The sequence below is a fragment of the Dryobates pubescens genome, chromosome 3 (genome assembly GCF_014839835.1).
Source record: "Dryobates pubescens isolate bDryPub1 chromosome 3, bDryPub1.pri, whole genome shotgun sequence".
In the NCBI taxonomy this organism is placed as follows: domain Eukaryota; kingdom Metazoa; phylum Chordata; class Aves; order Piciformes; family Picidae; genus Dryobates; species Dryobates pubescens.
Window position 1 is genome coordinate 22,725,482 of NC_071614.1, and position 110,185 is coordinate 22,835,666.

At 53.9% G+C, this 110,185-nt stretch overlaps 4 protein-coding genes across 4 annotated transcripts; 3 read left to right on the forward strand and 1 right to left on the reverse strand.

Moving 5' to 3' along the window:
- The first annotated feature begins 407 nt into the window (after window positions 1-407).
- On the forward strand, window positions 408-46,674 carry SCARA5 (scavenger receptor class A member 5). The gene is made up of 8 exons (XM_054178282.1): window positions 408-525; window positions 3,931-4,059; window positions 11,109-11,783; window positions 21,654-21,734; window positions 23,740-23,838; window positions 37,568-37,629; window positions 42,178-42,358; window positions 46,537-46,674. The coding sequence occupies exons 1-8, from the start codon at window positions 414-416 to the stop codon at window positions 46,671-46,673; spliced, it is 1,476 nt and encodes a 491-aa protein (XP_054034257.1). The 5' UTR covers window positions 408-413; the 3' UTR covers window position 46,674.
- Window positions 46,675-49,306: 2,632 nt separating this feature from the next.
- PBK (PDZ binding kinase) lies at window positions 49,307-62,216 on the forward strand. The gene is made up of 7 exons (XM_009908384.2): window positions 49,307-49,349; window positions 49,857-49,947; window positions 51,088-51,230; window positions 54,446-54,615; window positions 56,927-57,056; window positions 59,851-60,027; window positions 61,945-62,216. Exons 1-7 carry the CDS (start codon window positions 49,307-49,309, stop codon window positions 62,148-62,150), a joined length of 960 nt encoding a protein of 319 aa, XP_009906686.1. The 3' UTR covers window positions 62,151-62,216.
- A 2,452-nt stretch (window positions 62,217-64,668) lies between these two features.
- On the reverse strand, window positions 64,669-90,000 carry ESCO2 (establishment of sister chromatid cohesion N-acetyltransferase 2). The gene is made up of 11 exons (XM_009908383.2): window positions 89,933-90,000; window positions 89,541-89,673; window positions 83,198-83,935; window positions 80,066-80,156; window positions 78,738-78,789; window positions 73,343-73,472; window positions 70,440-70,571; window positions 70,037-70,126; window positions 69,234-69,377; window positions 67,597-67,781; window positions 64,669-64,856 (listed from the first exon to the last, which is right to left on the reverse strand). The coding sequence occupies exons 1-11, from the start codon at window positions 89,998-90,000 to the stop codon at window positions 64,718-64,720; spliced, it is 1,902 nt and encodes a 633-aa protein (XP_009906685.2). The 3' UTR covers window positions 64,669-64,717.
- A 169-nt stretch (window positions 90,001-90,169) lies between these two features.
- CCDC25 (coiled-coil domain containing 25) lies at window positions 90,170-106,256 on the forward strand. The gene is made up of 9 exons (XM_054179774.1): window positions 90,170-90,299; window positions 91,644-91,691; window positions 92,432-92,471; window positions 96,100-96,151; window positions 97,368-97,443; window positions 98,901-99,004; window positions 102,021-102,223; window positions 103,603-103,648; window positions 105,429-106,256. Exons 1-9 carry the CDS (start codon window positions 90,275-90,277, stop codon window positions 105,456-105,458), a joined length of 624 nt encoding a protein of 207 aa, XP_054035749.1. The 5' UTR covers window positions 90,170-90,274; the 3' UTR covers window positions 105,459-106,256.
- The last annotated feature ends 3,929 nt before the right edge of the window (window positions 106,257-110,185 follow it).

Genomic DNA, 110,185 nt, shown 5'->3' on the forward strand with positions numbered 1-110,185 from the left:
TCAGAGATCATCAAGTCCAACCTGTCACCCAACACCTCATGACTACTAAACCATGGCACCAAGTGCCACGTCCAGTCCCCTCCTGAACACCTCCAGGGACTGGGAAAGGCCTTTAAGATCAAGCCTGTTGCATGGAATCAGTAAGGTTGGAAGAGACCTCACAGATCATCAAGTCCAACCTGTCAACCAACACCTCATGGCTACTAGACCATGGCATGCTGAGATGTGGTGCTCAGCTTCTTCAGGTGGTAGCAGGGGGCTCCCTTGGCAGCAGGTTCCTGTGCCAGGCAGCAGCTCACACCGCGTTGCACTGGATTGTGGTGCCAGAGCCATGCCAGGTAGAGGGTTAGCCAGGATCAGGCCCCTACCATGCCAGAGTGTACCATAACCACCTGTTCTGCTCCAGCAGCAGGATGGAGAACAAAGCCATGTACCTGCACACCTTCAATGACAGGGAGAATGGCTCCATCTTCGAGGAGCCCTTTGAGGGAAGGAACCTCTCCAAACTGAACCTCTGTGAGGACGGTGAGTACAGGCTCTGTGTGTGTGCTGGCTTGGTCTGGGGCACCTTTGAACCAGAGAGAGCTTCTTAGGGGAGTGGGGGGGTGGGAGCTTGGATTGCTCAGGAGAAAGCTCAGCAGCTTGCCCCCACACAGGCAAAGGTGTCTGGGCTGAGCAAGGCGCTCAGCACCGGGCGCAGGTCACGGGGAACCAGAGCAGAGGAAGGGGAAGGAAGAGGAAGGCTGAGGATCAGTAGCACCATGAGGATCAGTGTCATGATGTGTGCCCCAAACAGAGCAGCAAATTTCTCTGCTGCTGGCATGGCCCTGCTGGGGAAATCCCACTGCAAGCAGATTCCTTTCCCCTCCTTTTTTGCTCTCAGAGCCTCTTGAGGTGCCCAGGATCTCCTGTGGCTGTGTCACTGACCAGGGGACATGCTGCAGGGAAAGCTGTTCTGCTGCCTAAAGGTCGGGTTTGGGGACTCTTTTTCCCCTTCATGCCTCTGACTCTCTTGCATGTGGGGTTGTCCAGAGATGCCCTGCAGTGGGGATGTAGCAGGACACAGCAGGAGCTGCTTGTGTCTCCCACACATCTTAGCTGGCCTCCATCCCATCTGTGGGCTTGCTGAGCTCTTCCCTTCATTTCTGCCCCAGGAAATGTTGTCCAGGTTTGGTCCTTAGGCTGTGATGAACTTCTCCTGAGGCCTTGGAGACTTGGTGGGAGAGGTCTGAGGGGCAGAGCTGTGACATCTGCTTTGCTTGGAGACCCATGGGGCTGCTGGGGAAACTGGTCTTGTTCTGAGCATGCTTCTCAGCACTGTTGTTCCCCACCAGAGGCATGGGATTGAGGTGGTGGGGGACTTGCCCTCCTCGTTTTAGGCATGTGGGATGTCTCCATGATGTGATGGAGAATCCTGAGAACTTCCAGAGAGCAGCCCATGTGCCAGGGTGAGCCACATCCAGGTACTGAGTGAGCTGGGGATGCCCAGGTCCTATGGCTTGTCCCCATGCTCCACCACCCTGCAAGTGTAGCAAGGGAGTGGTAGAGCCTGGATGCTGGAAGAGATGTGAGGGAACAGCTGGTGTCCTCCACTCCCAGCAGAGACCTTGGTAGGGTCCCTACCTCCTGGGGTAGAGAAATGGCAGAGAGTGTTCAGGGTATCTCCCTGGCTGTGATAACTGTGTGGTAGGTTGATGTGGATCTCTAGGGGCAAATCTGCTCATCCTTAACTGGCCCTGATGCAGAGCTGGCCCTCCCAGGAACCTTATTGCCATGGAAGAGGTTGCTGGAGAGAGGCTGGGGAGGTTGTCTTGCCTGCAGCTGCACAGGGCAGGGTCAAGATGAACTCTGAGAGCCTCATCATAGAACTGTAGAATCATTAACGTTGGAAGAGACCTTTGCGATCGAGTCCAACCACTAAGCCAGCACTGCCAGGTCACCACTAAACCATGTCTCACAGCATCCTCCACAGGGCTTTTCAAGCCCTGCAGGGGCAGGGACTCCACCATTGCCCTGCATAGCCTGTTCCAGGCTTTGGCAACCCTCTTTCCATGAAGAAATTGCTCGTAATGCCCGATCTAAACCTTCCCTGGTAGAGTTTGAGGCCATTTCCTCTTGGTTTATTGCTTGATCCGTGGGAGAAGAGACTGACCTCCACCTTGCTCCAGTTGTAAAGAGTGAGGTGGTCTCCCCTGAGCCTCCTTTTCTCCTGGCTAAACAACCCCAGTTCCTTCAGCCACTCCTCCCAAGACTTGTGCTCTAGAGCCTTCGCCAGCTCTGCTGCCCTCCTTTGGACATGCTCCAGCACCTTCTTGGAGCCAAGAGTCCAAAACTGAACCTAGTATTCAAGGTGTGGCCTTACCAGTGCCAGTACAGGAGGATGGGACCACCTGTGCCCATTGCAGCTGTTGGGGAAATGCGTGGCATGAGGCTGAGGACAGGCTTGGCGCTTGCCATGACAGCAGCCCTGGACCACGCCACAGCCCTGGGCTTGGAAGACAGCAAGCCCTGGCTGCTTTCAGCCTCTCCACCTTCTGCAGCCCCGATGACCAGGCAGGCCACAGCCCCAGCCCCCCTGGGCACGAGCAGGAGGCAGAAATATTTGCTTTTCCCCTTGGTTACTGGCTGGAGCCCGCCCGTGAGCTCGGCGGAGCAGGCTGTTGTGAAAGCCCCGCTTGCGCAGCTGCCGGCCCTCCTGCTCCGCCGAGAGCCGAGAGGGGAGTGGGTGGTTCATGGCGAGAGGCCAGCTCCTCCGGGAGTCTCCCAGGACCTGATACAAGTGTTAATGTCAGAAAAATATTGTAGCTTTCCTCATGCTGAAGCCCTCAGCTCCCATCTGTTTGGCCCGGGACCGCTGGCGGGTAACGAGCTGCAGACGGAGCGGTCCCAGCGCAGCGGCACCGCCTGCGGCACCTGAGCCGGGCTGACTCCCCTGCAAGCCACCTCCCCGCGGGATCGCCTCCGGGTGTCGGAGAGCCTGAGCTCAGCCTTTTATCATTTGGGAGCCCCAGAATGGGCCTGAGCGGAGCTGATACGCCCAGAGTAACCCTATGCTGGCTGGAGGCTTTTGCAAACCCTCTTGCTCTCCTGGAGGACAGACACACGGACCATCAGCTGGGGAAGGGCAAGGGGGCAGTGGGGAAGGATCCCTGCCAGGCCAGGGACACCCCCAGCTCATTATACCTCCTCTCTGTCTCAAGGGCCACTTGGAGCCATGGTTTAGCTGTCATGAGGTGTGGGGCGCCAGGTTGGACTTGATCTCTGAGGTCTTTTCCAACCTTATTGATTCTGCGATGTGTGGTCCCACGAGGAGCTGAGCTCCTGCTGCATGGACTGCAGAGTTCCCTCCAACCTGCCCTGGAATGGTTCCAGGGTTGGAGAATTTGCCACCTCTCTGGAGCCCTGCTTCCTCCCCTTCATTACAGAACCATGGAATCGTTTTGATTGCAAGAGACCCTTGAGATCAGTGAGCACAACTGTTAACCCAGCACTGCCAGGCCACCCCTGAACCAAGTCCCTCAGAACCACCAAGGCTGGAAGAGACCTCAAAGATCATCAAGTCCAACTTGCCACCACAGACCTCATGACTAAACCATGGCACCAAGTGCCACGTCCAATCACACCTACAAAGCTCTTCAATCCCTCCAGGGATGAGGAATCCACCACGGCTCCAGGCAGCCTGTTCCAGGCCTTGACAACCCTTTTAGGGGAAGAAATTGTTCCTCATGTCCAATTTAAATCTTCCCTGGTAGGGTTTGAGGGCATTGCCTCCTTGTCCTATCACTTCTTCCTTGTGAGAAGAGGCTGACCCCAGCTTGCTCCTCTCCTCCAGGCTCCGCAACCCCAGTTCCCTCAGCTGCTCCTCCTGAGATTTGTACTCTGGAGCCTTCAGCACCTTCCCTGCCCCTCACACCCCGCTCTGTCCCCCAGGTGCTGGGCAGAGGATGAAGACAGCAGGATGCTGTGGCCGGATGGACTCCCTGGCAGCACTGAAGTACGCGGTGGCAGGAGTCTACCTCCTTGTCTTCCTTGTCCTCGTTGGAGTCTTTATCCTCACAGGTAAGGGCTGAGCCTGGGAGCTTGGAAGCTCTGTGTCTGGAGTTCATATCCTTCCCATACCTAGGTCATGGCTGCTGGATTTGAAGGGAGGTTGTAGACAGGCAGATGTTGGTCTCTTCTCCCAGGCAGCCAGTACCAGAACAAGAGGACACAGTCTCAGGCTGCACCAGGGGAGGTTCAGGTTGGATGTTAGGAAGAAGTTCTATACAGAGAGAGTGATTGCCCATTGGAATGGGCTGCCTGGGGAGGTGGTGGAGTCACCATCATTGGAGGTGTTCAGGAGGAGACTTGATGGGGTGCTTGGTGCCATGGGTTAGTTGTTTAGGTGGTGTTGGATTGGTTGAGGGGTTGGATGCAATGATCTTGAAGGTCTCTTCCAACCTGGTATATTCTATGTATGTATTCTACTGACCCCTCTGGGTGTCAGTGAGCCTGACCTCAGCATTTTATCCCTGTGGAGCCCCAGCATGGGGCTGAGTGAAGCTGGTACACCCAGAGCAGCCCTTTTGCACGGGGTGACGATGAGCTCCAGCTCCATCAGCGATGGATTTGAAGGCAGGATGTTACCCAGGCATGTGCTGGTGGGGCTTCTGCCTCCCCTCTCCAGCTGCTCTCTAATGCCCCTAATTGCTCCCAGCTCCATCCCATGTGGTCTGTGCTGCTGCTGGCTATGTTTCCCCTCTCGTGCTGGAAGCAGTTTGGGAAGATGCCTGCGTTAACCCAGGGTCCCTGTACCCTCCCTTTGCCACCACACCACCCCTGTGCAGGGCTCTGGGGGGGGGGGGGGGGCGGGGCTTGGATGGGTGCCACTACCAAGGACCCACTCCTGGCTTTCCACCCAGTCTCCTTCCCAGCTTTAACCCTAGCACCACGGAGGCAGGAGGGATACAAGGACACCCCCCACCCCGGCCCCCCTTTCCATCCCCAACCAACCACTAAATGTCCTTCAGGGCTGGGCAGGGCTTGCTGCTGCCTGTGCATTGTCCCTTTGGGATGATATTCTGAGCCTTGTTGCTTCAGGATGATTTTTCTGCTGCTTTTCTGCAGGCAGTTGGATGAGGGGGGAGGCAGATCTCAGGTTAACTCCTGCCAGCACCATGACAGCAGCACATGTCTTCTGCAAGGGGTGGATTTCAGGGTCTTTTTTTTTGCTTTCCTGGGCTAGAGAAGGGACAGAGAAAGTTTTGCTGGAATTCTGAAGCCTCTCCCACTCAATTCTTTCTTGCATTACATTGTTTGAATGTTGTTGTTGGCCCTGCAAACCCAGAGTGAGAGATGCCATGAATTGTGCAAAGAGCTTGGGGCCGGCGCTCTTGCCCTGGCCTCAGCTACAGCTGCTCACCCCAAAGCAGCTCCAGCAATAACAACCACCTCATGGCATCAGCTGAAGGCCTTGGAGGAAGCATCTTCAAAGCCCCCACCTCCTGGAGTCCCCTGACTGGCAAGGATTTCAACTCTCAGTAAGACCCCAGCGAAACCATCTTAGCCCCCAGGCTGTAGACCTCAGTCTTGGAGAACTGCAAAGAAACAACAACAAAAAAATCATCTCCTGCACTGTTCCTTTCTGCACTTTAAGCCAAGCCTCTTGACTCTGGATGAAGCTGATTCAGAAGATCTGGAGCTTGGGTGCCCAGAGAGAATAGAATAGAATTAACCAGGTTGGCAAAGACCTTTAAGATTGAGCCCAACCTATCACCCAACACCATCTAATCAACTAACCCACGGCACCAAGCACCCCAGCCAGTCTCTTCCTAAACACCTCCAGGGATGGTGACTCCACCACCTCCCTGGGCAGCACATTCCAATAGCCAATCTCTTTCTCTGGGAAGAACTTTTTCCTAACATCCAGTCTGAACCTCCCCTGGCACAGCTTGAGACTGTGTCCTCTTGTTCTGGTGCTGGTTGCCTGGGAGAAGAGACCAACCCCCACCTGGCTACAACCTCCCTTCAGATAGTTGTAGAGAGCAAGAAGGTCTCCCCTGAGCCTCCTCTTCTCCAGGCTAAGCAACCCCAGCTCCCTCAGCCTCTCCTCCTAGGGCTTGTGCTCCAAACCCCTCCCCAGAGATCTTACCACATCAAGGAAAACCACAAGCACAGAGTGGTCTTGTAACAGGGACATAATCCTGCTGCTCCTCAGCCTCAGGACTCTGTGGCTGAAACCTCAGTGTGGGAGCTGATGGTCCTCAGAGGACCTGGACTGGCTACTCATAAGTGCTCTTAATGGAGGAGGGCTTGGGTTTTGCCATGCAACAATCCCACTCCGTGCTGCTGGAGACCAGACCTCAGGTTGCCAGAGCTGAGAGGAAGGAGCACATCAAGGTACAGCATTCCATAGAATGGTTTGGGTTGGAAGGGACCTTAAGGGCCATCTAGTCCAAAACCCAATGCTGTGAAGACTTTGCCCTCAGCTGGCTCATTGGGTTGGGAGGAGCTGGCCATGATGCTCTAAGAGAAGCATCACCTGTTGGATGATAGGTTGAACAGGATGATCTTGAAGGTCTTTTCCAACCTGTTTCACTCTATTCAGTTGATGCTAGCCTTGCTCTTCCATGGCTGGAGTGAGGACCCTGCTTGGAGTGATAGATCAAGAAGTAGTGGCTCCAGGTTGTGCCAGAGGAGGTTTAGGTTGGACATGAGGAACAATTTCTCTCCCCCAGAAGGGTTGTCAAGGCCTGGAACAGGCTGCCCAGGGCAGTGGTGGATTCCCCATCCTTTGAGGGCTTGAAAAGCTGTGGAGATGTGGTGCTGAGGGACGTGGTTTGGTGGCGAGCTGGCAGCGCTGGGGTAGCAGTGGGACTTGATGATCTTGAAGCTCTCCTCCAAGCAAAATGGTTCTATGCAACAGACCCCATGCCAGCCAGGGCAAAAGAGCATGGAGTGTCCAGCTGCAATCCAGACCTGATGGAGAGGGATGTGAAGCTGTGATACCCCAGCAGCTCCCCAGACAGTACTCATCTGCTTCTCAGCAAGGCTGGTGCACTGCAGGGAAAACCACTTCCTTGGAGACAACTCCCCAGCACATGCTGGTGTTCCCAGCATGTCAGCAGGGCAGTTTTGGCAAGGCAGCTCTCAGAGGCTTCATTGTTACAGCCAGCCAGGGCAGGTGTCCTGTGACTCTGAAAACAGGGCATAGAGAATGAGTCAAGGGCCCAAAATATTGTGAGCCACCTCGGAGCCACGGCAACAGGATGTTTGCAGCAGCAGAGCTGGGATGGGTTCGAGGCAGGCTGCTTTTAATATCCTCTCTTGCAAGCCTGGCAGCAGTTAGTTGGCTCCTGGGGATGCACACTCCCAGCCTCCCTGTCCCTCCCCCCACCCCCAGCCACTAAAACGAAGCCTAGCCCAAGGCTAAGGCTCCACTCCTGGCTTTCCTGCAGGCTCTGGGTTAAATCCCAGCCACCTGCAAGCACAGAGCTGGTGTTTGAACCCAAATCCTTGCCTGGCCCCATGCCTGGGCACCCCAGGCACTCAGCCCTGAGTTGCTTCCAGACCAGGCAGGGCTTGTTAGGATGCTGCTAACGAGCCAGGTGATATTGTGTGGGCTTCTGAACCTGGGGCATCTGACTTGCACTCCATCTCCACGCTCCACTTTGTGTTGAGAGCAGCCACACCTCTGTGCTTGGCACTCCTGGATGCCTGCCATAAACCTCCAAGGAATCAAGAAACCTCTGTTTCCACAGCTGGAGGCCCAAAACTCAGGCTCTGAGGATGCCAAAGGAGATGAAGGCAACGGCCCCAGGCGTCATGTGAGTGGCCCTCACTCAGCTGCAGTGCAAACTGCTCTAGGTCCCAGTGAACTGGATCCAAAGAGGGTCTGTGCCTGCAGCTGGCTTCTTCCTGGGAACACAGAGCAAACCTGAGCAGCTGGAATGGTTAGAAAGAGTTACAGTTGGGCTCAATGGCCTTAGGTCTTAAAATAGAATGGAATAGAATTAACCAGGTTGGAAAAGACCTTTGAGATCATGGAGTCCAACCTATCACCCAACACCATCTGATCAACTGAACCATGGCACCAAGCACCTCAGCCAGTCTCTTCCTAAACACCTCCAGTGATGGTGACTCCACCACCTCCCTGGGCAGCACATCCCAATGGCCAATCTCTCTTTCTGGGAAGAACTTCTTCCTAGCATCCAGCCTAAAGAGTTCTGTGATTCTCTGGGGTGTTGGTGGTGAATACCTGGCTGAAAATGAGCCAGCGGTGTGCCCAGGGGGCTAAGAAGGGCAACAGCATCCTGGCTTGGATCAGCAATAGTCTGGGCAGCAGGACTAAGGTGGGGATCGTCCCCATGCACTCAGCACTGATGATGCCACACCTCCAACACTGGGCTCAGTACTGGGAGCCTCACTCCAAGGAGGACATTGAGGTGCTGGAGTGGATCTAAAGAAGGGCAATGAAGCTGTTGAAGGGTCGAGAGGACAAGCCTTGTGAGGAGTGGCTGAAGGAGCTGGGCTTCTCCAGCTTGCAGAAAAGGAGGCTCAGGGAAAACCTTCTGGTTCTCTGCAAGTCCCTGAAAGAAAGCTGGGGAGAGGTGGGGCTCAGTCTCTTTTCCCAAGGAACAAGTGATAGGACAAGAGGAAATGGCCTCAAGCTGTGCCAGGGGAGGTTTAGGTTGGACATGAGGTTGCCAAGGGGTGGAACAGGCTGCCCAGGGCAGTGGTGGAGTCCCCATCCCGGGAGGGGTTGGAAAGTCTTGTTGATGGTGGTTCTGAGGGCCATGGCTGAGTGGTGCCCTGGCAGTGCTGGGTTACTGGTTGGGCTTGATGATCATGAAGGTCGTTTTCCACCCTCAATGATTTAGTGAGCTCAGGAAAAGCTGCCAGCAGCAGGGCCCCGTGGCTATGTGCCTGTTACAAGCTGCAAGACTCGTGCTGAAGCCAAGTGCTGGCTGCCTCCCACTGCCCCTACTCTCAGTCTTGTACTCTAGGCCCCCCACCAGCTTTGCTGCCCTTCTTTGGACAGCCTCCCAGTGGTGAGGGCCCCAAACCAGAACCCAGCAGTTGCAGTGTGGCACCACCAGTGCTGTGAGCAGTACCAGTGCTGGGGCAATCCCTGCCCTGCTCCTGCTGGCCACACTGCTGCTGATCCAAACCAGGGTGCTTCTGGCTTTCTTGGCCAGCTGGGCACACTGCTGGCTCATCTTCAGCCAGATGTCAGCTGACACCCACCCCCTCCAGGTCCTTTTCCACTGGGCAGTTTCCAGCCACCCTTCCCCAAGCCTGGAGCATTCATGGGGTTGTTGTGACCCAAATGCAGGACCTGGCACTTGACCTTGTTGAACCTCATCCCATTGGCCTTCTCCCATCACCCCAGCCTAACCAGACCTCTCTGCAGAGCCTGCCACCACTTGAGCAGATCCACACTCCCATCCAACTTGGCATCATCTGCAATTAGCAGACAGGGTGAGGGGGTGGGGGGGAATCTTGTGGTGCTCTGCAGATTGCCAGCTCCTCTGTTAGGGCACCTACTGACCCTGTCCAGGCACAACAGGTCCCCTCTGGGCACCCAGTGCCCCTGCTGTGGTTGGCCCTAAGCCCAGGGAGCGATGTGGAGCCCTGCCCGTGGTCACGTCTGCTTCGCCCTCCTCTTGCTGCTGCACTTTTAATTCAAACCAAATGGCTTCTCTTGCCTTCTCCTCCTGGGGAAAGAGGGGGGGTGGGTGACCTGCCAGGATGGTTCCACGCCAGCCCATGGCACCCTGCCAGCTCAGAAGGCCCACCACAGCTGAAGGAACAATGAGGATTACTTGCTTGGTTCTATTGTATCTGGTTTGAGGCAATTCTCGATATTTGTGTGGGTTTGGCTTGCAGTCCCCAACCCTGGGCTGCACTGGAGACCTAGTGTCAAGGCAAAGAGGAGGGAAGAGATGATTTCCCCCCACCCCCCACTGCCTGGATCAATGCTTCTGGGTGCAGCAGAGTGATGGGGTCCAAAGTGGGGCTCTGCTGGGTGGTACTGAGCGTGGCTGCACAAGGCTTTGCTGTAGCAGTGCTAGAAGCTGCTGAAAGCAAGAGGCTCACCCCAGATTTCCATCTTTCCTCTCCAAACCCAAGTGTGGTGCTGTGGTAGCTGGTGCAAGGCCAAGGCAGGACTGGGGTGGGTGGGCAGCAGATCTCTGCCATGCAGTATGAAGGATGCTCCATAGCCAGGGTGGGTTTCCTCCCCTGGGAAGAGCCCTGGCAGCCCTGGGATGCAGATGCTCCATAGCTAGGGTGGGTTTCCTACCTTGAGAAGAACCCTGGCAGCCCTGGGGTGCAGATGCTCCGGAGCCAGGGTGGGTTTCCTCCCCTGGGAAGAGCCCTGGCAGCCCTGGGGTGCAGGATCTCGTTTGGAGGCTGAGAGCAAACCGCCCCCAGCGCTGTGGAGTCCTGCCGAGCCAGCCTGATGGTCTTGATTATGGAGCAAGAGGTTGAGCTCAGGTCCCAGACCAACAGCCAGGAGGGAAGCCCAGACTGTTAATAGTCAAATTCAAACCTCTGTGGGGGCAAGGGGCCATTCTTAAGGTCTATTTTCAGGAAAGGGAAGTGGAGGCTGTTGGCAGCCAATCCTCTGACATGAGCTGGGGGAAGCCTTGAGGCTCTGCCCCAGGCTGTGACCCACCTGGCAAAAGCTAGAGCCACCCTCAGCATCCTTCTCCAACACCTCAGCAAGCAACCCCCTTCTCCAACCATGGAGAAAGCTGTGGGGCCAAAAAGGAGCTTGGGGGGGATGAAACTTTTGGGGGGATCATAGTATCAGTCAGGGTTGGAAGGGACCACAAGGATCATCTAGTTCCACCCCCCCTGCCATGGGCAGGGACACCCCACACTAGATCAGGCTGGCCAGAGTCTCATTCAGCCTGGTCTTAAACACCTCCAAGGATGGGGCCTCAACCACCTCCCTGGACAGCCCATTCCAGGGGCTGAAGTTGGGCTCCCACCTCCCAGCACCAAGGAATAATGGGATGTCCAATTACTCGGTGAGAGGAGATGGTTTTTACTTCCCAGGAGGTTAGACACAGCCTGCTCCATGGGGTGGTTTCTCAGGTCCCCCTCTCCTCCATCTCTTGCAGTCTCCAGGCCACAGACATCCCCCGAGGAGCTGAAGGCGCTGATGGGGAATGTCAACCGCCTGAACGAGAGCTTTCGGGACATGCAGCTGAAGCTGCTGCACCTACCTCTGAAGGGGGACGTGCTGGAGCACGTCTGGAGGCTCCAGGACCTCCTGCAGAACCACTCGGACTCCTTGTTCCTCCTGACGGGGTCGCTGCAGAAGCTGGAAGGTCTCCTGTGGAGCCTGCAGACCCAGGCCGGCCAAACGGAGAAGGCGGTGTCGAGCCTGTGGGACAGCCTGGCGCAGCAGGGCGAGGCGGCGCAGCAGGAGCTCTACCGGCTCTGGGTGGAAGGCAACAGCAGCCGGCTGCTGCTGCAGCACCACGAGCACCTCCTGAGCCGCCTGGGCGGCAGGGTAGAGGCCCTGGGCGAGCAGCTGGGCAGCGTGAGCGGCGCCCTGGACGCCGTCAACAGGAGCTTCGCCTACGACGTGGGCATCCAGCGCAGCCGCCTCCGCGACCTGCAGGGGCTGGTGGGCAACGCCAGCCAGGACGCCCGGCGGATGCGCCTGGTCCACATCGCCATGGAGCAGCAGCTGAAGCAGGAGCTGGCCCTCCTCACCAACGTCACCGAGGACCTGCGCCTGAAGGACTGGGAGCACTCCGTGGCGCTGAGGAACATCTCGGTGATCCGGGGTAAGCCCCAGCGGCGAGCGGCCGCTGAGCCTGCGGGGCAGCTGCGAGGGCAGGGAGCCCCTTCCAGAGCAGGGCGGCGAGGCTGGGGAGAGGGCTGGAGCACAAGGCTGGAGAAGAGAAGGCTCCAAGGAGACCTTCTTGTGGCCTTCCAATAGCTGAATGATTCCTACAAGACAGCTGGGAAGGAACTTTTTAGGGTGTCAGCCTACATGCAGCCCAGAAAGCCGACCAGAGGCTGGGCTGCATCAAGAGAAGCACAGCCAGCAGGGCGAGGGAGGGGATTCTCCCCCGTACTCCGCTCTGGTGAGACCCCACCTGGAGTACTGCCTCCAGTTCTGCAGCCTCTAGTACAGGAAGGATCTGGAGGTGCTGAAGTGTCTCCAGAGAAGGGCCATGAGGATGAGCAGAGGGCTGGAGCTGCTCTCCTATGAGGACAGACTGAAGGAGTTGGGGCTGTTCAGTCTGGAGAAGAGAAGGCTCTGAGGAGACCTTCTTGTGGCCTTCCAGTGTCTGAAGGGGGCTACAAGAAAGCTGGGGAGGGACTTTTGAGAGTGTCAGGGAGTGATAGGACCAGGGGAAATGGAACAGAACTAGAAATGGGTAGATTCAGATTTGATGTTAGGAAGAAGTTCTTCCCCAGGAGGGTGGTGAGACACTGGCACAGGTTGCTCAGGGAGCTGGTGGAAGCCTCATCCCTGGGGGTTTTGAAGGCCAGGCTGGATGTGGCTGTGAGCAACCTGCTGCAGTGTGAGGTGTCCCTGCTCATGGCAGGGGTTTGGAACTGGATGATCCTTGAGGTCCCTTCCAACCCTGACAATTCTATGATTCTATAAGCCCTGTGCCACGGAGCTGGGGTTGCTTAGCCTGGAGAAGAGGAGGCTCAGGGGAGATCTTATTACTGTCTACAATTACCTGAAAGGAGGTTGTAGCCAGGTGGGGGTTGGTCTCTTCTCCCAGGCAACCAGCACCAGAACAAGAGGACACAGTCTCAGGCTGTGCCAGGGGAAGTTTAGGCTGGAGGTGAGGAGAAAGTTCTTCACAGAGAGATTTGTTGGCCATTGGAATGTGCTGCCCAGGGAGGTGGTGGAGTCACCATCCCTGGAGGTGTTCAAAAAAGGCTTGGGTTTGGCACTTGGAGCCATGGTTTAGTTGTCAGGAGGTGTTAGGTATTAGGTCATAGGTTGGACTTGATGATCTCTGAGGTCTTTTCCACCTGGTTGATTCTATGATTCTGTGAGTCCAGCCACAGCTGGCTGCCGTGACCACTAAACCATGTCCTGAAGTGCCACACCTACAGCTTCTTGTACACCTCCAGGGATGGTGATTCCACCACCTCCCTGGGCAGCCTGTTCCAACCCTTGCCTGTTCCAGGCCTCACCTCAAATATTGCATCCAGTTTTGGCCTCCCCAGTTCAAGAGGGACAGGGATCTGCTAGAGAGAGTCCAACAGAGAGCTACCAGGATGCTTAAGGGACTGGAGCACTGCCCTGTGAGGAGAGGCTGAGAGCCCTGGGGCTGTTCAGACTGGAGAAAAGAAGTCTGAGAGGGGATTTAATAAATGTCTATCAATATCTGAGGGCTGGGGGTCAAGAGGGAGGGGACAGGCTCTGCTCAGGTGCACCCTGTGATAGGACAAGGGGCAATGGATAGAAACTACAGCACAGGAGGTTCTACCTCACCATGAGGAGGAACTTCTTCACTGCGAGGGTCACAGAGCACTGGAGCAGGCTGCCCAGAGAGGCTGTGGAGTCTCCTTCTCTGGAGACTTTCCAGCCCCATCTGGATGCATTCCTGTGTGACCTGTGCTGGATTCTCTGGTCCTGCTCTGGCAGGGGGCTTGGACTCGATGATCTCCAGAGGTCCCTTCCAGCCCCTAACATCCTGTGACTCTCTAAGTGGTCCTCCATCCACAGTAGGAGGAAAGCTCCCAGCGTTCCCTCAAAGAGGCCAGGAAACAGCTCTGCCAATGTCTTTGTGAGCGTGAAAGTGAACAAGAGTGAGTGTGACACAGAGGGAGGGAGGTTGTCCTCCTTCATGCTGCAGTGATCAGGCAGAGGGCTGCCCACCAGTGCCCTCAGTCATCATCTCTCACATCCCTTGCTTTACCTTTCACTCCATTTTCCCTCTGCTCTCTCCTTCTCCTTTACCACCCTCAGCCCCTCCCAAGTCACAGAATCAGGGCATGGGAGAAAGTTGCTGTCTCCCTTCTAGGCTGCTGGTCTGCACCTGTGGAGGTGCAATGGGGCTGTTGCTTATCTCTGCTGCTTCCAGATGGGGAAGGAAGGAGCTGAGGCCAAGGCTCTTGCTCCTTCTGGCCCCCTGCTGAGCCAAGAGAAGAGAGATGTGGTTTAAACTGCCATGGCTGCATCTCCCCCTGCAGGCCAACCATCACCCTTGTGTACCCATAGCTCCCTGGGCTAATTACCCTGGGTCGTCCTTGGAGGGTGTGGGTTCCGCATGGGACATGGTGGGACCATGTTGCACTTGCTGCTTGGAGGGTTTCATAGCTGCCCACCCACCCCCAGTGCCTTCTCTTCCTCCCCCACTGCCATGGGAAAGATGTCATCCCCTCTTGGATGAAGCTGCTGAGGACAGGGACCAACGTGGAGCCTGTGCTCCTCCAATGAGCACTACCAGAAAGCAATCCAAATCCCTTCCCAGCCCGAGTGACCAGCTGCTGCCCTGACACATTCTTGGCATCCCTGTCTTCTCTTTCTCTCCTTCCCTCTTCCTCCTCTGGTTTCTGTCAGCAGTGATGGATGGTGGATGTTTCAAAGCAGTGTAAATGTGGGGCTGAGGGACATGGTTCAGTGGTGCCCTGGAAGTGCTGGGTAGACAAGAAGGGCAACAAAGCTGGGGAGGGGTTTGGAGCACAGCCCTGTGAGGAGAGGCTGAGGGAGCTGGGGTTGCTTAGCCTGGAGAAGAGGAGGCTCAGGGGAGACCTTAGTGCTGTCTACAGCTACCTGAAGGGAGGCTGTAGCCAGGTGGGGGTTGGTCTCTTCTCCCAGGCAGCCAGCACCAGAACAAGAGGACACAGTCTCAAGCTGTGCCAGGGGAGGTTCAGGCTGGATGTTAGGAAGAAGTTCTTCCCAGCAAGAGAGTTTGGCCATAGGAATGTGCTGCCCAGGGAGGTGGTGGAGTCACCATCCCTGGAGGTGTTTAGGACTGGCTGGGGTGCTTGGTGCCATGGTTTAGTTGCTGAGATGGTGTTAGGTGATAGGTTGGACTGGATGATCTCTGAGGTCTTTTCCAGCCTGGTTAATTCTATTCTAAGAAGCTGCCCATGAGCCAGCAGTGTGCCCTCATAGCCAAGATCACCAATGGTCTCCTGGGGTGCATTAAGAAGAGTATGACCAGCAGGTCAAGAGAGGTTCTCCTCCCTCTCTACTCTGCCCTGGGGATGCCAAACCTGGAGGCTTGGGTACAGGTCTGGGCTCCCCAGTTCACGAGTGATGTAGAACTACTGGAGAGACTCCAGTGGAGGCTAACAAAGATGCTGAGGGGACAGGAGCAGTCTGAGAGACCTGGGTATGGTTAGCCTGGAGAAAAGCAGCCTGAGAGGGGATCTTCTCAGTGCTGATCAATAGCTAAGGGGCATGAGTCAAGAGGATGGAGCCAGACTACTTTTCCTTGTGCCTGGCAACAGCACAAGGTTCAATGGGTACAACCTAGAACCCAGGAGGTTCCATCTGAACTTAAGGAGAAAATTCTTGCTTGTGAGGCTGCTGGAGCCTTGGAAGAGGCTGTCCAGAGAGGTTGTGGAGTCTCCTTCTCTGGAGAGATTCCAAACCTGCCTGGATGTGATCCTGGGTAATCTGCTCTGGGTGACTTTGTTTTCTCAGAGGGGCTGGACCAAACGATCCCCAAAGGTCCTTCCAGTGTCCACCATGCTGGGATTCTGTGAGCTTAAAAGCCTCTTCCAACCCAAACAGTTCTATGATTTTCTAGCCATTTCAGGAGCCTTGTGCCCAGCTGGCTTTAACCCTGGCTCCCAAATGCCTTTGGATGGACCCCCAGCATGCTCCCAGCTGCATTTGCACCACCAGAGCCAGCCTAGGGTGCTGCAGGGTGGCATGTTCTGGGGGCGTTTTCCTTCCACCAGACCTTATCTACCCTGGGCTCTGGCTGTTGAGGCTGTTTGCTGGTGATGACAGCTTGGGGAGGTCCCCCAGGCTCCTCTCCAGCAGCTGAGCAGGCCAAGCAGCTCGTGTTACTCAGGGCTTGGCCTCTCAGAGGGTTTCTGGCTTTCAAACAACGATGTCACCAGGAGGGAGGACACCCAGGGTCAGCCACCCATCTGGGTGTGCTTGCACACCTCCCTGGAGGGGATGTGCTGGCTCCCAGGAGGTCTGGTTGGGCTGATTGGGTGGCCAGATGAGAGCTTTGGAATCTCTGCACTTCTTGAGAGCTCTCATGTCCATGGTTCTGGAGAATCTTTCTCCTCTGCTGCTGCAGGGAGTAGCCCAGCCCTGGGCAGGCAGGAGGGCGAAGCAGGGGTGGATCTGGGCTGAGCTTTTCCTTCCTGAGTGTAAACCCCAAATGCTATGGGGTGGAGACCAGCTTGGCTTGGTGTCTACAGTCCTGCTCAGCCTCTTCCAACAGCCCCTCCCAAGTGCTCCTCCATCCTCCACCCCAGCTGCTCCCTGTGTCCCACCCCACCAGCCATCCCTGGGGATGGGACCACCTCTGCTGATGGAGCTGCCTGGAGGGAGCCAAGAGGAGATGTTTTGGTGGCTGATGGACCACAGGGCTCACTGCTGTGAGAACAGCTCTGAAGGATGAGCAACAAAACCTAGGAGCCAGCAAAGAGGATCAGCCCAGGCACCTGCCTGTCTCCAAGCCTCATTCCCTGCCCCGGGCACAGGGGAAAGAGAGTAAGGGACAGCATTTCTCTTCCCTGGCTGTGTTCTCCCAGCCTCCAGCTCTCATGGAGTGGAGGAGATCTGTCTGTTGGTCATCCTCCATTGTGGTTCTTAGTCCCCTTCTTAGCCTGTCCATAGCCTTGCCCACTCTGCCATTCTGTGGTGGGAGGAGATGAGATGATGGCAGAGGACTGGAGAACTGTAGCACCTGATTCTGAGGAGGGAAGGCAGCTCCAACACCCATCCCACCTAAGAGTGCCCTGAACAGGCAGCTCCCATCTCTCCTCCAGGGTTAACACAAGTGAGGTGGGGCCCTGTGGTGGGTTATTTCCCAGCCTGCCCATAAAACCAGAGCAGGTGCAAGCTGTTGAAGCTGCCCTCACACAGAGGACCTCAGCTGGGCTGCACTAGAGCCCAACCTGAATGAAGCAAACATTCCATGGCTGCAGCAGCTTTGCTCCAGTGCCATTGCAGTGGGATCCCTTTATGGGGGAGATGCCTGGGACAAAGTCAGGGTGGCTTTGGGAGACCTTTCCTTGGTGGCTCCCACTGCAGATGTTTCCAGGGGGGATTTGAGGTTTTCCTCATGGTTGGAAAGCAAAAGTTTTGTTTAAGGAAGCTGTTTCCAGCAGCTCAACCTTTGCTGTGCTGGGCTGCAGCTAGAGAGGGAAGAACCTGACCTGAACCTCTCCTTGACCTGGACCTCTGCTACCAGGACAGGCTGAGGGAGCTGGGGTTGTTCACCCTGGAGGAGAGAAGGCTCCAGGGAGACTTCATAGCAGCCTTCCAGTACCTGAAGGGGTCCTACAGGAAGGATGGAGAGAGACTGCTTACAAAGGCCTACAGTGATAAGGGGCAATGGCTCTGAGCTAGAGAAGAGTAGGTTTTGGTTGGACCTTAGGAGGAAGCTCTTTACCATGAGGGTGGTGGAACACTGAAACAGGTTGCCCAGAGAGGTACTTGAGGTCCCATCCTTAGAGATATTCAAGGTCAGGCTTGATGGGGCTCTAGGCAACCTGATCTAATGGAGGATGTCCCTGCTCACTGCAGTGGGGTTGGACTAGATGACCTTTGGAGGTCCCTTCCAACCCAGACCATTCTGTGATGCTGTGAGCCAAGGAGGATGTCTGAGTCATACAAAGCTTCCACTGCTTATCCTGGGACACAGCTTCCACTGCTTATCCTGGGTCACCTGGATTGCTCAGACAGGAGATGTACTGCTAGAAAATGAAGGTGCTGAGACCCTGGCCCAGGTTGCCCAGAGTGGTGGTGGCTGCCCCCATCCCTGGAACCATTGCAGGTCAGCTTGGATGGGGCTCTGAGCAACCTGCTCTAGTTGAAGCTGTCCCTGCTGACTGCAGGGGGCTTGAACTAGATGACCTGGAAAGGTCCTTTCCAATCTAAAACCATTCTGGGATCCTATGATTTAATGGCTGCTGTGTAATGCTGCTCTTTAATGCACCTCAGCTGGTTCCTGCCCCACATCTCCTTGTGGAGCAGCTCTTGAATGTTTTGGAGTTAGAATTAGCCAGGTTGGAAAAGACCTTTGAGATCATGGAGTCCAACCTATCAGCCCACACTAGGCTTCCTCCATCATGGGCATTCCTGCCCCTCCTCAAGGCAAGCAGCATCCCTGCTGCTTGTGGTTCCTCTTGTTCCCACTCAAAAATGCATCCTCATTGTACTCAGCTCCCCTGGGTGCCCATTGTTCTTTGCATCCTTGGGTTGTGTCAGCAGGAGATGTGTTCCCAGGGTCCTGGGTGCATCACCACATTCTCTCAGTGCTCAGAGATGTGCATAGGTTCACAGAGTCCTTTGGGTTGGAAGAGACCCTTCAGATCACTGAGTCCAGCTGTGAGGCCAGCACTGCCAGGTCACCACCAAACCAGTTCCCCAGCACCAAATCAACAGAGCCCCTCCAGGGATGGGGACTCCACCACTGCCCTGGGCAGCCTGTTCCAGACCTTGGCAACCCTTTGGGGGAAGAAATTATTCCTCATGTCCAACCTAAACCTCCCCTGGTGCAATCTGAGACCATTTCCTCTCATCTTATTGCTTGTTCCCTGGGAGAAGAGATTGGCTCCTGCCTTCCTCCAGCCTCCTTTCAGGGAGTTGTAGACAGCGAGAAGGTCTCCCCTGAGCCTCCTTTTCTCCAGGCTAAACAACTCCAGTTCCCTCAGCTGCTCCTCACAAGCCTTGTGCTCTAAACTCTTCCCTGCCCTTCTCTGGACACACTTCAGCACCTCAATGTCCTTCTTGGAGTGAGGAGCCCAAAACTGAGGCCAGGATTTGAGGTGTGGCCTCAGCAGTGCCCAGTGCAGGGGGGCAATCCCTGCCCTGCTCCTGCTGGCCACACCATTGCCGCTGCAAGCCAGGATGCTGGTGGCCTTCTTGGCCACCTGGGCACACTGCTAGCATTATTTGGGGCCAAGGACATGGTAAGCCAATGCAATACCTCCCTGTAGTCCTCTCTCAACCCCATCTCCACCTTGGGACTTGCTGTGGTTCATCCCCTCAGGAACCTACTCATTCCTCCATGGTGTCTGCAGGTCCCAAGTGCTTGTCCATGAGGGTTGGTGAGTAGAATAGGATAGAATAGGATTAACCAGGTTGGAAAAGATCTTTGAGATCATCAAGTCCAACCTCTCACCCAACACCTCATGACTACTAACCCATGGCACCAAGCACCCCAGCCAGGCTCTTCCTAAACACCTCCAGGGATGGTGACTCCACCACCTCCCTGGGCAGCACATTCCAATGGCCAATCTCTCTTGCTGGGAAGAACTTTCTCCTCACATCCAACCTCTTCCTCCCCTGACCCCTCTGTGTTACCCTGTTGCCTGCAGCCCTAGCTGGGTGTTTCCATCAGATCAGGGCTTTTCAGGTTTCTAGGAAAATTGGTTAATGGTTTCCAATTAGCATCCTGGCCTGCTCAGACAAAGATTGAATGACCTCTCCAGGCTTCTCTCTGCCCTGGTTTCCATCATCTCCTGAGGTTTTTGGGTTGGTTTGGGGTTTTTTTCTGTTCAAATTCATGCTTCATGGATTTAGCTCATAATTGGTTTCAGCTTTGTGGACTTGGCCCTTTGCAGGCTGAGCAATATCACTCTGGGCTGGATTTGCTGCCTGCTCCTGAGGCTTGACAGCAAAAAAGCTATCACCAACATTGAGCTCCTGATGAGACCCCAAAGGTTCCTCTCAGGCTTTCCAAAAGGCTTTTGTTTTGCTTGTTTCCTTTTCCTGAAAGTTGTTTCACTGTGGAGCTCTTCACTCTTGGGTCAAAAGGAAATTCCAGGGGAATGGAATCTGCTGTAGAGTCATGAGTGGACCCTCTGCAAGGCTGCTAAAGATACAAGCTAGGGGAGGCTGACAGCCAGGCAGCCTCTGCTGCCATTCAGTGAGCCTGCACAGGCTGCAGGGGTGGGAGGAGGAGAACCTCATTAAGTCCTGCAAGGGCTAGGGTAGGGTCCTGCCCCTGAGGAGGAATAACCCCCTGCAGCAGCACAGGTTAGGAGCTGACTTGTTGGAGAGCAGCTCTGTGGAGAAGGACCTAGGAGCACTGGTGGACAATGAGTTCCCCACCAGCCAGCAGTGTGCCCTTGTGGCTGCTAAGGCCAATGGTCTCCTGGGGTGCACTCAGGAGAGTGTGACCAGTAGGTTGGAGGAGGTTCTCCTTCCCCTCTACTCTGCCCTAGGGAGGCCACAGCTGGAGTCTTGTGTCCAGTTCTGGGCTCCCCAGCTCAAGAGGAAGACCAGCAGAGGCAGGCTGATGGTTGGGGTGCTGTCCCTGGAGGTGTTTAAGCCCAGGCTGGATGAGGCTCTGGCCAGCCTGATCTAGTGTGGGGTGTCCCTGCCCATGGCAGGGGGGTTGGAACTAGATGATCCTTGTGGTCCCTTCCAACCCTGACTGATACTATGATGCTATGAAGATGCTGGGAGGACTGGAACATCTCTCTCATGAGGAATGGCTGAGAGACCTGGGGCTGTTTAGCCTGGAGAAGAGCAGCCTGAGAGGAGATCTTCTCAGTACTGATCAATAGCTGAAGAGAGTGGATCCAAAGGGTGGGGCCAGACTCTGCTGTGGTGCTCAGCTACAGGGCAATGGGCACAAACTGGAACCCAGAAGGTTCCATCTGAACATAAGGAGAAAGTTCTTGCTTGAGAGGGTGCTGGAGCCCTGGAAGAGGCTGCCCAAAGAGGTTGTGGAGTCTCCTACTCTTGAGAGATTCCAAACCTGCCTGGCTGCAGTCTTGGGCAGCCTGCTGTGGGTGAGCCTACGCTAGCAGGGGATTTGGACTAGATAATCCAGAGGTGCTCTCCAGCTGCCACTGTCCTGAGACTCTGGGATTCATGGTGGAACCATAGGAGAAGTTTTCTGGCATGTGAGAGAGGTTGATGGGGTTGTGTTTGGCCTTTAAAGTACCCTGATCCTGGAAGAATGCTGTGGGGCTGCTCCCTCACTGTCAGTTCATGGAGTCATAGAATCAATAAGGGTGGAAGAGACCTCAAAGATCACCAAGTCCAACCTGTCACCCAACACCTCATGACTACTAACCCATGGCACCAAGTGCCACATCCAATCCCCTTTTGAACACCTCCAGTGATGGTGACTCCACCACCTCCCTGGGCAGCACATTCCCATGGCCAACAACTCTCTCTGTGAAGAACTTTCTCCTCACCTCCAGCCTAAACCTCCCCTGGCACAGCTTGAGTCTGTGTCCTCTTGTTCTGGTGCTGGTTGCCTAGGAGAAGAGACCAACTCCCTCCTGGCTACAACCTCCCTTCAGGTAGCTGTAGAGAGCAGTAAGGTCTGCCCTGAGCCTCCTCTCCTCCAGGCTGAGCAACCCCAGCTCCCTCAGCCTCTCCTCACAGGGCTCCTGTGTGTGTTTCTTGGACACCTGGTAAATGCTACCAGCCAGTGCAGGGGGGCTGGCTGCACTCCCAGCTCTGCTGTGTGGCTGCAAAGCTGGGACGTGATGACTCTACTCAAACATTTGCTGTGTTTCAGGGCCACCAGGACCCAAAGGAGATCAAGGCAATGAAGGGATGGAAGGTCAGCCTGGCCTCCCTGGCCTGCCTGGGCTGCGAGGTAAGCAACGACACGTCTGGGGTGCCCGTGACCCTGCAAGCCTTCACCTGATGGCTGCAGAGTCCACAGGAAACCTCCTGGTGACTTCCCAACCTGTCCCTTGGGACCTGGCTGGCTATGCACAGGTCTTGAAGGACAAGCTGCTGCCCCACACCCTGCCAAAAACATCTCTGCCATCCCCCAGCTGGCCCCAGGAGAGAAAGAGCTGCGAGGGTCCATCACCTGCAGGTTGATATCCCCAGATCCCTTTGAGCCAGCCTGGGCTTGTACAGGACATGACCACCAACCCCTGCTCAATAAAAGCAAGCCCTTAGAAGGTACCAGGGCTGGTCCTGCTGCCTTCACTGCAGCAGCAGCACACGAGGAGCTGGCCTGAGGGCCCCCCCAGCCTGGCAGAGAGGACTTTGCCATCATCTGCAGCTCCGAGGCTCCTCACAGAACGTGTTTTGAATGTCTAGAGTGCAAATTTGTTCCCTCTTCCTAATTCTAACCATTGTTCTAGGGAGAAATTCAATTAGAAGCACCACAGAAGGCATCCCCCATCCCAGCAAGCAGGGCTTGGCTTCAGCCTGTTTCTAATTTGAAGCCCAAACTACACATGCTGCCTTTGCATCCAAGGGCAAAAGATGGCACAGGGGTAAAGGAGGATCCCCTTTGATGAGGACCTGATGTGACAGGACAAGGGCTGATGGTTTTAAACCAGCCCAAAGAGGGGAGATTCAGACTAGAGAGAAGGAAGAAATGGTTTCCACTGAGGGTGGTGAGAGCCTGGCCCAGAGAGGGGTTGGATGCCCCATCCCTGGAGCTACTCCAGCTCAGGTTGGAGAGCCCCTCTGAGCAACCAGCTCTTGTTGCCCCTGCTCACTGCAAGTCCCCATCTCTCTTGCAGGACACTTGAAGTACTGAAAGGCCACAAGAAGGTCTCCCCAGAGTTTCCCTTCTCCAGGCTGAGCAACCTCAACTCTCTCAGCCTGGCCTCCCAGCAGAGGGGTTCCAGGCCTGGGAGAATTTTTGTGACCTGCCATGGACCTGCTCAAAAACTTTTCCCCAGCTGCCACTCCTGGTGCATCCCTTTCTGCACAGCAGCTCTGCCATTCCCTGCCCCACCTCCTCTACCTGAAGCCATAACCAGCTCCAGGCTGCATCTTTTCCCCTGGGATCAAGGAAGAGTTTTGTTCAGAAGCAGCAGGGAAAGAGTTAACCCTCAGACCACGTTCACAGGAGCTGGTGCCCAAATTCCTCCTGTACTGTTTCCCCCCCTCCCCACCCCCTGCCTTAAGCCAGAGGAAAACATTGACTAAGTTTGGAAAAGCTCAGCCCAAGAGAGCTCCTCCCAGATGGGCAGTGCTGTGCCAGCCAGGGGCTGAGCTTGGGCACTGGAGGAGCTCTCTCTGAAGGGCTTCTCCACCAGGAGCTTCATCTCTCACTCTGGCTCAGGCTCAGGCTGAGCTCCTGTGGAGTCAATCTGGTGGGACCACTGCCAGGTCCCAACCTGAGCCCATCACCAGAACCCTTCACGTGCTGGCCCTTGTGGATGGAGGTCACCTCCAGGGTTCAGATGTGTCCCAGACTGAAGCCCCCCATTTCCCACCTCCTGGAGCCCAGGGGGTGCTCAGCTGAGGAGCTAAAATCCACACAAGCCATGGATGCAAAGGATCTGCAGCTCATGCTGGGTGCATTCTGTCTCCTTGGGGTCTCTTCTTCACCCTGACTCCTTGCTCTTCCTCCTTGCTCACCACCTTTGGGGGCACTTACCATCATCTGAGCCTTAAGGTGCTTAGAGGTGTCCATCTCTGGGATAATCCACCCTGTATCCAGGGGCAGGTGCAGAAGGAGAGGATGGGGTAGGCCCTCAGGTATCTCCTGATGGCCCCCAGCTCCTGGCAAAGAACCGGAGAGTGAGTGGCACGCCTGCTGACGAGCAGGACATATGTCTGTGTGGACATCTGGTTTGTGGAGGTCTCTGCTCCAGCAGGATCATTTTGCCTCTTTGTCCCCATTCCAGGGCTACCTGGGGAGAGAGGACCGCCAGGACCACGTGGTTTGAAAGGGGACCAAGGAGATCTTGGCCCCCCAGGTCCGATGGGGATGCGTGGATTCAAAGGTAAGGGCCGGCCTCGGTGGGCTGTGGGGTCTGGTTGGGCTGGAGGGACAGCAAACTGGCTCTGGAGACCTTTGGAATGAGGGGCAGAGATGCTGGTCTTGGCTGTGAGAGCCACTGTGATCCACCTGGAGCCCCTGGAGGGGAGAGGACAGTTCTGCATTGAGACCTTTCCACCGAGAGACAGCAGTGGAGAGAGTCCAGGGAGGGGAGGGAGGAGGGCTAAGTAGTTTGGTTTGGTAATGTTGCTGCCATGCAGTGGGGTTCAACTCTCACCAGAGCCCAGGAGGACCTCCAGGCTGTCCTCCCACACTTGGCTCTGCCCAAGGAGCCAGCCTTTCATTCATTTCCTGGTGACCTTTTCTGGCTCACTGTGGTTTTGCAGCATCTCACCACACCCCAGTTAAAAGCAGGGAGAAGCTGTGGGTGGAGGAAGTGGCCAGGCACCTATTTAAGCAGGACACTGCTCTCCCCAGGAGACCTTGGAGAAGAAAGTTCCATGCTGCAACCTAAACCAGGCTGGACAAACCCCAAATATGCTCTTTCTGAGACAAAATTGGCAGGGGGGAGAGGGGGAAGGCAGGAAGAGCCCAGCCTAAAGGAAGGGACACCACCCTGGGCAGAGCTGCCCTGCCTGCAGTCTGTCCTGGTCACCCAACCAGAATCACAGAAGCAACCAGGTTGGAAGAGACCTCCAAGATCACCAAGTCCAACCAATCACCCAACCCTAACTAATCAACCAGACCATGGCACCAAGTGCCTCATCCAGGCTCTTAAACACCTCCAGGGACCTCAACCCCACCACCTCCCTGGGCTGCCCATTCCAATGGCCAATCTCTCTTGCTGGGAAGAACTTCTTTCTAAGATCAAACCTAAACTTCCCTAAACAGCTTGAGACTGTGCTCTGCCCCCCTTGTCTCATGCTTGTGGGTGGTGACCTCCATCCCCTGAGTGGTGGCCCACCCATGGTACCATCTCTCTGTAGTCTAGGGGGCTTTCTGGTGGCATGTCAGATGGCATGGTAGTGAAGGTCTTCCATCCTTTCTCCACCTCATTGTGCCCTTAGGAGAAGGACCTCTCCAAGTCATCCACTTTGCAGCACCTCCCAGTACAGCCCCAAGAAACCTTAGGCTCATGTGGAATCATAGAATTGTCAGAGTTGGAAGGGACCTCAAGGCTCAGCCGGTCCCAACCTCCTGCCATGGGCAGGGACACCTCACACTGCAGCAGGCTGCTCACAGCCACATCCAGCCTGGCCTTCAAAACCTCAGTGATGAGGCTTCCACCACCTCCCTGGGCAACCTGTGCCAGTGTCTCACCACCCTCCTGGGGAAGAACTTCATCCTAACATCCAATCTGAATCTACCCATTTCTAGTTCTGTTCCCCTGGTCCTATCACTCCCTGACACCCTCAAAAGTCCCTCCCCAGCTTTCTTGTAGCCCCCTTCAGATACTGGAAGGCCACAATAAGGTCTCCTTGGAGCCTTCTCTTCTCCAGACTGAACAGCCCCAACTCTCTCAGTCTGTCCATGTAGGATAGGAGCTGCAGCCCCCTGCTCATCCTCGTGGCTCTTCTCTGGACACCTTCCAGCACCTCCAGATCCCTCTTGTAATAGGGGTTCCAGAACTGGAGGCAGTACTCCAGGGGGGTCTCACCAGAGCTGAGCAGAGGGGGAGAATCACCTCCCTTGACCTGCTGGCCACACTTCTCTTGATGCAGCCCAGGCTCTGGTTGGCTCTCTGGGCTGCAAGTGCACACTGAGAGCTCCTGTTGAGCTTCTCATCCATCAGCAACCCCAAGTCCTTTCCTTCAGGGCTGCTCTGTCACCCTAGACCAGGCACAAACTGACCTTCTGGAGGCTGTTAGCAGCTGGAGGTGGCTCTCCAGCCCAGGTAGTTGGTTAGATGATATTTGTGCAGCGCTGGGTAGAATGCTGCTGGGTGCTACTTCCATTGCCCCACCCCATCTGACTGGAAGCCCAGGGTTTCTGGGCTGATGGAATGGAATGGAATGGTGCTGTGTGCCTGGGAGAAGAGACCAACCCCCACCTGGCTACAGCCTCCCTTCAGGTAGTTGTAGACAGCAAGAAGGTCTCCCCTGAGCCTCCTCTTCTCCAGGCTAAGCAACCCCAGCTCCCTCAGCCTCTCCTCACAGGGCTGTGCTCCAAACCCCTCCCCAGCTTTGTTGCCCTTCTCTGGACACCTTCCAGCAGGTCAACCTCTTTCCTAAACTGAGGGGCCCAGAACTGGACACAGGACTCAGGTTGTGGCCACAGTACTCAAGATGTGGCTGGGCCAAGTCTTCCTCTTCCCACCATGGCAGTGGGGCAGAGAGAGCTACGTGCAAGAGGGAAGAGTACCAGAGCACTGGAACAGGCTGCCCAGAGAGGTGGTGGAGTCTCCTTCTCTGGAAAGGAGACCTGGACATGATCCTGGGCAACCTGCTCTGTGTGACCCTGCAGGAGCTTTGGACTGGATGATCTCCAGAGGTCCCTTCCAAGGCCCAGCATGCTGGGGCTGTGTGCAAGCAGCTCTCTGTGCTTGCTTTCCAAGCTTCTCTCTTGGGTTTCTCTTGAGCTCCTCGGTGGGAACCCTGGCCTGCGGGACAGCAGTACCACGGGGTGGAGACCACCAGGATTTTCTCTGAGCTGTGAGGTGAAAAGCCCTGTTCTGCTGCTGCAGGAGCTCCAAGCAAGCCCTGGACACATCCCTGGCAGGAGCCATGCAAAGGCATGAGCGCTGCAGGGACAGAGGCTGATGAGAGGGAGAGAGACTTAAGTGCGAGATGTTCCTGGCAGCACATCAGACACTGAGGTCCACCAACCAAAACCACAACGTGCTTTGGGGATGGTGGTTTCCTCTCCCCTTCCCTGCAGCAGAGGAAATTGGGTCTTTCTTCCTAGCCACTGCCAAGCACTCATTAAACAAGCAAATTGTTGTGGGCCAGTTCAGACTGGAGGGTCGAAGCAGAGGAGGATCAAACCTTGCTGCCAGGTTTGCTCTGTGAAGCACATCCCCCTGGGGGCTGTGTCCCTTCCAGAGGGAGGAGGCTGATGGGCTCCTGCATCCTGTTTCTACCCCTGAGACAGAGATGTCAGTAGCTCCTGTGCTGGGTCAGTGTTAACAGACCCCATGATGGGCATCAGCCCTCCAGCAATGAGCTCTCTGGAGACACATCGCTGAGGATGAAGCCTTTCCCCAGTGCTTATCAGCTCAGGAGGTGGTGGAGACCACCTCAAGCACAGCCCCTGCCTTCAGGGGGGGAGCCAGGGCCATACCACAACCCCCATAGGGTTGGTGACCTTTCTCTAAAGCTAGTCCTCATCTCAAGTCCTCTCATCTGGGGAGATGACGCACTCTGGCTCTTGGCTTTGGGAGGTGAGGGGTTGGACAAGGTGCCAAAGGGTCAACAAGTCTTTGCTGTGCATGTCTTGCTTCTGGCTATCATCCTTTTACTGATGTAGAGTGATTCCTGTATCTGAGGAGGCCTCTTGGCTTGGAGAAGGCTAAACTGTCCCCAGAGCTCCAGCAGCTGTGGCCTTGATCCACCCTCTTCTTTGTGCATTTCCTGGAGGCATCTTCAGCTTGGGGTGAGGATGAATCTGTGGCAGCAAAGCCATAAAGTGTTACCCACAGCAGGTGGATCAACCTCAAGCCCCATCAGGGCCCATGGCCAGCACAGGGATCCCTCCCTTCACCTCTCCTTCTTTGCCTGTGCAGCTGGAGGGGAACTCCAGCATTGGCTTTGTCTCCTACCAAAGGACTCCCAAGCTACAGCCCCCATTTCTCCCACCTCTTGGAGGTTAGGACTGTTGAGAAAAGGAGGTCTCATGCAACACAGAGCAGATTAAGGTGGCAGCCAGAACTGAGCTTCTCTGGTTTACAGGATTCTCTGGGATTTATGGGCAACAGACACAGAGCCAGGCAATGGTCCAAGCCCTGGCTTTAAGTGGAGGCCTGGTTTTCTGCAGCACCAGTCTTGCACATCTAGAAGGGCTTTCTTTTGAGCACAGCAGCAGCTCTTCTCTGAGCTATCAGCTCCTCTGTAAATGAAGCTTGTCCTGGGGGGGAGGCATCTGGGGTGGATTCACAGGTTCACAATTGCATTGGGCTGGGAGGGACCCTCAAAGGTCATCTTGTCCAACCCCCCTGCAGTCAGCAGGGGCACCTCCAATTGGATCAGGCTGCCCAGGGCCACATCAAGCCTGATCTTGAATGTGTCCAAGGATGGAGCCTCAAGCACATCCCTGGGCAACTGGATGACCCCATTCATCAAGAGTTCTGGGTCAAACCATCTCTTGGAAAAGGTTTGACCTGGTGAAGGGAGATCTTCTCTCCACAGCAGTGTCCTGAGTAGTTTTGCTTTCATTGGTGTTTTCCTATCCTTGAAGCATTTTCCCTTAGCATTACCCTTAGGGCAGGATTATTTTCCTCATTTCCAAGTGAGGAAAATCATTCTGGAAGGTGAGTGTGCAACCACCTACCTTCTGCACTCCTCCACAGGGAATGTTGTGCAGGGAACACAGAGTCCCAGTATCCAGCATGGTGGGGGTTGGAGAGGACCTCTGGGGATCATCTAGCCAGAATCTCCTGCTAAAGAAGGGTCACCTGCAATAGAGTAGAGTAGAATAGAATAGAATGAACCAGGCTGGAAAACACCTTTGAGCTCACCGAGTCCAACCTATCACCCAACACCATCTGATCAACTAAACCATGGCACCAAGCACCCCAGCCAGTCTCTTCCTAAACACCTCCAGTGATGGGGACTCCACCACCTCCCTGGGCAGCACATTCCAATGGCCAATCTCTCTTTCTGGGAATACATAGAATACATAGAATAAACCAGGTTGGAAGAGACCTTCAAGATCATCGCGTCCAACCCATCAACCAATCCAACTCCGCCCAAGCAACTAACCCACAGCACCAAGTACCCCGTCAAGTCTTCTCCTAAAAACCTCCAGTGATGGTGACTCCACCACCTCCCCAGGCAGCCCATTCCAATGTGCAATCACTCTTTCTGTATAGAACTTTTTTCTAACATCCAGCCTGTATCTCCCCTGGCGCAGCCTGAGACTGTGTCCTCTTGTTCTGGTACTGCTTGCCTGGGAGAAGAGACCAACATCCGTCTGTCTACAACCTCCCTTCAGGTAGTTGTAGAGAGCAATAAGGTCACCCCTGAGTCTCCTCTTCTCCAGGCTAAGCAACCCCAGCTCCCTCAGCCTCTCCTCGTAGGGCTTATGTTCCAAACCCCTCACCAACTTTGTTGCTCTTCTCTGGACTCGTTCCAGCAAGTCAACATCCTTCCTAAACTGAGGGGCCCAGAACTGGACACAGTACTCGAGGTGCGGCCTAACCAGTGCAGTGTACAGGGGCAGAATGACCTCCCTGCTCCTGCTGGCCACACTGTTCCTGATGCAGGCCAGGATGCCATTGGCCCTCTTAGCTGCCTGGGCACACTGCAGGCTCATGTTCAGTCTACCGTCGACCAGCACCCCCAGGTCCCTCTCAGCCTGACTGCTCTCCAGCCACTCTGACCCCAGCCTGTAGCTCTGCATGGGGTTGCTGTGGCCAATGTGCAGAACCCGGCACTTGGATGTGTTAAATCTCATGCCGTTGGACTCTGCCCATCTGCCCAGCCTGTCGAGGTCCCTCTGCAGAGCCTCTCTACCCTCCAGCAGATCAACTCCTGCGCCCAGCTTGGTGTCGTCAGCAAATTTACTGATGATGGACTCGATGCCCTCGTCCAGATCATCAATAAAGATGTTAAAGAGCAAGGGGCCCAGTACTGATCCCTGGGGCACACCACTGGTGACTGGCTGCCAGCTGGATGTGACACCATTCACTACCACTCTCTGGGCTCGGCCCTCCAGCCAGTTCCTAACCCATCTCAGTGTGCTCCCATCCAAGCCATGGGCTGACAGCTTGGCCAGGAGTTTGCTATGGGGAACGGTGTCAAAGGCCTTGCTGAGGTCCAGGTAGACTACATCCACAGGCCTCCCCACATCCACCAGGCGGGTCACCTGATCATAGAAGGAGATCAGGTTGGTCAGGCAGGACCTGCCCTTCCTAAACCCATGCTGGCTGGGCCTGATCCCTTGGCCATCCTGTAAGTGCTGTGTGATTGCACTCAGGATGACCTGCTCCATAATCTTTCCTGGCACTGAGGTCAGGCTGACAGGCCTGTAATTCCCTGGCTCATCCAACCGGCCCTTCTTGTGGATGGGTACCACGTTGGCCAGCTTCCAGTCATGTGGGATCTCTCCAGTGAGCCAGGACTGATGAAAAATAATGGAGAGTGGCTTGGCCAGCTCATCTGCCAGCTCTCTCAGCACCCTAGGATGGATCCCATCTGGTCCCATGGACTTGTGGGGGTCCAAGCTGCTGAGGAGAGCTCCTATCACTTGCTCATGGAACACAGGGAAACCATGCAGCTCCCTGGCTCCCTCTGCCAGTTCTGCAGGCCAGCTGTCTGGTAGACGTTCTTTCCAGCTAGTAAAAACTGAGGTAAAGAAGGTGTTAAGTACCTCTGCCTTTTCCTCATCCTGTGTTACAACATTTCCTTCCATGTCAACCAAGGAGTGGAGGTTGTCCCTGCCCTTCCTCTTGCTATTAATATATTTATAGAAGGACTTTTTGTTGTCCTTCACATCAGAGGCCAGTTTAAGTTCCAAATATGCTTTTGCCTCCCTAATTTTTCTCCTACATGCCCTAGCAACCTCTTTAAACATTCCATGGGTTGCCTCACCTTTCTTCCACAGATTATACACCCTCTTTTTTTCCCTTAGTTCAATTAAAAGTTCATTACACAGCCAGGCTGGCCGTCTGCCCCGGCGGCTCCTCTTCCGGCACATTGGCACAGCCTGCTCCTGAGCCTTCATCAGCTCTTTCTTGAAGCAGGTCCAGCCCTCCTGGACCCCTTTATTTTTAAGGGCTTTCTCCCAAGGAACCCTCTGAATTATTTCCTTGAGCAACCTGAAGTCCGCCCTCCGGAAGTCCAGAGTGGAGGTCTTCTTGCTGCCCCTCTTAGCTTGACTGAATACTGAAAATTCTATTATTTCATGGTCACTGGCCCCTAAACAGCCTCCGACCACCACATCACCCACCAGCCCTTCCCTGTTGGTGAAGAGGAGGTCAAGCATAGCCTTGCCCCTGGTAGGCTCACGCAGTACCTGGGATAAGAAGCTGTCCTCCATGCAGTCTAAGAACCTCCTAGACTGCCTCCTCTCTGCTGTGTTGAGATCCCAGCAGATGTCAGGCAGGTTGAAGTCGCCCATAAGGACAAGGTCAGGAGATCTTGAGACAGCCTTAAGCTGTCTATAGAATGCTTCGTCGACATCATCCTCCTGGTTGGGTGGTCTATAACAGACTCCAACCAGGATGTCTGCCCTACCGGTCTTCCCTCTAATTCTTGCCCACAAGCATTCAACCTGATTGTCCCTAATCTCTAGCTCAATGGCATCTAGTGCCTCCCTGATGTACATGGCCACCCCTCCACCCCTTCTTCCTTGTCTATCTCTCCTGAAAAGCTTGTAGCCATCAATTGCAGCACTCCAGTCATGTGAGCTATCCCACCACGTCTCCGTGATGGCAACTACGTCATAACTTTCCTGCTGCAACAAGGCTTCCAGCTCCTCTTGTTTGTTTCCCATGCTTCGTGCATTAGTGTACATGCACCTCAGCTGGGCTGCTGGTTTGGCCTCTGACCCTAGCTTACTGCCCCCAGACTCTTGCCTGAGGGGACTAGTTTCAGCCCCTCCCCCCTTCGAAACTAGTTTAAAGCCCTGTCGATGAGAGCTACCAGTTCCCTCCCCAGAATCTTTTTACCTTTGGGGGACAGGCCATTCTCATATACTGTGACCTTTCCCCTTCTTTGGGACAGATGTACTCCATCTGTTGCCAGGTGGCCTGGTGCAGTAGAAATTTTACCAAGATCAAAAAACCCAAAATTCTTTTGTCTGCACCAGCCTCTAAGCCACTTGTTGATTATGGCTGCTGTTCTGTTCCTTGTGGTATTCCCTCCTGCAACTAAGGGTATTGAGGAAAAAATTATTTGAGCACCTGTCCCCTCAACCAGATCTCCCAGGGCCCTGAAATCATTTTTGATAGCCCTGGGAGTTCTGACTACAACATCATCATTCCCTATCTGCATAAGTAGCAAGGGATAATAGTCAGAAGGCTGTACCAGCCTGGGTAGCCTTCTAGTAACATCATTAATTTGGGCTCCAGGGAGACAACAGAGTTCCCTATGAGATGGGTCTGGCCGACAAATGGGGCCCTCCATTCCCCTCAGAAGTGAATCACCAATAACAATTACCCTCCTCTTTTTCTTGAGGGAGCAGGTCCTGATGCCAGGGGAGGGTTGTTTAACCTTAGGCTGTTTTGCCTTAGGCCGTTTAACCTTAGGTTGTTTACCCTTAGGCTCTTTAGCCTCAGGGAGAACCCCAGATGGTGTGTCCTCTGGTAACAGGACCACCTCACCCTCGATCTCCAGTGCCCCATACCTGTTTTTCAAGAGCAGCGGGGAAGGTGTGGGAAGGCAAGGAGGTTTAACCTTGTGTCTTTTGAGAGGAACCTGTGTCCATTCCCCTCTGCTTTTTGGGTAACCAGCCTCTGCTGTGGGAGCCTGCAGAGCCTGCTTACTCATGTTCATATCTTTCCCCCTCTGGTTTATCTCTTTCCTCTTCATGTTCATCTCTTCCCTACATTCCCTTACACTTTTAAGACTAGCAACCTCATCCTTTAGTCTGGCCACCAGATTAAGTAGGTAGTCAATCTGCTCACACCTTATGCAAGAGTTACCCCTACTACTCTGCATCTCAAGAGCCAGGCTCCAGCACTCTCTACAGCCAGATACCTGGACAGCTACCTGCTTGTGTTCTTCCTCAGTCTGGGTCGACACTGACTTTTTTAGGGAGTTTTTGCTACGAGTTACTACCATGATTGTCCCTTACCACAGCACCCACTAGGAAAGAGAGGAAAAAAAAAAAAAAAAAAAAAAAAAAAAAAAAAAAAAAGTAGCGCAACCGTGACAATACGGGCTTCACGACGAAAAGACCCTCGCGTGCGGCAGTAAAGCGCGTTTAAATCAGCCGCGGGTGACGTAGCAGTCACAGGCCCCAGCGGCGCGAAGAGCCGATTCCCGCCGACCTCGCGGCGTGTTCAAGGGACGTTCTCAGCTCCGGCGGCCCCAACAGGAGAGAGTCGGACGGTCCCCGGTGGCTGCAGGTCCCGGTGCGGTCCCGGCACGGCTTCCCGACGAAAAGACCCTCGCGTGCGGCAGTAAAGCGCGTTTAAATCAGCCGGGGGTGACGTAGCAGTCACAGGCCCCAGCGGCGCGAAGAGCCGATTCCCGCCGACCTCGCGGCGTGTTCAAGGGACGTTCTCAGCTCCGGCGGCCCCAACAGGAGAGAGTCGGACGGTCCCCGGTGGCTGCAGGTCCCGGTGCGGTCCCGGCACGGCTTCCCGACGAAAAGACCCTCGCGTGCGGCAGTAAAGCGCGTTTAAATCAGCCGGGGGTGACGTAGCAGTCACAGGCCCCAGCGGCGCGAAGAGCCGATTCCCGCCGACCTCGCGGCGTGTTCAAGGGACGTTCTCAGCTCCGGCGGCCCCAACAGGAGAGAGTCGGACGGTCCCCGGTGGCTGCAGGTCCCGGTGCGGTCCCGGCACGGCTTCCCGACGAAAAGACGAAGAACTTCTTCCTAACATCCAGCCTAAACCTCCCCATGGCACAGCTTGAGACTGTGTCCTCTTGTTCTGGTGCTGGTTGCCTGGGAGAAGAGACCAACCCCCACCTGGCTACAGCCTCCCTTCAGGTTGCCCAGCATGATGTCCAGGTGGCTTTGGAATCTCCCCAGAGAAGGAGACTCTACAACCTCTATGGGAAGCCTCTTCCAGGGCTCCACCACCCTCACAGGAAAGAATTTTCTTCTTATGTTCAGATGGAACCTCCTGGGTTCCAGTCTGTGCCCATTGTCCCTTGTCCTCTTTCTGGGTACCACTAAAAGTATTTGGCCCCATCCTCTTGACCTTTGCCCTTTACACATTGGTCAGTACTGAGAAGATCTCCTCTCAGGCTGCTCTTCTCCAGGCTAAACAGCCCCAGGTCTCTCAGCCTTTCCTTCTCAGATGCTCCAGCCCCCTCAGCATCTTCAAAGCTTCCTCTCTCCTGTCTCTCTTAGACTGGTGAGCCCAGAACTGGACACAGCACTCCAGATGTGGCCTCATTAGGGGACCACACTGGTTAGGCCACACCATGAGTCCTGTGTCCAGTTGTGGGCTCCTCAGTTTAAGAAGGACATTGAGACCCTTGAACATGTCCAGAGAAGGGCAACGAGGCTGGGGAGGGGTTTGGAGCACAGCCCTGTGAGGAGAGGCTGAGGGAGCTGGGGTTGCTTAGCCTGGAGAAGGGGAGGCTCAGGGCAGACCTTCTTGCTGTCTACAACTCCCTGAAGGGAGGTTGTAGCCAGGAGGTGGTTGGTCTCTTCTCCCAGGCAACCATGACCAGAACAAGAGGACACAGTCTCAAGCTGTGCAAGGGGAGGTTTAGGCTGGAGGTGAGGAGAAAGTTCTTCACAGAGAGAGTTGTTGGCCATGGGAATGTGCTGCCCAGGGAGGTGGTGGAGTCACCATCCCTGGAGGTGTTCAAGAGGGGATTGGATGTGGCACTTGGTGCCATGGTTTAGTAGTCATGAGGTGTTGGGTGACAGGTTGGGCTTGGTGATCTTTGAGGTCTTTTCCAACCTTATTGATTCTATGATCTGTCACCTCCCTGTGCCGCTCCTTCCTCTTGTAGAGGTGCAGTAGTTTCACTTTCTGCTGATTAGTTTTGCTTTGGTCTTTTTTCTTAAAGCTTCCTGACCATTTCTGATGCTTGAGCTCTCCCACCATTAGAGTATTTTCTTTCCCTTGAGGCATCAGAAGCAGGCTGCCCAGGAAAGTGTTGGAGTCCCCATCCCTGGAAGGATTCAGAAGCTGTGTAGCTGTGGTGCTGAGGGACACTCTTTAGTGGTGACCTGGCAGTGCTGGGTTAACAGCTGGACATGAGGTTCTTAAAGGTCTTTTCCAACAGAACACTTCTGTGGTTCTGTGATCTCTGGAGTCTTGTTCCAGCTGCTGTCATCTCCCTGAGACCAGCAACTGTGCAGCACTTGAGTCATTTGCTCCAGGAGTTCATGGCCTTCGGTTTTATGGCCAGCACAGCTGGTAAACTCCTGTCCCTCAAGCTTCATCTTTCCATCCTCACCTCTTTCCATCATCCCCATAGGATGCCCTGCACGATGCAGCCTGGATCCTGCAGGGATCTGATCTTGAAGAGAGAGATTTTTGGGGGCAAGCACATAAGAACCATAACTGCAGCTTTCCAACCCCCTTTTCTCTGGACTGGGAAGGGGCTTTGGTGGAGAGCATAAGCTGCTCCAGCATCCCATAGACTCATTTTCACTGGATGAGATCTTTAAGGCCACTGAGGTTTGGGGAGAGGTGGAAGGGTCACCATGGAATGGTCATAGAATGGTTTTGGCTGGAAGAGACCTTGAAGGCTGTCGAGTCCAAGCATTAACCCAGCACTGCCAGGGCACCACTAAACCATGGCCCTCAGCACCACAGCTACACAGCTTTTAAACCCTTCCAGGGATGAGGACTCCACCACTGGCCTGAGCAGCCTGTGCCAGGGCTTAACCATTCCTTCAGTGAAGATGTTTTCCCTCTTGTCCAACCTCAACCTCTCCTGGTGCAACTTGGTTGAAGCCATTTCCTCTTGTCCTGTTGCTCACTCCTTTGGGAGAAGAGACTGAACCCAGCTTGCTCCACCCTTCCCTCAGCCACCTTTCCTCCAGGCTGAACAACCCCAGCTCCCTCAGCTGCCCCTCACAAGATTTGTGCTCTAGACCTTTCAGCAGCTTCATTGCCCTTCTATGGACCCCCCTCCAGCACCTCAGTGTCCCTTGTGGAGTGAGGGGCCCCAAAAGCAAAGCCGGGGTTTGAGGTGTGGCCCCAGCAGTGCCCGGCACAGGGAGACAATCCTTGCTCTGGTGCTGCCGGCCCGGCTCTCACAGCTTCACCGCTGTTCTCCAGTCCCATCACGTGCTGGCCAGCAGCATCTCTGGCCTCCCTCCCACTGCTCAGGGTGGGGGCTGTTGTCATCTGGTTCCCATCAGCAGGGCAGGCTGTAGGCAGCTTTCCTCCATCTGACACAGCTGTGGCTGCCCAGGGGACTGATCTTGCCTTCCCAGAGCCTCCCAAGAAAGGGCAGGAATTTCCTGCATGCTTTTTTATTTTATTATTATTGTCTTTTAGAAGAGGTCTTTTAAATTTATTTATACTTCCCCCCCCCCGAGCCTGTGTTGTTTGTTGTCCTCACACAGAGACAAGAGAGGAGGAGATGTTGCAGTGGGGCCGTGCTGAAGGGCTTGGGGCTCGCTCGCAGCATCGTTGGCCGCAGCAGCCCAAAGCCCTCCCCGGCCCCTGTCCCTCTGCAGCCTCAGGGCAAAGCTAGGACCAGCAAATCCCAGCCCACAGCCCCACTCAGGGTGGTGTTCTCAGTGTTTTCACAGGAAACCACAGCTGCTGCCTGCCAGGAGCCAAGCCACAGCGTGGACAGGGGTTGAGGGCCGTGGTGGAATGCAGGCAGAGCAGCCTCTGCTCCTGAGCGGCAGGGAAAGCCAAGCCATGACACAGATTAATTAGGGAGCTCGTTAATTTGAGGTGCAAATTGGTGTGCCTTTGAAGGCAGCTTGTTTACCCAAGTGGTCTGAACCCCCCCCTAGCATTGTTACTTCTCGGTGGATACAGAGGTTGGGTTCAGCAAATGGAGGTGCAGGAAGAGGCAATGAGCCATCAAGGCTGAAGGAAGCCAACGTCCCTGTCCCTCACCCCTGCAAAATGAAGCAGTTTTAACCCCAAACAGACATTTTTCAGCCCCAAACTCAGGGGTTGTTTTCCCTTATTGCTGCTCTGCTGCTGCCCTGCTGCCTGGGGTGAAGGGGAGCAGAGGAGATGGGAGGGTTCAAGGGAACCTCCTACAGAAGGACTTAGAACTGGGTGAAGACAGAGCTTCACCCAGAAGAAGGTTGTGATCGGCAGGGCAGACTCTAGTTGGAGTCCTGTAGCTCCTGGTATTCCACAGGGCTCAGGACTGGCTCCAGGCTTGTTCAACATCCTCATCAGCACCCTGGATGAAGGGACAGAGCGGACCCTCAGCCAATTTGCTGAGGATACAAAGCTGGGAGCAGTGGCTGACATCCAGACAGGCTGTCCTGCCATCCAGCAAGGCCTGGAGAGCTGGGTGGAGAGGAACCTCATGATGTTTAACAGGAGGATTTTGAGAGCTTCCAAACCCACCTGGATGTGACCCCGCTCAACCTGCTCTGATGACCCTTCTTGATCGGTGGATCTGGACTAGACAGCTTCCAGAGGTGCCTTCCAACCCCCACCCCCCATGCTGAAAGTCTGGGACTGTGTGGCCACCAGCCTTGTATCCTCCATCTGCTAGAGGACAAGCACCTCAGGAGCAGCTGTGGGAGGCTTGCCCATCCTTACCCTGCACCCACAGCAGGTGGGTCCCACAGCCCTGCAGCACGGCCAGGAGCCGAGGAATCGTTTGGAGCTTCACGCTCCAAAGTGCTAAAGCCCTCCAGGAGCTATGGACACAAGAGGTCACCTAGGAGCAGGGCAGCCAGGAAAAAAAGGCTGATTTTTAAGAAGGATAAATACCTCTGACTCTTTCTTCTCCCAGGTGACCGAGGCCCGAAGGGAGAGAAGGGTGACCGAGGCAGTGGCACAGGTAAGTGCTGGCTGGTGGCCATCTGGGGAAGAGGAGGCTCAGGGGAGACCTTCTTGCTCTCTACAGCTACCTGAAGGGAGGTTGTAGCCAGGTGGGGGTTGGTCTCTTCTGCCAGGCAAGCAGCACCAGAACAAGAGGACACAGCCTCAAGCTGTGCCAGGGAAGGTTTAGGCTGGAGGTGAGGAGAAAGTTCTTCACAGAGAGAGTTGTTGGCCATGGGAATGTGCTGCCCGGGGAGGTGGTGGAGTCACTGTCCCTGGAGGGGTTCAAGAGGGGATTGGACGTGGCACTTGGTGCCATGGTTTAGTGGTCATGAGGTGTTGGGTGACAGGTTGGGCTTGATGATCTTTGAGGTCTTTTCCAACCTTATTGATTCTATGATTCTATGATTCCCAGTGCTCTGGGCAGGATTTTGGAGGTGTTTGTGGGGTTAGGAGCCCCTGAGGGCTTTGCCCAATGCAAAGCAGGCAGGAAAAGGGTAGCTGCCGCTGGCACAAGGCTGGTGAGCCTCATGCTTAGGTCTTCCTGGCTAGGCAATCCCTCCTGCCTCTCCAGGAACTTTCCTCCTCAGAGACTTCCCTCCTTCCTCCCTGGGGAGATCCCTCTTGCCTCTCCAAGAACATCCTTCCTACTTCCCTGGGGACATCCTTCCTGCCACCTTAGGGACATCCCTCCTTCACCCCAGGGACATCCCTCCTTGGAGGACATCTCTGCCTCTCCAGGGACATCATCCCTCCTGCCTCCCTGAGGACATCCTTTCTGCCCCTCCCCCAAGGAATTCTCTCCTTGGGCACCTCCCTCGTGGCACTTCAGAGACATCCCTCCTGCCCCAGGCACCCACAGAGGGGCTCCAGGTCCTGCCACTGGCTGCAGCAACATCCAAATAATGCCAGAGAAGAACAAGGATGCAGCAGGGTTAGGAGGGGAGCAGCAGAAGCAGCTGGGGAGCACCACAGTGTGATGTACTGCCAGCAAGGACTGAGGACCTCATCACCCTTCAGGGTCTGCACTGGGACCAGTGCTGTTCAGTATCTTCATCAGTGACATGGACAGGGGGATTGAGTGCACCCTCAGCAAGTCTGCAGATGACCCCAGGCTGGGTGGTGGTGTTGACACCACCTGCCTGAGGGACAGGATCCATCCAGATGGACCTGGACAAGCTGGAGAAGTAGGTCTGTGTGAAGCCTCTGAGGTTCAACAAGGCCAAGTGTAAGATGCTGTGCCTGGGTCGAGGCAACCCCCAGCATCAATCCAGGCTGGGGAGTGAAGGGATGGAGAATAGCCCTGCAGAGGAGGACTTTGGGCTGCTGGTGGGTGAAAAGCTGGACAGGAGCTGGCAATGTGCACTCACAGCCCAGAAATCAGCTGCATCCTGGGCTGCATCCAAAGCAGCTTGGCCAGCAGGTGAAGGAAGGGGATTCTGCTCCTCTGCTCCCCTCTGGCTAGACTCCCTCTGCAGTGCTGGGTTCCAGGGAGACCTCCTTCTGGGCTTTCAGTATGTAAAGGAGCCTGTGAGAAAGCTGGGGACAGAGCTTTTAGCAGGGCCTGTGGTGACAGGACAAGGGGTGGTGGTTTTAAACTAAAAGAGGAGAGATTCAGGCTAGACAGAAGGAAGAAATTGTTTCTGCTGAGGGTGGTGGGACACTGGCCCAGGCTGCCCAGAGAGGAGGTAGATGCCTCATCCCTGGGACCATTCCAGGTCAGGTTGAAAGGGGCTCTGAGCAGCCTGCTCTAGCTGAGGCTGTCCCTGCTGACTGCAGGGTGTTTGAACTAGATGGCCTTTGTAGGTCCCTTCCAACACAAACCATCGTGTGAGCTACAACTCCAACAAGGAGCACAACCTGCTTTGGTGCTGGTCCACCTCTTGAGGGCTCTACCAACCTGCCAAAGCCAGGACTCGAGCACAGCCCCAGCCGCAGCTTTTGCAGAGACTCCAGGACTTGTGGGCACCAAGAGAACCCCGGGCTGGGGCTGGGCTGTGGAGCTCTTACGGGTTTGGGAGGAGACCTTTGGTGTTTATTTGCTTTTATGATCCCTCTAAGCAAAGCTTCTTGTGGAAGTGGAAGGATTGCAGTCAGGACTCACGTGGCTGAGCTCTGCAGCTTTATTAGCAGCCCTCACTTTGCTGCTTAATGAGAACATCCCAGTGGTGCCTGGAGCCGTGCCCTGATTGCACATCTCTTCCCCTCCTCAGGGAAGGAGCTGTCAGCTTCCTGCACGCACAGGCTGCTCTGATAAACAGCCAGCAGAGAGCTGGGCTGAGGATGGACTCACAGCAAGGGGGATAAGGACTTTGGGATAAGCAGCTAGCTTGGGTTGGAGATACCTAGCTGGGCCTGGACAGGATGAGCAACCAGCTGATGCTGGATAGCACAGAATGGTTTGGATTGGAAGGGACCTTAAAGGTCATCTAGTCCAACCCTTCTGCAGTGAGCAGGGCCATCTTCAGCTAGATCAGTGCTGCTCAGAGTTCCACACAACCAGGCCTGGAATGTTTCCATGGATTGGGCGTCTGCCACTTCTCTGGGCAACCTGTTCCAGGCAGGCAAAGGGACCTCCTAGTTGCTCCAGTGTTGGTGGCCAGGGTCCAAACAAGTGGGTGGAGCCAGAAAGGTGACACCACCTCGGTCTGCAGGGTGAAGAAGTGCTGGACTCTCAGTTTCTGTGTCCAGGACCTTGGGTTTCCCTGGCCACATCCCATTCTCCACTTGCAGACCTGTAGCAGGCAGGTTGGGCTGGCTCCTTAGCAGGTGACACTGGTGTTGGACCCAGCAGAAGCTTGGTTTGGCAGGAGCAGCTCCACTGGCAGCTCCAGACAGCATCTGCAGCTCCAGCACACGTGTTGGACTCGGAAGAGGAGCTTCATCCAGTCCTCAGATGACACCACCCCTGGGATGAGCCAAGGAAGCTGCCTTGGAGAAGCTGCTCCATGGCCAGGAGGAGACATCCCATGGAATCATTGAATGCTTTGGGTTGGAAGGGACTTTTAAAGGTCACCTAGTCCATCTCTAATGGGTTTCATTAACTGGACTGGTTGAAGGAGACAGCTGGCAGCACCCCAAACAAGTCCCTTGGCTGAGATGGCACCCCTCTAGGTGCAGGGCAGGGGACAGGACCAGCGGGATGGTGCAAGGACAGCACGAGATGTTTCCTGGCTCCTCCACAACCCTGATGCTCTGCCCAGATCTAGGAAAACATGCTCAGGGTTTCCAGTTCCCTTCTTGAGCCTGACCCTGGGCAAGTCCTGGAAGTGGGAGATCATCCAGTGCTGAGGCCAAGCAAAGACTGTGCTTTCTGGAGGTCATTGGAAGAGGTGGCCCTGTTCCCACTGGGAGCAAGCCAGGGAAAACCCAGAGCCTGAAACATGAAGGAAAAAAAAAACCCAACTTCTGGGCAGGTCCCAGCCAACCTGCACTGCCAAAGCTCATTACAGCTCTGTGCAGCAGAACCCAAGTGCTGCTCCAACCTCTGAACCCCTGTTAACTCTGCACCTCCCAGCCCCAGGAGCCTGGGCAAGGCTGAGACCCTGCTTTGTCCACCTCATGCTCATCAGCTCGGTTGGCCCAGGTGCCTGAAGAGATTGCAGCCTGTGACATCTCATCAGTGTGTAGCTGAGGCAGGTGTTGGACCGGTGTTAAGATTTTATCCAGCTCTTGGAAGCTTCCTCTGCACCAGTCCCCTCTTGAGGGGAGGTGGAGAACTTTTGGGTCCATCGCTTGAGAATCTGCCATGGTCCATGTGCCAGAAAGATGGCCAGTATCACAGTGTAACTAGGGTTGGAAGAGACCCCAAGGATCATCGAGTCCAACCTGTCTCCACAGACCTCACAACTAGACCCTGGCACCAAGTGCCACATCCAATCTCCTCCTGAACCTCCAGGGACGGTGACTCCACCACCTCCCTGGGCAGCACATTCCAATGACGAACGACTCGCTCAGTGAAGAACTTTCTCCTCACCTCGAGTCTAAACCTCCCCTGGCGCAGCTTGAGACTGTGTCCCCTTGTTCTGGTGCTGCTTGCCTGGGAGAGAGACCAACCCCTTCCTGGCCACAACCACCTTTCAGGTAGTTGTAGAGGGCAATGAGGTCACCCCTGATCCTTCTCTTCCCCAGGCTGCACACAGAGGCTGTGGGGTCTCCTTCTCCAATCGCCTGTGGGATTGTTTAGCCTGGAGAAGAGGAAGCTCAGGGCAGACCTTCTTGCTCTCCACAGCTACCTGAAGGGAGGTTGTAGCCAGGTGGGGATTGGTCTCTTCTCCCAGGAAACCAGCACCAGAACAAGAGGACACGACTAAGCTGTGCCAGGGGAGGTTCAGGCTGGATGTTAGGAAGAAATTCTTCCCAGCAAGAGAGATTGGCCATGGGAATGTGCTGCCCAGGGAGGTGGTGGAGTCAGCATCCCTGGAGGTGTTTAGGAAGAGACTGGCTGGGGTGCTTGGTGCCGTGGTTTAGGTGATCAGATGGTGTTGGGTGACAGGTTGGACTCGATGGTCTCTGAGGTCTTTTCCAGCCTGGTTAATTCAGTCTGTCTCTCCTCTCTTGCCAGCAGCAGCCATCGAGGAGGGGATGGTGCGGCTGGTGAACGGCTCCGGCCCCCACGAGGGCCGGGTGGAGGTGTTCTACGAGCGGCGCTGGGGCACGGTGTGCGACGACGGCTGGGACAAGAAGGACGGCGATGTGGTGTGCCGGACGCTGGGCTTCCGGGGCGCCAAGGAGGTGTACCGCATGGCGCGCTTCGGGCAGGGTAAGGCCCCGCCTGCCGCAAGGGATTGGCCCCCTGCAGTGTGGAGTGGGAGTGGGAGGGGAGTGGAGTGGGAGTGGGAGTGGAATGGAGTGGAAATAGAACGGGGTGGGAATGGAACGGGGTGGGACGGAACGGAGTGGGGACGGAACGGAACAGAGTGGAATGGAATGGAATAGAATGAACGAGGTTGGAAAAGACCTTTGAGATCATCAAGTCCAACCTATCACCGAAGACCTTCTAATCAACTAACCCATGGCACTGAGCACCCCAGCCAGTCTCTTCCTAAACACCTCCAGGCATGGTGACTCCACCACCTCCCTGGGCAGCCCATTCCTATGGCCAAACTCTCTTGCTGGGAAGAGCTTCTTCCTAACATCCAGCCTGAACCTCCCCTGGCACAGCTTGAGACTGTGTCCTCTTGTTCTGGTGCTGGTTGCCTGGGAGAAGAGACCAAGCCCCACCTGGCTACAACCTCCCTTCAGGTAGTTGTAGACAGCAAGAAGGTCTCCCCTGAGCCTCCTCTTCTCCAGGCTATCCTGGGGTTAGGTATGGTTGCCTCACCCTGAGAAGGATATTGAGGGGCTGGAGATTGTCCAAAGAAGAGCAAAGAATCTGGTGGAGGGTCTAAAGAACTAAATCATGTGAGGAACAGCTGAGGGAAGTGGGGTTGTTTAGGCTGGAGAGAAGGAAGCTGAGAGGAGTCCTACTTGCTGTCCACAACATCCTGAAAGGAGGTTGGAGTGAGGTGGAAGCCAATGTCTCCTCCCAAGGAGCAAGTGATAGGATGAGAGGAAATGATCTCAAGTTGCACCAAGGGAGGTTTAGGCTGGACAGGAGGAACAATATCTTCGGGGAAAGGATTGCCAAGGTCTGGAACAGGCTGCCCAGGGTAGTGGTGGAGTTCCCATCCCTGGAGGGCTTTAAAAGCTGTGTCAATGTGGTGCTGAGGGTGGAGCAAGTTGGGTTCAGTCTCTTCTCCCAAAGAAATGAGCAACAGGACAAGAGGAAATGGCCTCAACCAAGTTGCACCTGGAGAGGTTTAGGCTGGAGGTGAGGAGAAAGTTCTTCACAGAGAGAGTTGTTAGCCATTGGAATGTGCTGCCCAGGGAGGTGGTGGAGTCACCATCCCTGGAGGTGTTCAAGAGGGGATTGGATGTGGCACTTGGTGCCATGGTTTAGTAGTCATGAGGTGTTGGGTGACAGGTTGGACTTGATGATCTTTGAGGTCTTTTCCAACCTTATTGATTCTATGATTCTGTGACAAGAGGGAAAACATCTTCACTGGAAGAATGGTTAAGCCCTGGAACAGGCTGCCCAGGCCAGTGGTGGAGTCCTCATCCCTGGAAGGGTTTAAAAGCTGTGTAGCTGTGGTGCTGAGGTGAGGATTAGTGGTGCCCTGGCAGTGCTGGGTTGATGCTCGGACTCGACAGCCTTCAAGGTCTCTTCCAGCCAAAACCATTCTATGGTGACCCTTCCACCTCTCCCCAAACCTCCCCTCAGCCCATACATAAACCAAGGAACAAGAAGAGGCTGGAGGCATGCAGATGTCCCCCAGCAGGCAAACATGGGCCGTGGTGGCCTGAGCAGCTTCAGCCTGGCCAAACACCAGCTCCTCCAGCACAGCCAGTCCTGAGTGTCTGCAAGCATTTTGCCCTTGGCCTGCAGGAGCATCTGCAAGCACATCCCTGGCCCTGGCCCAGCAGCAGCTTCTTCCCTTGCCCCAGCTCCCTCGGCTCGCACGCCCTGCCCCATGCTGACTCAGCACCGGAGACCCGGCCCCGGGACTTGTTGTTTTTGACCCAGCACTTCGGGGGTTTCAGCCAGCCAGGACTTTTGAGATCTATTTTCTCTTCAGAATAACAAAAGGGAAGGAAAAAAAGGAAAAAAAAAGGGGGGCGGGGGGGAAGCAAGCAGCAGCCTTGGAAAACAGAGGGGAAACGTCAGGAACACTTTGGTGGGTGGAGGGGTGGCCTTTGGCCCCAAACTGTTGGGTTGAGGTGTTCCTGCCCAGACCACGGAGGCTTTTTAACTCCTTTGCCTCCTCCCCAGCTGCTTGAGGAGACAGTGGAACCCCAAAGCAGGTAGCCACCATTGCCACCACCTAGCCCCGAGCGTGCTGGTTGACCACACGTGCTGTGGGAGCGCAGCTGGAACACTGCACAGGTTGATATCCCTCACACCAACCCTGTGAGAGCTCAGAGATTGATTTGCCACCACAGCCCTGGCTACTCACCCTGGGGTTTCTTCCCCATCTCCAGCTTAGATCTGGTGTCACTGGTGCAGTCACTCAGGGTCCTGGCACATGCATCATCCAGTGCCTTCCATGGGGCATAGGCTTGATGTGGGTTGCTCCAGCTAGGAAGAGCTGCTGCTCCTCCTCCCATAAACCCCTTGGCACCTTACACAACCCCCCACTCAGCAGCTTATGAACACCCAGCAGAGGCAGATGCACAGCCCCAAATGCCCTTGGAACATCCATGGTGGGGCAGGAAGATTCCATCCATGCCCCATAGAGCATGTGCCTCACCGTGGCCACAACTCACTGTGTGCTGCTGGCTGCCACAGCTTGTCCTGGGGGGTGTTTTCTGCACAACAGGGAAGGTTTGGTAGCCCCCAAAATCTGGGACTACCCCAGTGCCAGGAGCCAGATGGGCTGTTCTGCATCCATCACCTGGGCAGGCCGAGATGGGGGTCTCTGTTTGGGGGGGGGGGGGGGAGAATAGAGAGGCTCATTGAATGGTTTGGGTTGGAAGGGACCTTCGAAGGTCATCTGGTTCAGCTCCCTGCAGTGAGCAGAGACATCTTCATCTAGATCAGGTTGCCTGGCACACAGCTTTGACAATTAGGGGTTCCAGAAATGGGAGAAAGCTGCAATGCAAAGTGTAAAATCATAGAACCACAGCATGGTGGGAGCTGGAAGGGACTTCTGGAGATCATGTAGTCCAACCTCTCTGCTAAAGCAGGTTGCTCAGGATCACGTCCTGGCAGGTTTGGAACCTCTCCAGGGAAGGAGACTCCAAAACCTCTCTGAGCAGCTTCTTCCAATGCTCTGGCACCCTCACAGGAAAGGAGTTTCTCATCTTCAGGTGGAACCTTCTGGGTTCCAGTCTGTGGCTGATGCTGCTTGTCCTGTTGCTGAGCACCACTGAAAAGAGTCTGGCCCCATCCTCTTGCCCCCCACCCCCCTGCAGCTATTGATCAGCACCGAGAAGATTCCCTCTCAGTCCTGAGCTAAACAGCCCCAGGTCTCTCAGCCTTTTCTTCTCTGAGAGATGCTCCTGGCCCCTCAGCATTGTTGTAGCCTCTGCTGGACTTTCTCCATCAGTTCCTTGTCTCTCTTGAACTGGGGAGCCTAGGACTGGAACCAGGACTCCTCACTAGTGCAGAGTAGAGGAGGAGGAGAACCTCCAACAACCTGCTGGCCGTGCTCTTCTTGATGCACTCCAGGAGATCTTTGGTGTTCTCAGCCACTTTGTTGGCTCATGGGGAACTTGTTGTCCACCAGCACACCCAGGTCCTCCTCTGCAGAGCTGCTTTCTAGCAAGTCAGCTCCTAACCTGTCCTGGTGCAGGGGGTTATTCCTCCCCAGGGGCAGGACCCTATACTTGCCCTTGTTCAACTTCATGAGGTTCCCCCCTGCCCAGCTCTCACTGAATGGCAGCACAGCCTGGTGGGATGGCAGCCACTTCTCCCAGCTTGGTACTATCAACAAACTGGCTGAGGGTCCACTCTGGCCCTTCATGCAGGTCATTGATGGAAGTGTTGAAGAAGACTGCAGCCAGTCCTGACCCCCTGGGCAGCCCTGTGAGCCACAGGCCTTCAGCTAGACTCTGGAGTCTGTATTTATTCCGGTGTATGGAATCTCCTGGCAAAGTCAGGGCACCCAAATGCAGCTGTAAATGGGGTTGATTCTTCTGCCCTTCAAGTCACAGAATCATAGAATCAATAAGGTTGGAAGAGACCTCAAAGACCATCAAGTCCAGCTTATCACCCAAGACCTCATGACTACTACTAAACCATGGCACCAAGTTGTCCAGGGACATCCTTCCTCCTCCATGAAGCTTCCAAGCAGCAAAAAAACTTTTCTTTGCAGTCCTTTTGGAAGCCCTTGAAGGAGATCTAAGGAGGTGCTGGTGGTGATCATGATGGTGCCACTCCTCACAACTCTGTTTTTGCAGGCACAGGGAGGATCTGGATGGACGACGTCTCCTGCAGCGGGACGGAGGAGAGCCTCACGCACTGCAGCTTCTCTGGCTGGGGCAAGACCAACTGTGGGCACGCTGAGGATGCCGGGGTGAAGTGCCTGACACCGTGAGGCAGGGGGTTGGACCCCCCAGTCTGGCTGGGAGAAGTGCAGAGGGGGCTCCAGCCCACCCCATGGATCTCACTTGTGCTTCCTGAAATGGGTTTATTATTAGAGGAATAAATGCTTTTTTATTACTCTCTCCAGTCGTGAGGCAGCTGTGCTTGGTGGGGGTGGGGCAAAGGGAGATGGGGATCCAGGGTGGGGCGCTGAGGAGGATGCAGAGTGGGGGTCTAGCTTTGTGCTGCATGCTGGATTGGGGCACAGCACACCCTGGGGTGCCTGAGCATCCCCCCCAAGCTTCTCCACCCTTCTCCCAGGAGACACCATCCACATGGAGACTCCCCCAGAGATCCCTGCAAGGGCTTTGGAAGCCTCATGAAGACCCCCTCCAAATGGTTGGGAATGCTGCTGAATCCCAGAAACATCCCTCCTGCCATGGCCTGGGTGTGCAACAGAGAGCCTCCCAGAGAGGTTGGCAATGCCATGGAGATCCCACAGAGACCTCCTTAAGGGCTTGGGGTCCATGCTGCACTGCAGAGACCCCCTCCACACTGACCTCCCCAAGGGCTTGGGAACCTCAAGGAGCCCCCCTCAAACACCCTGGTTCCCTCTCCTATACCCTCCAAGGCCTTGGAGACTCCTCATAGATGACCCCAAGGCTTTGGGGACCCCACAGATATGTCATCCCCAGGGATGAGGACCCAACAGACACCTCCCCCCCAAGATCAACCAGCACCAGAACAAGAGGACACAGTCTCAACCTGTGCCAGGGGAGGTTTAGGCTGGGTGTTAGGATGAAGTTCTTCCCAGAAAGAGAGATTGGCCATTGGAATGTGCTGCCCAGGGAGGTGGTGGAGTCCCCATCAGTGGAGGTGTTTAGGAAGAGACTGGCTGGGGCGCTTGGTGCCATGGTTTAGTTGATGAGATGGTGTTGGGTGATAGGCTGGACTCAATGATCTCTAAGGTCTCTTCCAACCTGGTTAATTCTGTTGTATTCTATCTAGCTCTTAAATGGTTAAATGAACATGGGGACCCCACTAAGACCCTTCCCTATGGGTTGGCGGCCCCAGAAACCCCATCAATGGCTTGAGAACCCCACGCAGCCTCCCCTAAACCCCCTGGTGCCCCCCCCCATACCCTCCAAGGTCTTGGGGACCCCTCACAGATACCCCACAGAGACCCTCCCCCATGGGTTGAGGACTCCACAGAGACCCCGACAGGGCTGTGGGGATCTCACAGAGATTCCTCCCAAAAGAGCCTGGGGACCCTTGCGCCCCCTCCGAAGCTCCCCGCAAGCCTCGAGGATCCAGCCCAGGCCCCGCCCTGTGCCACGGGCCCCGCCCCTCTGCTCCTCCCTCCGCCTTCTGCCGCGCTTTGTCCGCCCGCGGCCGCCGTAGCGGAGGGGAAGGCGGAGTTCCCGCGCTCGGGATTCAAACAGCGGCGGCAGGTAACGGGCAGGGGATGGGGATGGGGATAGGGATGGGGATGGGGATGGGGATGGGGATGGGGATGGGGATGGGGATCGGGATCGCGATCGCGATCGCCGCAGCCCCCCGGGGTCTGAGCGTTGTACAGGGCCCCTCATGCCGGGGGGAGGTGGGGGCGAGGCATCCTCGGCGTCCTCTGGCTTGGCCCCCTCGCACCCCTTCAGTGGGACCCGGGAGCTCTCAGCTCCCTCTTGAGCCCCCTCCTCAACCCCTGAAATGGGACCTCGGAGTCATCTTCTGCACCCACCCCACTCCCCAAACTGGGACCTCCCGCACCCCAGAGATCGGACCTCGGAGTCATCTGCTGCCATCTGGGACCCTCACTCCTAGAGATGGCAGCCCTGACCCACCGCAGCCCGGGACACCCCCTGAGCCTCGAAGATCTAGCAGATCTAGCAGACCTCCAGCAGATCTAGCAGTCCCCAGCAGATCTAGCAGCCCCCAGCAGATCTAGCAGCCTCCAGCAGATCTAGCAGCCCCCAGCAGATCTAGCAGTCCCCAGCAGATCTAGCAGCCCCCAGCAGATCTAGCAGCCCCCAGCAGATCTGGCAGACCTCCAGCAGATCTAGCAGCCCCCAGCAGATCTAGCAGCCCCCAGCAGATCTAGCAGCCCCCAGCAGATCTGGCAGACCTCCAGCAGATCTAGCAGTCTCCAGCAGATCTAGCAGACCTCCAGCAGTCTCAGCAGATCTAGCAGACCTCTATCAGTCTTCCCTGCACCTCGGCAAGCCTGGGACACTCCCCCGTTCCCCCCAGATATGGGACTCCCAAGTCCTCCCCACAATCTGGGACTTTCACCCAGCCCAGCCATGGTGCCCTTTGATGGGGTAGACCCTTCCCTGTCCTGCTGGGAGCATTTTCCCCTCGCCTCAGCTCCATCTCGTGATGCCGATTCCCTTAAGCCAGCAGTCCCAGCTCTTGCGTTGTTCCAGAGCCACCCCTAGACCCCTTTTGTGCTTCATTACCTGATCGGGGTGGGGGTTGCCGGGTTGGGGGGAGGGGGGCGGGCAGGAAGGGACACACACAGTGGTGACAAACCGTTGGGCTGGGGCTTGAGCCCTCCGCGGCTCGTCCTCTTGTGCGGCTCCCTCCGGCATCTTTGGGGGTGGGGGGGGTCATCAAGTCTCTCCTGCAGTTTCAGGACAGCTTGCAGCGATGGAAGCCATCAGGACTCCAAAGAACGTGGCCCGCAGGCCAGGTGAGTCATGTTCAGGTATGAGCCCCAAATCTTTCCAGAGGGGCTGGCAGAGATCTGAGCACTTTGCTGTAGGGAGGTGATGGGGGATAAAACTGCTTCTGGGGGAGAGGAATTCTTCCCCATGAGGGTGGTGAGACACTGGCACAGGTTGCCCAGGGAGCTGCTGCCACTACTTGATGTAGTGTGAGGTGTCCCTGCCCATGGCAGGGGGGTTGGAACTGGCTGATCCTTGAGGTCCCTTCCAACCCTAACAATTCTGTGATTCTAAAACAATTTTGCAGTTTAGGTTGGATGTCAGGAAGAAGTTCTTCACTGCAAGAGAGACTGCCCATTGGGATGGGCTGCCCAGGGAGGCGGTGGAGTTGCCACCCCTGGAAGCGTTTAAAAGGAGACTGGCTGAGGAACTTAGTGCCATGGTCTAATTGATCAGTTAGGGTTGGGTGATTGGCTGGACTCGATGAGCTTGGAGGTCTCTTCTAACCTGGTTGATTCTGTGACTCTTTTCAGATGGGAGCCCAGTTTCAGTCACCATCCCTGCCTCTCCCTTCATGAAGAAGCTTGGATACGGCACCGGAGTCAACGTCTACTTGATGAAGAGGTGAGTGTGAGAGCACAGGTGTGCTGTGCTGCTGGGGAAGGGGGCTTGGCATCGGCTTTCCCTCTGGAATAACAAAGGGATTGGGAAATGGTCGAGCTTTGAGCAAGAAACTGCTGCTGTTACTGACCTGCCCCCTTCAGATGGGGCTGAGGAAGGACTGTGGGGTTTCCAGCTGTCCTGTGTGCTGGGAAGGAGCCTGTGGTTTTGGGATAACCCCAACAGCCTTTCTCTGACCTGGAATTCAAGCATCTGGGGTCCATTTGGGGTCCATTTGTGGCTCTCTTTGGGCTGCTGGGCAAGGTTCTTCTCTCTCCATGCTGAGCCTCCTCCACCTGAAAAGGAGAATCAATACAAATCTCTTCTAAAATCCCTGAAAATAGAATAGAATAGAATTAACCAAGTTGGAAGAGACCTTTGAGATCATCGAGTCCAACCTATCACCCAACACCATCTCATCAACTAAACCATGGCACCAAGCACCCCAGCCAGTCTCTTCCTAAACACCTCCAGTGATGGGGACTCCACCACCTCCCTGGGCAGCACATTCCAATGGCCAATCTCTCTTGCTGTGAAGAACTTCATCCTAACACCCAGCCTAAACCTCCCCTGGCACAGGTTGAGACTGTGTCCTCTTGTTCTGGTGCTGGTTGCCTGGGAGAAGAGACCAACCCCCCCCTGGCTACAACCTCCCTTCAGGTAGTTGTAGACAGCAATAAGGTCTCCCCTGAGCCTCCTCTTCTCCAGGCTAAGCAACCCCAGCTCCCTCAGCCTCTCCTCACAGGGCTGTGCTCAAGGCCCCTCCCCAGCTTTGTTGCCCTTCTCTGGACACCTTTCAGCAAGTCAACATCTTTCCTAAACTGAGGGGCCCAGAACTGGCCACAGGACTCAAGGTGTGGCCTAACCAGTGCTGAGCACAGGGGCCGAATGACCTCCCTGCTCCTGCTGCCACACTGTTCCTGCTCCAGGCCAGGAGCTGTAAGGATTGGCATATGCTGAAGCTGGGGGCATTTATTTCATTCTTCTTTATTTCCCAAAACTGAGGCAGGAGCTCTTGAGAAGAGCTCCTCAGTGACCTGTGTGAGCTTGAACTGTGGTGCTGCCTTCAGATGGTGTTGAGAGGTTGTGGCTTCTCCCATGCAGGTCTCCCAGAGGTTTGTCTCGCTCCCCATGGGCTGTGAAGAAGGTCAACGCCAAGTGCAACAGCCGCCAGCAGCGCATCTACCAGGAGAGGCTGAACGAGGAAGCCAAGATCTTAAAAAAACTCCAGCACCCCAACATTGTGGGTGAGTGTCCAGCACAGGCTGTGCCACTTACAAGGGCACATGGAGCTTTGGGGCTGACTCTGGAGTCCCAGCTTGTGTCCGTGTGGGACCGCACTGGTTAGGCCACACCGTGAGTCCTGTGGCCAGTTCTGGGCCCCTCAGTTGAAGAAGGACTTTGAGACTCTTGAAGGATGTCCAGAGAAGGGCAATGAGGCTGGGGAGAGGCCTCAAGCACAGCCCTGTGAGGAGAGGCTGAGGGAGTTGGGGTTGCTTAGCCTGGAGGAGAGGAGGCTCAGGGGTAACCTTATTGCGTTCTGCAACTACCTGAAGGGAGGTTGTGGCCAGGAGGGGGTTGGTCTCTTCTCCCAGGCAACCAGCACCAGAACAAGAGGACACAGTCTCAAGCTGTGCCAGAGGAGGTTTAGGCTGCAGGTGAGGAGAAAGTTCTTCCCAGAGAGAGTTGTTGGCCATTGGAATGTGCTGCCCAGGGAGGTGGTGGAGTCACCATCCCTGGAGGTGTTGAAGAGGGGATTGGATGTGGCACTTGGTGCCATGGTTTAGTCATGAGGTGTTGGGTGACAGGTTGGACTTGGTGATCTTTGAGGTCTTTTCCAACCTTGGTGATTCTGTGATTCTGTGACAAGGCAGCTGCAGGGTTCCTTTGCAGTGCCTGCGTCCACCGTTCCCAACAGAGACCTTGACCTGGCATGGGGCAGTGGCAAGGAGGGTTCAAGGTATCTCCTTGGCTTGGTACTTTCATGGTGGGATGCCCTGGATCTCTCAGGGCAAATCTGCAGACCCACCAGGGAACCTCATTCCCATGGGAGAGGCTGCTGGAGTGAGGCTGTGAGGTTGCCTCTGGTGTGCAGCTGCACAGGACAGGGTCAAGGTGAGCCCTGAGAGCTTCATAAGCAGATCACAGAATGGAATGTAATAGAATGGAATGGAATAGAATAGAATAGAATGGAATAGAATGGACCAGACCAGGTTGGAAAAGACCTTAGAGACCTTTAAGATCAAGTCCAACTGTTAACCCAACACAGCCAGCTGAGCACTAAATCATGTGCCTCAGCACCACATCTCCATGGGCCCTGGGCAGCCTGCTCAGGCCTTGGCAATGTTCTCAGGGAAGAAATTGTTCCTCATTTCCAACCTAAATCTTCCCTGGTGCAACTTGAGGCTATTTCCCCTTGTCCTATCACTTGCTCCATGGGAATACAGACCAAGCCCCACCTGGCTCTAACCTCCTTTCAGGAAGTTGTAAAGATTGAGATGGCCTCCCCTGAGTCTCCATTTCTCCAGGCTAAACAACCCCAGGTCCTTCAGCTGCTCGTCACAAGACTCTAGACCCTTCACCAGCTTTGCTGCCCTTTGGACATGCTCCATCCCCTTAATGTCCTTGGAGGGAGTGAGGTGCCAGGATTTGAGGTGCAGCCTCACCAGTGCTGAGTACAGGGAGACAATCCCTGCCCTAGTCCTGCTGGCCACACTATTGCTGATCCAAGCCAAGATGCTGTTGGTGCAGGCAGTGGCTCCCAGATTGCAGGGATCCCACCTTGCTACCATGCTGGAGAGCTGGACATGAGTGACTGCCTCTGAGCCCATGCAGCAGCATGGGGATGGGGTTTACCCAGAAGCTTGGCTTGTGGCCGAAGCCCCTTGGTGCCCTGTCGCCTGTTGAGGTCCTTTCAGGCACTGAGAGGTGGTTATCTGGGTGAGTTACCCAACACCAGTGCTTATGGTGGGACTCACAAGCCAGTTTACATTGGAACTAGTAGGATGGGCCATAACTTAACTGATGTTTGGGGTGGTTTCTGCTTGCAGAGTAAGGCTCCACATCCCACCGAGATGACACGCCTCAGAGTGACAACTGAGGCTTTGTCACATTCTTGGCTCTCAGTGGTGGGAATAGTTCAAGGAGCTGCTTAAATCTGTTTAACTTCTGCTCTTATCTTGTGTATAAATCTCTGCTGCCAGTCAGAACAGCAGCTTTGTCTGCCTTGATGCCTTCTGTTTGTGCTTTAAACCCACCTCGGCGTGCTCACTTGTGCCGAGGGCGAGGCACTTTGTTACCCCGGCAATGTTCTGCCTTGCTGCTGGCAGGAAGGGAAGAGCAGAGATCTGTACCTCTCACTGTGTTTGTGTACTCATTCATGGGAGAAGACTCTTTGCCACATTGTTATGCAAGAGTGTGTAATTTCTGACACCACCTGAGGAATGTTGTTTATAGGCAGGAGTGAAACAGGGAGGAAAAGAGGTTCCATGCCAGACCGTTACTCTTAACCTTAGGAAACAGACCCTGTGAGGAAAGGCCTTGGCTAGGCCTTGGCTTTCACTGACAGCCCTGCACACTCTATCTCACTCCTGCAGCTCCTCCTCTTTGCAGCTGGGGATTTGTCATAGAATCACAGAACTGTTTTGGTTGGAAGAGACCTTTAAGGTCATCAGGTCCAACCGTTGAACCCAGCGCTGCCAGATCACCATTAAACCATGTCTCTCAGCACCACACCTTCCAGGGATGGAGACTCCACCACTGCCCTGGGCAGCCTGTTCCAGGGCTTGACAACCCTTTCAGGGGAAGAAATTGTTCCTCATGTCCAACCTAAACCTGTCCTGGCACAACTTGAGGTCCTGAAGATCCTGTGCTCCTCTTCTGCTGGGTCTCTGTCCTGCATGGATCAGGGTAAACCTCCCAGTCCCTGGCACAGGGCACAAAGCTGACCTGAGAAGTACCAAGTGGGGCAACGGGCACAGACTGGAACTCAGAAGGTTCTGCCTCAACTTGAGGAACAATTGCTTTCCTGTGAGGGTGCTGGAGCACTGGAAGAGGCTGCCCAGAGAGGTTGTGGAGTCTCCTACTCTGCAGAGATTCCAAACCTGCCTGGATGCAATCCTGTGCAACCTGTTCTGGGTGATCCTGCTTTAGCAAAGGAGGTGGCCTAGATGATCTCCAAGGGTCCCTTCCAACCCAACCATGCTGGGGGTCTGTGGGTGTCTCTGGGCTCTCCTAGAGGAGGGAGCTCCTTGACTTTGCCAAGATTTGTGGCTTGTGTTTTCTGTGGACATTCTCCCCGGGGCTTTAGTTCATGAGCCAGTTCTCTCCCTGGATATGAATTTGTCTGGGTTTGGTTTGAGCCACAGGCCAAGCAGCAGGCCAGCAGTTTCAAATGCCCTGGGGATCCATCAGAAAATGCTGGTGGTACTTCAGCTCTCCCAACCCAATCTCTGTCTGGCAGGTTACCGTGCCTTTACCAAGGCCAGCGACGGAAGCATGTGTCTGGCCATGGAGTATGGAGGAGAAAAGTCTCTCAATGACTTGATTGAAAAAAGACTTGAAGACAAGCTGGGCCCTTTCCCTGCTGCCCTCATCTTCAAAGTTGCCTTGAACATGGCAAGGGGCTTGAAGGTAGGTTTAATGTGAGCTCTACCTGTTGGGTGTGGAATCGCAGGTTTAGCTTGCACGTTGGGGAACAATTTCTCCATGGAAAGGGCTGCCAGGGGCTGGAGCAGGCTGCCCAGGGCAGTGGTGGAGTCACCATCCCTGTGGGGCTTTGGAAGCTGTGTAGATGTGGTGCTGAGGGACATAGTTTAGTAGTGAACTGGCAGTGCTGGGTTAAGGGCTGGGGTCAGAGCAGCTGGAGAGAGGCCAGGCAGAAAGGGAGCTGGGGGTACTGGTTAATAGTAGGCTGAACATGAGAATAGAATAGAATTAACCAGGTTGGAAGAGACCTTCGAGATCATCATGTCCAACCTATCATCCAACACTACCCAATCAACTAAACCATGGCACCAAGCATCCTGTCAAGCCTCGCCCTGAACACCCCCAGTGACGGCGACCCCACCACCTCCTCAGGCAGCCCATTCCAGTGGGCAATCACTCTCTCTGTGTAAAACTTCCTCCTAACCTCCAGCCTAAACCTCCCCTGACGCAGCCTGAGACTGTGTCCTCTTGTTCTGGTACTGGTTGCCTGGGAGAAGAGACCAACCTCCGCCTCACTACAACCCCCCTTCAGGTCAGCCAGCAGTGTGCCCAGGTGGCCAAGAAGGCCAAGGGCACCCTGGCCTGTATCAAGAACAGTGTGGCCAGCAGGAGTAGGGAGGTCATTGTGCCCTGTGCTCAGCACTGGTTAGGCCACACCTTGAGTCCTGTGTCCAGCTCTGGGCCCCTCAGTTTAGGAAAGATGTTGAGTTGCTGGAAGGTGTCCAGAGAAGGGCAACAAAGCTGGGGAGGGGTTTGGAGCACAGCCCTGTGAGGAGAGGCTGAGGGAGCTGGGGTTGCGTAGCCTGGAGAAGAGGAGGCTCAGGGGAGACCTTCTTCTCCCAGGCAACCAGCACCAGAACACGAGGACACAGTCTCAAGCTGTGCCAGGGGAGGTTTAGGCTGGAGGTTAGGAGAAAGTTCTTCACAGCAAGAGTGATTTGCCATTGGAATGTGCTGCCCAGGGAGGTGGTGGAGTCACCATCCCTGGAGGTGTTCAGGAAGAGACTGGCTGGGGTGCTTGGTGCCATGGCTTAGTTGATTATATGGTGTTGGGTGATACGTTGGACTCGATCTCAAAGGTCTCTTCCAACCTGGCCTATCCCTATTCCTATTCCTATTCTATTCTATTCTATTCTATTCTATTCTATTCTATTCTTACTCTATTCTATTCTAATGGTTGGACTCTGGCCTCAAAGGCAACCAGAGCAGGAAGCCTCTCATGTTAACGCCCTGAACTTCCAGCCCCATGACACTGTGCTCCAGCCAGCACTTTCATTTTGAATCTTTTAAACCCATCACTCCTTGTCCTGTCACAACAGGCCCTGCTAAAAAAAACAACTCTTTCCCCAGCTTTCTGATAGACCCTTTCAAGTACAGAAAGGCCACAAGAAAGTCTCCCCAGAGCATTCTCTTCTCCAGGCTGAGGAACCTAAATACTTTCAGCCTGGTGGTGAAAATAGCTCCTTGCTGCCTGTGGCTACCAGCCAGTTGTGCTCATGCACTTTGCCTCAGCAGCTGCTCCTCCGAGTTTGTATTTCAGGGGGGCAGGGAGAAAAAGGGGGAAATGGTGTCAGTGGTGCCTTGAACCACAGCACAGCTTCTGGGCCTCATCCGGTCAGGGTAAAGCTGCGCCAGCTTCACAGCTCTGAGCTCCTGAATAAAGTCGACAGCCTTGGGGACCAGCAGAACAAGAGGACACAGTCTCACGCTGTGCCAGGGGAGGTTTAGGCTGGAGGTTAGGAAGAAGTTCTTCCCAGAAAGAGAGATTGGCCATTGGAATGTGCTGCCCAGGGAGGTGGTGGAGTCACCATCACTGGAGGTGTTTAGGAAGAGACTGGCTGGGGTGCTTGGTGCCATGGTTTAGTTGATCAGATGGTGTTGGGTGATGAGTTGGACTTGATGGGCTCAAAAGGCCTTTTCCAACCTGGTTAATTCTATTCTATTCTAATGCCTGCCTTGAGTACCTACACTCCTGCACTTTTAGCAACAATAAGAAAAGCAGAGAAGCTTCTCACAGCCTTTCAATAACAGGCAACCAATAAATCCCTCAGACTAGGCTGGGTGTGACAACCTGCCCTGTGTTTTGTGCCTCTTGCAGGTGGTGAGCCATTCTCAAGTGCTTAAGCCTTAAGTATGTTAAACGTTACCAAGCTGTTCCTTTGTTGTCCAAATCCTGCTCCTTCCTCTCCTCTGCCTGACCGAAAGCAGCCGGTAACCTCTCCTCTCTGCTTCGTAGTATCTCCACAATGAGAAGCATGTGCTCCACGGAGATATCAAGTCCCCCAACGTGGTCGTTAAAGGTGATTTTGAAGCCATCAAGATCTGTGATGTGGGAGTGTCCCTGCCCCTGGACGAGAACATGACCGGTAGGTAGGGTGGCCTGGGGGAGGGGAACTGGATCCTTTGCGGCTGCTGAAGTTTGTTTCTGTAAGCAGAGCCAACACACTTAACCCCCTCCACGCCCTCCGAGGAAAGGACTGGTTTGTGGTTTGCACCCTTAAGAGGCCTTCCAAAAGGTCCTAGCTTTAATTCTCCGGAGCTGTGACATCTCTCTTGTGCTGTTTGCTCCTGGAGGCAGGAGTACACAGGATGCTGGATCAAGCCCTGCCGAGGAAATGCTCTTGCCAGGGAGTTAAGTAAATGAGCCTCTCTCGTAGGGCCGGGAGGAAGCCCGAGCCAGCTCTTGAGCGTTGTAAAGGCCTCTGGAATGAGAAGCAGATGTCTCCTGGCGTCGTGGCTTGGCTGCAAGCAGCAGGAGTGCAGGGGGTTCATGACAGTGCCTTCCTCTGCCGATTCAGGCGGCGCTGGGGCCTGCCTCAGCCTCCTGCTTTCTGCTCCACTGCGGTTTCACTATTCCCTGGGAGCAGCAGTGAGAGCCTGGAGGCAGTGCCTCAGCCTAATCGCAGGCTGGGTCAGGTTGGAAGGGACCCTCAAAGGTCATCTTGTCCAACCCCCCTGCAGTCAGCAGGGACACCCTCAATGAGGTCAGGCTGCCCAGGGCCAGTGAGTCTGAGCTTGAATGTCTCCAGGGACAGGGCCTCAACCACATCCCTGGGCAGCCTCTTCCAGTGTTTCACCACTCTCATTGTAAAGAACTTCCTCCTGATGTCCAACCTAAATGTCCCCTGCTCCAGTTTCAAACCATTGCCTCTCATCCTATTGCTCCAAGCCCTTCTAAACAGTCCTTCCCCAGCCTTTCTGTGGGTGCCCTTCAGATACTGAAATGCAGCTATAAGGTCTCCCCAGAGCCTTCTCTTCTCTAGGCTGAACAACTCCAACTCTCAGCCTGTCTTCATAAGAGAGGTGCTCCAGATCTCTGATCATCTTTGTGGCCCTGCTCCAGCAGGTCTATGCCCCTCTAAAAGTATCACTTTCTGAGCTGATTTAACAGGAATGAGTCCTCTCCACCTAGCCTTGATTGAGCTTTTGCTTCCACACTGGTGGTGTGAGGCTGCTGAGTCACTGTCCATGTGGCAGCCAAGGATTAAAGCTCAACAGCCTGGGAAGTGTTGAGGGATTTTGGTGTTTGCTTCCCATTGCAGGATGGGCTTTGAAGAAAAGTTTCACAAACAGCAACAAGCAGGACCTGTTTAACTGACATGATCTCCTTCTATGACAAGGTGACCCACTCAGGGGTTGAGGGAAAGGCTCCAGATATGTCTGCCTGGACTTCAGTAAAGCCTTTGAGACTGTGCCCCTCAGCATCCTCCTGGAGAAACTGGCTGCTCATGGCTTGGATGGGTGGATGCTTTGCTGGCTTAAAAACTGGCTGGATGGCTGAGCCCAAAGAATGGTGAATGGAGTTAAATCCAGTTGGCAGCTGGTCACAAGTGGTGTTCCCCAGAGCTCAGTACTGGGGCCTGTTCTCCTGCATATCTTTATCAATGATCTGGACAAGGAGACTGGGGGCACCCTCAGTAAGTTTGCAGATGTCACCAGGTTGGGTGGGAGTGTTGAGCTGCTGGCAGGTTGGGAGGCTCTACAGAGAGATCTGACCAGGCTGGATGGTTAAGTGCTGGGCAACTCCCTCCAAGGAGAACATTGAAGTGCTGGAGCATGTCCAGAGAACTGATGAAGGGTCTAGAGCACAAGTCTTGTGAGGAGAGGCTGAGGGATCTGGGGCTGTTCAGGCTCAGGGGAGGCCTTCTTGCTCTCTACAAATCTCTGAAAGGAGGTTGAAGGAAAGTGGGAATCAGTCTCTTTTCTCAAGGAACAAGTGATAGGACAAGGAAACAGCCTCAAGATGTGGCAGGGGAGGTTTAGGTTGGACAAAAGGAGCAATTTCTTCCCCAAAAGGGTTGTCAAGCCCTAGAACAGGCTGCCCTGGGCAGTGATGGAGCCCTCATCCCTGGAGGAATTGAAAAGCTGTGGAGATGTGGTGCTGAGGGACATGGCATAGTGGTGACCTGGCAGTGCTGGGTTAACAGTGGGACTCAATCATCTTGGATGATAATGGACCTATGATTTGCTGACAGATAAGGAATTTGTAAGGGAGGATGTGGCTCCCTCCTCTTGGGAGCAGTGCCTGTGGAAGGGATGGAGTCAGAGCTGCTGCTTCCTTCCTCAGGCTGAGAGCTGATCCCTTCTGTTCTCCCAAGGCTAAAATTCATTAAGTTCCAAGAGGCAGTAAACTGAAGTGGTGAGAATAGAATCATAGACTCAATAAGGTTGGAAAAGACCTCAAAGATCATCAAGCCCAACCTGTCACCCAACACCTCATGACCACTAAACCATGGCACCAAGTGCCAGGTCCAATCCCCTCTTGAACACCCTCCAGGGATGGTGACTCCACCACCTCCCTGGGCAGCACATTCCAATGGCTAACAACTCTCTCTGGGAAGAACTTTCTCCTCATCTCCAGCCTAAACTTCCCCTGGTGCAGCTTGAGACTGTGTCCTCTAAGTTTGGGCTGGAGTAAAGAAAACAGGAAGGCTGTGTGGTGGAGGCTGACAGAGCCTTTTTGAGGACGAAGGTTGGATTTGCTTCATCCCCATGCCCTTGGTCTGGGGAAGTTGCCCTCTGAGTGCTGTCACCTCAGCAGCGCCTAAGCAGGAGGAGGGAAGACCTTGGGTAAAACATAGGTAATTTCTCACTTCTTCATTGTGTCCTGGTGACTCCCAAGTCCCAGCAGACACCCTGAGCCACACTGTTTGCTTGCAGTGAGCGACCCAGAGATGTGCTACATTGGCACGGAGGCCTGGAAGCCCCCGGAGGCTCTGCAGGAGGCCGGCGTGATCACGGACAAGGCTGACATCTTCGCGTTTGGGCTGACCCTCTGGGAGATGATGACCCTCTCTGTGCCCCACCTCCACCTCAGCAACTGCCCCGAGGATGAAGGTTTGTCTCTAGCTCTTGCTGCTGAGCATTGCTGCTCCTAGAAACGCTTTCCTCTCCTGGTACTCTTGCTGTGATGCCATTCGCTTGAAATGGTCCAGGAGAAGATTTGAGGCAGCCTCTTGCAGGGCTCCAGCTTGCTCTCAGGAAAGAAGTTTCTCCTCATCTTCAGATGGAACCTCCTGGGTTCCAGTTACTGCCTGCTCCCCCTTGTCCTGTGTCTTCTGGGATAGAAAAGCTAAAGGACCTGTGCTGTGCCTGTGCCAAGGGTGCTGGGGCTGTACCCCAGCAGCCAAACACCTGCAGTTGAGATTTTGGGCATCTCCTGCCCAAATCCAAGGGGAGATTTGTCATAGAATCACACAGTGGTTCAGGTGAGAAAAGACCTTTAAGGTCATCAAGTGAAGCCATTAACCCAGCACTGCCAGGCCACCACTAAACCAGGGTGCCAGGTCCCTCAGCACCACATCTACAAAGCTTTTCAATCCCTCCAGGGATGGGGACTCCACCACTGCCCTGGGCAGCCTGCTCTAGAGCTTGACAACTGTTTGGGGGAATAAACTTTCTCATGTCCAACCTAAGCCTCCCATGGCACAACTTGAGGCCTTTTCCTCTTGTCCTGTTGCTTGTTCCTTGGGAGAACAGACCAACCCCCACCTTGCTCCAACCCCCACTTTGCTCAGAGACTTGCAGAGAGTGAGGTCTCCCCTGAGCCTCCTTCAAGCTGAACAACCTCATTTCCCTCAGCTGCTCCTCACAAGACTTGTGCTCTAGGCCCTTCACCAGCTTCTCTGCCCTTCTTTGGATGTGCTTCAGCACTTCAGTGCCCTTCTTGGAGGGAGGGAGTGGCCCAAAACTGAACCCAGGGTTCAGTTGGCTCACCAGAGCCAGTACAAGGGGACAAGCTGTGCCCTAGTCCTGCTGGCCACACTGTTGCTGATCCAAACCTGGATGCTGTTTGCCTTCTTGCTCACCTCCTTATTGGAGTTACACCAAGGAGGGAACAGAGGGGACGGGCAGATGTGTGCCCTGGGGTGACACAAAGCTGAAAGTCCTGCAGGCTGTGCTGGGAAATCTCTTGCTCCAGCCAGCCTTCAGGTTGGCACAGACCCACAGGCTGTGTTTGTGACTCGGTCTCCAGGCAGCCAGGGGATTTATCCACTCTGCTGCTCTCAGCATCTCCTGCCTGCAGAGTATTTTCCCAGCCAGCCCTGCAGGCTGTCCTTCAGCAGGGGTAGATACAGCTTCATAGTGATATGATCATCAGTATCTAAAGGGCAAGAGGATGGCAGCAGAGTCTTTTCTGTGGTGCTAGTGACAGGACAAGGGACAACAGACACAGACTGGAACCCAGAGGTTCCATATGAATGTAAGAAGCTGCTTTCCTGTGAGGGGGTTGGAGCACTGGACCAGGCTACACAGAGATGTTGTGGAGAGATTCCAAGCCTGCCTGGAATGTGATGCTGGGAAACCTGCTGTGGGTGACCCTGCTTTAGCAGGGGGTGGTGGTGGTGGTGTTTGGAGTAGATCTCCAGAGGTCCCTTCCAACCCCCACCGTGCTGGGATTCAAATTAAGTGATTTAAGTCAAAGTCATGATGTAGCCTAGGCAGCAGTAGTTAGTGCTAAGAAAAGAATAATGAATCTGACAGGAAGGTCACTTCCCTGCAGGCCTTGGTGGATGAAATGCTGCCCAGAAAGTCTGGTAGCTGCCCCAGCCCTGGAACTATTCCAGGGCTAGGGCTCTGAGCAACCTGAGTAGTTGAAGATGTCCCTGCTGACTGCAGGGTGGGTTGGACTAGGTGGCCTTTAAAGGGAGGGGTGGGAAAGCAGCATTCTGTGATGGGTGAGGGGCAGCCAGGGAGCAAAGCCACGAGTGGCTTCCAACATCCTTCCAACACCTGCACCACCTTCTTGTCCAGATGAATCCTTTGATGAAGACTCCTTTGATGAGGAAGCATACTATGCAGCCCTGGGAACCCGCCCAGCTCTCAACATGGAGGAACTGGACCAGTCCTACCAGCAGATGATTGACCTCTTCTCTGTCTGCACCACCGAGGACCCCAGGAAGCGCCCCTCGGCCGCATGCATCGTGGAAGCCCTGGAAGCAAGCTTGTCCCAGAAGTAAAAGTATCTGAGCTCCCTGGTGTGGGAGTTTGGAGATTGAACTTTGAGGAGTAAAGCTACTCCTCCACTGTTTATCCTTTTAGTAGGTGAAATCTGTTCTGTCTAATTAAATCCAGAGCCTTAGAGATGTTATCACAGACCCACACTGTATCACAGTATAACTAAGGTTGGAAGAGACTCCAAGGATCATCAAGTCCAACCTGTCCCAACAGACCTCACAACTAGACCATGGCACCAAGTGCCACATCCAGTCCCCTCTTGAACACCTCCAGGGACGGTGACTCCACCACCTCCCTGGGCAGCACATTCCAATGACGAACGACTCGCTCAGTGAAGAACTTTCTCCTCACATTGAGTCTAAACCTCCCCTGGCACAGCTTGAGACTGTGTCCCCTTGTTCTGGTGCTGGTTGCCTGGGAGAAGAGACCAACCCCTTCCTGTCTACAACCACCTTTCAGGTAGTTGTACTACCTTTCAGGTAGTTGTAGAGGGCAATGAGGTCACTCCTGAGCCTTCTCTTCTCCAGGCTAAACAATCCCAGCTCCCTCAGCCTCTCCTCATAGGGCTTGTGCTCAAGGCCTCTCCCCAGCCTTGTTGCCCTTCTCTGGACACACTCAAGTATCCAAATGTCCTTCTTAAACTGAGGGGCCCAGAACTGGACACAGGACTCAAGGTGTAGCCTAACCAATGCAGAGTACAGTGGCACAATGACCTCCCTGCTCCTGCTGGCCACACCATTCCCAATACAGGCCAGGATGCCATTGGCCCTCTTGGCCACCTGGGCACTCTGCTGGCTCATGTTTAGGCAGGTGTCAATCAGTACCCCCAGGTCCCTCTCTGGCAGCTCTCCAGCCACTCTGACCCCAGCCTGTAGCTCTGCATGGGGTTGCCGTGGCCAAAGTGCAGCACCTGGCACTTGGACTTGTTAAATGCCATGCCATTGGACTCTGCCCATCTGTCCAGTCGGTCGAGGTCCCTCTGCAGAGCCTTTCTACCCTCTAACTGACTAACATCTGTTCCCAACTTGGTGTCATCTGCAAACTTGCTGATGACTGACTCAACCCCCTCATCCATATCATCAATGAAGATGTTAAAGAGGATGGGGCCCAGCACTGATCCCTGGGGGATGCCACTGGTGCCTGGCCGCCAGCCGGATGTGGCACCATTCACCACCACTCTCTGGGCTCGGCCCTCCAGCCAGTTCCTAACCCAGCACAGAGTGTTGCAGTCCAAACCACGAGCTGACAGCTTAGCCAGCAGTTTACTGTGGGGGACGGTGTCAAAGGCCTTGCTGAAGTCCAGGTAGACTACATCCACAGGCCTCCCCATGTCCACCAGACGGGTCACCTGATCATAGAAGGAGATCAGGTTGGAGAGGCAGGACCTGCCCTTCCTAAATCCATGTTGGCTGGACCTACACTGCATGACCTACGCAGCACCAGGGCTGACAGCAAACAGGAGACACCTTTCTTCAAGTGGGAAGAGGGTCTTCACTCCAGGGCTGCTTGACAGGGCTTTAAACTAGGTGTGAAGAGGGATAATAGCATCAGTCTTCTATGTGACAAGGTGTGGGGTGACACAGCGGGGTTGGTGGGAGGGGCTAGTAAGGGCCTTCTGCCTGCTGCCTTAAAGCACGATGGGGACACAGCAGCACACCCAACGTCTCACAGAGCTGAGGCAAGGGCTCCTGAGGTAGTAGCAGCCAGCAGGGAAACATCTGCAGGAAATGAAGGGATGCTTCTCTCAAGAGGGGACATAGCCTAGCTGAAGTGCCTCTACACTTCTTAGTCCACTACACCTTCTAAGCCCATTAAATCTCTCTATAAGCTACATGCTCTGTGCAACTTTTGCTCCTAGTTGTTGTGGTTTTGTGTAAAATTAACAGGAGGTTTGTGACCAAGATAATAAAGATACATAATTCTTGCCCAGAGGTGGCTGGAGATGAAGGTTGAAGCACATCCTTACCCTTGCTCCCCAGCTTCTGCCTGCTGCCTTCTCTGAACTCAAATCAGGAGGAAACAATCTCCAGCAGCAGCATGTCACAACTTTTATTGAGCAGACAGAAGCCCAGGGACCCCTTCCCCTGCAGCACAACACTTCCATGGGGTCCAGGTCTTGAGTGCTGGGGACATCCTGCCCCTAAACCAGTTGATTTTTTAAGACATTCCCTACTCTCTGTCCATAAATGTAGCAACTGCTTGTGCTAAAAGCTTCTACCCCAGACAAGTTCTGTTTACTGCAGAGCTCAGCATTACATACCCACACCTCAAAGAGAAAAACATATATTAATTAAAAACTCTTCAAAGAAATTAAGTTACTCACAATTAAAAAACAACTTAGCTTCAGGCACCACCAACCTACCTGAAAGCCCAACAAGGTTCCACTGCACCACAACTGTACACAAAGTGACACCCTCTCCCCTAGCTCACACAGGCGAGGGGAGGAAGAACACGCACTCAGCAGGCAAGACAGCATTGAGCCCCCCTCACCAATGCTTGCAGGTTAAACACACACAATTAGCTGTGAGGCTTTTAAATGAACCTCAGCTTGGAGCAGAGCCAAGCCCAGTTAATTCTTGGAGACAAAATTGTAAACCAGGAAGTTGGGGGTTTGGCAGTACTTGGTGGCAAACGCTTTGCCGTCTGGCGTCGGGTCGGAGAAGGCGATTTCTTGGGTGCTCAGGTAGCAGCCATACATGAAGGTGCTCCTGGAAGAGAGAGAGGAGCCATCAGCACACCCCAGCCAGCCCCTGCTTTGTCCAGGGATAAAGTAGGTGCCCCAAAAACACCCTCTAGAATCCCAGAATTCCAGTGTGATGGGGGTTGGAAGAGAGCTCTGGAGGTATCACAGTATCACAGTATAACCAAGGTTGGAAGAGACTCCAAGGATCATCAAGTCCAACCTGTCCCAACAGACCTCACAACTAGACCATGGCACCAAGTGCCACGTCCAATCTCCCCTTGAACACTTCCAGGGATGGTGACTCCACCACCTCCCTGGGCAGCACATTCCAATGACAAACGACTCGCTCAGTGAAGAACTTTCTCCTCACCTTGAGTCTAAACCTCCCCTGGCACAGCTTGAGACTGTGTCCCCTTGTTCTGGTGCTGGTTGCCTGGGAGAAGAGACCAACCCCCTCCTGTCTACAACCACCTTTCAGGTAGTTGTAGAAGGCAATGAGGTCACCCCTGAGCCTTCTCTTCTCCAGGCTAAACAATCCCCGCTCCCTCAGCCTCTCCTCATAGGGCTGTGCTCAAGGCCTCTCACCAGCCTTGTTGCCCTTCTCTGGACACCTTCAAGAGTCTCAATGTCCTTCCTAAACTGAGGGGCCCAGAACTGGACACAGTACTCAAGGTGCGGCCTAACCAATGCAGAGTACAGGGGCACAATGACCTCCCTGCTCCTGCTGGCCACACTATTCCTAATACAGGCCAGGATGCCATTGGCCCTCTTGGCCACCTGGGCACACTGCTGGCTCATGTTCAGCCTACTATCACCTGAGTCCAGGTGGGTTTGGAATCTCTGCAGCCTCACTGGACAGCCTGGTCCAGGGCTCCAGCACCCTCCAAGGAAAGAATTTTTTTTGCTCTCATCAGATGGAACCTCCTGGATTCCAATTTGTGTCCCTTGTTCCTTGTCCTATTGCTGCTACCACTGAAAGCGGCCTTGGCCCCATCCTCTTGGCCCCATCTTCTTGCCTCCTGCCCTTTAGATACCAATCAGCACTGAGAAAATCCCCTCTCTCAGTCTGCTCTCCAAGCCATGTGCTATTACAGCCTCCTGGACCACCAAACTGCCCCCCTCAAGGCAACTCCATATTACAAGATGAGGGGAAATTCCTAAGTGTTCCTACAAGCTTGAAAAGCTTGGAATTTCCTGCCTGGAAAGACTTAAGTGTTTGGGCCCAACAATCTGTCCAGTAAAAAGAAGAAATAAATAAAAATAGATTTTTGGGTTCCCCCCCCCCCCCAACAAGCAAACTCTGCTTGGAAAACACAGACCACAGAGCTCTGTGCTCCTGTTAGACACAGCTTGGGCCATGCTGGTGTCACATTTTAAACACAAACTCATTTGAATGTAGATGGAATTGTTTTTCTTGGAAGAGGCTTTTCAGGCCATCAAGACCCAAAGAATATAGAGGGACCCTCTGCTATGAAGTGAGGATTCCAGATTTGCTTGATAGACTAGACTAGACTAGACTAGACCAGAATTAATCAGGTTGGAAGAGACCTTTGAGATCATGGAGTCCAACCTATCACCCAACACCATCTCATCAACTAACCCATGGCACTAAGCACCCCAGCCAGTCTCCTCCTAAACACCTCCAGGGATGGTGACTCCACCACCTCCCTGGGCAGCACATTCCAATGGGCAATCACTCTCTCTATGAAGAACTTCTTCCTAACATCCAGCCTGAGCCTCCCCTGGCACAGCTTGAGACTGTGTCCTCTTGTTCTGGTGCTGGTTGCCTGGGAGAAGAGACCAATCCCCTCCTGGCTACAACCTCCCTTCAGGGAGTTGTAGACAGCAAGAAGGTCTCCCCTGAGCCTCCTCTTCTCCAGGCTAAGCAACCCCAGCTCCCTCAGCCTCTCCTCACAGGGCTGTGCTCCAAACCCCTCCCCAGCTTTGTTGCCCTTCTCTGGACACCTTCCAGCAACTCAACATCTTTCCTAAACTGAGGGGCCCAGAACTGGCCACAGGACTCAAGGTGTGGCCTAACCAGTGCAGTGTACAGGGGCACAATGACCTCCCTGCCTCTGCTGGCCACACTGTTCCTGATCCAGACCAGGATGCCATTGACCATCTTGGCCACCTCGGCACACTGCTGGCTCATGTTCAGCCTACTATTAACCAGTATCCCCAGGTCCCTTTCTGCCTGGCTGCTCTCCAGCCACTCTGACCCCAGCCTGTAGCACTGCATGGGGTTATTGTGGCCAATGTGCAGAACCCACCTCTTAGATGCGTTCAATCTCATGCCCTTGGACTCTGCCCATCTGTCCAGGTCCCTCTGCAGAGCTCTCCTACCCTCTAACAGATCCACACCTGCCCCCAGCTTGGTGTCATTTGCAAACTTACTGATGACACAAATGTATCCCTTTCACACAGAATCAACCAGGTTGGAAGAGACCTCCAAGCTCATCAAGTCCAACCAATCACCCAACCCTAACTAATCAACTAGACCATGGCGCTAAGTGCCTCATCCAGGCTCTTCCTAAACACCTCCAGCGATGCTGACTCCACCACCTCCCTGGGCAGCCCATTCCAGTGGGCAATCTCTCTTTCTGGGAAGAACTTCTTTCTAAGATCAAGCCTGATCTTCCCCCAGCTTGAGACTGCGTTGCTCTGGTGCTGGTTGCCTGGAAGCAGAGACGAAACACGTCCATCCTTTTTCCCCTCCCAGGGACGAAGCTCAGCTGGGACCTCGGCTGTCTCTGGCCGCTCCCTACCTGACGATGTCCACCATGCGCCGGGCGATGCCCTTCCCACGCCGTGGGCCCAGGACCCAGATCCTGCTGATGCCACAGACGGCTGGCTCCGGCTCGGTGGAGCAGCGCCAAGCCCGCTGCTGCTGCAGCTCCTCCAGCTGAGGGGAGAGTGGCACAGCTCCCGGCTCCGACAGCACCCGGAAAGCCTGCGGAGACGACGAGAGGCATCGCTTGGGTTCTTCCACACGGGACACAGAGCCATGGGACTCTGCCTGCTCCCCGCCTTGTCCTTGGCTCCCTTAACAGAGCACAGCAGCACCCAAACACCAACCTAACCAACAATGCACATAGGCTGACTCCTGCATGCAACATCTCACCTTGACAGACTTCTTAGCAGGGCCTGCTGTGACAGGCCAAGGGCTAATGGTTTTAAACTAAATGAGGAGAGACTGAGACTGAAGAGAAGGAAGAAACTGCTCACACCGAGGGCAATGAGACACTGGCCTAAGCTGCCCAGAGAGTTGGTCAGTGCTCCATCCCAGTCCAGGTAGGACTGGGCTTTGAGCAATCTGATCTAACTGAAGAGGGGTTGGGCCAAAAGACCTTTAAAGATGCCTTCCTACCCAAACCAAGCTGTGATTCAATGACTCATTCTATGACAAAACCAGAAGCTTTCCTTTAATTTGTTTGGTTTTGCCCCCTTTTTTCCTTTTTTGAATGTGGTTGGGTTTTTTGTCCACACAGAATCCCAGCATGGTGCGCAGTGGGGGTTCAAAGGATCCTCTGGGGATCATCTATTTCAACCCCCCTGCTAATGCAGGGCCACCCAGAGCAGGCTGCCCCAGATTGTGCCAAGGCAGGTTTGGAATCTCTCTAGAGGAGACTCCACAACCTCTCTGGGCAGCCTCGTCCAGGGCTCCAGAACCCTCACAAGAAACAAGTTTTGACATATCTTCAAGTGGAACCTCCTGGGCTCCAGTTTTAGCTCTTTGGCCCTTGTCCTGTCACTGGCACCACCGAAAAGTGTTTGGCCCTATCCTCCTGACATCCACCCTTTAGCTATTGATCAACATTAATGAGATCCCCTCTCAGTCTTCTCCACACTAAACAGCCCCAGGTCTTTCAGCCTTCCTTTCTTGTCACAGAGGTGCTCCAGTCTCCTAAGCATCTTTGTAGCCTCCTCTGGACTTTCCCCACTAGTTCCTTGTCTGTGTTGAACTGGGGAGCCCAGAATTTGACCCAGGATTCCAAAAGTGGCTTCACCTTGGCAGAATAGAGGGGGAGGAGAACCTCCCTCAACCTGCTGGCCACACTCTTCTTAATGTACCCAACGAGACAATTGGCCTTCTTGGCTATGGGGGCTCATTGCTGACTCATGGGCAACTTCCTCTTTCTCTGAAAGCTGCTTTCCAGCAGATCAACCCCTAAGCTGTCCTGGTATACAGGGGGTTATTCCTCCCCAGATGCAGGACCCTACACTTGCCCTTGTTGAACCTCAGGAGGTTCCCCTTTGCCCAGCTCTCCAGCCTGTCCTTTTCTGGTTGTATTTTGTTGCCTTAGTTTCACCGTGATCCTTCTGTGCTGAGCCAGGAGTTCTGTCCAACAGCCCCCATTTTTCACTTGTGATTTCACCCCCTCCATCCCAGTCAGTAACACACCTGCTTGATCTGTTCAGCCATCAAGCACCCAACAATCATCTTCTCACTGGACACAAACAGGTATATTTTTGCCCTGGCTGGGCAGCTCAGAGGAACTTGCTTGAATCCCAGTTCGTTATCCACGATTTCTCGCACGTCTTCTGCCTGAGGACACAGGACCAGAGAGTGTTGTGTGAGGAACCATGACCAAAGTTCTTCAACTCTGGTGTGAAACTCATCCAGAAAAGTGACTTTTCCCCCCAGATAATCCTCTGTTTTCACTAGATCAGGCTCTAGCTATGCATAGAAAGGAACAGAACAGGAAAGAGTAGGATAGAACAGGAAAGAGTAGGATAGAACAGGAAAGAGTAGGATAGAACAGGACCAGAACCAGACCAGGTTGGAACATTCAAAACCAGGTTTTCATCCCTGGTGCTTAGGGACATGGTTTAGTGTTGACCCTTTGGGACTGGGTCAGAGGTTGGATTGGATGATCTTTGAGGTCTCTTCCAATCAGATATATTCTGTAATTCTCTCTTCACCCCTCTACACCTTCTCCTCCTGCTTCACCCCGGTCCTTGAGGCAGAAAGGATGCTGGCTGATGCTGGCCATGTTAAAACAAGAGCTTCAGCACAAGGAGCAGGGTTAGGAGGTGTCAGGTGGCTGGCCGCAGCAACCCAGATTATGCCACAAGCCCACTCAGCTCTCCCATCCACCCCACGCACTGGCGAGTGGTGCATGACCACACACTGAGGTAGTTCTGGGAGCCCAGCCAGCAGAAAGCTGATCTGCGACCTCACCTCCAAAACAAACAAACACAAACCTTCTTGATGGCGTATTTTGGGTCACTTGGAAGAATCAAGACAATTTTCCCATCCCAGAACTCAGCCACAACGCGTTCTTTCTTCCAACCCTGCCACGAGAAGGGGGGGAAAAAAAAAACCCCAAACAAGCAAGGAGTTAGTGGCTTAGCAAGAGGGAGGAAGCGATTCAGCACAGACCCTGGCAGAGGGAGCTGTAATCTGAACCACTCCATCTTTCAGGAATTAAGTCACATTCATCACACTGATGAAGCTGGACAGTTGCTGGAACTGCCCAACTGACCCTTTAACCTCCCCTCTGGATGACAAAAGCTGGCCTGGAGTCATCCCAGCCATCCCTGGGTACCGCCACAGCTCCTCCCCTCACGTTCCTGAGCTGCGCTGCGAGCGCAGCCATCTCCTCACCACATATCTGAGCGCCTCGAGGAACCTCTCATGGTACTGGATGTGTTGGGCCTCATCCTCAGGGCTGGCAGCTGTGTAGATCATGCCACATGACTTGCAGATCACAGCACCAAAATGCTTCTGCCCAGCATCCTAGGGAGAAAGAGAGCTCTGAGGCTGTCCAAAAGCCTCCTTCTGTTTCAAGGACAAGGCTGAGAACTGAGGCTAGAAACAACAATCAAAGATTGGAGCATTTGCTTTTGTTTGGATTTGTGAAGAGGGGGTTGAGCTTTTATTTATTTGCAGAATAGTCTGAATTGCAGAGGATCAAATTCCCCATGGAATCACAGAACTATGGAGAGCTTTGGGTGGGAAGGGACCTGCAAAGGTCACCTAGTCCAACCCCCTTGCAGTCAGCAGGGACACGTTCAACCGGATCAGACTGCTCAGAGCCCCATCCAACCTGACCTGGAATGCTTCCAGGGATGGGGCATCCACCACCTCTCTGGGCAGTCTAGGCTAGTGTCTCACCACCCTCAGTGAAAACAATTTCTTCCTTACACCTAGTTTGAATCTCCCTTCTGTTTTGCAGTTTAAAGACCTACTCCAACAGGTCCACATCTCTCCTGTGCTGAGAAATCAACACATTTGGAACAAGGCTTGAAATGGATCAGCAACACTCTCATGGAGGAAACAATGTAAAAGACCACCAAATGACATAAAAAAAACCACCAAAAAAGGTAATTTCTGCACAATCTTCATCAGTTATCTAAAAACAAGCTTATTTTTAGCTCTAGCAGTACTTAGGGAGGGGGAAAGAGCACGAACCAAATGCCAGCTGTGCAGGCAGACAGCAGATTGCTCTCTAAGCAGTGAGGTGAAGCAGGTACTGGTTTGTTCAGGACTCCTCTTATCTGCCCCTGCTGACTGATTGCCTTTCCCCAACTCCCAGTTTGAGCTCTCCCCCACCGTGCCACATCACCTGCAGTTTGTCCCTCTTAGGGGCCAGAGTGCTGGCTGTGCCATGTGCTTGTGGCTGCCCAGCCAGGGTGTTTATGGCAGCGATGACAGCCAAGGACACGCTGCTGCTTTCTTCTCAGCCAGGTTTCTCCCATCCATGGGGACCAGCTTTCAAAACATTCAAAACTGTGTATCTGTGAGGTCTCAAATTTGACAGAAATCATCCAAACCATTCCAAAGGTGCTCTAAAGGGCAAGGCAGCAAAACAGAATGATCACATCAGGCCTGTTCCCCCGGGAAAGAGGCTGGAAAACGTCTGTGTGTCACTAAGTGAGAACAAATGGGTTACTGAAAAATTACTCATTGCTGAGGGTGTGTTTGCTGGAAATCCACTCATGTGATGGCTACGTGACACATGAGCCTCACTGACACCATCTGGTCACCTCCTGCTCCAAACTGCTCCAAGCAAGGTTCCCCAGGGCTCAGTGTTTGGGGCTCTTCTCTTTCATGTCTTCATCAATGATCTGGACATGGGCAGCCTCGGTATGTTTGCAGATGACACCAAGCTGGGTGGCAGTGTTGATCTGCTGGAGGGTAGGGAGGGATCTACAGAGGGATGTGGCCAGGCTGAGGCCAATAGAATGAGGTTCCTCAAGGCCAAGTGCCATGTCCTGCACTTGGGTCACAACAATGCCCTGCAATGCTTCAGGCCTGAGGAAGTGGCCAGAAACTGCTTGGCATGAAAGGGCCTGGGGAGGTCAAAGCTGTCTGAAGATGAGCCAGCAGTGTGCCCAGGTGGCCAAGAAAGCCAAAAGCATCCTGGCTTCTATCAGCAATAGTGTGGCCAGCAGGACTAGACCAGAACTTGCCCATGTGTACTCAGTACTTGTTAGGCTGCATCACGAATCCTGGATTAAGTTTTGGGCTCTTCAATCCAAGAAGGACATTGAGGGACTAGAGCAGGTCAAGAGAAGGGCCATGAAATTGGTGAAGGGTCTAAAGCCCAAGTCTTGTGAGGAGTGGGTGAGAGACCTGCAGTTGTTTAGCCTGGAGAAAAGGAGGCTGAGGGGAGACCTTCTTCTTGTCTACGAGTCCCTGAAAGAAGGCTGTAGTGAGGTGGGTGTTGGCCTGTTTTCCCAAGGAACAAACAACAGGATGAGAGTAAACAGCCCCAAGTTGTGCCAGGGGAGGTTTAGGTTGGACATGAGGAACAGTTTCTCCCCCAAAAAGGGTTGCCAAGCCCTAGAGCAGGCTGCCCAGGGAAGTGGTGGAGGCACCATCCCCTAAGGGTTTTAAAAGCTGGGTAGATGTGCTGCTGAGGGACATGATTTAGTGACGACCTGTCAGAGCTGGATTAATGGTTGGCCTTGAGGATCTTCAAGCTCTTTCTGCATCTAAACCATTCTATGATTCTACAAAACCAGCACTCCACACTGAAGGATGACAGCAGGAAGGCAGATGTGGAGCTACTGGAGAGGGACCAACTTGTTAGCAGAGTGAGCTCCACTGAGGCTCAGCTCTTGGGTGCACATTCCTGCTCCCAGGCTGCCCTGGCTGATGTCTGCCGTTGTGGTTGCAGCGCTGCGCAGGCCAGGAAGCCACGGGAAAGGAACGTGATCCAGCCAAACCCACTCCTATAGCATCCATGCAGGCTTGGCTGAGCTTCCTCTGAGTTGTTGTGTTGGGTTTTTTTTTTTTAAATATCATGTTCCATAAATCTCTTTTGAATGCTAAAACCTAATAAAGTGTTAGTCTCAAGGAGACCATCTCAATGAATTTCACAGCTACTGCCCTGTCCTCATCTAGCGCTGAACACATTCGTCACTGCCCTGGTTCTGGTCATCACAGTGTGGTTGGTTTGAGGTTTCCACCTAAGGAAGTCCACTTATTGGTTAACCTCAAGCCATGTTCCTTGTTTCCCCAGCCCCAAGCCACCCAGCATGCCCCAGGGGGTGGAACCTTACGATGATCATCTGATCTCGGGAGCGCTTGCAGAGCGCTTTGGTCTTCTTGCTCTTCTGTGAGGCGTGAGGGGGTTTAGCAGGAGGGCTGGACCCAAAGGGACAAGGTGGTTCATCCAGGGTGGCCTGTGGCCTGGAAAAGAGACAAAATCAGAGAGATGAAAGTGAGTGGCTGTAGACAAAGGTTAACATGTGAAGTAACAGTGACTTGGAGGACAGAACACCCCAAACTAAGCCATGTCTGCTGTGGTGGCAGCTCCTCTGAGGGAGGGAGAGAAGGAAAGGGGCTCAAGGAAGAGCCACAATTGCACAAGAAGTAAAACAACTCTTGGTTAAGCACCCCTTCTCTTTCCAAAGCCATCTCATTTCCAAGAGCCTGGAAATTCAGCAGCTGAGAAGCAGAAGGCCAAGACCATGAAGAATGGAAACTCTAGGTAAAGAAAGAGATGCCTTAGCTCAGCAGCTTCCTCCTCAACCTGCTGCCGAAATGGATGTGGAGATCCAAAACTCTCCTGCACAGGCTCAAGCTGCTCAGCTCCACCAATCCTGCAACTGAGTCTTTTGGGGTCTAACTGGGATCCAAACAGACCCCAAGTCTGACCTAGATAGGTCCCACAGACATGCTCTGAACTTCAATGGTGTGTAAAACCCCAGCTATCACCACACCCCGAAAACATGTCTGCCCTTCCATGGGCTGAGGAGAATGGTGGGTTTGTCAAGTCCCCAGTGGATCCAAGGGTTCAGAGAGATGAACTCTGGGACATGTGGCTGTGAACAGCTGAGAAGGGGAGCATGGCTGGTTGTATGACCAGGCTGTGGCCCACAATGCCACAGCTAGGTGTGACCTGCTCATGGATCCATGTTGGCTCCAAGATGGTGTCATAGGACACGAGGATAAGGGTTACAGAATCCTAGCATGGTAGAGCTGGAAGCCACCTCTGCCTGTCCCCCTGAGCAGGCTGCCCAGGATTGTATCCAGTTGGGTTTGGAATCTCTCCAGAGAAGGAGACTCCAGAACAGCTCTGGGCAGCCTCTTTCAGGGCACCAGCACCTTCACAGGAACAAAGCTTTTGCCTCATGTTCAGATGGAACCTCCTAGGTTCCAGTTTGTGCCCACTGCCCCTTGTCCTGTCACTGAGCAGAGTCAAGCCCCATCCTCTTGACAGCTGCCCTTTAGATACTGATCAGAACTGGCCACACTCTCTTGTATACATCCCAGGAGACCACTGGCCTTTTTGGCCATGAGGGCACATTGCTGGCTCATGGGGAAAGTGTGGTCCATGAGCACTCCCAGGTCCTCCTTTGCAGATCATCCCCCTGGACATGGCACTAGTGAGGCTGCACCTCAAATAGCAGCATCAGTTTTGGGCCAGCCACTCCAAGGAGGACATTAAATTGCTGTAGCAGGTCAAGAGAAGGACAACAAAACCAGTGCAAGCTCTAGAGCCCAAGCCTTGTGAGAAGTGGCTGAGGGAACTGGGTTGTTTAGCCTGGAGAAAAGGAGGCTCAGGCAAGACCTCCTCACTGTCTCCAACTCCCTGAAAGGAGGTTGGAGTGACATAGGGGTCAGTCTCTTCTCACAAAGCACAAATGATAGGACGAGAAGAAATGACCTAAAGTTGTTCCAGGGAAGGTTTAGGTTGGACAGACATGAGGAACAATTCCTTCCCCCAAAGGGTTGTCAAGCCCTGGAACAGGCTGCCCAGGCATGTGGTAGGCCACCATCCCTGAAGGGAGTCAAAAGCCACATAGGTGTGGTGCAGAGGGACATGGTTTAGTGGTGACCTAGCAGTGCTGGGTTAATGGTTGGACTGGATGATCTTGAAGGTCTCTTCCAGCCAGAACCATTCCATGGCTCTGCACAAATGCCTCAGTTTACAGGGTGGGTTTGAGGCACAGAGGAACACATTGTGAGGGGCATTAAAAACTCCATTTTCCTCTCCTACCTTTAGAGTGGGTGGTGTGTGTGTGGGGTGGCACTTCTTAAACCCCCTTCAAGTGGAAATTTGCAAGAGCTGTGCAGTGAACCTTAACATGGAACTCATTCAGAGATCCACCAAAGAGTTTTATAGCTTTGGATACCAAAGAGAATTTCCAAAGCAGAGACTTCTTGCAGGAAAAGCTTGTGCTCATCAGCTTCCCGAGGGAGCACTGCAGATCCAAGGCTGATGCTCAGCTAATCACAAACACCAGGATTTCCACACAGCCCAGGGCTCCACTTGCACCACGGAAGATATTTGAACAGCCACATGAGGAAGGAAGGCAAACCTCACACTCAGCTTGCCTTTCAACACTTCTGTGGCTGAGGCCTACAGTAGCACCACAAGGCCTGGAAGGTTTGTTTTGGCTCTTTGAGGAGCAAATTTCAGCAGTTTCTTTGGTTGGTTTCCCCCCCTCTCCATGTCCACACTAACAATAGAGCCACTCTCAGCCCAGATTAAGAAAATGGTGCTTCAAGATGGGAGATGGCTTTGTAATTCTGGCTCTTGCACAGAAAACAAAGTCCTCCCTCCATTAGGCCTACAAGCACTGCAGAGTGCTGCTTGAAGCTCATCAAGAAGCAGGGGCACCAGAGAGCAGAACTGCAGCTTGTTAGTAGAGGCTCAGTGCCTGGAGGTCTCCAGTGCAGATATAAACATGCACTGAGAACCCACACCACTGATTAGACCCCACTGAGAGAGAGCAGAGCCTCTTTGCTCATAAACTCATGGACTTGTGGAATCATTTTGGGTAGAAGAGACCTTTAAAATAACTGAGTCCAGATGTTTACCCAGCAATGCCAGGCCACCACTAGACCATGTCTCTCAGCACCACAGCTGCAGTTTTTCAGTCCCTCCAGGGATGAGGACTCCCCCACTGCCCTGAGCAGCCAGCTCCAGGCCTTAACAACCCTTTTGGGGAAAACATTGTTCCTTGAACCCAGCCTGAACCTCCTCTGGTGCAACTTGAGGCCATTTCCTCTCATGCAATCTCTTGTTCCTTGGGAGAACAGACCAATCACTATGTCACTCCAACCTCCTCTCAGGGACATTTGGAGTGAGGAGGTCTCCCTTCAGCCTCCCCTCTTCCAGGCTACACAGCAACAGCTCCCTCAGCTGCTCCTTACAAGACTTATGCTCTAGACCCTTCACCAGATTTGTTGCCCTTCTTTGGACATACTCCAGCACTTCAATGTCCTTCTTGGAGTAAGGGGCTCAAAAACTAAACCCAGGATTCAAGGTGCAGCCTCACAAGTGCCAAGGGCAGGAGAACAATCTTTGCCCTAGACCTGTTGGCCACACAATTGCTGGTCCAAGCCAAGATGCTGTTGGCCTTCTTGGCCAGCTGAACATGCTAGGATCTCTGGCTGATGAGAGCTGCAGGTCCCTGATGAACAGCCAGCACAAAGACTGGAAGTTACTGCTTGATGTGGACGCTCCAGGCACAGAGTTAGAGGATGCATAGAAGTAATATAAATACATAAAAGCCTCTGTACAGGGCCCAAAAATCACCAAGTCTGAGCTATTCTTGGTGAAGAATCTGTCCTCTAATAGTCCTCCTTGTTCTAATGGTTTGATCATTAGCAAGATCATTGGCTGAACATGAGCCAGCAGTGTGCCCAGGGGGCCAAGAAGGCCAATGGCATCCTGGCCTCCATCAAGAATAGTGTGGCCAGCAGGAGCAGGGAAGTCATTGTGCCCCTGGACTCGGCACTGGTTAAGCCACACCTTGAGTTCTGTGGCCAGTTCTGGGCTCCTCAATTTAAGAAGGACATTGAGACTCCTGAAGGGCAACGAGGCTGGGGAGAGGCCTTGAGCACAAGCCCTGTGAAGAGAGGCTGAGGGAGCTGGGGTTGCTTAACCTAGAGAAGAGGAGGCTCAGGGGAGACCTTCTTGCTCTCTACAACTCCCTGAAGGGAGGTTGTAGCCAGGTGGGGGTTGGTCTCTTCTCCCAGGCAACCAGCACCAGAACAAGAGGACACAGTCTCAAGCTGTGCCAGGGGAGGTTTAGGCTCAAGGTGAGGAGAAAGTTCTTCCCAGAGAGAGTTGTTGGCCATTGGAATGTGCTGCCCAGGAAGGTGGTAGAGTCACCATCCCTGGAGGTGTTCAGAAAAGGATTGGATGTGGGACTTGAAGCCATGGTTTAGTTAGTCATAAGGTGTTGGGTGACAGGTTGGACTGGATGATCTCTGAGGTCTTTTCCAACCTGATTGATTCTATGATTCTCTGAGGAGTTAAGCCTCATCCCTGGAAGTTTTTCAGGCCAGGCTGGATGTGGCTCTGAGCAACTTGATCCAGTGTGAGGGGTGTGAGGGGTCCCTGCCCATGCATTGGGGTTAGAACTAGATAATCCTTGAGGTCCCTTCCAGGCCTGACAATTCTATGATTCTAAACCCATTAGCTCCTTTTTAAGTGAAAAAGAAAAGCCCATCAGCAAAAGGACAGGTAAAAATTCACCAATAAGAAAAAAAAAAGGCTAAGGGCAGACCTTCTTACCAGGTAGGTATTGTGCTGAAGGACGAGGTCGGGTGGTGACCTGGCAGGTGTGGACACCTGCAGTTTTTCTGCCAGAAGCTGTTACCAGATTTCTATTCAGTTAAGGGTCCTTAGCATCACCCTTGTGCTTTCTTGGATTGGCAATAGCGTGGCCAGCAGGACTAGAACAGGGATCATCCCCCTCTACTGGGCACTGCTGAGGCTGCACCTCGAACCCGGGTTTAGCTTCGGTTCCCTCTCTCCAAGGACACGGAGGTGTTGAAGCGTGTCCAGGGCACGGCTACAAAGCCGGTGAAGGGTCTAGAGCACAAGCCTTGTGAGGAGGGGCTGAGGGAACTGGGGGGGTTTAGCCTGGAGAAAAGGAGGCTTGGGGGAAATGTTCTCACTCTCTGCAAGGAGCAAGGTGGGAGATTGGTCTTTTCTCCCAATGACCAAGCAATAGGACAAAGGGAAACAGCCTCAAGTTGTGCCAGAGGTGGTTTTGGTTGGACATGAAGAACAATTCCTTCCCCACAAGGGTTATGAAGCTCTTTAGCAGGCTGCCCATGGCAGTGGTGGAACCCTCATGCCTGGAGGGATTTAGAAGCCTTGTAGATGTGATGCTGAGGAACATGATTTAGTGGTGAGCTGGCAGTGTTGGGTTGGAATTCATGATCTTAAAGGTCTCTTCCCACCAAAACCAGTCTATCACTCTATGGTTCTACAGTAAGGAAACACTTGTTACCTTCTTCACATGCTGGAACTGTCCTGGACCAACATAAATCTAACTCTTCTTCTCTTCAAATGAAGAAGAACCCACAAACACATCCAAACCAACCTCCTGCCCCCCAACCATACAAAGATGAGGAGAAAGCCAAGCTGTTAGACTAAGAAGTAATAATCCTGCAGCTCTGATCCTTCTTGGAGAGCAAAGACCAACCTACCTTTTCTTGCTGGCACTGAATATTGGGTAGACAACAGCATTTGGAGGGGGTGCTGGAAAAAAAAGTGGAGAAGTTGGTGTGGTTTGAGATCCTTTTGAACTGCAGAGCACATTGATACAGAGAAGCAAAAATTCAAACACAAATGAGGCTTCAAAAGGATCCACACTGAACTTAGAGAAGAGCTTTAACAGTGCTGGGAAGCTGTTGATGCTAAAGGATATCAAAGTTATGTCCATGAGTCTTATCCAGCCATCATTACCTTTGATTGAAGCTAATTACTGACATGGAAGTGTTATTGATCAGGTTATCTGGTCCCTTCCTCTCTCCCACTGGACTTGTGAAGCCAAAATTTCTGCTGCAGTGGTTTAATGTTTCCTTGGCTAGTGGAGGGAAGGAGGTTGTAGCAGAGTGGGGCTTGGTCTCTTCACCAAAGTTGCAAGTGACAGGACAAGAGGAAACATGTCCCCATGCACTCAGCACTGATGATGCCACGCCTCCAACACTGGGCTCAATACTGGGAGCCTCACTCCAAGGAGGACATTGAGGTGCTGGAGTGGATCTAAAGAAGGGCAATGAAGCTGTCGAAGGGTCGAGAAGACAAGCCTTGTGAGGAGTGGCTGAAGGAGCTGGGCTTCTCCAGCTTGCAGAAAAGAAGGCTCAGGGAAAACCTTCTGGTTCTCTGCAAGTCCCTGAAAGAAAGCTGGGGAGAGGTGAGGCTCAGTCTCTTTTCCCAAGGAACAAGTGATAGGACAAGAGGAAATGGCCTCAAGCTGTGCCAGGGGAGGTTTAGGTTGGACATGAGGAACAATTTCTTCCCCAGAAGGGTTATCAAGCTCTTGAGCAGGCTGCCTGTGGCAGTGGTGGAGTCCCCATGCCTGGAGGGATATAAAAGCCTTGTAGATGTGATGCTGGGACATGGTTTAGTGGTGACCTGGCAGTGATGGGTTAAATGTTGGACCTGATGCACTGTGGGGGTTAGAAGGGACCTCTGAATGTAATCTAGTCCAATCCCTGTGGCTAAAGCAGGGTTGACCCAGAGCAGGTTGCCCTCCAAGTTCAGATGGCATCTCCTGGGCTCCTGTGAGAGAAGCCAGACAGCAGGATCAAAACAGATTGCACACTGCTGAGCACTAAACCAGATTCATCAGCATTTCCATCACAAGTGCCCAGCTTAGTAAACCTCTGAAAAACAGGATGAGGTGGGAATTCAACAGTAGAGCCTGCTGGGGAAAAAACAGGTAAGCCAAGAGATTTTTCCAAAGTCTTTTTCACCTCATTTTCCTGCAGCACCAAAAGGCATTGTCCAGGAGTGGTATAATCCACCTTACCTTGCTTGTCCATCTTACAGGGAGACTGGATGGAAAGGATGATGCAGTCATCTGAGTCACAGGTGGGAGAGGAGTTGGTGCCATCTACATCCTGCAAACCAAGACAGGCTGTTTTAGGGCAAACACAACAGTTTCTACCCAATGAAGTTGTCAGACAGCACCTGGAGAATCACAGTTCAAGTGATCAGCACAAGAAGCACTATGTGACAGTGGCAGGTGTGATACACAGTTGGACTGCCAGTGCCAGAACATGGGCCAAAACTGGGTCAAGCCTTGTTCAACAACTTCATCAGTGAGCTGGGTGCAGGGACAGAGTAGACCCTCAGCCAGTTTGCCGATGGTACCAGGAAGGAGCACCTGAAACAGGAAGGAGTGACTGAAACACCACCAGGCTGTCCAGGCTGGAGATTTGGGCAGAGGGGAATCTCATCAAGCTCAACGGGTTTAGAATCCTGCAGCTGGGGAGGAAGAACCCCCTGCAGCAGCACAGGTTAAGGGTTGACCTGCTGCAAAGCAGCTCCATGAAGGACCTGGGAAAGCTGAGTGGGCAAGTGTCCTGGGAGCAAGCCTGCAATGTGCCCTCAAGTCCAAGAAGGCAAATTATGTCCTAGGGGGCATTAAGAAGCATGTGGCCAGCAGGTCAAGAGAGGTTCTCCTCCCCCTCTACTCTGTCCTAGTGAGGACACATCTAGAGCACTCTGTCCACATCCAGGCTCTCCAGCTCAAGAGGAACAGGGAACTACTAGGAAGAGTTGAGCAAAGGCTGCCAATATGCTGAGGAGTCTGGGGCACCTCTCTGACAAGGGATGGCTGAGAGACCTGGGGATGTTTCCTAAAGAGCAGCCTGAGAGGGGATCTTCTCAATGCTCACCAACATCCAAAGGGAGAGAGCTCAAGAGGAATGTGCCCAGACTCTTTTCAGAGGTGGGCAGCAACAGGACAAGGGGCAATGGGGCACAGATGTGAACCAGGGAGGTTTCCACTGAACATGAGGAGAAACTTACTCTCTCTCACATTCCTGACTTGGTTGTCAGTATGTTTGTACAGTGTAGCCTTAATAAACCACAAATATCACCCTGGGAAGTCTAATCTTGCATGCACAGTGAAAAAAAGAACAAAAAAGAGCAACAAAACCAACAAAGCTAATTCAAAAGCATTTGATTCTGCTGTGATGGGGAGGTTTTTGTGCTGGCAAAACATTCCCCAGAGGTTAACCCACCACAGGAAGTGTTGAAAAGGGGAATTTGGTGACTTCATTGCTGTGAAGTGGATACAGGCTAAGCTTGGCCTTGAGAGATGTTTGGGTTCTGCTGCAGCTGGTGGCTTTGCCTGGTGACTGTGTTGGTGGGATGGGAAATGACAGCACTGTCAGGTACAAAAAGAGCTGAGTTCAAGGTGGGGGTGAGGGGAGGGAAGTAGTTTAGGATACTTTCCTTTTTACAGGACATTTGGGAGAGGCTTCCTAAAGCAGGCAAGATGTACAGTGGTAGTCAGAGAACGTGGGAGAGTCCCAGATCTTTCCTGGAGACTTTCAAAGCCAACCTGGATGTTTCCTTGTGTGGCCTGGCCTAGGTGATCCTGCTTTGGCAGGATTGATTTCTACAGATCCCTTCCAAGCCCTAACACTCTGTGATGCTATGCTCCTTGCTGCCTGGGAGAAAAGAACTGCTAAATGAGCAGATACAGAAAAGGATCATTAAAAGATAACCCCAGAGCAGCTCAAATCATAGCAGAGGCTGCACAAGAAAGAGACATTTTGTGACCCAGGACAAAGGGCTAAAGACATTCTAGAAACAATTTTACTTCACTGGCTGATAAGCAAATGACTGGGGAAACAAAGAAAGCTTTAAGGAGCACAGCAGCAGAGTTCTGGAGAGGCAGCACCATCCTCCAGCTTGAAGTCAGTCATGTTTTCAGACAGTTATCTAAGAAGGCAGCTCAGGACCTCCTACAGAATGTGGGATGTAGCCATGACCTCCACAAAACTCAGCAAGGTCAGAGCTGGCATTTGGAAGGTTGATTAAACCAGGAGGGAAAACAAAAGGACATTTCAAAGCTGCATTTTCAGCTTTGTGCTTTAGCAAGGAAATGAAATGATCTCCACCATCAGAAATGGAGCATGTCATAGAATCAGCACAACTGCTTGGGTTGGAAGAGATCTTTGAGATCATTGAGTCCAGCCATTAACCTACCACTGGCAGGTCACCACTCAACTATATCCCTCAGCACCACAGCTACATCAATCTTTCCAGGGATGGAGACTCCACCACTATCCTGGGCAGCCTTTTCCAGGCCCCTACAACCCTTTCCATGAAGAAATTCTTCCTCATGCCAAACCTAAACTTCCCCTGATGCAGCTTGAAGCTGTTCACTCTCCTCCTGTGGCTTGTTCCCTGGCAGAAGAGACTAACACCCAACTCCTTCCAGCTTCCTTTCAGGGAGTTGTAAAGAGTAATAAAGTCCCCCCTGAGCTTCCCATTCTCCAGACTAAACAACCCCAGGTCCCTCAGCTGCTTCTCACAAGACTTGTGCTCTAGACCCTTCACCAGATTCATTGCCCTTCTCTGGACCCACTCCAGCACCAGAGTGAAGGGCCCAAACTGAACCCAGGCTCCAAGGTGCAGCCCCAGCAGGGCCCACTACAGAGGAACAATCTCTGCCCTCAACCTTCTGACCACATAAATTGCTGATCAAAGCCAGGATGCTCTTGACCTTTCTGGCTACTCGAGCACCCTTCACCACATCTTAGAGCTTGCAGCAGGCTGGAATGCAACAAGAACCTTTTGAAGCTTCAGGTTTATGCCTTCACAAGGCAGGCATAAAGCTGTGCCAGCTTCCTAGCCAAAATCCACTAACACACCTCAACAAACACCCCGTGTCTGACTAACTGGAGCATGTGTTAATTCCAGCAGCTCAGCACAGTGTGTGTGTGACCCAGGTCCCCACAGCCCCTCTACTCACCACATTCCCTGTAGCTGCAGGCTGGGGAGGACAGAGGGCAGCAGAAACACCTCCATTGCCCTGGGGAGAGCTTTTCCCTTCACTTCCCAAGTCTCTCTCCTGGTTTGTGCACCTTGTCAAGCTCTCCCTGCTCTCATTTCCTGGTTTCTGAGGCACAGAAACATTCCTCACCACATCACCCCCTTCAGGAGTTCCATCAGCTGAATTAGGCTTTGCAGGTGGTGGTGGTGGTGATCCAGGCTGATCTTTCTCTTGCAGAGGTTTGGGGAGACCTTGGAGAGACTTTGCGTCTGCCGCTGGCTTTTTACCGTGCGACTTCTTCCTGGCAGTGAAAAAAGCTGCTCCCAGCTGGAGTTTCAGGGCTGGCTTCATTGTCATGCTCAGGACTCTGAAGGGTGAATCCATCTTCTTTTTAATCAGGCAGCTTACATTCTCTTTCCCCACGCTGGGTTTCCCCACTGTGGGCTCTCCTTTTGCCTTTAGAGCTTTGGGGGCAGCTTTGCCATGGCTGGAGCCGGATGAGTGTTTGGCTGGTTTTGAGCCCATGTTTCTGCTCAGGTTCACGTTCACCTTCACAGTCCTGCTGCCAGCTGGGAGATTTTCATCCCTCTTACCTAAAATGCAGTTCTCCTTCAGCTCTTTCCTCTCCAGAGGAGTGAGATAGCGCTTCTCCTTGCTGTAAAAAGTCCCTGTGGGCACAAAGTGCTTGTAGGAGGAAGCAGGCTTTGGGGACGAATTTGTCAAGGACTCCCTCTGTGAGCCTGTGTGAGCTCCAGTTGCCTGAGGAGGTGAAATATCCAACCTCCTTGACAGTGCTGGCTTCACCACAACAGCCTCATTTTCCTTCATCTCATCACTGGAGCTTGATGACCATTTTATCTGAGAAGCAGACCTGTTATTGCTTAACATCTTGAGTGGAGACAGGCCTTCTGCAGAGCCTGTTGCCCTTTTCTTCACAGGGGTCTCAAAAGCTAAGGGTGAGCTGTGAAAATAATTAGGGAGGGAAACATCACACACTGTTGAAAACTTGTCACTCATGATTTCACTGAAGTAGTAAGTAGTACTGATCTCCTTCTATGATCAGGTGACTGCCTGGTGGATGAGGGGAAGGCGTGGGTGTAGTCTGCCTGGACTTCAGCAAGGCCTTTGACACCGTCCCCCACAGCAAACTCCTGGCCAAGCTGTCAGCTCGTGGCTGGGACAGCAGCACTCTGTGCTGGGTTAGGAACTGGCTGGAGGGCTGAGCCCAGAGAGTGGTGGTGAATGGTGCCACATCCAGCTGGCAGCCAGGCACCAGTGGTGTGCCCCAGGGATCAGTGCTGGGCCCCACCCTGTTCAATATCTTTACTGATGATCTGGATGAGGGCATTGAGTCAGTCATCAGCAAATTTGCAGATGACACCAAGCTGGGGGCAGGAGTTGATCTGCTGGAGAGTAGAGAGGCTCTGCAGAGGGACCTCAACAGGCTGGACAGATGGGCAGAATCCAAGGGCATGAGATTGAACACATCCAAGTGCCAGGTTCTGCACATTGGCCACAGCAACCCCATGCAGAGCTACAGGCTGGGGTCAGAGTGGCTGGAGAGCAGCCAGGCAGAGAGGGACCTGGGGGTGCTGGTTGATGGTAGGCTGAACATGAGCCTGCAGTGTGCCCAGGTGGCCAAGATGGTCAATGGCATCCTGGCCTGCATCAGGAACAGTGTGGCCAGCAGAGGCAGGGAGGTCATTGTGCTCAGCACTGGTTAGGCCACACCTTGAGTCCTGTGTCCAGTTCTGGGCCCCTCAGTTTAGGAAAGATGTTGACTTACTGGAACATGTCCAGAGGAGGGCAACAAAGCTGGGGAGGGGTTTGGAGCACAGCCCTGTGAGGAGAGACTGAGGGAGCTGGGGTTGCTTAGCCTGAAGGAGACTCAGGGGTGACCTTATTGCTCTCTACAACTACCTGAAGGGAAGTTGTAGACAGGCAGAGGTTGGTCTCTTCTCCCAGGCAACCAGCACCAGAACAAGAGGACACAGTCTCAAACTGTGCCAGGGGAGGTTTAGGCTGGAGGTTAGGAAGAAATTCTACACAGAGAGAGTGATTGCCCATTGGAAAGGGCTGCCCAGGGAGGTGGTGGAGTCACCATCATTGGAGGTGTTCAGGAGGAGACTTGATGGGGTGCTTGGTGCCATGGGTTAGTTGATTAGGTGGTGTTGGATGATAGGTTGGACTCCATGATCTTGAAGGTCTCTTCCAACCTGGTCTATTCTATTCTAGTATCACTTTTCTCTCAGCTTAGTTCCCTGCACTTGTGTATGCCCTGAAACAAACAGAGCTATCAAAATACACCAGAAAAATATCAAAGGGCCAAAGGCTGTTTCACCATTCTTCACATATTTATGTTTGGAGAGAGCAAATCTATTTCCTTGCCTCAACTTGTTAAAATCAGAGTCACTCTACTTCCTGATCTGGCAAGGTCAGCCTGGTTCATGATTAAAGAGGAGACAAACAGTATTTGCTTTGTTTCAGGCCGATTCCAATCTGTGCCTCTAAAGCAGCTTGTGCATTCCTCATCCTCACACCCAAGGTTCACAGAGCTCAGGCTAATCTCATGCTGGTTTACAGCAGTTTCTGGAGGGCACATGCTGAAAGTCCAAAACCCCAACATGATGAGAGTTGGAAGGGATCTCTGGAGATCATCCAGTCCAACCCCTCTGATGAAGCAGGTTGCCCAGAATGGTGTCCAGGCAGGTTCAGAATCTCTCCAGAGACTCCACAGCCTCTGAGCAGCCTGGTCCAGGCCTCCAGCACTGTAACAGCCTTTCTCATTTCAAACTCTGTTCTGGGCCATAGACTGAAGCTAATTTTTTTAGCATCAGCTTCCCTCTCTGTTAGATGAAACCTCTCAACATGCTCAGTACAATGAAAAAATCATAGAATCAGTAAGGTTGGAAAAGACCTCAAAGATCATCAAGTCCAACCTGTCACCCAACACCTCATGACTACTAAACCATGGCACCAAGTGCCACGTCCAATCCCCTCCTGAACACCTCCAGTGATGGTGACTCCACCACCTCCCTGGGCAGCACATTCCAATGGGCAATTGCTCTCTGTGAAGAACTTCTTCTTAACATCCAGCCTGGACTTCCCCTGGCACAGCTTGAGACTGTGTCCTCTTGTTCTGGTGCTGGTTGCCTGGGAGAAGAGACCAAGCCTCACCTGGCTACAACCTCCCTTCAGGTAGTGGTAGAGAGCAAGGTCTCCCCTGAGCCTCCTCTTCTCCAGGCTAAGCAACCCCAGCTCCCTCAGCCTCTCCTCACAGGGCTGTGCTCAAGGCCTCTCCCCAGCCTCGTTGCCCTTCTCTGGACACGTTCAAGAGTCTCAATGTCCTTCTTAAACTGAGGGGCCCAGAACTGGACACAGGACTCAAGGTGTGGCCTAACCAGTGCAGTGTACAGGGGCAGAATGACCTCCCTGCTCCTGCTGGCCACACTGTTCCTGATGCAGGCCAGGATGCCATTGGCCCTCTTGGCCACCTGGGCACACTGCTGGCTCATGTTCAGCCAAACTCAACCGCTGCATGAGCAATAAATATGGGCTGCTGCTAACTGTGTCTCAGAACCATCTTGTTGGTTTTCCCCTCCTCTCTCCCCCCCCACTAAAACATCTCAAGGATTTGAAACACTTCTTTGCTTCTATTTGCTAAGGGAGTAGATCTCTCCGTGGGATGTGAGCATACTCATCGCTATCAGCTGAGCTGCGGCTCCTCTTCTGTGGAGTAACAGCTGCCATCTCCTCACCACAGCACCTAAAACAACACAGCTTTAATGGCTGGGAACAGACTTCCCAGTAAAAGAACCTTAGTAAAGAAGGAAGAAGAGGTATGGGACTGAGAAGAAACCACTGACTGACAGCAATTCAGGCATGATGGAGACAAGAGCACACAGGAAAGGCCACAGAATAGAACCGAATCACAAGAAAGCTGGGGAGGGACTTTTGAGGGTGTCAGGGAGTGATAGGACCAGGGGGAAAGGAACAGAACTAGAAATGGGTAGATTCAGATTGGATGTGAGGAAGAAGTTCTTCCCCAGGAGGGTGGTGAGACACTGGCACAGGTTGCTCAGGGAGCTGGTGGAAGCCTCATCCCTGGAGGTTTTTAAGGCCAGGCTGGATGTGGCTGTGAGCAACCTGATCTAGAGTGAGGTGTTCCTGCCCATGGCAGGGGGGTTGGAACTGGATGATCCTTGAGGTCCCTTCCAACTCTAACAATTCTATGACCTTTTAAAGGTCATCTAGTCCAAAACCCTTGCTGTAAGCAGGGACATCTTCAACTAGAGCAGGTTGCTCAGAGCCCATCCAACCCAGCCTGGAATGGTTCCAGGGATGGGGCAACGTGAGCCAGGGTCTTACAACCATCACAGTGAAGAATTTCTCCCTTATATCTAATCTGAACCTCTTCTCTTTTCAATTAAAGCCATTACTCCTTGTCCTGTCACAACAGGCACTGCTTAAATGTCTGCCCATAGCTTGCTGCTAGGGCTCTGCAAGTACTGAAAGGCCACAACAAGGTCTCCCCACAGCTTCTCCTCTCTTAGCCTGTCCTCCCAGCCCAGGAGCTCCAGACCTCACACCACCTCTGTGGCCTCCTCTGGATCTGCTCCAAGAGGTCCATGCATCTCCTGTGCTGAGGGCCCCAGAGCTGGACCTATCACTGCAGGTGGGGTCTAAGCAAAGGGGCAGAATCCCCTCCCTCAACCTGCTGGCCACACAGCTTTGGATGCAGCCCAGAGGACAGTTCATGTCCAGCTTTTAATCTTCCTGCTCAAATGCATTTCTTTCTCTCAGTTCTGGTTGTTCCAACTCACAACTGAAAGCCAAGAATAAACAAATATCCTCTACCCAAGAAGACTAACAATAAATATCCATCCAATGCTAGCAAAAAGTATTTATTCCAGAAACTGCCAGCAGAGGGAAGTTTCTCCTAACTTGCCTGCATTTACACGATGCTGGGTTGGGGGAATCAGTGACCAGTGACAGCTCAGATCCAACAAGCTGTTCTAAAGACCAGGAACACCAAGGATAGGAGCAAATGATTCAGCCAGGAGCTGTGGGCTGCAGAAGTAGCTGCAGAACCTCAGTGCAAAGGGGAACTTTAAGAGAGGGCAGGCAATGCCTTAAGAAGCACAAGGCAACAACTGCAAACAAAGGATCAGGTCTAGATGCAAGGGAGATGGTCAGATAAGAAGAGTCAAGGGGTGCATGAGGGGGTAAAAATCCTTGTACCCTTCACTAAGAACCTGAGGATCCCATAGACAGCTCCCTGCAGAGCAGCTCCACACTGCCAGCCCAGCCACCCACATCCTTTCCCAAAAGAGTCACAGATTGGTTTTGGTTGGAGAAAAACATTAAGATCATCAAGTCCAAGCTTTTACCCAGCACTTAACAGGTTACCACTAAATCACATTCATCAGCACCACATCTGCACAGCTTTTCACAGTATCACCAAGGTTGGAAGAGATCTCAAAGATCATCCAGTCCAACCTGTCACCACAGACCTCATGACTAGACCATGGCACCAAGTGCCACGTCCAATCCCCTCTTGATAGCCAAACCTCTCCAAGAATTGGGACTCTACCACTGCCCTGGGCAGCCTCTTCCAGGCCTTGACAACACTTCCAGGGAAGAAATTCTTCCTCAAGTCCAACTTAAACCTCCCCTGGAAGAACTTGGGGCTGTTCCCCTTGGCCTATCACTTGTTCCTTGGGAAACTAAATTCCACCTTGTTCCAATCTCCTTTCAGGTAGTTGGAGGGAGTGAAAAGGTCTCCTCTGAGCCTCCTTATCTCCAAGCTAAACCACCCCAGTTGCTTCAGCCACTTCTCACAAGATTTGTCCTACAGACCTTTCACCAGCTTTGTTACCCTTCTCTGGATATGGAACTCTACATGCCGCTTGGAGTGAGAGGACCTAACTGAACCGAGTATTCGAGCTGTGGCCTCACCAGTGCTCAGTACAGACACTCAATCCCCAGCCAGCCCCAGCCCAGAAGCCCCACAGCTCAGTAATGCATAAGACTTTCACCACAGCACCCCACAGGCACCAGTCCCTTACCCCAGCTTCCCACTCCATAGGAGTTAACCTAAGCATGCCATACGTCCATAAACCCACTCCCCACACCTGACTCTGCACCAGGACCTGGCTCCCCGCTGTCTCCACCTCATTTGTATGTGAGGCTTATGTCCCTCGTCACCTCACCAATCCCTCAGGGCACAGCCCTCCCTAAGATCTATGCCAGATCCCACACAGGCGCTTCAGAACCACCAGAGGCTCCATCCCGCGTGCCCTGAGTCTCGACACAGCCACTGCGAGCCACCCTCAGCACCGTTCCCCCCGGCCTGGCACGCTCCCAGTCCCCCAGGCACAGCCACGACCCCTCACCTCAGCGCCGCCATCTCTCCCGCGCGTTCGAACCCGCGCACTTTCTCCCGCCCGCCTAGCCCTCTTTTTTTCTATTGGCCCGGCGCCACGTCACTCACTTGTATTTCGTCACCATTGGCGGCCTTGCTCCCGCCCTCCCCATTATCCGCGCAATCGTATGCCAGGGCTCGCCGCAACACCTCCTCCCTGAGAGGCTCTGGCTCCGTGCTGCCGAGCGGGAGTGCGCGGGTGCTGATGGGAGTTGGAGTCCGAGCACAGCGCAGCAGGAAGCGCAAGCACGGAGGAATTTAGTACAGCAAAGACAGTGGGAACTGAGAAACAACTTCAAAAGCTAACGGCTGGCTTTGACCCTCCGCTTCGGGAAATGCCGGGGCGCTATCCCTTGAGAAGGCTGCTGATATCTGAGGTGGCCTATGAGGAGTCAGTGCCGCAGCAGCCCCATGCCCCATAGCCTTCAGGTGTAGCACTTATACTCCCTCAACATCGTCACCCACATCGATCGGGCGGCGCTCTATAGATGCGCACAGGCCGGGAGCGCTGCGCTACAGCACTCCGCATGCGCGGATGCCACAGCCAGCACTGCTGCAGCGCGCATGCGCCAGACGCCCTGTGTGTACCCGTCTAGTTGGTCTCGCGCATGTGCAGTGCTCGTTCCGGCTTCGCTGCCCGTAGCCTCCGCGCATGCGCACCAGGCCGGCGGGGCGCCCGCGCCGTAACGCGCATGCGCGATGCTCCCTCTGCCTCGCTCCCCGGTCCTGCTTCCCCACCCCCTGCCGTCGCCAGGCGCTGCTGGAGCGGTAGCCCCCGGCCCAGCGGGCTGAAAACCCCCGCCATGGTGTTTTACTTTACTTCCAATGGTGAGTAGGCGAGGGCAGAGCGTCTGGAGGCGTTAACCCCCACCTCGGGAAGGCGGGTAGCCGGCTGCGGCCTTGCTCGGCGCTTCGGGGTGCGGGGCCTGCCGCTACCGGCGCTTGCTCCAGCCCCTCTCAGCACCTCCGGCTAGGCTTGTCGGCGCCGCTGGACTGAGTGTGAAGAACATAGAATCGGTTACAATTTAAAGGCATGTGGTGAGCCGACGTGTCGTCCCTGGCCTGAGGAGCGTTTGGCTTTTGGCAGCAGCCCTGAGTGAGGAGCAGCACCAGTGAGGGACTTCTGGAAGCCTTCCTCAGGAGTTCAAGGAGTCAGGAGCTTGAAGGAAGGCATAATGCATACATTTCCCCCTTGTTTCTCCTTTAATTTAAACAGATGAGGGTGTTTTGCCCAGAAAGCTGTTCCTTGCTGAATAACCTTCCATGCAAGGCAGTGGAAACACCATTTCCCCAAGTCCATTGGAAGCTGGGGGGGGCTGAAAATTCCCCACACACCCCCCAACATTAAATTGGCCAGACCAGCTCAGTTGGAAGCAAATGAAAGCTGTATTTACAAGCAAAACTGCAATCTGCAATGCAATGCAATGAATATGTACAAATATGCAATACTTGAGTATGTACAAAGATACAATATTGTATGATTGGTGGAGTCACCATCCCTGGAGGTGTTCAAAAAGGGATTGGACGTGGCACTTGGTGCCATGGTTTAGCAGTCATGAGGTGTTGGGTGACAGGTTGGACCTGATGATCTTTGAGGTCTTTTCCAACCTTATTGATTCTATGATTCTATGATTTACAGGTATTTACAATCAATGAACAGCACAAGGACACACACACACTCTTGTCAAAGACCAGGGGAAGCTAATAGCTTCTCCCTCCCTGCCCCCCCTTACCTCCTGTACATAAAAGAGACAATAGAAAGGAGCAGCGAGACATTAGGTTAAGCCAAAACAGTGCAAGCAGAAGCAAGTTAGTATCTCTCCCAGAGAGAAGATTGTTTTGGCACAACCAGTTGAAGTCCCTTATCTCTCCAGTGACAGTTTGGAACTGTCATCATTTTCCTTTTTACACCCAGTAGTGATTTATTTACATTTTACTACTTTCTATTCAAGACCTGTGAAAGGTTTTACAGGCATAGCCTGAAACTACCACAGAGCCATTTGAGGCAAAGACTGGAGGAAAAGAGTTTTCCTTAGCCTCCAAGAGGGAAGCAGGGTGGGTGGACAAAGCTGTTTCCATTATATTTTCCTTGACCAGAGCTGGTGTGTTTGTCACTCCCTGCACAGTTTGTCCAAACCCCTTCTGATGTGTTTTCCTCTTTCTGTCCCTCAGCTTCTCCTTCTGTTTACACCATTTACATGGGGAAGGATAAGTATGAAAGTAAGTACATTAGCTTACATTAAATTGCTGTAAATGGATTAGATTTGGATTTGTGGGGACTTAAGATGCTTTTGTATGTGTTAATCCAATATCTTTACTGAAAAACTCATCAGCCTTGCCAGTGGTTATGCCTCACCCCTCTGAATCACAGTCTTGTTAGGGTGGAAAGGGACCTTTAAAGGTCTCATCTAGTCCAACCTTCCTGCAGTCATCAGGGACAACTAGAGCAGGTTGCTCAGAGCCAAGGATGAGGCATCTACCACCTCTCTGGGCAACCTGGGCCAGGGTCTCACCACCCTCAGTGTAAAATATTTTTTCCTTACATATATCTAGTCTGAATCTCTCCTCTTTTAGTTTGAAACCATCTCCTCTCTTGTCCTGTCACAACAGGCCCTGCTAAGAAGTCTCTCCCCAGCCTTTTTGCAGGCCCCTTTAAGTGCTGAAAGGCCACAAGAAGGTCTCCCTGAAGTCTTCTCTTCTGCAGGCTGAATGACCCCAACTCTCTCAGCCTGTCCTCACAGCAGAGGGATTACAACCCTCAGATATTTTTTTGTCCTCTTCCACATCTGCTCCAACAGATCCATGTCTCTGGGGACCCCTGAGTTGTCTGTGCCCTTTTCTGTCTCTGCTCAGTCACTGTGCAGCAGTGGAGCAGCTGTGGAGGTTTCTGCTCAGAGGATCACTGGGTTTGTTCTTGATGAGGTTCTTGGCTTTACTCATTGATACTTTTATTCCCACAGATGAAGACTTGATAAAGTATGGCTGGCCTGAGGATATCTGGTAGGTACTTAAGACAAATTGCCTTATGTTACACTGCTGCATCTCCCAAGTCATGCAAAAGAAACAACTCTGGGTGAACCTCAAGAGGACCAAGTGCAAGGTCGTGCACCCAGGTCAGGGCAACTCCTGATAACCAATTCAGACTGGGAGATGGAGGGATGGAGAGCAGCCTTGCAGATAAGGACTGGGAGGTGCTGGTGGGTGAAAAGCTGGACATGAACAGGTAATGTGTACTTGCAGCCTTGAGGCAAACCCATCTGGGCTGCATCCAAAGCAGCATGGCCAGCAGGTCAAGGGAGGAGATTCTGCCCCTCTGGTGAGACTCCATGTACAGTGCTGGCTCTGGAATCAGAATCATAGAATCAATAAAGTTGGAAAAGACCTCAGAGATCATCAAGTCCAACCTGTCACCCAACACCTCATGACTACTAAACCATGACTTCAAGTGCCATGTCCAATCCCTTTTTGAATACCCCCAGGGATGGTGACTCCACCACCTCCCTGGGCAGCACATTCCAATGGCAAATCTCTGGGAAGAAATTTCTCCACACCTCCAGGCTAAACCTCCCCTGGTACAGCTTGAGACTGTATCCTCTTGTTCTGGTGCTGGTTGCCTGGGAGAAGAGACAACCCCCACCTGGCTACAACCTCCCTTCAGGTAGTTGTAGACAGCAATAAGGTCTGCCCTGAGCCTCCTCTTCTCCAGGCTAAGCAACCCCAGCTCCCTCAGCCTCTCCTCACAGGGCTGTGCTCCAAACCCCTCCCCAGCTTTGTTGCCCTTCTCTGGACACCTTCCAGCAACTCAACATCTTTCCTAAACTGAGGGGCCCAGAACTGGACACAGGACTCAAGGTGTGGCCTAACCAGTGCTGAGTCCAGGGGCATAATGACCTCCCTGCTCCTGCTGGCCACACTGTTCCTGATGCAGGCCAGGATGCCATTTGCCTTGGCCACCTGGGCACACTGCAGGCTCATGTTCAGACAACTGTCAACCACTACTCCCAGGTCCCTTTCTGCCTGGGTGCTCTCCAGCCACTCTGACCCCAGCCTGTAGCACTGCATGGGGTTGTTGTGGCCAAAGTGCAGAACCTGACACTTTGACTTGTTGAATGCCATCCTGTTGGACTCTGCCCATCTGTCCAGCCTGTTGAGGTCCATCTGCAGAGCTCTTCTGCTCTCTAACAGATCGACTCCTGCCCCCAGCTTGGTGTCATCTGCAAATTTACTGATGACTGACTCAATCCCCTCATCCAGATCATCAATAAAGATACTGAACAGGGTGGGGCCCAGCACTGATGCCTGGGGGACACCACTAGGGCCTGGCTGCCAGCTGGATGTGGCACCATTCACCACCACTCTCTGGGCTCGGCCCTCCAGCCAGTTCCTAACCCATCGCAGTGTGCTCCCATCCAAGCCATGGGCTGACAGCTTGGCCAGGAGTTTGCTGTGGGGGACAGTGTCAAAGGCCTTGCTGAGGTCCAGGTACACTACATCCACAGGCCTCCCCACATGCACCAGGCAGTCACCTGATCATAGAAGGAGATCAGGTTGGTCAGGCAGGACCTGCCCTTCCTAAATCCATGTTGGCTGGGCCTGATCCCTTGGCCATCCTGCAGGTGTGCAGTGATTGCCCCCAAGATGATGTGCTCCATATTTTTTCCTGGACTGAGGTCGGGCTGACAGGCCTGGAGTTTGCAGGTTCCTCCATCCAGCCCTTCTTGAGGGTGGGCATCACATTGGGCAGTTTCCAGCAAGTCCTCAGCACAGGGGAGACATAGACCTGTTAGAGCTGGTCCAGGAGGCCACAAAGATGATGTGAAGTCTGGATTCTCTCTGCTGTGAGGACAGGCTGAGAGAGTTGGGGTTGTTCAGCCTGGAGAAGAGAATGCTCTGGGGAGACCTCATTGCATTCTTTCACTACTGAAAGTACAAGAAAGCTGGAGTGGGACTTTTCACAAGGGCATGAAACCATGGGACAAGAAGTGATGACTTTAAAAGAGGGGAGATTGAGATTAGATGTGGGGAAGAAATTCTTCACTGTGAGGGTAGTGAGACACTGGACCAGGTTGCCCAGAGAGGTGGGAGAGGCCCCATCCCTGGAACCATTCCAGGTCAAGCTGGACAGGGCTCTGTGCAGCCTGCTGTAGTTGAAGACGCCCCTGCTCACTGGGGGAGGAGGGAGGTTGGGCTAGATGACCTGTAGAGGTAACCTCCCCCCTAAACCTGTCTGTGATTGTGCTCCTTTGGGCTCTTCAAGGTGGCTTTCTTTGCATGAGCTGAGGGGTTGGTAGATCTGAAGCTCCCAAGAGGTGGCAGCTGACAGGCTTTGCAGTCACCAAACTGCCCAGGGAGTGTTTTTGTTCTGCAGCAGAAGAGGTGTCCTTCAGCTCGGTGACACCTTGCTGCAGCAGTATCACATTCCTTGCCTGTCTCATCTTTGTCCTGTCAGGACAAAATTTAAGATTGGCTACACTGTTACTTAGGAGTGACCTTGAGATTAGTCCTCAAATTGCTTGAACCATCAAAGTCATCTTTCCTGGTCCTCCTTTGTGTCTTGTAGCTCTCACTGACATCGTCCACGGTGGGTTTCCACCTCTCAGCACAAGAGAGAGCCTCTTGTTGAGGCCTCCTAGGAATCGTTCTTAGGGTGTCTGACACCTTTTAGACCTTCTTCTGTTTAAAAGGGGTGCAGTGGGTTTAAGGTAGAATAGAATAGAATAGAATAGAATAGAATAGAATAGGAGTAGAATAGAATAGAATAGGATTGAATAGGATTGAATTGAATTGAATTGAATTGAATTGAATTGAATTGAATTGAATTGAATTGAATTGAATTGAATTGGTTGGAAGAGACCTTTGAGATCATGGAGTCCAACCTATCACCCAACACCATCTCATCGACTAACCCATGGCACCAAGCACCCCAGCCAGTCTCTTCCTAAACACCTCCAGGGATGGGGACTCCACCACCTCCCTGGGCAGCACATCCCTAGGGCAAATCTCTCTTTCTGGGAAGAACTTCTTCCTAACATCCAGTCTGGACCTCCCCTGGCACAGCTTGAGACTGTGTCCTCTTGTTCTGGTGCTGGTTGCCTGGGAGAAGAGACCAACCCCCACCTGGCTACAACCTCCCTTCAGGTAGTTGTAGAGAGCAAGAAGGTCTCCCCTGAGCCTCCTCTTCTCCAGGCTAAGCAACCCCAGCTCCCTCAGCCTCTCCTCACAGGGCTGTGCTCCAAACTCCTCCCCAGCTTTGTTGTCCTTCTCTGGACACCTTCCAGCAGCTCAACATCTTTCCTAAACTGAGTGACCCAGAACTGGACACAGGACTCAAGGTAGGAGCTCAGGAGGTAAAAATGAGAGCCTATAGGTTGGTGTTTGAAGGTTTTCTGTCCTGCAGCAGGTAGGAAAAAATCCCATTAAGGAGAAAATATCCCTGAGAAGGGCTGGGATGTGACAACAGATCAGTTCCCCCACCTCTGTCCTTGGAAACAGCAAGGCTGGAGTAAGCATTGATCAGGACAGAGGCATCAAATAGGTGAATGTGATTTAAAAAAAGGGGGGGGGGGAAAGGTAAGTTTTGAGCCAAGCTGTCTCTTGCCCTGTGTGAGATGAGCTCTTGTGTTCACAGGTTCCACGTGGACAAGCTCTCCTCTGCACACGTGTACCTGCGGCTGCACAAGGTAACCCTGGGGCAGGGGGGCTTCAGAGCTTTCACATTCACCTACAGCAGTGCCACAGGCAGCCAGTCCTGCACTTGAGGCCATCTTTGCTCCCCTGAACTGTTAAAAGTCTGCAGGGCTCCCTTGGGGTGCAGGTAACCTGCAGTTGGAGGGGCCTGAATTTACAGGCTCCGTTACCAAGCAGTGTGGGGAGGAAGGGGAAGTTTAATGTGGCCTGACACCAAGTGTGTGTCTTGGAGCCATGACTCCAGGAAAATAGGGTGAAAACCTTCAGGAAAAGAACTTGCCCATGGTGCTTTGAGCCTCCCCTCACAAAGCTGAGAATCCCAGCATGGTAGGATTTGGAAGGGAGATCATTTAGACCAGCTCCTCTGCTAAGGCAGGGTCACTTATAGCAGGTTGTCCAGGATTGCTTCCAAGCAGGTTTAGAATCTCTTCAGGGAAGGAGACTCCATAGCCTCTCTGGGCAGTCTGGCCCAGGGCATTGGCACCCTCACAGGAAAGAATTTTTGCTTCATGTTCCAGTGGCACCTCCTGGGTTACTGTTTGTGCCCATTGTTCCTTGTCCTGTCTCTAGGCACCGTTGAAAAGAGTCTGGCCACGTCCTCTTGTCCCCCTGCCCTTTAGCTGTTGATCGGCATTGAGAAGATCCCTCTCAGGCTGCTCTTCTCCAGGCTAAACAGCCTCAGGTTTCTCAGCCTTCCCTCACAGGAGAGATGTTCCAGTCTCCTCATCATCTTTATAGCCTCCACTGGACTCTCTCCTGTAGTTGCCTCATTTGAACTGGAAAGCCCAGAACTGGCTCCAGTACTCAAGATGTGACCTCACTAGGGCAGAGTAGAGGGGGAGGAGAACCTCCCTTGACCTGCTGGCCACACTCTTCTTTATGTGCCTCAGAAGATCACTAGCTTTCTTGGCCACCAGAGCACATTGCTGGCTCAAGGGCCGTGGAAGACTCCAGTCTTGTGAAATGCAGAGTGTGGAGTTCCTGGCTGGGATGGCAGAGCATCATGCTCTGTTTCCATCCCTTTAAACATTCCAGGTCAGGCTGGACAGAGCTCTGAGCAACCTGCTCTAATTGAAGATGTCCCTTCCCACTGCAGGGAGGTTGGACTAGATGACCTTTAAAGGTCCCTTCCCACCCAAACAATTCTGTGATTCAGTGGTTCCTGGCTGTGGTGTGCTCACCAGCTGACACTGCCTTGCTCTGTCACAGGGGCAGACAGTGGATGACATCCCCAAAGAGGTTTTGATAGACTGTGCCCATCTGGTGAAGGCAAACAGTATCCAAGGTAATGCCAGTGCCTGGGAGGTGGGGGTGAGGTGCTTGTGGGGAATGTTTGTGGTCCACACAAGCGTATGGGGTTTGGATGGAATGTCTGTGATGTTTCTGCTGTGGTGCTCTCTGCTGAGGCTTGTGCCTGCCAGTCTTACAGGAAGCAGATGTCACAGTTGGGCTGCTTGCTGTAGAACCAAATCAAATTGTTTACATTGGGAAATAGCTTTAAGTTCATCAAGACCAACCATTAATCCAGCACTGACAGCTCACCACCGAACCATGTCCTTTAGCAGCACATCCAGACAGCTTTTCAATCCCTCCAGGGGCAGGAGCTCCACCACTGCCCTGGGCAGCCTGTTCCAGGCTTTGAAAACCCTTTTGGAGAAGGCTGGACATGTTCCTCATGTTCAGCCTAAATCTCTCCTGGCTCAGCCTGAGGCCATTGCCTCTCATCCTCTCACTTGTTCCTTGGGAGAAGAGACCAATCCCTACCTCACTCCAGCATCCTTTCTGGAAGTTGTAAAGAGTGAGGTCTTCCCTGACCCTCCTTTTCTCCAGGCTGTATAACCCCAGCCCCCTCAGCTGCTCCTCTCAAGACTTGTGCTCTAGACCCTTCACCAGCTTTGCTGCCCTCTGGACATGCTCCAGCACCTCAATGTCCTTCATGGAATGAGGGGCCCAAAACTGAACCCAGTGTTTCAGGTATAGCCTCACAGGGCTGACCACAGGGGTCACTGCCCTGGTCCTGCTGTCCTCACTATTGCTGACCAAAGCCAGGGTGCTGTTTGCCTTCTTGGCCACCTGGGCACACTGCTGGTTCCTACTCAGCCAGCTGACAACCAACACCCCCACATCCTTTTCACTGGGCAGTTTCCAGCTACTTCCCCAAGGCTGGAGCACTCAGGGTTGTGGTGACCCACGTGCAGGACCTGCCCCTTGGCCGTGTTGAGCCATTGTCTTTGCCCCATTGATCCTGCCGGTCCAGATCCCTTTGTAGATTGTCTTGCCCCTCCAGCAGATCAACACTCCTGCCCAGCTTGGTGTCATATCCAAACTACCTGGGGTTGCCCTTGCTCCCTACATGCAGATCATTGCTGTACTTCCATAAGGAGGGGTTTGAAACCCAGCGTTCCCTTTTGTCCCTCCACATTGCTGCCTGAGCCTAGGAGGCCTCACAGTCTCCTCTCTGACACCACCTCAGGGCCCACTTCCACCACAGTTGCTCTGCTGGCAGAGGCAATCTCCATCTGGAGTTGGTTAGCACTCTGCAGTGCTCACATTGCTGCTGAAAGTGATGTCATGGTGTTCTTCCCTTTCACTGGCACGCTGGAAGGACTTCTTCCTTTCCTCCTTCCTTTTGGTGACATTTGTAATTAGGATGACTACTGCTGCTTCCATGTGCGTGGAACACTTAAGGCCTCTTCCAGAAGGGAGGGAATTGATGCATTTCCCTTCTCTCCTTCTTCCCAGGTTGCAAGATGAACAATGTCAATGTGGTGTACACACCATGGACCAACCTGAAGAAGACAGCAGACATGGACGTGGGGCAAATCGGCTTTCACAGGCAGAAGGATGTAAGTGTGGTGGTGACCTGGAGGCAGTCTGTAACATTTGCATCGCAGGAGCTGGGTGGGTTGTCTACAGCATTTGCTCTCAAGCCAGGAAAGTGCACACAGAGAATTCCAGCATGGTGGGAGTTGGAAGAGACCTCTGGAGGTCATCTACTCCAACCCCACTACTAAAGCAGGGTCACCCCCCACCAGTTGCCCAGGATTGTAATGCCCAGCCAGGTTTGGAATCTCTCTAGTATCATAGTATCATAGTATCAGTCAGGGTTGGAAGGGACCACAAGGATCATCTAGTTCCAGCCCCCCTGCCATGGGCAGGGACACCCCACACTAGATCAGCCTGGCCAGAGCCTCAGCCAGCCTGCTCTTAAACACCTCCAGGGATGGGGCCTCAATCACCTCCCTGGACAACCCATTCCAGGGCTTCACCATTCTCATGGTGAAGAACTTCCTCCTCACATCCAGCCTGAATCTCCCCACCTCCAGCTTCATTCCATTCCCCCTAGTCCTATCACTACCTGAGATCCTGAGCAGTCCCTCCCCAGCCTTCTTGTAGGCCCCCTTCAGATACTGGAAGGCCACAATGAGGTCACCTTGGAGCCTTCTCTTCTCCAGACTGAACAGCCCCAACTCCTTCAGTCTGTCCTCACAGGAGAGGTGCTCCAGCCCTCTGATCATCCTTGTGGCCCTTCTCTGGACACCTTCCAGCACCTCCAGATCCCTCTTGTAATAGGGGCTCCAGAACTGGAGGCAGTACTGCAGGTGGGGTCTCACCAGAGCTGAGCAGAGGGGGAGAATCACCTCCCTTGCCCTGCTGGCCACACTTCTCTTGCTGCAGCCCAGGATGTGATTTGCTTTCCGGGCTGCAAGTGCACACTGAGAGCTCCTGTTGAGCTTCTCCTCCCCCAGCACCCCCAAGGCTCTCTCCTCAGGGCTGCTTTCCAGCCAGTCCCTGCCCAGCCTGGATTTGTGCCTGGGGTTGCCTCGACCCAGCTGCAGGACCCTGCACTTGGTCTTGTTGAACCTCATGAGGTTGGCTTGTGCCCACCTCTCCAGCCTGTCCAGGTCCCTCTGGATGGCATCCCTTCCCTCCAGCCTGTCTGCTGCACCACACAGCTTGGTGTCATCAGCAAACCTGCTGAGGGTGCACTCAATGCCACTGTCCATGGCACCCACAAAGATGTTGAACAAGCCTGGTCCCAGGACTGATCCCTGAGGGACTCTGCTTGTCCCTGGCCTCCCCTGGGACATGGACCCATTGACAGCCACTCTCTGGGTGCAGCCATCAAGAATGACACTCTCTGGGCAGCCTGGTCCAGTGCTCCAGCACCCTCACAGGAAAGAAGTTTTACCTTGTGTTCAGATAGACCTTCCTGGGTTCCAGTTTGTGCCTGTTGCCCCTTGCCCTTTTGCTGGGCACCACTGAAGAGAGTCTGGCTCCATCCTCTTACCCCCTGCCCTCGTTCAGCTGCTGGGCAAGAAGCCTCTCCAGAGGTGCAGTTTGACAGGAACAGGCCTTATCAGGGCAAGAAACACTACAAACCCTGCAGCCAACCAGCAGCACATGAGTTCCCCCTCCCCAAATGCCCTGCAGTACCCTCCTGGCACCTCATCAAGAAATGGCAGAGACCAGTCCTTATCTATTCATGTGCCAAGAGCTGACCAGGGCAGTGCTGATGCAGATGGCACTGCCTGTGCTCCTCAGCTCTGCCCTGCTGAGCATCCAGAGTTGGCTTCTCTCTGCTGTTACACAAGCGGCTGAACAGCCCTCGGCAGCTGGGATTTTCTTCAGCAGCTGTTTGTGTGGGACTCAGCCATGTGTGAAGTGGGCACAGGGAGTTTCCTTCCCTCTGGGAAAGCACCAGGGTAGGATCATAGAATCAGTAAGGTTGGAAAAGACCTCAAAGATCATCAAGTCCAACCTGTCACCCAACACCTCATGACTAAACCATGGCACCAAGTGCCAAGTCCAATCCCCTCTTGAACACCTCCAGGGATGAGGACTCCACCACCTCCCTGGGCAGCACATTCCAATGGCCAGCAACGCCCTCTGTGAAGAACTTTCTCCTCACCTCAAGCCTAAACCTCCCCTGGCAGAGCTTGAGACTGTGTCCTCTTGTTCTGGTGCTGGCTGCCTGGGAGAAGAGACCAACCCCCACCTGGCTACAACCTCCCTTCTGGGAGGTGTAGGCAGCAAGAAGGTCTCCCCTGAGCCTCCTCTTCTCCAGGCTAAGCAACCCCAGCTCCCTCAGCCTCTCCTCACAGGGCTGTGCTCAAGGCCTCTCCCCAGCCTCGTTGCCCTTCTCTGGACACGTTCAAGAGTCTCAATGTCCTTAAACTGAGGGGCCCAGAACTGGCCACAGCACTCAAGGTGTGGCCTAACCAGTGCTGAGTCCAGGGGCACAATGATCTCCCTGCTCCTGCTGGCCACACTATTCTTGATGCAGGCCAGGATGCCATTGGCCTTCTTGGCCACCTGGGCACACTTCTGGCTCATGTTCAGCCGGTTGTCAGTCAGCACCTCCAGGTCCCTCTCTGCCTGGCTGCTCTCCAGCCACTCTGTCCCCAGCCTGTAGCTCTGCATGGGGTTGTTGTGGCCAATGTGCAGAACCTGGCACTTGGATGTGTTCAATCTCATGCCCTTGGACTCTGCCCATCTGTCCAGCCTGTTGAGGTCCCTCTGCAAAGCCTCTCTACTCTCTAGCAGATCAACTCCTGCCCCCAGCTTGGTGTCATCTGCAAATTTGCTGATGACTGACTCAATCCCCTCATCCAGATCATCAGTAAGGATACTAGACAGGGTGGGGCCCAGCACTGATCCGTGGGGGACACCACTAGGGCCTGGCTGCCAGCTGGATGTGGCACCATTCACCACCACTCTCTGGGCTCAGCCTCCAGCCAGTTCCTAACCCAGCACAGAGTGCTGCTCCCATCCAAGCCAGGGGTTGACAGCTTGGCCAGGAGTTTGCTGTGGGGGTGTAAGTGTTTCTTCATAAGGCTCTGGGTTGTTTGTGCTCCAAAGGTGAAGATGCTGACAGTGGAGAAGAAGGTGAATGAGATCCTGAACCGGCTGGAGAAGACCAAAGTGGAGCGATTCCCAGACCTGGCTGCGGAGAAGGAGGCCCGGGACAGGGAGGAGAGAAATGAGAAAAAAGCCCAGATCCAAGAGATGAAAAGGAAGGAAAAGGAAGAGATGAAGAAGAAGAAAGAGCTGGAAGAACTTAGGTGGGTAATGAATTGTGGAGCCAAGCCCTGCGGTGCTGATGGGTGCTGGGAGGGAGGTGAGGGTCAGCAGTTGTGTTCAATTGCTGGTGCTACTCAGTGCTCAGCTGACTGCTCAGCCCCTGCATGCTCCAGTGAGTTCTTTTGTCTTTAGATTAGAGGTGGTTTCCACATTGCTCCTGAAACTGGGGTGGTGAAAGGAAGGACTGTGTCTTTTCAGAGCGTTATGATGCCAGGCTGAGTGGTGCAGTTGATGTGTCTGAGGGCCAGGGTCTGTAGAAACTGGAGGAGTGGGCCCATGTGAACCTCCTGAGGCTCAGCAAGGCCAAGAGCAAGATCCTGTACCTGGATTGGTGTAACTCCAATTACCAGTCTAGGCTGAGGGATGAAGGGATGTAGAGCAGCCCTGCAGAGAAGGACTTGGGAGCGCTGGTAGGGGTAAAGCTGGACAAGAGCTGGCAATGTGCGCTCACAGCACAGCAGCCAACTGGGCTGCATCCAAAGCAGCTTGGCCAGCCAGTCAAGGTAGGAGATTCTGCCTTTCTCCTCCCCTCTGGCTAGACCCCACCTGCAGTGCTGTTTCCAGCCCTGGGGTTTCCATCCCAGGAAAAACATGGGCCTGTTGGAGTGGGTCCAGAAGCAACCACAAAGGTGATGCAAGGTCTGGAACCCCTGAGACTAGATGACTTTGAAAGGTCCCTTCCCACCCAAACCAGTCTGTGATGCTAAACCACATGTGAATCCTCAGTAACACACACTCCCTCAAACCCAGAGTGAGGGATGGTGGTTGGAAATGTCACCCTGACCTTTGAGCTTGGTCCTGAACGCTGCCAGCCTCATCCAGCAGTAGATGTATCTGCTGGCTGGTCCCGAAACCTCCACACTGAACTGCAGTGAGCTGTGTTTATCTGTAGATGACAGTGAAAGAGGAATTTGAAGAGCTTGGGGATTTCCTGAGTGATTTCAACACGTGGAGAGCTCAGAACATGGGGATCTCTTAGGTGATTCAGCTTGGGGAGAGTTCAGAAGGGCTTAGAGGAGCAAACTGAGCTGAGAAGTGAGCAGTGGGCATGTCTGTGCTGCCGGCACCAGAGCTGCCTCTTGGCCCTTCCACAAAGTAAAGGATTTTCTCCCTTCTGGAATGGTCTAGCTGGTAGTTGCTGAGCAAAGCTGTGGAGAATTGGTCTGCAAAGTGCCTGGGCTTTGTGTGGTTGTTTGGATGAGCCAAGGTGTGTGAGAGAAGCAGATACTGATCCAGCCTAAGGAGTTCGGGAAGGCAAAGCCGTTGTTTTTTCTGGCACTCGGTCCTGTTTCATCCAAATGCTTCTTAGCTGCTGGCTTCTGGAAATGTATCATGCCAGATAATGTCATTTCTTTTCCAGGAGCTACTCCTCATTGATGAAGGCTGAGAACATGTCCTCCAATCAGGTGAGGCTGCCCACAGAAGCCTTTCCAAGAGGACTGAAATCCGATGCAGGATCGTGATGGCGCAGCTCCCGCATTGCGGTCTGCTCTGGGTGACTCCTGCATGACAGAGCACATCTCTGCCACCCCTTCTCAGTGAAGGACATTGCCACTTTTCCTCTGCTTTCTGAGAGGGCTGTCTCACTAGTCTGTCAGCCAGGAGGAGCCTGTGCTGCTGGAAGTGGTTCAGCAAGGGCAAGCGTAGCGTCCTGGTCCTAGGGAGGAATAATCTCCTGCCCCAGTGCAAGTTAGGGGTTGACCTGCTGGAAAGCAGCTCTGTGGAGAAGGCCCTGGGAGTGCTGGGGGACAAGTTGCTCATGAGCCAGTAATGTGCACTTGTGGCCAAGAAGGCCAATGGTCTCCAGGGCTGCACTCAAAAAGAATGTGTCCATCAGGTTAAGGGAGGTTCTCTTCATCTCCTATTCTGCCCTAGTGAAGATAAATCTGGAGTCCTGTGCCCAGTTCTGGGCTCCCCAGTTCCAGAGTGACAAGAAACTACTGGAGAGAGTCCAGCAGAGGCTACAAAGATGCTGAGGGAAATGAAGGATCTCTTTGGCAAGGAGAGGCTGAGGTTGTTCAGCCTGGAGAAGAGCAGCCTGAGAGAGGATCTCTTCAGTGCTGATCAGTATCTAAAGGGCAGAGATCAAGAGGATAGGGCCAGACTCTTCAGTGCTGCCCAGTTGCAGGATAAAGGGCAGCAGGCACAAACCAGACCCCCTTCAGCACATCAATATCCTTGCAGTGAGGGGCCCAAAACTGAGCTCAGTACTTGAGGTGTGACCTTACCAGTGCCCTAGCCCTGCTGGCCACACTATTGCTGATTCAAGCCAGCATGCTCTTGGCCTTCTTGGCCACCTGGGCACACACTGGCTCATTTTCAGCCACCTATTGACCAACACCCCCAGCTCCTTTTCTACTGGGCAGTTTCCAGCCACTTTCCCAAGCCTGTAACATTATGTGGGGTTGTTGTGACCCAAGTGCACTTGGTTGTGTTGAACCTCATCTTAATGACCTCATCCCATTGATCCAGCTCCTTCCTGGCCTGTATCAAGAATAGTGTGGCCAGCAGGAGCAGGGAAGTCATTGTGCCCCTGGACTCAGCACTGGTTAGGCCACACCTTGAGTCCTGTGTCCAGTTCTGGGCCCCTCAGTTTAAGAAGGACATTGAGACTCTTGAACGTGTCCAGAGAAGGGCAACGAGGCTGGGGAGAGGCCTCGAGCACAGCCCTGTGAGGAGAGGCTGAGGGAGCTGGGGTTGTTTAGCCTGGAGAAGAGGAGGCTCAGGGGAGACCTTCTTGCTGTCTACAACTACCTGAGGGGAGGTTGTAGCCAGGTGGGGGTTGGTCTCTTCTCCCAGGCAGCCAGCACCAGAACAAGAGGACACAGTCTCAAGCTGCAGCAGGGGAAGTTCAGGCTGGAGGTGAGGAGAATGTTCTTCACTGAGCGAGTCGTTCGTCATTGGAATGTGCTGCCCAGGGAGGTGGTGGAGTCACCATCCCTGGAGGTGTTCAAGAGAGGACTGGACGTGGCACTTGGTGCCATGGTCTAGTCATGAGGTGTTGGGTGACAGGTTGGACTTGATGATCTTTGAGGTCTCTTCCAACCTTGGTGATGTTGTGATTCTGCAGAGCCTCCCATAACCCCCAGCAGATCAAGCCTCCCACCCACTGTGCCCTCAGTGCCCCCATCCAGATCACCCACAGAGCTCACTGACCCCTGTTGTTGTTGTTGCTTCTCCCTGCAGGATGGCAATGATTCAGATGACTTCATGTAAGCAGATCCTCCTCTCTTCAACCACAAGGTGGCCTGGGATGTTTTAACACTTCACCATCGCTAAGAACACCAAAAAACACAAACCCAAAGAAGAGAACTCTGCCTGCAGACCTTTCTGGCAGCGTCTGACAGGAGAAGATCCCTGTTGGCTGCATGTGGATCTCTTGCTCAGAGACATGGCTGACTTCCCAAAGCTCTACAGACAATGGTATTTATTCCAGGGAAGGACTTGGGGCAGCTTTTAGTCCAATGAGATTCAAAGGAAAAGCAATTTGTGCTGTTTCACCTCTGTCCTGCCAGTGGAGTGGACACAAACATCATGCTGCCACCTGTGTAACTCTTCCTGCTGGTGATGGTCAGCAGAGCTGAGGGATCCCTCTGTCATTGAGGGGGGGGTCGGTTTGGACATGCTCACAACTGCCTCAGAGACCTCCCCAGCTCTCACTGGTGGTAAATCTGGTGGCTCCTTATTACATAGTGAGCTCCAGATGAGGAAGGTGGAGCTGGGCTGTGGTTACAGCCAAGGTGAGCTGCCATAGCAGCCTGTAGCACAGGGTGGGGACATCTCTGCCCTGTGTTTTCCTTGAAATCACACTTGATTTGTGAGAAACCACTGGAGAGAGAAGTCTGTGAAGAAAAGTTGAGTTTATGGGCAGTGTCCTGGCCCAAGCTTCTGCCCCAGCATTCTGTAAGGCTTCATGGCTGAGTCTGTGTGAAACAGTTGCAATAATCCTTGCACCACCTGTAGATATGTCAGGATTAAATTCATGTCATGGTGGTAAAATGTGCTGCTGGGCTGTTTGTGGCTCAGAGAAAGAGTGGAGCTGTGATGGTCCACAGAGTGTCTCCTTGGGTGGCTCTGATGAGTCTGGTTTGGGGAGTACAGTCTGGTTTGAGGGAGATACTTGAGCTGTAGGGGGAGGATAGTCTGGTTTGAGAGGGGTTGGTCTGGTTTGGGAGAGGATGGTCTGGCTTTGGGAGGGATAGTCTGGTTCTCCATGGGAGGAGGATGGTAGGCTCTGTGCTGCTCATGTCCTATCTCAGCTCAGACTGCTCTGACCCTGGGGTGACTCCAGCCAATGCCAGTCCAAATTCTCTGCAGTGTCCTGCTTTTTGGGGGAGCCCTGAGTTGGGGATAAACCTCCTCAGGGCTGATGGGGAAACTGAGGGCACGGTGCAGTGACTGGTTTTGTTCCTCCCCTCCAGCTGAGCCTGACAGAGGCAGGGGAAGAGCCAGGAGGCTCCTGTGGGGCAGGATGATGGGTGAGGAGCTGGGGTGACCCCATCTTCCTGCCAGGTTACTTCCTCCCTGCCATCAAAGAGCCCTTTCATGGGAGGAGGGTGTTGGCTGGTGCCCTGAGCACTGGTCCTGAGCCATGCTGCCATCAGCAATGCCTGCAGCCACAGCCCTGCAGCTGCAGACTGTTGTGCTTGGCCATGGTGCCCGTGCAGCAGCTCCAGCCTCTTCTGGTGTTTATCAGTGAGTGATGTCTCCTGTGTCTCATGGATGTGTCCCCTCAACAGTCTGGACACTGATTGCTGTGGAGTTGTGTGTCCCCAAGCACCCTGTGGTCACTGCCATGAGGCCATGTGTCCCCAGGGCCCCTGTGCATGGTGGTCATGGGGGCACATGTCCCCAGGCATGCAGTGTGCCCCTGGGCCTTCTCTGCATCATTGTTCCTGGGGTCATACATCCCCAGACACCCTGTGCATAGCCTGCTGTGGGCCACATGTCCCCAGGCACCCTGGGCATCAATGGCCATAGGGTCCACATATCCCCAGCACCCTGTCATAGAATGGTTTGGGTGGGAAGGGACCTCTAAAGGCCATCTAGTCCAGCCCTTCTGCAGCCAACAGGGACATCTTCAACTAGATCAGGTTGCCCAGAGCCCTCTTGAACTTCACCCTGAATATCTCCAGAGATGGGGCCCCAAGCACCTCTCTGGGCAATCCATTCCAGTGTTCCACCACCCTCACAGTGAGGAACTTGTTCCTAGCACCCATCACTGCTATAGGGCCCATGTGCCCTAGCACCCTCTTCACAGCTGCCCACAGGCCCCATGCCCCCTGAGCACTCTGTCCATCGCTGCCCAGGGCAGGAGGTGCTGCACCCACTCCTCAAGGCAACCCATGGGGACAGGCAGGGCTGGTGAGAAGCCACCCTGCCTCCCCTCTGTGCCCACCCCACCAACCAGCAGCTGCCAAGAATAACCCCCTGGAAGGCAAGGTCAGCACTTACCCACCCAACCCTTCCCCGCCTCCGCTCCTCGCTTGTTTATTCATCCTGCTGCTGCGGGCTCTGAAACCTGCCCCAGGCCACCCAGCCTTGGGAAAGCTGGGACCTGGCTGGTGCTGGCTGGGGCAGGCAGCGGGCAGGGAGCAGGCAGGGAGTGCTCAGGGAGCGGGCAGGGAATGCTCAGGGAGCGGGCAGGGAGTGCTCAGGGAGCGGGCAGGGAATGCTCAGGGAGCGGGCAGGGAGCAGGCAGGGAATGCTCAGGGAGCGGGCAGGGAGTGCTCAGGGAGCGGGCAGGGAGTGCTCAGGGAGCGGGCAGGGAGCAGGCAGGGAATGCTCAGGGAGCGGGCAGGGAGTGCTCAGGGAGTGGGCAGAGAGCGGGCAGGGTATGCTCAGGGAGCAGGCAGAGAATGCTCAGGGAGCGGTCAGGGAGCAGGCAGGGAGCGGGGAGGGAATGCTCAGGGAGCAGGCAGGGAATGGGCAGGGAGCGGGCAGGGAATGCTCAGGGAGCAGGCAGGGAGCAGGCAGGGAATGCTCAGGGAGCGGGCAGGGAGCAGGCAGGGAATGCTCAGGGAGCGGGCAGGGAGCAGGCAGGGAATGCTCAGGGAGCAGGCAGGGAATGCTCAGGGAGCGGGCAGGGAGCAGGCAGGGAATGCTCAGGGAGCAGGCAGGGAATGGGCAGGGAGCGGGCAGGGAATGCTCAGGGAGCAGGCAGGGAGCAGGCAGGGAATGCTCAGGGAGCGGGCAGGGAGCAGGCAGGGAATGCTCAGGGAGCGGGCAGGGAGCAGGCAGGGAATGCTCAGGGAGCGGGCAGGGAGCAGGCAGGGAATGCTCAGGGAGCAGGCAGGGAGCAGGCAGGGAGTGCTCAGGGAGCAGGCAGGGAATGCTCAGGGAGCGGGCAGGGAGCAGGCAGGGAATGCTCAGGGAGCAGGCAGGGAATGCTCAGGGAGCAGGTAGGGAATGCTCAGGGAGCGGGCAGGGAGCGGGCAGGGAATGCTCAGGGAGCGGGCAGGGAATGCTCAGGGAGCGGGCAAGGAGCAGGCAGGGAATGCTCAGGGAGCGGGCAGGGAATGCTCAGGGAGCGGGCAGGGAATGCTCAGGGAGCGGGCAAGGAGCAGGCAGGGAATGCTCAGGGAGCGGGCAGGGAATGCTCAGGGAGCGGGCAGGGAGCAGGCAGGGAATGCTCAGGGAGCGGGCAGGGAGCAGGCAGGGAATGCTCAGGGAGCAGGTAGGGAATGCTCAGGGAGCGGGCAGGGAGCAGGCAGGGAATGCTCAGGGAGCGGGCAGGGAGCAGGCAGGGAATGCTCAGGGAGCGGGCAGGGAGTGCTCAGGGAGTGGGCAGGGAGCAGGCAGGGAATGCTCAGGGAGCAGGCAGAGAATGCTTAGGGAGCAGGCAGGGAGCAGGCAGGGAGCGGGGAGGGAATGCTCAGGGAGCAGGCAGGGAATGGGCAGGGAGCAGGCAGAGAATGCTTAGGGAGCAGGCAGGGAGTGCTCAAGGAGCAGGCAGGGAGGTGTCCCCCCGCCAAACCAGGAGTCCTCCTGGGGGTGCTCAGGGCTTTCTCCTGCCCCCTAGAGCCTCAGCAGGACGAAGCCAGCCCTGCTGGGGCAGCCTGTGCCCAGGGCTCAGGCCTCTGGTCCTTCCAGCAGCCCCTTCTCAGAGGCCCCCCACACCCAGTGCTGCCTCTGCAGCCTCCAAGCAGGGCTGAGGCTGTGTTGGATCATGTTAACAACCAGCCCCGGGGCTGCTGTGGGGATGAAAACAGGAAACTGCTTTGCCAACAGCAATAAACCGACTGCCTGGGTGGATCCCGAGCCCTGGGCAGGGCTGCCTGGGCAGGCCACAGGTCTCCTGGAGCTGGGGCACCCTGCAGATGGAGAGGATGGGGCTGGTGGGGCTGGCTGGTGTGCCCAGAGCCACGATGGTCTTGACAGCGTGGTCCTGCTCGCGTACAGAGGGCCTCTGACAGCTCCCCCTGCTCTGGTGAGGTCCCAGCACAGCAGAGCTCAGGAACAGCAGGCTTGGCTTGTGGAGGAGGTGGCACCATTCTCTTCAGCCCTGCTGGCCTGTCTCATACTGAATCACAGACTGGTTTGGATGGGAAGGGACCTTTCAGCAGGGCCATCTTCAACTAGAGCAGGTTGCTCAGAGCCCCATCCAACCTGACCTGGTTGGTTGCCAGGGACAGGCATCTTATCACTTGTCTGGGCAACCTGGGCCAGTATCTTGATAGGATAGGATAGGATAGGATAGGATAGGATAGGATAGGATAGGATAGGATAGGATAGGATAGGATAGGATAGGATAGGATAGGATAGGATAGGATAGGATAGGATAGGATAGGATAGAATTAATGAGGTTGGAAGTGACCTTAGAGATCATCAAGTCCAACCTGCCACCCAACACCATCTAAGCAACTAACCCATGGCACCAAGCACCCCAGCCAGTTGCTTCCTAAACACCTCCAGGGATGGTGACTCCACCACCTCCCTGGGCA

Coding starts and splice junctions, on each gene's coding strand:
- SCARA5 (XM_054178282.1), top strand. CDS start 414: ATGGAGAACAAAGCCATGTACCTGCACACCTTCAATGACAGGGAGAAT. Junction 4,060..11,108: donor TGGAGTCTTTATCCTCACAG/GTAAGGGCTGAG, acceptor CATCTCTTGCAG/TCTCCAGGCCACAGACATCC. Junction 42,359..46,536: donor CATGGCGCGCTTCGGGCAGG/GTAAGGCCCCGC, acceptor CTGTTTTTGCAG/GCACAGGGAGGATCTGGATG.
- PBK (XM_009908384.2), top strand. CDS start 49,307: ATGGAAGCCATCAGGACTCCAAAGAACGTGGCCCGCAGGCCAG. Junction 49,350..49,856: donor GAACGTGGCCCGCAGGCCAG/GTGAGTCATGTT, acceptor GACTCTTTTCAG/ATGGGAGCCCAGTTTCAGTC. Junction 54,616..56,926: donor ACATGGCAAGGGGCTTGAAG/GTAGGTTTAATG, acceptor TCTGCTTCGTAG/TATCTCCACAATGAGAAGCA.
- ESCO2 (XM_009908383.2), bottom strand. CDS start 90,000: ATGCGGAGTGCTGTAGCGCAGCGCTCCCGGCCTGTGCGCATCTATAGA. Junction 83,936..89,540: donor CCAATGGTGACGAAATACAA/GTGAGTGACGTG, acceptor TCTCCACTCAAG/ATGTTAAGCAATAACAGGTC. Junction 70,572..73,342: donor CCCGAGATCAGATGATCATC/GTAAGGTTCCAC, acceptor CTTTCTCCCTAG/GATGCTGGGCAGAAGCATTT.
- CCDC25 (XM_054179774.1), top strand. CDS start 90,275: ATGGTGTTTTACTTTACTTCCAATG. Junction 90,300..91,643: donor GTTTTACTTTACTTCCAATG/GTGAGTAGGCGA, acceptor TCTGTCCCTCAG/CTTCTCCTTCTGTTTACACC. Junction 99,005..102,020: donor GCTTTCACAGGCAGAAGGAT/GTAAGTGTGGTG, acceptor TGTGCTCCAAAG/GTGAAGATGCTGACAGTGGA.